Below are 144179 nucleotides of genomic sequence, written 5' to 3' on the forward strand. Positions count from 1 at the left end.
TCAAACCAGAAAGCTTTAATGAGAATCACTACCATCATTACCTGACAAGGTTAACTGTCTTAATGGTCTTGCTCCCCCATACCTTTCTGAGTTACTTCAGCCTTATATTCCTTCGCGGACCCTTAGATCAGCTGACCAGCTGCTTTTGGTTGTCCAATAATCTAGACCAAAAAGTAGAACGAGCCTTTTCAATTATGGCCCCCAAACGTTGGAATACGTTGCCTTTAAATATTAGACACACTCCTTTTTTTGAAAGGTTCAGACTGGTGTGAGTTGATATGTTTATTATGTGTGTTATTATATTTTTATGTGAGCGTCAGTGGTTTTATCTTGTGTTTAACTCCTTTGTTTCTGTACAAAACTTTGGGCAAACCTTCCGTTTTTAAATGTGTTGTATAAATAAATTGAATTTGGATCTTCCCCACTGACCTTTGACCTTCAGCTGTACATGGATCTTCTTCAAATCGTCTCCAGCCCTGCGGGTGGTGCAGATGTAGTTACCACTGTCAGAGACTGTGGGGTTTCTCAGAGTGAGGCTGAGGTCTCCAGTCTGCAGAGCGTCGACTCTCATCGACTGAAGTAACGATGGTTCTGATCTTTAAGATCCGCTCTGCAGACGTACGTGGACTGTTGGGACCTTCAACTCATCACGGCCCCACACTGCTGGTGTGGCACTCCTGGAAACATCAGCTGGTACCTGACAGGACAGCAGGACAGACCCCGCCCTCTCAAACAGCTCCACCCCTGGGGCATGCTGGGAGTCTGAGGACAGAAACATGAAGCAGGTGTGATCGAGTGCAATGAAACGAAGCTGCAGGACAGAAGAACTCCAGAGGTGAACGAGGAGATGACACTGAAGGATAGATGTGTAGCATCTAAATCACACATGGTTTTAGGTCATTATGGGCGGAGTCTCAGAACTTTAACTGCAGTTTCAGACCCTGCTGCTGGAAACACTCGACTCATCATGCAGGACAAATTTCCAGCATGTGACTAGAGAAGATCCCAACATCCATCCTTTTCTGGTAAAGATGATCAGAGTGCTAAAACAGCTTCTTTCTATATGTGCTAGTCATAAATCATCTTTACTCCTAATCAAAGATATAATTCACATATAAATCTGATCAATACGTTAAAGGAGAAATGTAGCTTGTCAGATAAAGGAGAGAAGAAAAAGCCGAGGATTGTTAGACATGATGATGGAGCAGCGACCACAGAATACCTACATCACCTCAGAGTTCCCGTTACCTTCAACTCACCTGTAGAAACGGTCAGAGCAGACAGCAGCAGCACACACACATCTGCAACAGGAGGACAGAGGTCACTAAAGGTCACCAAAGGTCAGCGGTCATGATGAGGACAGACAGGTGTAGGAACATCAGCTCACCTGCAGCAGAAACAGGCCTGAAACTGAAGAACACACTGATCAGAGATCAAATGGTCACATGACCAACGAAAAGCATTCAGACTGCATATTTATGCAATATGCAATTACCATAGTGAGATGACTTTAGTCTCATGAACAACATTAACTAATTATTATTTACTAGCTAATCTTAAATAACTGTTCAGTACAGAAATGAAGCCCAACAATCATGTTTTACAGTCCTGTGGTCTCAGCCTCAGATACTCAACTAATCAAAGTGATGTCATGACAAAACATTTTTTCTCCTTCATTTCTGTCACATAAAGCTGTATGTAACGTTTCTCGCAGTTAGTATCATGGTTGCTAGGCAACCTGAACAGCGCAACGAAGGGCTAGACCGTCCCGTTTCACAAGCCTCTCACTTCCGCACTTCTCGTACTTATAGTACGTGCCGTACGTAGTACGTGTACTTCAAGCGTGCAGACCCTAAATTGGGACACAGAACAGGCAGTTAAACAGAACAGTCTCCCCAACTACTACAATAGTAGGACAGCACCCCCTACTGGTGCTATACCACAATAACCAGGGTTGTTACGTCAGGTGGTGAGTGCCTCGGGAGGGGATTGCTGAGTAGGCTTCATCATCATCATCATCGTCAAATGTATTCATAAAACACTTTAAAACAACCACAGCTGACTAACGTGCAGTACACTGGAACTATACAATAAAATGAAGAATAAGAATAACTTTATTTATCCCGAGGGAAATTCTTTTGTCATGTACATGCTCAAAGCAGCAGGAGAGACAGAGGGACAGATAAATAAGGTATATAATATATACAGTAAGAATAGTAGTATACAGTAATATACAGTAGTAGGATAGTGCAAGACATAGTATCAAATAACTCTAACGAAGTAAGACTGTATCCTGGAGAATAAAGAACTTAACTATCAGTGCAGGCGATTCTAGAAAGTGACAAAGTGTTGTGCAATAGAATAAAGGGAGTAGCAGCGTATGATGGGGGGATGAAACAAATATTAAATATTCAATTTAATATCTGTTGGGTAATATTGCTGATTATGATACTGGTAATATTGGTCTGAGAGGGAGCAGAATAACATTGGTTATTGGTTAAAATTGCATAAGATATAAATAAAAACATAAAATTATTAATTTGTTTAATTAATTATTATTACGTTATTCCATAATTTAGGAGCCGCGATAGAGAAGGCCCCGCCCCCTCTGAGCTTCCTCCTGGATCTCGGTACTTCCAGGAGCAGCTGGTCAGCTGACCTGAGAGACCGACAGGGTGTGTGGGGATGTAGATGCTCAGAGAGGTAAAGCGGGGCAAGACTGTGAAAGCATTTTAAAAACATGAGAATTTTAAAATGAACTCTAAAAGGCACAGGCAGCCAGTGAGGCCAGCACCGGGGTTGGCGAGCTTCCTGAATGGCTGTGAGTGAGGCTGGCAGTACCTGTAACCATGCTCTAATTGTTCTAATAGGATATTATAGTTGACATGTCTGTGAGGGTTCTCAGTCATCCAGGTCATCGTAGTCCAAGGAGCTTGGAAAGAAAAGCGTCTGGACTTCTTTAAGTTTCTTGAAGATGTTTCATCTGAGAAGCTTCTTCAGTTCCGAGGTCAAATGGTGGAGAGTCCCAAAACGCTGATGGCAAAAACACCTGCGGTGTCGCTGTGCTGCGCTCCTCGCCACTATAGATGAGCCGATCAACGAGAGGCCCCGGGAGAATCGGTGGGGGTGCGGGAGATGCCGTCGGTGAGTCGGGAACTGTCGCCTGGATGCTGAAGCTTCTGGTAGCCAGGAGAATGCGATCCGTTTCTTCTGCAAGCGAGCAGTAATCCTTCGCAGCCAGCCAGTTGGCGTGGCCACCTCGCTCTGGGAACTGTTGGAGGAAGATGTGAGTGAAGAGGAATCCGCTGTCATCCGTTCCTATAAAGGACAGCGTTCTCCAAGAGTTGTGAGCAGTACCATCACCCAGGCCCGAGAGAGAGAGGGAGAATGTTTCCTGAACGCAACACTGATCCTGTCATGAACACACACCAAATCAAACTGGATATTCAGCCAGTTTAATGACAGTTTAAATCACTGACTCAGTTTGTTTTCACTGAGCTGTTCAGATTCATTGATGCTGAGTTTAAATCAATCACACTGAGCTCAGACATTCAACAGAACCACACCATAAAAATACACTACACTACCACGTGATGTGTGTCTCATTAGCTGCCCAAACTCCCACACCTGATGCTCATTAGAAGGTTACAAGGCGCCACCTGGTGGCAGGAGCATGAAAAGCAACAAGAGTTATGGTAAAGATACAAGTGTGAAAATCTCTAACCTGTCTTTCATTACCTCCAGTTTGAAGCATTATACCTGACAGCCTGGTGGGAATTAAACACTAAATATTCACTTATTCCAAGTAAGCTAACAACTATTTAGAACAATCCAGATATTTATGAGAAAAAGAAAATATTACATTTTCTGTCATGAAGAAGATTAAAAATCTATGAGATGTGGCATCCTGGGGTGGGGAACAGGAAGAATGGGTGAAAAGATCCGGAAACTACCACCTACACCTGTTGCTCAGGGTCCCAATTGGGGCTAGAGGTGAGCCTGCAGGCCGGAGGAACAGACCAGTGGAAAAGGAAAAGTGCCGGAAAATGCCAGCAAGAGTGCCGGACCTGGTTGGAGCCCTCCGATGATAGGCCACGTTTCCCACTTGATCACAGCACGGTGGCGCTGTGGTTAGCACTGTTGCCTCACAGCAAGAAGGTCCTGAGTATGATTCCACCATCAGTCCGGGGCTGTATCCCAATTCAGGGTCTGCAGCCTCAACGGTCCTCAAGGGCCACGTACTCAAAGACCGCTGAGGCCGGAAGTGCGAGGCTTGTGAAATGGGACGGTGTAGCACATGTGAGTGAACTCTGTGTCAAACACTGAGCTTCAGTAAAGATTCAAGTTGCATTTATTTATATGTCCTATCACCTTAAATCTTCACTCAAAGACACTCAAGTATCTGTGACAGTGTATATATAGATGTATTATATATAAGAGACAAATGTTGTTCCTTCAGTATGTTGGCATTACTACATTTGGCTCAATGCTTATGTAGCGACTTCCACAGTCACTAGAGGTCGGGGATGGAGCCCGCCTATTTGCCTGACGTGCTGTCAACTTTACGCAATAATGCGAGAGGTGGAATTGTTTGCTTGTTTATTAAAGTGCTTTGAGAGTTTACAGAGTAATGTGATCGGCTCCTGATTCAGACTCTTAAACATCACAGGCTCTAATGTAACAAGACGAAACATGTTGAGCAGCGGTCAACAAAAACTACGGCTACCCAGCACTCCTCTCTGTCAAAATCAAAACCAGTGAAAGACAGACTGACAACGCCCTCTTAATGTCACCGCTAGCACCCACGTGACTCCCGTTACACATCACCATAGCAACCAAACAAATGAAAACCCAGCGATCATCAAAAAATTCAATACATTTAATTATGGCTCCTACATAGTCCACATCATCAGTCCAGCCACAGTCCAATCACATGCATTCATCCAGTCACATGCAATCGTACAAATCATTGCTGTGCATGAATCTAAATATCCACTGACAGCAATATTACATCATTCAAAAAATAAAAACAATTCCTCTTGCTTTTGAAATGGATTGAATCACTACAATCCTTTTAAACAGAGGACTTATCATCTGATATGGTCAGCGTCCGAGGTAGGTGAATTTCCTCAGAAGCCCATTGTGATCTAGAGAAGCTCACCTTAAATTTGCTCTCAATTAAAGTATTTTAAGGCGCTTTTACTTCCAATCTTGCAGGCCTGCTTTTAAATCATCAACCATCAACCCCCAGAGGGATGATACCTGGCAGGCAACGGCGCCGTTACAAAAAAATCATATTAGGCCTTGTTCAGGACATGTCTAAATATATATATATAAAAAATAAACCTGTGTTTCTCTTACAAAAAGAAAACAACCCTAACCTAACTGTCAAAATCAGCCTGGTACTAAAAAACAAAACAAAAAACCCCCAAATCTGCCAGAAATCACAGGAACAGTTTTGCTTTCTGGTGACACAACATGCTGTAGGGATTAGAACCTGCCATGCAGTGCTGCTCATATGGAGTCAGAACGATGCCACCTCGAAACGAAACCGAAAAAAAATATTGTAACTGAAATAAATGTACTGAAAAATCTTGTATTGAAACCGAAAAAAAAAAATGATAGTGAAAAACAATTAATTGAAACTGTAATTTTTTTGTTTTCGCTTACATTTTTTTTCCGGTTTCAAACCATTTTTCGGTTTCACTCTGCTGGCACTGTTTTGGCGTCCGGCGGATTCCGACCCGCATGTATTTGCATTTATTATAATGCTGACCAATGACTGGAGAAAACACTGACGACGCGGCTGCAGTCACGGACAAACTTGCACGTGTCTGTTCGGGAATGGCAGCTGCTGAGAGGTCCAGCGTTTACATTACCGACTATTTCAAAGTGACAGCCTGAGTTTGGGTTTAGGGCAGTGTTGCTGTCTGTTCACCTGGTTGACTCTTGAAGTTGATGCTGTTGCTCTTGAACTGCATTTTGTCTTCAGGAAGAGATTGATTGTCGTCGAAGCTTGTTCCTCAGGTTAAGATGTACATGGAGTGAAGCTGTGTAATATTCAGCCAAAACACGGGCTGGGTGTGGTTCCAATTATGTTAAGCTATCATTTTGCTCCGGCCACTGAGCGTGTGGAGGACGTTGATCCAATTCCGTAGTGTTGTGGGATCTCTCTTTAATGTATTGTCTTGATGAAATGCTTTCATGTTACTTAGTTTAGTACGTCTGGTTCACACCTCATTCACGCCGGGAAACAGACGGTGAGAAACTGGTGAATGTCTCCCAGGAGACGGAGACTTGACCCCAGAGTGGGGGAGACTCACACAGGTGATAGAGAGTCTTTCTGTTTAGAGCTACGGTGTGAACTGCAGCTGTAGAAGCCTTTTGTTCTGTGACTGTGTTTAAAAGAGACCTGAACTGTTCATGGTCAGAGACGACTCTCAGTGCCCCCTGACTGACGTCTCTCCTCATGATGAGAAAGAAAGTGTTGGGTTTTAACTGCTCATCGTGTCTGCAGGCTTTGGTAATAAATTTTGACAACAGTAGCCACCCGTACAAACACACTAAGACATATTTAATATCATTTTCATCACTACTTATTAACACTTTCACTCTCTTGTTCTTCTGTCCACATTTTAACACATCTCTGTCCATCACTCTTGGTTATACACCACCCATACTGCATGTATTCTTTCCCATATTTCTGAAAGAGAAAAAATAGATAAATCATCCAATCAAAACCTGGATTTGCGCGGACTACTCAGAGGGATGCCTCCTACGGCCGTACTGGCCGTACTGCTGAGCTCAGCTTTGTGGACAAGCGTGTTCACCGTCCGGCCTTTTCCTTGTGGTGCAAAAGTGCTAAACACCATAGACTAAGGACAGAGTCCTTCCCATGACGGTCCTGAAATTAGGCGTTGAATTCCTGAGGTTTTCCTCCCAGCCAAAGAATTAAAATAAAACAAGATAAAAAAAATAAAAATAAAAATTGGGTTTTCACCTGTAGGGACGCCCCCATTTGCTGGGCCCAGCTTCATTGTACGAACAAGTGCATCCGCTGTCCGGCCTTTCTGCCTTTTTTCATTGGTGCAAAAGTGCTAAAAAACCATACACCAGAAGGCTCAACTTGTTGAGCTTCTAAGATCCTGCACTTACCACTGCAACAAGAATCCCCAAACTGAGTTTCTAGGAACAATAATTGCAGCAGTAAGGAAGCGAGGCTTTCCCTGTTGGTCCGATTGAAAATCCTCCCAAATCAAAACAGCTCACCGTTGCAGATCCTTTTCAGTGCCTCTCTTGGTTCTTTTAAAAATTCCTGCATGTGTGAGTCGCTGAAGCACACACCGCGGTTCCCCCTTTTTGAAAACAACGGTGGGACTGAGGCAATTTTACCTCAGGATGGCCAGTCACCGCATTCCTGTGATTCAGCGAAACTCACCGGAGGAATCCTGCCGACAGCGCCAAAGTGTTGTGGAAAATTTAACAATAACCTGCAACACACCCAGTAAGCTTGATTTGAAGTGGGTTTAATAAACACACTGCAATGTGGAGAGAGCATCCCAGTGAAACTGTCAGGATCTGGAGACTCGACTGGAAAATTCCATCAGGCACCTGAGTTCCTTGGTCTCCACCCCTGGGCGGAGCCATCATCCCTGCTGCAGTCCCGCACACCTGAGACTGATTCGGGGCAATCAGGTTGAGGATTTAAGGCCCCCTCAGACTCTCCTTCACCGCCAGTTCGTCAACGACCTCACGTTGGTATTGACTCTACGGTCTTTTACGCTCTTGCCACTTTTTCCTTGTTAACTTTGGTTTCGTGCGCTTCAGATTCCCTGGACCTTCTTTGCTATCACCCTCAGCTCTCCGTGGATCATCTTCATATTCAGGAAAAATACAAGGACCCTCACCTTCCTGCCCTCCAGCCTCACTCACCACCTTGGACTCAGCAGAACTCAGGTCTGCCAGCCTCTCCACGACTCCCCTGGACTATCGCTGCCTCTCCCTCACAGCGAGGTTCACGCCGGTCACCAGTAAGCGCTATCAGTCAGTTCCACCTCTGCTTGGATACCCTGCACCTGCCGCCTTCTTAACCCTGTTCTCTTTTCTTCCCAGACGCAACCGCTCCGTTCCCGTCGCAACCTGCTAGATCCCCGTTCACCCCCACTGTCACACGGTTACATCATTAGCGACACCCTGCCACATATTCACTTGTTGACTAAATAATAAACGCTGCAAAACGTTGAGCCGTCTCTGTTGTGGTTATCTGCAATCGAGTCCGATCGAGCTATCGGCCCGTGGCCATTGTGACAGAAACACCAGGACCATCTCTGAATTGTGGCCACCGTCCTTACATCTTATATACAGACACACAGACAAAGAACATCCACAGACTCTTACATGTTGGTATAGCCCCCCCGTGAGAGAAGGGGCTATACCTCACAGAGAGAATCATGACCTTGTTTTCTGCTTGGCCATGACCTAAAGATTTGCATCCCTGATAAGCAGAATGAGCCTCACTATCTGTTTAACGTCTCCCAACGGCCTCACTGTGTTAACTTTCCACATGCATGTAAACTAGTGACACATCGAAACCTGCACAAAGACAGAAATGTGGCACAAGGCCAGTCTCAGCGGTGCATTCACAGCACTGCCATTCTGCTATTATTAATAATGAAGCATGTTATTAAAGAAGCACTAATAATACTGGAGCTGTTAACACACACGCATACACACATGTGAGCAGAAAAAGTCTCTTTATTCAAATGCAGGTTTAAACTTCAGGACCAGCCACACCTTCTTCAAACTGTGAGACGGAGAATAAAAGTTAGTAAAAGCTCAAAGTCCTTTTCATTGATGCTGTGAACATGAATGTGTGTGAAAGGTGTCCTCGTGTGTTATTCCAGCTTCTTACCTCACGAGACAAACATGTATTGGGTCTCAGCCTGGTCACCTGACAGAAACATGGTAGAAAAACATGAAAGTGTCATTTCTCTGTGTCACTGATTGAAACATCAGCTTGTATGAACTGTTCAGTCTGATGGAGCCTCTGAAGTGTGTCAGTGTGCTGTTGGAGTAAAGCTCAGTTAGACTTGGACCTGGTTGGTAGTAGTCATAGATCTTGACCACGGCTGGCTTCAGGTTGTCCACTGGGAGCTCCTGGATGATCTCTAAGCTGTGGTTGATGGGTGTGTCCTTTGATAACTGGACGAGACAGAAACAATTGCAGACACAGTTTGTACCAAAGATCATCATCTGCTGTCCCCACGGTGACTTTCACTTACCTCCTCTAAGTACACCAGAACATGATCCTCCTTTTGCTCAACACGACTCACCAGGAGGCCACGTTTGAGCTGTGAGGAGACGACATCATTTTATTATTATCATCACAATTATCACATGAGATGCACGTGTTGGTAGGATCTGTGTAATTACTCACACTCTTCAAAGACTCGGGGTCTGGGGAAAATCCAGAGAGCATTTTGATGTCCAGGATCACCATGTTTGTAGTTTTCTCCTTTCCACTGTACCTGTGTTTGAACAGTGTGATTATACTGACCTGTGTGCACAGTTTCATCTACCAGCAGTTCCTCCACACTGGTAAAGAGCACTCCTCTGTCACATACTTACAGTGATTGTATTTGCACAGTGAATTTGGGTCGAGCAGATTCACTTGTGGTGTTGACCTCTAGTTGGGCGTTCACACTGAGAGTGGTGACATCAGCAGGTGTTGGGATGTTGTAGGTGGCAGAAATCTGGGAAACACACTCGGGTCACGTGTGGAACAGAACTAATCACACCTCAATGCACCCTGCTGTCACTCTTCTACACCATGACACATATTAGCACACATCCTTTTATAGTCATACCTATATGTCTATATTCATCTTAATATCAGTATCTCTGTTATATCTACACTCTTTTTATACGAGTGCTTGATGTTTGTTGTATATTTGCTGCTATGACAACTCAGTTTCCCTCTGGGATAAATAGTTTCCCTGATTCTGATATTAATTTAGTTTAAAATAGCATTGTCCTCTCTACAGTTATTACTGCCAGGTCTAATGTCTTTATTGTGTATGAAAATAGGATGATCTGATATCGTCGTGTTGGTGTTGTTCCCAGATCATCATGAAAATGTTGTTCAACATTGCAAGCGACCAATCACATTATTGTGACGTTATTCTTTTGCGCACCAACCCATTCGTGCATTTATGAAATTCCAATGTTGCAAGGACAATATCAGTTCTGCTTAGCCTTTATTAAAGGGTTAGGGTCAGGGTTAGGGTCCGTTGATCGGCGGACAAAGGCGGTTTCTCGCAGCTTAAGTACAGTTTTTTGTTTTACGCCGGTTTTTCCCGAAGTCACAAAAGTATGATATCACAACATTCTGATTGGTCACTTGCAATGTTGATCCTGGAACAACCTTTAGTATGATGATCTGGGAACAACACCAACACGAAGATATCAGATCGTGTATGAAAATACATGTGCAAGATGAGCGTTATTACATGTGGAAATGCTAATGCTCTCTAAAGTTGTGTGAGTAAAAAGAAAAAGAAGAAACCCTTTCTCTGACATCAACCAGGAGCTGGTCACATGATGCTGTCACTGACCTGCACTGAAGCACATGCAGTGCCCTTCACCTCCAGCCTGTATTTTCCTGACACGTCCTGCAGCGCCTCCTCCTGGTAGAGCAGTTTGTTGCTCTGATTTACATCAAACGTCAGCTGACTGCTGGGAGCCTGAACTGTCACTGTGCTCCAACCTTCAGGACTGAACGCCAGAGCGGAGTAGAGAGCCAGAGCCTGAAGAGCCACCACCGTGTCCTACAGGATGGATTCATTGTGGTTAACACACACAGCATATGTCTCCATATTTCATGGGCTTAAGTGGAATAGACATTGAGTTAAAACTGCCTTTGAGACCCTCTCACAAAAGAGATCCTTAATCTCAAGTTTTCCAAATTTCACTTCCTGGTTAAATAAACATTAAACAGGTTAAAATATCTTTAACTGAGAATTATCAAAGTATAGAAATTACAGGTATAAACTCGCAGGTGATCTGTTATTTACAGGCTGTTACGTGTAGTTGGTGTCTGAGGTAACGTTGCTATTCTGTAAAAACAATGAATTTTTAGACAAAACTTAAATGTCATATTCTAACTAAAGAATAAAAACTTGCCTCGCTAAAACAAATCTGTTTTAGTTCATGCTGTTTGGGTGGTGTCGTACCTGAGTGGAGGAGAAGCCTCCGTAATAGTTCTGCTGCCCAGTCAGCCACCTGATAATACCAGAGGCATATCCCAGATCCTCAGCAGTCGGGGAGGCGCTGAGTTTGGCCAACAGCACATAAGAACTGATCTCCACTGACAGGGAGGCTGATGTTTCTGCTGCTGTCTGAGACCAGTAGAGGAAACCTCCTACAAACACAATAACAGTCACAGTGATGCTAATAAAGCCTGAATGATGTCCTGCTAAAGGATGACCCACCTTCCCTCACTGCAACTGTGTCTAAGTGCTGCAGAAGGTGAGCTCGCGTCTCCACGTCTCCTGCCAGAGTGAACACATAGGCCAGCAGAGCTGTAGTGTAGGTGTTGCTCAGGTTACTGAGAGACTCCTTGAGACAAGCCAGGCTCTTGTTCATCACAGGATCCTTTAAACCATCACAACAAAGAACTTTAATGGACAAACAGAAATCTTCTTTCATTAAACCCAGTGTGAGAAGAATAGGAGGCAGAGTTCCTGATTCAGTCACTCAAAACATCAGCGTGATAACAGAAAACACAGCAATTAGAGGAAAGTACAGATCAAGCAAAGAGTGGAGCAATCTTCTAGTAGTATTTACAATATAAAGAACATATTGAAAAAACACTGTACAGGTTGGGTGGTGATACAAGTCCTTGCTGGTGAGAGTTCAGATATGTGGATGACACCTGGGTGAAAATCAAATCTCAGGACGTTCCACAATTCACGGATCACATTAACTCGGTGGAACGACACATCAAATTCACCAGGGAGGATATGAAAAGTGTCAGGTTAGCCTTCTTAGACTGTGAGATTTCCATCAGTAATGGGGGACATCTAAAAGCTGACATGTACCGTAAACCTAAGCTCCAGCTGATCCAGGAGAGGACAACCGCTGCCTAAGTGAAAACTTGTAGTGATCCCGTACGTGTCAGAAGTATCAGAACAGCTGAGGCACATTTTTTTCTAAACACTGTGTCTCTGTGGCTTTTAAACCCCAAAACACGCCGCGCCAAAAATATGTCCACCCCGACACAAACAGAGTAACATAGTGTACGGTGTTACGTTCCAGGAGGATTGCCAGGATCTATACATCGGGGAAATCGAACAACCTCTGGCTAAGAGGATGGCACAACACAGAAGAGCCACCTCGTCAGGCCAGGACTCTGCAGTCTATTCACACCTACAGGCCAGTGGACACTCTTTCAATGATGAGGATGTAACATCCTGGACAGGGAGGAACGCTGGTTTGAGTGTAGGGTCAAGGAGGCCATTTACGTGAAAAGGGAAAGACCATCTCTGAATCAAGGAGGGGGCCTAAGGGTACATCTTTCGCCATCTTACAATGCTGTGATTGCAGCCATTCCCCAACTCTCTGTGAGTGGTACTCATGGTCATTGATCAGTGGTCTTTGATCAGTGGGTTTTGGTCAGTGGTTGTTGATCAATGGCCATGAGAATTTGCATAATTACGATTAAGGAACTGACCTCCCAGCCCATTGTTCCTTCAGTGAGCTGGTTTCAGTCATTATGTTTCAGTCATTATGCAAATGTACTGTTTATAAGATTGAAACCTGCAGTCAGCTGAGACTGAAGAAGTCACTTGGATGAGTGACGAAACGTTTCTCCCACTGAAAATGTCCAGATGAACAGAATCAACTTTTTGGGGTATATGTAATATATATATTAGATTGTATATTATATTGTTGGTTTATACACTTTTGTGTATGTATGTATATATAAATACCAGCTCGGACGTCGCCCGGATCAACTATTGGAACAATAAGGCATTGGTGGGCAAGAGATGAAAATAGGGCGGTGTTGGAATGCTACTATACAAGTAGCCCCCGTAGCTGGTTACCAAGATGTGAAGATCTGCTAGATGATGTAAATGCGATACATACAGCCACGATTATCGAGACTAACAAGCTGATCTACAGTACAGCAGCAGTGATCAGAGAGATGCTTGGCTACAGGTTGAACAGCCACAAGACGGAGACTAGAGGCTAAGATCAAGGAGGGAGGTTAGCCAACTATCGGAGCTGCAGAAAGGTTTGACAAAGACGGTGCCGAAGAAGAAGTATAGCAAGCTGTCCATGGAAACTGCCAAGCAACGACTAACAGCCTTGGCCAGCACCTTGCCATACACTAGTATGGCTCATGTCTACTGGTGGAAGAAGCTGACTGCACTCCATGAGCGTCTGGCAGCACAAATGAACCAGCTGTTAGTTGACGAGAGACACCCAGAATGGTTAACCGTAGGCCAGACAGTCTTGAAGGGATCGGTCCCATCGGTCCCATCCAACTACTGACCAATAACCTGCCTCAATACCACATGGAAGCTCCTGTCAGGCATCATAGCGGCTAAGATGAACAGACACATGTTCCTGTGCCCCACTCATTGGCAAGAATACCAGAGGTGCAAAACACCAGCTACTTGTAACAATCAGCCGAGACTGCCTGGATTGATTACAAGAGGGTCTATGACTTAATGCCCCACAGCTGGATCCTGGAATGCCTAGACCTGTAAAAGCTCAACAGGACTCTAAGAGCCTTCATCAAGAACTCAATGGGGATGTGGCATACAACACTAGAGCCCAACTTCAAGCCCATAGCACAATCACCATTTACCAAGGAGATGCTCTGTCCCTACGGATACTGACTACAGAATGATGCAGTTGTCAGCCATCTCCTGTACATGGATGACATCAAGCTGTATGCCAAGAGCGAACGAGACATCGATTCACTGATCCACACCACCAGGATATACAGCAACGACATTGGAATATCATTTGGACTGGAGAAGTGTAGTCGGATGATAACAAAGAGTCAGAACTGAGGGAATCGAACTACCTGAAGGCAACATGGCAGACATAGAGGACAGCTACAAGTACTCCAACAGGCAAACAGGAACCCCAAAGAGGCTGCGGGGAAAGCTGCTACAACCAAGTACCTGCAGAGGGTCAGGCAAATCCTGAGGAGTCAGCTGAATGTTAGGACAGGATGCGGCCTATAGAAACTTACGCCCTGCTCATCATCAGGTACCCTGCTGGGATAATAAGCTGGCAAAAGGAGGAGATAGAAGCCACTGACATCAAGACAAGAAACTTCCTGACCATGCATGGAGGGTTTCACCCCAAGTCCAGCATGCTAAATGACAGGAAGGAGGCCAGGGACTGGTGAGTGTCAGCACCACAGTCCATGATGAAACAACGAACATCCACGAGTATGAGGAAGATGGCCCCAACTGACCGCGTGCTCAGTGAATACCTCAGGCAGCAGAAACCCAAGAAAGAGGAGGAAGGCGAGGAACCATCATGGAAGGACAGGCCCCTGCACAGTATGTACCACCGGCAGATAGAGGAAGTAGATGATACCCAAAAATCCTACCAGTGGCTGGACAAAGCTGGATTGAAAGACAGCACAGAGGCACTAATCATGGCAGCACAAGAACAAGCTCTGAGTACAAGATCCATAGAGGCTGGGGTCTATCACACCAGGCAAGACCCCAGGTGCAGGCTGTGTAAAGATGCCCCTGAGACAATCCAGCACATAACAGCAGGGTGCTAGACTGCTGGTTAAACCTAACTCCATGGATCAGCAGCACAAACTCTACTCCTTTTTTTGTTTAATACCTTGATATTCTTTGAGTCTACTCACATGTTGGGATGTATTCATTTCCAAGAAGGCAGCAGTAACGTACGCACTGAGAGTCACTTCATCAGATACACCACCCTGTCAACAGAAGACATCATAGACACTTTATCATCGATGCACCAACATTCAGGGATATGAAGTCATGAAAATGATTTTCAGCTGCATGTGGTTTTAGTATCATGAATGTCTTGATGCATGTTCAAACATCCAGCTAAAGAGATGAACAGGAAGTTGATTTAGTTCATCTGGACATTGTATTTCCAGTGAGATGGATGTTTCTTCACCTCGGGTTTCCCCAACCTTATAAACAGTTTGTGTAGTCATCTACTAATCAGAAGGTTGGTGGTTTGATTCCCAGCTGCTCCAGCCTGCATGCCAAATATTTGTGGGCAAGATACTAATCCCAAGTTGGTCTCTAGTGCATACTTTGTATTTTGTATAAATATGTGTGAATGCTAGATAGAAGGCAGTGCTGGTGTGAATGGAACAAGATGAAGGGAAATTATTTCTTAAATAAAATAATAGAATATACTGGTGTGAGCTATTACAGTATTGAGTACAGTGTTTTCCATGTATGCATGACATTATTAATAAAATTTGTTAAATCCAGACTGGAGGCTGTTTCCACAGTCTAACAGCGAAGAACTGCAGGTTACCTTCATTCCGTTGTGGAAGAGTTTCCCAGACTTTTCAAAACAGCCATTTTCTTGTTGTTTATGTTGCAGCCAGGTCTTAGACTCTTCGATCTTTCTGGGATCAATAAAGACGAAAGACTGAGCTTTGGCAAAACTTCTTACCACAAACGCAGTCAGCCTGACAGAAAGAAAACAACACTTACACGTCTTACAACGATGGAAATGTTTGGCTGTGAGGTCACATTAGGAGAAAGAAATACTGATCATTTTGAAAATAAAGTTGAAATTTCAAGATTAAATTTGAAAATGTATTTTGAGACAAAAGCAGAAATGTGGATATCACAGTTATTTCAGGACAAACTGCCACAGTTGCTTTACCCTCTGAATTAGTTAAATCGTACTTCAGACTCAGTTTTAGTAACAAGGAAGGAACTGATGTCACTTATAAAAACAGCGTGGCAGTAAGTATAAGTACACTGAAAAGCAGAAAGTGGTGCAGAAAGCTGCATGTGGTTAGATTTGTATAAAAGGAAATGGCTGCTAATGTACAGATGCAAGGATACCGATGGTTCCACGCTCGTGGAATAAAGAGGATCTATGCTGTATCACAAGACGACTGATTTATTTCACTACATCTACACAAGGCCTTTTTACAGGGTATAGCAGTCGTTTGAAACAACAACTGTAATCATTTCAACTGTTTTCTTAGATTTGAATTTGACTTTTTTTACAAAACAGTATTAAGACTTTATTATTGAAATACTATTTACACTTTTTTTAAAGTAGAATTACAACTTTAATCTTTAAAATTCGACTTTATTCTAATAATGATCAATAACATTTTTTATGCGGCTCTAATACTCCTTCCTACCTACCAAATTACACAATATTAACCAAAAGGTATTGTTAATGTTATCTTAGTCAAAGGATTAAATGGAGAATTATTTTAAGTATTAGAGGTAGACATGTTTATGTTATTAATGGGTAGTCAAACTTCAAGAAACGTCTTCTGTTTGGTGGGATATTTAAAAACCAGTGTAACCTCTCTGGTTTATAACATGTTTGATCAGTGCTGTTCTCACCAAGTGTTTCCTGGTCCTGTTCCAAATGTGGTGTAAGCACCGTCAGCACTTTTGTAGTTGAGCTGTCTTTGGTATCCTGTAACAACAGAGACATTGATCGAGACATTGTTGCTATGGTGATGATTGGACTCCATTTGTTTATGGATCTGCATGTGTACATCGAGATTTGGGAAATTCAATGACTCTTGCTGACAGATGAGGAAAATGACCCATTTGACCAAAAGCTGTGGCTAATGTTCTGCCTCCTGTCGGCTTGTTTCTTCAACCGTGTGTGTTGAAGTGATTACAATGATTTCCTTCTTAGAGGAAACAATAAAAACTTGCCACTGGTGAGGAAGTTAGTAGCTTTTTCCATGATGGCTGCGGTGAGCTGCTGTGTGCCTTTCAGGTAGTGGAGGATGTAGATGTTGGGGGCCAGGAGAGCCATGTTCTGCTCCCCACATCCATACGGCATCTGCAGCAATCCATCCAGGTTCTTCAGAGCCCGGCCGAGGATGTCACCTGATCAAAAACACTGATTCACTAAAACTAACAAAACTAGCGTAAAACAACTTTGTATTATTGGGCAAAGATAACCTGAATACTTCAATATGCAATTTTAAATGATGATTTCATTTGCTGAGTGAAAAAACATCCAAACTGAAAATGGTAGATTGACTGTGATCAACCAAATATTTCTGGGAAGACTGAGTTTCATTTCACCAACAGGACCCAGACCTGATTAAGGCCAGACCTGCTGGATCAAGAAATCACTCAAGTACAATCTGTTTGACAAAGGGAAGCAGGCTAAAAGACGTCAAAAAGAAACACGTCATTGCCATGACCAAAAGAAATTCAAAAATAGGCGAGAAGTCTTGAGATCTATCAGTTTGGACAGGGTTAAAAAAATTTCTACAGCTTTGGAACACCAGTGCACCATGTTGGAACCCATTATCCACAAACTAAGAAAACTAGAAAAGATGTGGCCGAAATTACTCCATTAGCACATTGACGACTCACCGAAAAAGTCAAACGAATCCCAACAACACCCAGAACTGAAGGCCTTGCCTTCCTCTGTAAAGGTCAGAGTTTACGATTCAACAATACAAAGGAGACAGGGCAAAAACAACATTCATGGACAAAACCTCTGCTGACCAAAAAGAACACAAAAGCTTGTCTCACATTTGTCAAAAAAACATCTCCATGCTCCACAAGATATTTGGGAGAATATTATATGGACTGAAGAGAAAAAGTTTTGAGTTTTGTTGCATTTGGCTTAAAAGTGACGCGTCATTTCATAGAAAGAACATCATACCAACATGGTGGTAGCAGTGTGATGCTCTGGGGCTGTCTGCGGCTCAGCTGCAGGGGAGGGGTGGGGCATTGGGTTCAGGCGGTTAGCGACGGAGGAGTCTGGTTAAGGCATGAAAACTCACTCTCTCTCTTTCTTTCGCTCGCCCGCTTTCCGCCACTACTAAAAATGCCGTTCTCCCTAAATAACCAAGTGTCACATGTTGCCATATCAATTTTTGATGGGATGACATGGTAAACTCTAACACCAATAGGGAAGGGGTGTTTTTTATTTTATTTTTTAACGCGCAAGCAGCGAGTGTTTGCTAGCGCTGTCTGTAGAAAACGCCGTTTTTACCGTCCTTCCTGCTGTAAACACCACTGTTTTGTAAAGAAGAAAACATTATGTGTATTTTTTATCATAACTCTGGTTTTACGTGGTCCATCGACACAATTCAAAAACTGGTATATAGTTCTAAGTCCGTTACTTTCGACCAACAAAACAACCTGAAGAGCCGGTTGGGAGCTGAAACAGCCGGTTTTCCAAAAAGAGAAAGAAATCGCATCACTATCTTGTAGCTGTGTCATCTTAAATTGGTCATGTGATTTTGACGTGTCGGCGCATCCGTCGACCCCAGAGGGTTAAGATGGAAAATGATCCAGAACGCCAGAAAGTGGTCGAGTCAAAATCTGGACTTAAATCCTACTGACTTGATTCTGCGTGACCAGAATGATTGCGCTGGAAAACCCTCTGGTGTGACTGGGCCTGAACTCAGCGTTTCAAAAAACACTTATGACAAAAGCTAGACTGCAGTTCTTCCTGCAAAGAAAGGCACAAACAGCCTTTTTGGGGTCCATTTATTTTTCACACAAGGCCGGGAAGATGTGGGTCTATTTATAAATGAAATCATCTTTTAAAAGCTGAATACGGTTTTTACTTTTACTTGAACATGATGTCTCTTATTTTCCGTTGTTTTAGTAATTTGCCTTTTTAACAAAGCTTTAACCCGCCATATTTTTATTTGGCTGAACCAAAATTGAGATGAAATCACGAGGTTTACCCAGGACTGATACAGAAGTGCGGGCAGATCCTTCAATCACATTCTCAGGCAGATGTATCTCTGCTTCCTCCGTCAGCGGGCTTCCTGTGTACAGACACAACAAACGTCCAATCAGGAAGTCACGACTACAACAGAGTTACTGTTCAAAGTCACCAGGTGGCCTGATCTTCAGCACATATCGTTACATTCTGTGAAAGTAAAAGATGAATATTTGGCACATTTTATGTACACAGTGCACTCCACTGCTAACTTTGAGCATTCAGGTCATTTCTTTATTTAAACTTTGTGACTGATGGAAATCACACCGACCTTTTGGACAAAGAAGCCAGTTGTACGTCTTTGTCATCTCAGTTCCCTCAGCCTGAGGAAAAGTATCTTTAAAATGAGTAACAATTTAAATTTTATGAGTAAAAATGTTTTTCTCGTCTTGTATTTATGACACTGACCTTCACTATGAGAGATTTGGTGACCACGTCGATGCGACCTCTGTCTGGTACGCTCACAACCTCATTATCGCATGACACATGGGACGCTACGGCCTCAGCAGACACAGTCACATTCACAGCCCCTAAAAGCAGCAGCACAGGTCACCTTCTTTATCTCTCCATTAAAATAAAGGTTCCTGAGGTTATTTTACAGATTTTGTAGAAACTAGAAGGAAATGTGTTGGGACAAAAGGAGGCAGTTAACTGTGATCACACTAGATCTAAATCTAGATCTCTAGATGTAATGTTGGTTCTAAATCGAAGGTAAGATCAATTATAATTGAAATTTTACTGCATCAGGCATGAAAAACAGGAGCTGAAAAAAACAGTCCAAAATGATGTCAGGGTTGCTGCTGAGTCCTGCTGGAGGCCAAAGTACTGCAAATCATAAGGTCTAATTAAGATTAAGAAGAAATCATTTGCATGGCAATTTAACTGCCAACAGTCTGTTCTAATGATATGTCCAAGGGAAGCATGCATAATGACTTGAAAGGAAGGTTTCAAAATCACTTTTAATTGGCTAAGACAGCTGCATTAAGTAAAGCATGAGGATGGAGGCAGCTGCTACCCTCAGAAATCGATATTTTGTTACAAAAAGGTTTTTGTGCTCTGACTTCAGAGCATGTTGATCCTTTTTCTGAGCAAGAATCCTGACATTCCTTCACTGTCCAAATGTGTTTCACTTGTTTTTGGCAGCAATAAACATGACAGTTTACTTATTTTAATTTAAGACATGTTTTATTTTAATTAAGTTTAAAACGTTTTTATTTAATGTAAAATTATATTTTGTTTTAATTTACTTTCAAATTCTTCAGTTGCTGAAGGGGCTGCATAGTTTTCATAAACTGCATAGTTCAGAATAGCTATAATTGTACCAGATGGTTGATTCAGTTAAGTTGGACTAGACTGTAATACAAACCGTTCAGTTTGTCAACAATCAAACTGAAATGAGAGAAAGACTGAGTGTGAGACTTTGATATTAGAGAAAATGATGATTGATAAAGTTTACCTTTATGTACAGAATCTGAATATCGCAAAATATTTTTAAAAGTGCGTTAAGTATTGTGATAATATCGTATCGTGAGATGTATGGTGATTCCCACCTCTAATAACTTGTATTTCTCACATAGTGTTTTTATAATTGCTCTTTAATGTGTTAATCGACAGCTGCTACCCTCAGACTGGAGGTATAGACGTTCTGCCCCACTCCCTACAACCCCCACGTTTAGCCTTCCAAACACAGGGGTTATATTCTTGCTTTACCTCGATTTGCAGCTGGATTGGACTGTCTACATGTCCTAGCTCTACACTGCACACTCACTGTGGTCTAATGCACACACAGCTTTCTAAATTCCATGAATATAGCTTATTGGGTCTCAGATTCTCTCATTTCATTATGATAACTTATATTTCAGCAGTATTTCTCACATAGTGTTTTTATAATTGCTCTTCATTGTTTTAATCTCCATTTATTCTATTTATCCATCTTATGTGGATTCTTTTTAAGTCACTCCCTGAGAGTTCACTTCCTGCTTCTGGGTCCTGCACTTGGGTCGTACTCAGCCTGCCACACAGCGGTTTCCTGGCAGTGTTGAGGACCAAAGCCTGATCCTCACCTAAGGCTGTTGGGATCATGGTCCACCTGAGGGTCTTGCGCTCGTTGGCACACAAACAGGAAGTGTACAGATCACCAGAGAGAGGCGTGAGGGTGTAATCTGAGGACGGCCCAGGAGTGACAGTAACCTGTACGAGGAACACAGACATGGCTACATTTAAACCTGAGTTCAAATGTGAACACATTTTTTAAGCATCTAAACAAATGCACAAGTTTGATGTTATGAACTCATGATCAAAGTAGACCTTCATTTTACTTGGATACTTTAATCAGGCCCTTCCTAATCGTTTCCCTCCATCTGTTTTCTTACAGCCTCCACACTAAACTCTGTTCTACAAGGTGCATGAGCGCACAAAGAAAGCTAGAGGAGGGTTGGTAGTGTAAAGACATGTGATTGGGCAATCTGGTGTCTGTGCTTGCAGGTGAGCTTGTAGGTGTTGGTGAGCAGGAGCCCTTCAAGAACGGCCTGCATCCTGCATGGTTATATTGCCAAAGAAAAAATATTTTCTATTGTATTTTAATAACTATGATATAAATTTTGCTTAGAAAGTCATGTTTTAAGTATGGTTTTCCTTGGCTATGAACAGAAATGTATCTCAACACTTTAATCATTCATTACCATGATGCAGCTGGTCAGGTAGTTAAAGACAGTCGCCCTCAGTTCAAAGTGCTCCCCCCGGATGATGGAGTAGGGCATGGTGAGTTCAAGGAAGAAAGGTTGGAAGACTTTCATTTCTTTACGAGGAGCCAAACCAAAACCCTGAGAGGACAAACAGAAAGCCTCCGTCTCCCAGGTGGTGATGGTGTCTGGGACAGTCAGGGACACGCCCCTTTTCCCATCGTCTCTGAAGCAGCAGATACACACAAACACATTCTGTAACATAATCAAACATGTTTTTGTGTCTGTAAATTACTTGTATAACAGTGTAGTTACATCCTGCAGTGTGAATTACTTGTTTATGTTGCATTGACAAAGTAAAAGAGCTCCACGCTGCTGATGACAGTGAAATAATATTGTCAATAGAAAATTGTACTTATTAGTCAGTATAATCTTTTAATAATATAAGTTTACATATGGTAGTGATAGGATGTGCGATCCTTAATAGTCTGCAAAAGCTTTGCGTGCATTCCAGAGTGCTCTGGCATTCACACCCACATCCTAGGAGCATGGGAGAGGTCGTACCTGCTCTTATTGTTTTACGGTAGGATAAACGTAGCTATGTCAGTTTTAGTCTAAGTGCCCTTTTTTACATATAGATGAACTGTTGGATTTTCGTTTAAGTTTATGGGGTCACACTCTGACACACACACACACATATACACCTCTACATTCCAATGTAAGGAACAAACACCCTCTGATGTATAAATAAAGACCAGGGCAGTCTCAGAGCTGCGAGTCTCTGAGCCCTCGCTCTCTCGTGCGAGCGCTCTGGTGACTGCCCTTGCTAGCAAGAAAACTTGTGTGTTTCTCCTCTCTGGTTCTCTGCTGAAGAAGTGTTTTAGAATACATCTCTTAACAAATATATCCCACAAAACTTTAAATATGACAAAACATCGGCCTGAAGCATCAAAACATGCTTAAGAAAAAACTCACAATTATTCTATTTTCATGTTTTTCATGTGTGCAAAGACACAGCAGAAAGTTCACATGGGTTTCTAAATGTGATCGTATAAACTTTTTTAAAAATGTAATATGCACCAGATCTCTTCACAACAGATACTTACCCAACTTCCACCAGATCCCAGATCCAAGTCTCAGGGAAGAAAGAGCGAACTGTCTCTATTAGTGGAGGAAGCTGCCCAGCAGATCCCAAACCAGGCATACCTAGCTTAATAGAACCATCACTTAACCGGGGAGCCATAGCTAAATAAAAAAAGAAAAATTAATTTCTTTTTTCTTTTTGGTAAATACAAAGCAAAATGTATAGCCAGACACAACACAAACAAGCCAATGATTCACCATAGGAGACATGATGAGAGTGTTCATGGTACACTTTTCCTTTGAACTTGACGCATGAAGGCAATCGAAAAACCAAGTTTGTCGCCATCTTCAGTCCGACTTTCTAGATATTTCAGCAGCACACAAAGATCAGCAAAAACTGGTGCAACAACAAAAACTATTGTATTTACGTTTTGTTTGACGGACTCACAGGTATACATGTATTTTACCTGGAAAACTGCATAGGCGTCATTTTGCTCTTGACTGGGGTACGGCAAAACATATCTTTTTGGTCTCACATTAAGGCATTCTGTACCATCATCAACCTCATACGGGATACCTGAGTATTTCTTGAGTGGGAGCAAGTCAAATATCTGAAAAGAAAAGTACAGTTCAGCAAAACCTCCAAACCTTTTTAGTCCTATGAAGTTTTGACTGATCTATCATGATCATGGTCACATTTGGTCCACATAATTGTAAACTCTTAAATGAAGTACTGGTGTAAATACTAGAACCAATTAGGTTCAAATGAACTGCTAGATTATCTAAGAAGGGTTCTTAAAAAATAAATAAATAAAAATTATGAAGTCAGCAGTAAGCCTCCACAGATATGAGGTGTTGTAGTTGAGGTATTGTAGTTGAGGGATCTTACAGAAGTTGTACAATTTCTCTATAAACTGTTCGTTCTTAGTGACTTATATGGTAGGTGTTCTCCATTTGAAACTGTCTCTGTAGCTCCTTTACCTCACCAGGTCTCACTTTTTCCAGGTTTTGCTGTATGTTTAACATCAACAAACACTCGTGTATTTGAGCAGTTTTGATGTAAAGTTGAAGTCTTCTCAATAAAGTAGACACTGACTGGCAGGTGATACATTTACCTGACTGTCATCACAGACACATTCATTTGTATTACTTCTATACTAGTTTGCTTTAAGACAAACTCAGCATTTGACTGTTTAAAACCGTTGAATGTATGACTGCTCAAAGAATACTTATCAGGACACAAGTACCAGAGTGAAGGCCTGAGCTTTTGGTAAGTCACGACACTACAGGCTCTGGAAATAAGGGATGTGTCCACCTCACAGGTGTTAATATCAGCAGTTACCTTATCTGCATCCAGAGTCTTCCCAGGCTCCTTGATGAGAACGCTCTTGTCGATGGCGCTCACACCACACAGAGAACGTGGCAGGGCCGTCACCTGCATGTTGGTCTCTTCACCTGGGACGGCTGAAGACGGTGAAAACTCCAAGGACACCTGACACACACAAAACACCCATAGAAGTTTAGTGACTGTGATAACTCCCCACTCACTGCTGGCTAAATGAGCTGCTTCACTGTGGTGAGTGACAAATCATGAGTCCCATGAGATGGCTGCACACTACACTGGACACTGTATGAACACTGTGTCAGTGTTAGATAGGTAGGACTTGCATCATCATTGAAAAAGGTGCTTGTATAAATGGGAGTGAGTCCTCAGGTAGAGTAGAAACAGCTGTGGAACAACCAGTCCACAACAACCAGTGTATGCTAGAAATCCTCAGGTGATTTAGCCAACTGAATTTGACTTTGAGTTGAACGACATGGCATGACTGCAGACACCAAACACACAGCACACCTCTAGAATTACACTCACCTTGTTGCTGAAGCATTTGTCAGTAGAGAAGTCAGCACTGTGGGCAATTACATCCTCACTTGGCAGGACGGCATAAGCCACAACCTGGAACTCTGGAGCCATCTCAGGAGACACTCTGACTTTAAAGGACACCTGGCCCTCATTCACTGAAACACAGGTCCAAACATACATCCACAGATCAACAAAACAGACCAACGTCAAAGCTTGGCTGTGGCATATGTGGAAATATGGAAATTTTACCTGATCTATCTTGCATTTGAACCTGTTCTTGTCCTTGCATGGTGACAGCTCCTCTGGACAACACCTGGAAGACAGAAATCATTTAAAAACAAGAATGAACTAGCACTGATATCTGTGGACATCACTACCAGTGAAAGGTTTTCACACCTTTTAATTCAATGTGTTTGAATTAAAAGGTTAACAGACATCCAGATTCAAGGAGAAGCAAATTTGGATGTCATCAGCATAACAATGAAAGGGAATGTTGTATTTCCTAAATATAGGAATAAAAATAAAAAAGGCAGCGTGAATAAGGAGAACAGAGCTGGACCCCAAACAGAGCCCTGTGGTACACCACAACACACAGGGGCAGAGGAAGAGGGGCATTGCCCAACAGCAACAGAACATGAGCTCTCTGACAGGTTTGATTTAAACCATGATAAAACTGAGCCTTTAAGACCAACAACGTATTTGAGTCTCCATACGAGAATGTTGTGATCAACTGTGTCAAAGGCAGCAGTCAGATCTAGAAGGACTAAAACAACACAACAACCTGAGTCTACAGTTATAAGAAGATCATTAAAAACTCGTAAAAGTGCAGTCTCAGGACGAGATTTAAAACCAGACTGGAAGGCTTCACAAATGCCACAAACATCTAAAAAGGTCGGACGTTGCTTGAAAACAACTTTTGCCAAAATTGTGGACATAAAAGAGAGTTTAGAAATTGGCCTGAAGTTAAAAAGAACATTAGGATCAAGATTTTTCTTCTTAACCGTTTAAGACCTACCATAGAACCAAGTCCGCCAGAGCTTATAATATATTTTTACATGTTGTAGTGCCATTTTTGGGAGCATTCCAAGTTGATATACATCAATACAACCATCATAGTCCAAATTTTAATAATATGTCTGCATTAAGTGCATAGTAATTACATAAATTGCAAAAAAGTGCAATTAACTACAAAATTTTTTGTTTTTTTAACATATATTTCTGGTTAGAGAAATTTAAGAGGTTTATCCTTCAGAACTGTAAATACAAAAAAGTTGCCCAAAATAGTTTCCCACCACAGGAAATTTATTTTGTGAGTGTGACTATGAGTGTCTTCAGAGTTTTATTTTTGAAATACACCAATTTTCATATACTGCAGGAAAAACGAAAATAAATATTATGAAAAAACTTATGAAAACCGGAAGTGATGTCATTTTGAGGAAATGTAGCTTTTTACCATCAGGGCCTTATGAGCCTATACTGGTGTTTTTAAAAGTTATGTTTGACTTTATGACTTTCTGTGTCATTTCTGGGATGCTTAGTACGGTGGCCCCTAGAGACAAAGCACGTACAAACTCCAAAACACATGCAAACTCCAAAACACATGCAAACTCCAAAACACTTGCAAACTCCAAAACACATGCAAACTCCAAAACACTTGCAAACTCCAAAACACATGCAAACTCCAAAACACTTGCAAACTCCAAAACAATTGCAAACTCCAAAACACATGCAAACTCCAAAACACATGCAAACTCCAAAACACATGCAAACTCCAAAACACTTGCAAAATCCAAAACACTTGCAAAATCCAAAACACATGCAAACTCCAAAACACATGCAAACTCCAAAACACATGCAAAATCCAAAACACTTGCAAACTCCAAAGTGAGGAGGCCTATCTCCCCACACCACACTCCCTGCCGGTGACTGATGCCCTCAGGGGTCGGTGCATTGTTGGTTCTTGGTGTCCGGGGCTGGGCGCTCAGGTATGTACCAGCTCACTCCCGGTGGCTACTTGGCGGGGCCTGGCGCCTGTTGCTCGGTCAGGCCTCTTCCGGGGCGCGGAGGGCCCTCGGGCCTCCGGCCTCTGTGCCTGCGGCTCGGTTCACTCTGGCACAGCTGGCTGCCGGCAGAGCCGGTGGGCACGCCGGTGCAGCCCCCTCTAGCTTCTGCTCGGTGGCTACTGGGTGACCCCTCGTCTGGGGATCCTCAGCCTTTCCCATGAAGGTGGCACGGATGCCCCTCCGGTGGTCCTCCTTGGGCTCTTGCACTCTGGGGGATGTCTGGGGCCTGGATCTCCTCCATGCCTGCTTCATGCCCTGGGGGACAGGGCTATGGCTCTCTACATCCTCTTGCAGACCATTACATGGGGAAACCATTTGAATACAAGCGCGCTGAACCACACAGGTGTGCACATGGGTGTTCACTGTTCGTAGACTTAAATCACACCTTTCTTGGCTGCTACTTCAAAGCACATTGTGCGCTGTCTGTCCTGCGTGCTGCACAACAACATTCAATATTTAGTATTTACTGCTGTTTACAGTTAACTAGATTAATGCGATGGTGTTGTGTTTAGTATGTTGCTTTGTTTTTTTTTTGCTTGTTTTCTACTCTTTTTCTCTCAACAGGTGATCCCGGAGATATTTTTTTTCCCCCTTTCCCACTGTCCCTCTCCCCTTCTGTTTTTCTTTTCCTTCCTCTTTCTTTCTCCCTTTCCTATCCCTCACTCATGTCTGTCCCATCTGTAACAACTGAAAAAAAATAAATAAATAATAAAAACAAAGGTCGATCAAATGGACCAATACGGCAATGCCATGATGATCCATTTGGCAAAATAAATCCATTTGGTATCCTTGTTGGTCTTCAGACAACAATTCTGACGGCTAAAGAACCAAATGGGACAGGCAAAAATAAATAAATAAATAAAAAATAGTTACGCTCCGACAAGCTTTAAAGGGTTAATAATGCCTCTGATGTCTTTTATGTTGTGAGATTTGAAGATTCGTGTGCTGAGGTGTTTTTTCTGTTCTCAAACCAATCTCCCTTTAAGGGCTCAGTCTGGGTGGGTCTTTTTTCTCCTCGTCTTTCCTCGTGTAAAATGGTAAATGGCCTGTATTTGTATAGCGCTTTTACTAGTCCACTAAGGACCCCAAAGTGCTTTTCACATTCAGTTATCCGCTCATTCACACAATAGTGGAGGCAAACTACAGTTGTAGCCAACTGTAGTTTGCCTCCACTGGGGCGCACTGACAGAAGCGAGGTTGCTATGTTGTGCCATCGGCCACTCTTGAATACTGTTGACGGACTACTGCATATAAAACTGTTCAGTTAATACTAATTTATATCATTTGATATAAGGACAAGATAATGTAAATATGGTTATTTTTTCATGTTATATTAATGGCTTTATGTTACTTAAGAGAACTTCAATCTATGCATCACTGATTGGCTAGCAAGCCTTTTGTGGGATGGATTAGTAGTGTCCTGGGCAGGTCTTTTTTCTCCTTGTCTTTCCTCGTGTATTGTGTATTTCCACTGTTCTACCTCTTCTGACTTGTCATCCCCATGTGATGTTTGTGCAATGTATGTATGGCTGGAAGGGTAAGATGGCGCTGGAGTTCTGGCAGCCTTTAACCCAATTTCCTTCTGGATCAATAAAGGTCATCAATCAGTCAAAAGTGCAGGGGGACACAGGAAAAGCACAATAACTATAATGAGGGCTAGAATACAAACAACTTTAACTGAGAGCAGAACCCAGATGACTGAAACTAAGAAGGCCTAAGAATTTAAATACTTAGCAGAGAGAGAAAACTAAGGATATCATGAACAAAGGACTAAACACTGAGGCTAATTACTAAGTTGACAGAAAATGATAAGGGACAAAGCACAGGGACCAGACCTGAAGTCTGTGGAACCAGCTTCCACTTTGGATTCAGGAGACAGACGCTCTCCCTAGTTTTACGTTTAGGCTTTTTCATTTTTGCTAAAGCATATAGTTTCGGCTGGATCAGGTATTTAGGCTGAAATAGATCGAAGCTGCTGGATTCTCATGATGGACTGAAAGTTTTTTCTTCAGTCCTGATGGGCATTACAACAGTACTTTTTTAGCAAACATACTAAAGGTCTGGCCATGGTGAACTTTGTAGTTATGCCATAAAGTGACAAGCTGAGCGATAACTCACCAGATAAATGACATCCACAGACCCCGGAGACTCTCCCACTATAGTGTAGTTGACTGATATGTCTTCTTCTGCATCACAGGACACTGGTTTATCCTTCTTCTGCACCTCTAGAGAGCTGATTGTTTTAATATCAGGAGAAGACGGCTGGGACATGGATAATGCGTGAAACCCCCTGTCATAGTATGTAGTTCTATATCCTGTGTAGTCCACTGTTGGTGTCAGGCTTGCCTAGTTGGGGATAGGAAACAAAAATTTAAAAAACTGATCTAAAAATAACATTGGTCAATGATGCTTTATAAGCAAGGCAAACGTGGAGTAAGATGAGTCATAAACTATTTCAGGATTGCAGCTTATTACTGTGGGAGGTATTTGGACATTTGCAGCCTATCAGAAACCAATTGTGGCTTCATGCTGCTTTGATGGCTGCATTAAATTACACATTGTTTCAGTGTGTCAGCTCACATGGAGTTGGATATCCTGGTCAAAGTTATCAGTGCTGAAAGAAAATGAGGCCACACCGTTGCTGTCAGTTGTCAGATTTTGTAGTGAGCGTGGTTGCCACATTTGTCCCGTGAACAGGTAGACCGGTGCGTCACAAATGGGTGTATTGTTGTGGTACACTGCTCTGACCTGTTGAAGAACACAATGCTCTATCAATGGAAAATACAAACAATTTAAATGTGCTTTGTACGACAAACTGAGCTGAAAACAACATTTTAGGCTTACTTTTCCTTCCACATTAGATCCCCGTTCCCAAACCTTGGGCATATTTATGAAAGACACTTTTCCAAGGACGTAAGAAATCGTGACTCTCTTCTTTTGAGGGTGTGAAATACCTGAATGGTAAAAACGTTCATGTTACAATCCTGTGAATGCCTTTTTGGTTAAATACACATCGATGTGTCATTATAAAGAAATAAAAAACCTTGCCTGTTCCCTCTTCTTCCACTTTGGCCTTGATATCCAGAACATCTTGAAGCACCTTTTGGTCAATTTTAGTAAAAATTGACATGTTGAAGGAAAAAGTTGCACAGCCAGTCTTGTCTGCCTGGAAAGAACAAGAAAGAAAGAAAATCACTGCTGTGTGCGATACAATCTTACTAGAATAAACCAAAATTATAATCAGATCTCATTCACAATCAAATCTATAAAATATATTAAATGTTCAAACTATGGTGAGTCATGAAAGACTTGAGCTCATTTAGAATTTGATGCAAGCAATATGGTTTAAAAATGTAGGGTGGGGGGACAAAAGTCTGGAGGGGTCAGTTGTACTAAACATAAACAGCTGAAGGAACCTTTTGCAAGTGATTATGTTACCTGGCAACAGATCATTCAAATAAATGTGTATAAAAAGATCATCATAGAGAGACAGAGTTTCTCACAAATACAGATGGGCAGAGGTTTACAAATCTGCAAAAGACTGTGTCTACAAATTGTAGAACAATGACAGAATAATTTCATTAATGTAAAATTATCAAGACGGGGAATATCTCATCATCTGCAGCGCATAATGTCATCAAAATGTGCAAAGGATGAGGCTGATATCCACTATCAGATGCAGTCTCCAGGTCCTCGGGCAGCAATGCATGAAAAACTGTTGTCATTCTGCCAGTCAGATCACTGCATGGCCTCAGGAACACTTCCACAAATCAATATCTGCGCACAAAGTTCACCAAGCAACCCACAAACGCAGGTTAAAGCTCCATTGCGCAAAGAAGTCAAATGTGAATGCAAACTGGAAACGCTGCATTCTTTTCTGGGCAAAAGCTCATTTAAAACGACAAAAACTGCTCTGTGCTCAGATGATTCAAAATCTGAAATTCTTTCTGGAAAATACAGACGCCGTATCCTCCACAACATCCCAAACATCCTGTCGAGCTGGGCCTGTATAGCAGTATGATGGTATCACCTCACAAAACCACTGTATCGTTTAAATTTCCCATCAGCATCTCATTTATATCCTCAAAATCTCAGTACTAATATATATATGTTATACAGTACTGTGAAAAAAACCTTCACCCACTAACTTTATGTGTGTTTGTTTGTTGGATTCCAACTAACCAAATTTTCTTGGGAATTTTTAAATGGTAAATGGTCTGTATTTGTATAGCGCTTTACTAGTCCCTAAGAACCCCAAAGCGCTTTACACACCCAGTCATCCACCCATTCACACACACATTCACACACTGGTGATGGCAGCTACATTGTAGCCACAGCCACCCTGGGGCGCACTGACAGAGGCGAGGCTGCTGGACACTGGCGCCACCGGGCCCTCTGACCACCACCAGTAGGCAACGGGTGAAGTGTCTTGCCCAAGGACACAACGACCAAGACTGACCAAGCCGGGGCTCGAACCGGCAACCTTCCCATTACAAGGCGAACTCCAAACTCTTCAGCCACGATCGCCCATTTTAAAATGGTCTTGAGCAGTTTGTGTTGAGACTTTGGCAGCTTTTACATTCATTTCCAGTTCAGTCCCAATTTCATTCCTTTATTTCTATCAGGCACTTAATGTTGACCTATGAACCATCCAAGCACAACAAGGACACCTGCCTCAAGGGATTATTGTTTCTACACATAACAGACAACTTCTATCCTATTGTCGATCCATCTTTTACTCCCATTTCCTTCTTTGAATCTAAAACAAACGCCAACAACAGCGGGGCTTGAACTCATGAAAGCTTGCCTGAGAGAGTTCCGGTTGCATTTCCATTTGTGTTCGCATGTTTCAGTAAACCACTGTAGCTATTTCCCCCACTTTTCAGTTATTTATTTGTAACAAATGTTTGGGATCATGTATGATTTTGGTTCCACGTGTCCACCACTTTGTGTTGGTCTTTCACGTGGAATTCCAATAAAAGTGTTTCATGTTTGTGGCTGTAATGTGACAAAATGTGGAAAAGTTCAAGGGGGGCGAATACTTTTGAAAGCCACTGTATTGAGACTCGACTGTACACCGTGTTCGTGTTTTCCTCTGAAATAATAAGTTCAGTTGGAGCAGCCTTTCAACGCCTCTCTGTCTCTGCTAGCAAAGTTGACCCAGACAACAAAGTAAAGCTAGTTTTCAGCTACGAGCCCGACACGAACCCGACGTATTAGCCAGAGGTCCCTTTACTACGGTTCGGAGCCGCGGACCTGTTTTATATACGCGTGAAACAATTTTCTATACGAGATCACTGCAAAAAGTGCAGCCTTACCTAATGTCCACCTACTGTTACTCATTTATATTAAGATTTAAACATCTAGTTGGTGTTGGTATGGCGAGTAGCCTTCAGTAATAGTAATAAATCACACAGAAATAGTAGTGGAATACACTTTAACCTTCCCAACACTGACCAGTAACTCAGTAAAACAGTCTAAATTGTTCAAACTTTTAACAAGAGCTGAATCTTTGGATAAGTGTATGTTTGTTCAGCTTGTTTAGGTGACACAGTCTGATCAGAGTATTTTTGAAGTTCTTAGATTTCTCACAGAATTTGTATTCCTTTGTGTGACAGACATGATGAGACACACCACTAGCCTTAGCCCTACCAGTAAAGCTAATCATCTAGCAGAAACACCAACACAACCTATGCAGCCTTTTAGGCACAACAAACACCACTTCACTCCTTTGGAGCTGACACGTCCGTCCAAGAAAGATGAGATATCACTAAAAATTCAAATCCGTGGATGAAAGTATGAGATGATGAAACTGTAGGGGGAAAAAGTGAAGAGGACACACAGCGCCAGTTCAGCTGGGTAGAGCAGGTAACCCGTACGCTGTAATGCTAATGCAGGGGCCTGAATGTACCCAAAGAATCAGGGAAAAAATGTTGGAGAGAAATAAATCATAACTGTACCTGCTTTGTCTCTGTGTGGCAGGGCGCACTTATCTGAAATTGGGCCAAATCATCCTCACTGCGCACCAATATACCGTGGAAAAAGTACCTAATAGGTCTGCACACATTGACTGTAACACGTCCTGGTACAGGCTGTCCGTACGTGTACCTGTATAAAGAAAAATAAGTAAACATTATGAGTCATTTGCTCTTCAAACTCCAGATTTTACAACACATAATTTGTCCTGAAAGAACTTTTCCTTACTTTGCACACACTTTAGCTTCAATGTCTTCCTGCCCAATACTCACTTCTCCAGATATATTTACTGTCACATCAAATTTGGGTAAAACTGGGGGAAAATATGAATGTCAGCATTTGCACTCGATTACAACAAAGAATTTAAAAAGAAATAAGACTGACTTACCATATTTCTCCACTTTGAAGTTGTGATATATTTTCCTCTCCCCCATTGACACAATGATCTGGTACGGTCCCTCACGGGCCTCAGTGTCCAAGGAGTAAGAAAGCTGCAGTATTCTGCTATTGGATGTTTCATTTAGCCACTGTCCAATCCTGTTACTGTGAGGATCCTGTTAATCAAATGACAGTGACAGCTACTACACAGCTGTAAATACAGTACCAACTAGATTCTTTCTTTTCTTTTTCAACAAGATTCGAGCTAAAACTGGACAATATAAATTTAGGGGGACATAAAAATGTCCTGTCTTCATCTGTAGCCAGCTTTGTCCCCTTCTAGATGTGAAGCACTTGTTTATAAATGTTTAAAAATGAAGTGATATAAAGAAACCTAAGCTGTAATGACAGGGAAGCTGTGGCTGTGTTTGTGGAGTAATTAAATCAAAATTATTAATTTGATTTAATCACTGTCATTTTAATTTTACATGTGGGGCATCAAGTGACAGAACAGGCACCTGCACGGTGTGTATTACATACATGCAACCCACTTTGTCCAGTTTTTAAACCTTGCACTGTCAGTAACTTGGAGTAATACTGCAGAAGCAGTGTGTATGCAAGCAGTGAGCAGGGAACCTTCAAGTCTGTCTGACTGCATGTGTTCAGTGTTGTGTTGATGCATTTACAAGAGAAGTAAAAGCCTTTTCTAGAGGCGCATTCTTACCTGAAGTTCAATGACATCATACTGAAAGAAAGAGCAAAGGAAGAAAGACAGGTGGAGTTAAGAAACTGTTGTGTAAATCACTGCATCCAAATTGCAAACAGCATTATTAATAATACTGTTCAAAAACTCACCAGCTGTTTGGCAGGTCGCATTTTATTATCCATCGTAACGACTCTGAAATTCACTTTGAGAAAAATTGAGAGGTTACCTCTGTTTCTCTCTTTATACTTTAAAACAAAGTCACTGCAACTTATCAAACATGGATCTGATTGGTTACCCTACACAGCAAGCCAAGACAGATCTCAGATAATGGACTGACATGTATGTGACATATGTATAGAATTTATTGAAATTGAACTGATATTGCTTTTTTTTTTTTTTCTCAAAGATTTATTTATTGCTTTTCCAACAACATTTTAACCAGCAGGAAGAGAGAGTTCAAATAAAATAAAGGAGAAAATTAATAATGAAAAAAAAATTTGAGTGTATAATAGTAATGTATGTACATTATATATGAATAGTGTTAGGGGAACACATAGATATAGTTATACATACTCTCCCATGTAGATCATTCAGATATTATTACAGGAAAAAAAAAATAATAATATATATATATATATATATATATATATATATATATATATATATATATATATATATATATATATATATATATGTGTGTATGTACAGTGGGGCAAAAAAGTATTTAGTCAGCCACCGATTGTGCAAGTTCCCCCACTTAAAATGATGACAGAGGTCAGTAATTTGCACCAGAGGTACACTTCAACTGTGAGAGACAGAATGTGAAAACAAAATCCATGAATTCACATGGTAGGATTTGTAAAGAATTTATTCGTAAATCAGGGTGGAAAATAAGTATTTGGTCACCTCAAACAAGGAAAATCCCTGGCTCTCACAGACCTGTAACGTCTTCTGTAAGAAGCTTTTCTGTCCCCCACTCGTTACCTGTATGAATGGCACCTGTTTGACCTCATCATCTGTATAAAAGACACCTGTCCACAGCCTCAACCAGTCAGACTCCAAACTCCGCCATGGCCAAGACCAAAGAGCTTTCGAAGGACACCAGGAAAAGAATTGTAGACCTGCACCAGACTGGGAAGAGTGAATCTACAATAGGCAAGCAGCTTGGTGTGAAAAAATCAACTGTGGGAGCAATCATCAGAAAATGGAAGACATACAAGACCACTGATAATCTCCCTCGATCTGGGGCTCCACGCAAGATCTCATCCCGTGGGGTCAAAATGATCATGAGAACGGTGAGCAAAGATCCCAGAACCACACGGGGGGACCTGGTGAATGACCTGCAGAGAGCTGGGACCAAAGTAACAAAGGTCACCATCAGTAACACACTACAACGGCAGGGAATCAAATCCCGCAGTGCCAGACGTGTTCCGCTGCTGAAGCCAGTGCATGTCCAGGCCCGTCTGAAGTTTGCCAGAGGGCACATGGATGATACAGCAGAGGATTGGGAGAATGTCATGTGGTCAGATGAAACCAAAGTAGAACTTTTTGGTATAAACTCAACTCGTCGTGTTTGGAGGAAGAAGAATACTGAGTTGCATCCCAAGAACACCATACCTACTGTGAAGCATGGGGGTGGAAACATCATGCTATGGGGCTGTTTTTCTGCCAAGGGGACAGGACGACTGATCCGTGTTAAGGACAGAATGAATGGGGCCAAGTATCGTGAGATTTTGAGCCAAAACCTCCTTCCATCAGTGAGAACTTTGAAGATGAAACGAGGCTGGGTCTTCCAACATGACAATGATCCAAAACACACCGCCCGGGCAACAAAGGAGTGGCTCCGTAAGAAGCATTTGAAAGTCCTGGAGTGGCCTAGCCAGTCTCCAGACCTCAACCCCATAGAAAATCTGTGGCGGGAGTTGAAAGTCCGTGTTGCTCGGCGACAGCCCCAAAACATCACTGCTCTTGAGAAGATCTGCATGGAGGAATGGGCCAAAATGCCAGCTACTGTGTGTGCAAACCTGGTAAAGACCTATAGTAAACGTTTGACCTCTGTTATTGCCAACAAAGGTTATGTTACAAAGTATTGAGTTGTATTTTTGTTATTGACCAAATGCTTATTTTCCACCCTGATTTACGAATAAATTCTTTACAAATCCTACCATGTGAATTCATGGATTTTTTTTCACATTCTGTCTCTCACAGTTGAAGTGTACCTCTGGTGCAAATTACTGACCTCTGTCATCATTTTAAGTGGGGGAACTTGCATAATCGGTGGCTGACTAAATACTTTTTTGCCCCACTGTATATAGGTAAATAAAACAAAACAAAACAAAATAAACACCCCCCCCCCAAAAAAAACAAAAAAAACAACAAAAAAAACAAAACAAAAAACAAACAACAACAAAAACAAACAAACAAACAAACAAAAAAAACACAGGGTTAACAGATAGTGCTCCAGAAAAATATAAAACAAGTATAACATAGTGAGACATAGGTTTAAGTGCATTATTCCAGGGCTTCAGGCTGAAGTTTAGTCCAAGGGTGTCAAGTTAGTTAGAGAGGCATCTGAACTAACGGTTGCAGTGATAAACTGTGTCTTCTTCAGTTCCAGTCCATTTAATTTCACATCTCTTCTCCTGTCCTATTGAGTAGTCCAGCACTCGCAGGCCCCCCAGGTTCTCTTTAACAGCTGCAACACTACTTCTCCCATACAGGTTGAATGGATATAGTCATTTCTATTCACTATCGATCGTCTCCTCACTTTCCAAAAATAACAAAAACTTTCCCCACATTTTTTTAAAGGAAGCATGTTTACCCTTTATCATAGACGTAAGTTTCTCCAAAGCAAGGGATTTTGACAGTGTCGATAACCAAGTTCTCAGGTGTGGTCTACTAATGGATCTCCATGATTTGGCTATGCTATATTTTGCCTGTAACAGCAGAAGATTGTGGTTTTTTAGTTAACCTTACTCAGCTGGATTTCAGCGGGGAAAATTCCTAGGATGCATAGTTTAGGACACAGTTTCAGCTTGACACTTGTAATATGCGCAATTACATCTAAAACTTCTTTCCAAAACTTTTGGATTTTTGAGCATTCCCATAGGCAATGCATCAGTGTGCCTTTTTCCCCACATTTAACACATATGTCTGGGGTTTTAGGGTCAAATTTGTTTAATAATGTTGGGGTGATATATGTTCTCATTAACCATTTATACTGAATTAGTTTAAATTGGGTGTTTATAGATTGTGTTTGGGCTTTCAAGCAGGCTTTTTCCCATTCCTCTGTAGTTATTCTACATTCTAAGTCTTGACACCATGCAAGTCTTTCTTTTTCTGAGGATGTTTGAGAGCCGTCTAAGAGGTTGCTGTAAAAACGGGATATTAAACCCTTCTTCAGCTGATGGTTTATTGCCATGTCCTCTAATGAGTTTAGAGTGGGCAATGTTAGGGATTTTTGAGTTTTTGAAATGAAGCTTCTGATTTGAAGAAATTTGAAAAAGTGTATAGTTGGAATGCCAAATTTCTCTGTCAAGCCATTAAAACATAGTAGGGTGTCCTTGTCAAATAGGTCTGCAACTTTGCACAGGCCTCTGACGGCCCACATTTTAAAGCCCAAATCTTTCCAGCCGGGTTTAAAGGCCCTATTGCCCCAGATAGGTGAGAATTGGGATAGTGCTGGCGTTTCATTTTTAAACTTGAGTGCGTCGAACCAGACACGGATGGTATTTTTAACAAAGAGGTTTGGTGTATCTTTCATCAGATCTTTATACTTTGCGGAGTACAGGTAAGTGCTGAGCGGTAAGGGGGTAGTGCTTGTCCTTTCTAGATTTACCCAGGGTAAAGTTGTTGTTGAAAACCAGCATGAGGCCGCAGAAAGCTGGGCAGCCCAGTAGTACCATTTGAGGTTTGGAACACACAGACCTCCCCTGTTATACGGGAGATATAGTAGCGAAAGGGGCAGTCTGGCTCGTCTGTTATTCCAAATGAATTTAATGAATATTGTTTTTGCCTTTGTGAAGAAGTCATCTGGAGGGCTGAGAGGAATGACTTGGAAGAGATATAGAAATTTTGGAAGAACATTCATCTTGAGAATATTTACACGTCCAATCAAAGAGATTGGCAGCATAGACCATCTATTGATTAAGTCAACAACAGAGTTGATAGTAGGAGTGTAATTTGCATGTACCAAATCGTTAATTTTTGGTGTGATTTTTATATCTAGATAGGTAAGACTGTCTCTGGCAACTTGAAACATTGTTTGAATAGGTGGTTTAATTCTTTCAGAATGTTTAAAGAAGAGGATGGCCGACTTAGATTCATTAATTTTATAACCGGAGATATTGCCAAAGAGATTAATTGTTTTGAGTAGCTGGGGAATTGAGCTCTTTAATTTGGATAGCATTAAGATAATGTCATCCGCGAATAATCCAATTTTGGACTCAATATTATTTGTTCTAATGCCAGAGATATTTTGATTGCTCCTTATCGCAATAGCCAATGGTTCTATTGCTAGGACGAAAAAAAGAGGCGAAAGGGGACAGCCTTGACGTGTACCTCTGCCTAGATAGAATGGTCTAGATATGATATTGTTAGTTCTAACTGAGGCTATAGGTTTATCATATAATATTTTGACCCAGGTCATGAAATAACTGCCAAAGCCAAATTGAGACAGTACCTTATAGAGATAGTTATGTTCGACCCTATCAAAAGCTTTTTCTGCGTCCAAGGAGAGCAGAGCCATGTCTGGATGTTCTGAATTTGAGTAAAGTACATTCAGTACTCTGCGAATACCATGCTGCGCTTGCCGGCCTTTTACAAAACCATTCTGGAACTGATATTGCTAATTTATATTTTAATTAATGACACCATCCATCCATCCACCTTCATCCGCTTTATCCGAGGCCGGGTTGTGGGGGCAGCAGCCTAAGCAGAGAAGCCCAGACCTCCCTCTCCCCAGCCACCTCCTCCAGCTTATCTGGGGGAACACCAAGGCGTTCCCAGGCCAGCCGAGAGATATAATCTCTCCAGCATGTCCTGGGTCTGCCCCGGGGCCTCCTCCTGGTGGGACATGCCCGGAACACCTCACCCAGGAGGCGCCCAGGAGGCATCCTTGTCAGATGCCCAAACCACCTCAGCTGGCTCCTTTCGATGTGGAGCAGCAGCGGCTCTACTCTGAGCCCCTCCTGGATGGCTGAACTTCTCACCCTATCTCTAAGGGAGAGGCCAGCCACACTTCAGAGGAAGCCCATTTCCACCACTTGTATCCGCGATCTCGTTCTTTCGGTCAATACCCACAGCACGTGGCCATAGGTGAGGGTAGGGACGTAGGTCGACCAGTAAATTGATAACTTTGCTTTTACACTCAGCTCCCTCTTCACCACGACGGACCGGTGCAGCGTCTGCATCACTGCAGCTGCAGCCCCAATCTGTCTGTCGATCTCCGGCTCCCTTCTCCCATCACTCGCGAACAAGACCCCGAGATACTTGAACTCCTCCACTTGGGGCAGGAACCCATCCCCGACCCGGAGTGGGCACTCCACCCTTTTCCGGCTGATAACCATGGCCTCAGATTTGGAGGTGCTGATCCTCATTCCCGCTGCTTCACACTCGGCTACGAACCGTTCCAGTGCGAGCTGGAGGCCCTCAGCCGATGAAGTCAACAGAACCATATCATCCGCAAAAACCAGAGATGAGATTCTGAGGCCACCAAAGTGAAAGCCCTCCACCACTTGGCTGTGCCTAGAAATCCTGTCCATAAAAATTATGGACAGAATCGGTGACAAAGGGCAGCCCTGGCGGAGCCCATCACCCACCGGGAACGAGTCTGACTTATTGCCGGCAATGCGAACCAAGCTCTCGCAACGGTTGTATAGGGATCGAACACCTCCCACAGGACACCCCGACGGACACGGTCAAATGCCTTCTCCAAGTCCACAAAACACATGTAGACTGGTTGGGAAAACTCCCATGCACCCTCAAGTATCCTTGAAAGGCTAAAGAGCTGGTCCAGTGTCCCGCGACCAGGACGAAAACCGCATTGTTCCTCCTGTATCTGAGGTTCGACTAGCGGACGAACTCTCCTTTCTAGCACCCTGGCATAGACTTTCCCAGGGAGGCTGAGGAGTGTGATCCCCCTGTAGTTGGAACACACCCTCCGGTCCCCCTTCTTAAAGATGGGGACCACCACCCCGGTCTGCAAGTCCAGGGGTACTGCCCCTGATCTCCACGCAACATTGTAATTGTCATTGCGTAATTAATGACACATTTAATTTATTATCTAATTATGTATTTAATACATTTTGGCACCCGAGGCCCTCCATATTCTTCCCTCACAATTTTTTTGTACTGTGAATTCCAAAGCCATGTTTAAACATATTTATTTTATTGTGAACTATTAAAAATTAAAACCGTTAAACTTTCACATAAAAAGAATTTGACTCTGAAATAAACTAAGAGGCATTACTCAGACATGATTCATTTTGTGCTCTCTGTCCCCGATTACAAAGTTAAGCTGAATTACTGTCTAATTCTCCATCACAGCAGCAGGTCTCAAAATGGAAAATATAATATGGCCTTTGCCCTTTGGGGGAAGTTGTGCACTCTGAGTATTCTGCATGTTTTATTTCTCATCACTGTGAAATAACTGCATACAATTCGTTGTCAGTAGCTGTCTTTTGCAATGTGAAGTTCTTCATTAGTGTGAGCTCAAATATGAAACTTGTGGGATTTTTTTTCCTTTTGTTGTTTTTTAAAATACCATATTTTTCGGACCATAAGGCGCACTGACGATGAACTTGTCTGAAACGGGTCTGTTTTCATACATAAGGCGTACTGGAATATAGGGCGCATTAAACGCCTTATAATTTATGCTATGTAACTTTGCACTGTCCACTTTCTGCTGTAACAAAACAAATTTCCGACGTGTGGGACTAATAAGGGTTAACTTATCTTATAATAATGACTAACCTGGTATTGTGGATGGATTATCTCAGTTGTTCTCCTGACTGAAGTTTGGTCCATTTAAAGCATCTTTCCATGTGATTGCATTTGTCAAAAACCATCGGGAACGTTTATCGAGTGGAAAAAAGTTAGCGTTCATCCTCCAGCTTCACTGTGTTTATGTTATGCTAACATAGCTGTGTCGCATAGCACATTATTATATACCAGCTAGCCCAACTTCAGTAATGTTGGAAGTGATAGCAGAGCTTTATGTTTTATTTTTATCCAGAAATCTCTCATTCAGAACATGCTATATCATGTTTAGGTAGCTAGCAAAACTAGCGAGCTAACTTCCTGCTAACTTCTAACTCTGTTAAATGTAATAAATTCTGTTTTCATGGATGCCTGGATGTTAAACTTAATTGTTACACCTGGTAAAGCAGCAACACTGATCATCTTATTAAAGAGGAAAGAATTTAGACAGTTTTTAACTCTCAGTGATGCTGCAGTGTTCATTTGACTTTAGGACCTGAAGCAGACGGCGTTTAGGACCCAGATTACTCCAAGTCCTCGAGGCTCCTGATTACGGCTTCGTACCTTACCAAAGTCATTCTAAAACATTTTTGACAGATTTTTGAGCACTGAGTACCACATAAAATCTGTTTGTGGTCAGTAAACACAACCAGAATTCACACATAAGGCGCATTGTCGATTTTTGAGAAAAAGAAAGGATTTTAAGTGTGCCTTATAGTCCGGAAAATACGGTAGTTATGTGCAAAGATAGAGTCGGATTTCAAAGTGCGACCAAACATCTTGGTCCATTGACCGTATTAAATATTAAACTAAATATCTTGAAAAACATTTGCTATTTGAAGCAAACATTTCACATCAATCACTGTATGTGTGTCCAAATTTTGGACCACAAAACTTGTTACACAAATTGGAGATGGTGGAGCAGCTGGCTCATGATGATGGGATTTGAATGAACTACATGTCTTATATAACATAACAGCACATTGTTACCTTTTTGTCCAGGGAGGTAGATGGGTTTATCTGTTTGGATGAATGTGAAGGGATCAGATGCTCGGATCATCACTTTTCTGACTTGTTTGGAGTAAAATGTGTCTCCTCGTACCTCCACCTGAAAATGTTGCACCTCCTTTTGTACCAAAGGAGCCTGAGACAGTGGGATATTTAGATAGTCATTAAAGCCAATAATGCTTACAATAACAACTAACAAACACACTTTGTGTGTGAAAGTGCTGGTTGCCAACCTCAAACTGAACACAGGTTTGAAAGGCCTCATTTGACGTATGCGTGAATAAGGTCGTGTTCTTCTCTCGGGACATCAAAGTGACAGTCATGACCAGAGTCCCACTGGGCTGTCGGAGAGTTACACAGAATTTGGCCTCAGCTCCAGCTTCAATAACTGCAGGAATGGCCACCAGGTACTGGCTGCATACAGCATCACACATACAGCAGTTACTGCAGTGAACAACTCACACAGACAAAAACACGCTGAAGACAAACTCACGGTTCAGCCACCGTTTGATCCACATGCATCCAGCTCAGGAGGATACACAGAGTGCAGCTCAGGATCCAGAGACGCTCCATGACTGGTTGTGACAATTCTCAGTGTCAGCTTTGGCTAAATATTGGCTGATCGTCCCCACCCACATACACTGTAGCAGCCACGTGTTTGAAACGCACTCATGTACTCTGATCTCCACAAAGTCAATCACTTACACATTTACAAAATCCCAATCCTGCTTTCAGCACTGAACACTAAACTATAGACAACAGTAAGGTTTGTCATTCAGTGTAAAACATTACAGTAACATACAGTGCTCCGAGGTGATGTTTCTAAATCAGCTCCAAGTTTAATTCGGCTGTTACAAAAAGTTATTTCTATTCTGTATGAGTCCATGTTTGTCTTAACACCAGTGCTGGGATGCACCCCTGTAGTCTGTAACTACTCATATTCTCTAAAATCACTGGGAGCTACAGTAGGTGTAACTCCCTTTACCCAGCGTGGGATGTCTGACTGCCATGTTTTTGACCTTATTTCTCGAGAAATTCTAAACAAACGTTTGTGTAGTGATAACAGGCTCAAACACAACTGGTGGATTTATCAGTGATGTCACAGACTGCTATAGACGCTTGAAAGACAAAAATCACAATGTTTCTGTAAGAATTAAAAATGAAACATGTTAAACAGCTTTTGTTGCACTTTACTAAACACCACAGATCAAACTTCAGCTCACTGAAATAACAGCAGTGACAGTCACACTGCTGAGTGTGGAGGGATATCTAGTCTGGTTTTTAAACTGTAACATTGCTGAGAGTGAGTCATTATGTCTGACCCTCTGGACCCAGCAGTATTAACCCATGCTATTCTATTTGCCTTGTTTGACTTGCCTTTACGGGAAAAGGATTTTTGTTTGTTCTGTCTCACTAAGGGGCTGTGGGGGGGGGGGGGGCATGCTTTACACACATACAGATGTGTTAATCCATAAATGTTAATACAGTTTGTTAATACTTGTTAACAAATGCAGAAAATAAAGTTTGTTCAAAAACAGTAAACAGCACTGAACCCATGAAAGACTGAAGTATTACTGTATTACCTCACTTATATGAGGAGCTGGAGCATTTTTTAGTCACAAATGCATAACCTTGTATGAGTAACTCTGGATTAAAACAATGACATACTTAGGTGGAGAGATAGGCAGTAACGTGTTACAAGTAATCCGATTACCTTTTTCAAGTAACGAGTAATGTAAGGGATCGAGCACGCTGTGTTACTGCGTTACTAAACCGTGTTTGTTTGTGAGAGTTTCTCATGACAATGACGTACAAGTGTGACGTCCATGGTAACGGAGATGTGCAGATCAACAATGGATAATATATCGAGTGTGGGAGAGAGTACGACCATGCAGCATTTAGAGATTGGAAGTACTCACATTACTTTGAGTTTGATTCCATAAAAAGTGACAAAAACATTGGAGTCCACTGTACACTCTGTGTGGGAAGAAAACTTTACAATCAACAGAAAAAGTTTACAATGCCTTTGAACATGGACACTGCAGGCCTACTTGTTGTTCCTAGAGTATTTAAAAGTAGAATGGGAGGCAGAGCCTTCAGTTTTCAGGCCCCTCTTCTGTGGAACCAGCTTCCAGTTTGGATTCAGGAGACAGACACTATCTCTACTTTCAAGATTAGGCTTCAAACTTTCCTTTTTGCTAAAGCATATAGTTAGGGCTGGACCAGGTGACCCTGAATCCTCCCTATAATTGTTAAAAGGCCGAAAACCTCTCAAGTCAAGTCAAGTCATCTTTATTTATATAGCACATTTAAAAGACATCAAGTGTCGGCCAAAGTGCTGGGGATAATATAATAAAAGAATTAAAATAGAAAGAAAACATTTTTAAAAAGAATTGTAAGACATGTAAGAGTATATAGCATATAATGTACATGCAAATATGCACATACATATAAACTGTACACATTCACACACAAGCACACATATGTGAACATAACGTATATACACATACAACATCATCCAATAGGATAAGAGACCAAATAGACAGAATAAAAAAGATATCAAAGAGATCCGAAAGCCTTGGAAAATAAGTAGGTGTTGAGATTAGAGTTAAAGACTTCCAAGGATGAAGAGAATTTTATGAAGGGGGGAGACTATTCCAGAATCTCGGGGCGGCAATGGAGAAAGCCCTGTCACCTCTAGATTTGAGCTGGAAGCGTGGAACTGATAAAACCATCTGACTGGAGGAGCGCAGAGATCGAGTGGGTAAGTGCAGGCTAAGAAGATCTGAAATGTAACCTGGAGCCAAACCATGGAGAGCTTTAAAAACAAATAATAAAACCTTAAAATCAATTCTATGTTTAACTGGTAGCCAATGTAGAGATGCGAGTACCGGGGTAATATTCTCTCTCTTTCTAGTGCCCGTCAGGAGCCTTGCGGCTGCATTTTGAACAAGTTGCAGGCGGGTCAGGCTTGAGTGACAAATGCCTAGATAGAGAGAGTTACAATAGTCAAGACATGACGATATGAAAGCATGGATAACAGTTTCCAGGTCTTTAGATGACAGGATATTTTTGAGTTTAGAAATGCTCCTGAGTTGGAAAAAACTGCCACGAACGACTGATTTTATTTGCTCGTCCAGCTTGAGAGTGGAATCAAAAATGAAACCAAGATTTTTTACGTGGGGATGTACATGAGCTGATAATGGGCCCAGATTGTTTCTTATGAGACTAATAGAGTCCTGCTTACCGAAGATTATAATGTCGGTTTTGTCATGATTTAGTTTGAGAAGGTTCAGAGACATCCAACAGTGTATGTCGCTAAGACACTCTGAGACTTTCTGCAGTGTACTATCAGCACCTGGTTTTAGAGAGAGGTAGAACTGTGTATCGTCTGCATAAGAGTGGTAAGAGATCTGGTGTTTCTGAAAAATGGAGCCTAATGGGAGCATGTATAAGGAGAATAAGACCGGACCCAGAATAGAGCCCTGAGGTATTCCACAAGTTAGTGTAGCTGGGAAGAGTATTTGTTACCCAGCATCACAGAATATGTTCTGCTCTCCAGGTAAGAGGCAAACCATTTTAGAGCAGAACCTTGAATGCCGACACGTCTTTAGATGGTTTAATAGGATTGTGTGGTCGACAGTGTCAAATGCTGCGCTCAGGTCTAAAAGGATTAAAACTGTACTTTTTCAAGAATCAGCAGCTAGAAGCACATCATTGAACACCTTCAGTAGAGACTCTGTGCTGTGGAAGGCCCTGAAACCAGACTGATATTTGTCCAGAATATTATGCGTGTCTAAGAATGAGGATAATTGGTGGAGGACAATCTTCTCAAGAACCTTAGACAAAAATGGCAGCTTAGAAATTGGTCTAAAATTGCCAAGAACTGACGGATCTAAACCAGGTTTTTTTTAGAAGCGGCTGGACAACAGCTTGTTTAAACAAGTCAGGAACAGTTCCATATGAGATACTGCCATTTACAATAGCAAGGATGTTGGGGCCGACTGTCTTCAGCACATCTCTGAGAAATGGTATAGGTAACATATCCAAGGGGCACGTAGTTGGTTTCATGTGCATTATTATATCAGTGAGATGGGATAATGAAACCGGTTTAAATTCTGAAAAAAGGAATGAACATGTAGGTGGTTCAGAGGGGTCTAGGGATGGGAGCGGGATATGTGCTCGGATATCATTAATTTTTTCAGTAAAGAATTTTTGAAAATCCTCAGATGCGTGTGGGGCAGTCTCAGATATGACTGATGTGGTGGGATGCAAGACAGAGTTGATTGTTTTGAATAGAGCTTTAGGATTACCAGACTTCTTGTTAATGATCATGGAGAAATAATTTGCTCTTTCTACCTTGATGGTGCGCTGATAGTTATTTAAGCAATCTCTAAACACTTGATAAGAAACGTGGAGCTTATCTTTCTTCCATTTTCGTTCTGCTTTCCTGCATTCCTGCCTGACGGCACGAGTGACCTTATTTAGCCAAGGCTGAGTTTCAAATTTTTGCCGTCTACATTTTAAAGGAGCAATTGATTCCATTATGTTGGTACAAGCACAATTAAAACATACAAGAAGCTCATCAGGACTATTGCTATGAGGAGAACTTTCATCAAAGGTGGCTAAAGGAGATGCAGCGAAGGCAGCTGAGAATTGGGGAGCAGTTTCAGGTGTTATAGGGCGTATAAGAGAGGGGGCCTGGGTTTGTTTGGGGGATGAGTGAGGAATTGGAATATTAAACAAAATGAAATTATGGTCAGACGGACACACATCAGTCACTTCAACGCCGATCACTGAGAGCCCAGATGACAAGATGAGGTAGAATGTGGCCCTGCTTGTGAGTAGGGCCGTTGACAGACTGGGTCAGATTAAATGACTCCAAGAGTTGTAAAAACTCCCTAACCAAAGTTTAGAGGGGCAACACATATGGATATTGAAGTCGCCAAGGATTAGAAGCCTATCAGTTGTTGGTAATGTCACAGATAGAAAATCCGAAATTTCCTTAATGAAGTCTTTGTTAAGGTGAGGAGGCCTATAAACTAGAGCACAGAGTACAGGAGAGCACAGATCCAGCATAAACAGTTGCAGTTCAAAACTGGCGTAGACACTTCTGGGTAGCATTCTACATTTAAAGTGATCTCTGAAGACTGTTGCCAGGCCGCCTCCACGACGGCAGGTCCTAGGTGTGTTGAGGAAGTTACGGTTTTCAGGAGTCAGATCCACAAAAGCAACTAGATCATCAGTAGGTGTTAGGGTCCCTGGGTCATCGACCCAGTGTTTTGTGTTTTTGGTTCTTTGATTTTGTTATTTCATTATATTCTAGCTTTGCTTGTGGGTTTTAGGATTATTCTTAGTTTAGGTTCTCTGGGTGGGGTTTGGTTAGAGTTTTAGTGTTCTGGTTTTCTGTCTGTGTTCCATAGTTGCTGTCTCCCCTGTCTGCTGTATCCCCACGTCAGTCAGTGTCTGTGTCTGCCCTGGTCCCACGTCTCTGTTCCCTTTGTTATAGTGCCTGCCTGTGAGTCTGTGTTTCCTGTTTTACTTTGAAAGTCCATGTCTGATGTTAATGTGTCTGGTTTTGCTTCCCCTTGTCTCGTTAAGCCTGATTTGCCCCAGCTGTGCTTCCCTCCTGTTACCCATTCCCTGATTGCTCCCTCTGTGTATTTAAGCCCTGTGTTTCTTTGTGTCTGTGTCGTGATCTACTCTCATTTATGCTGTGTGTTCCGTCTGCCTGTTCATGTAAGTTTATTTGGATTTTTGTTACGTTTTGCCATCCAGCAATAAAAGCTGAGTTTTGAGTTACTTTCCACCTCAGTGTCTGCACTTTGGGTCCTTCTACTTCCACTCCTGCCTGCACACAGCCCTAACCTGACAGTAGGTAGCCAAGTTTCAGTAATAAAGAGAAAGTCCAAGCCATGATAAACAAACAGGTCACGGTATATGAAAGTCTTGTTCACCACAGACCTTGCATTGATTAATTCCAATTTAAGTGATGAAGTATCCGAGACTGATTGTGTGACACCACCAGATGGTACAAATTCCAGATGCTGAAAATTGGTGGTGTTGGCACCTCTTTTTTTTTTTTTTTCCTGTCCAGTCTATTTGGGTTACGACGGAAAGCTGACCAAATAGATGGTATTTGATGAGAAAGTCCGTTTCCCACAGGATGATTATACACATGCAGATTATAACGGCAGCCCCGGTGAATATAGCGTGGACAGCGAGCTATCCCCAAAGCAACACAGCGCGCATAAGTTTGGCGACGGAAACATGACCGTGTCAGTTTCCCTAACCACTCTGCTTTTTCACTGCCTAATCCTAACCGAAGACTCTTTCCAGTCATCTTGCCTGGCTGTGCGGAACTCTTTCATGGATGGACACAGTATGCCCCTGGACCCGCCCCAACACATGGACAGTGAGATCCCAGCCAGATGGAGCACAAGATTCATAGAGGCTGGGGTCTATCACACCAAGTAAGGCCCCAATTGAAGGCTGTGTAAAGATGCACCAGCACATAACAGAAGGGTGTAAGATGGTAGCAGGCAGGGCATACATGGAACGCCATAACCAAGTGGCCGGGGTAGTGTACAGAAACATCTGTGCAGAGTATAACCTGGAAGTCCCGAGGTCAAAATGGGAGATGCCCCCAAGGGTGGTGGAGAATGACCGAGCTAAGATCCTGTGGGACTTCCAGATACAGACGGACAAAATGGTGGTGGCTAACCAACCGGACATAGTGGTGGTAGACAAACATGAGAAGACGGCCGTAGTGATCGATGTAGCGGTTCCCAATGACAGCAACATCAGGAAGAAGGAACACGAGAAGCTCGAGAAATACCAAGGGCTCAGAGAAGAGCTCGAGAGGATGTGGAGGGTGAAGGTGACAGTGGTCCCAGTGGTAATCGGAGCACTAGGTGCGGTGACTCCCAAGCTAGGCGAGTGGCTCCAGCAGATCCTGGGAACAACATCAGAGATCTCTGTCCAGAAGAGCGCAGTCCTAGGAACAGCTAAGATACTGCAGGACCCTCAAGCTCCCAGGCCTCTGGTAGAGGACCCGAGCTGGAAGGATTTACCACAGGGGCGAGTGGGGATTTTTTTTCTTTATATATATATATATGTGTGTGTGTGTGTGTGTGTGTGTGTGTGTATGACTCTTTTCCCCTTTATCAATTTGCAAAACTCACATACGTTAGAGTGAAGTAAGAAACTTTTTTGTAACCTGTGACAACAAACACAACCACACAAATCTGAAAGAGAAGAACTGTGTGAGAAAATGATTAAATACTGTATATGTGACAGAGAGACACGGAGACATCATGTTAATATGTAAAAACATTTAATGTGGTTCATACAGCACCAACATCACAACATCATAGCGTCAGGGTGATTATTTGGATATATATGATACTGATGGAGGTGGCTATCAATCAGAGGGACTGACAGGAAGTATGGGTGTGGTCGCAGTGCCTCCGTCATGGGTCCTTCCTGCTCTGATTGGAGCTCTGAGGTCAGAGGGGGTGTTTTATGATGTTTGTCTGATGCTTCCTGACAGTCAGCAGCTTTGACCTTTGAACCACATGAAACGTTTTGACCCCACATGTGACACAGAGTCAGGACACTCCGTGGAGATCCATCAGAACAGCAGAAACACGATCATCATCATTATAAACTTCTAATGTAAGGAGACTGTCGGAGGTAAGGAGACTGTTGGGTAGGAGGTAAGTGATGGAAGTGACGGACAAGATAAGCGACTCATGTTGTAACTGACGTCAGACGCCGGAGATTTTGGTGGAAAATTAAAGCGAATGGTAGCTTAGAATTGAACAAATTCCTTTATGCTTCAGTATTACCAAATACACTTATAAATTGTTTTATAATTAACAACATTTGTCTAAATCATCTCCAACACCCTGGAGAACAACGGGGAGAGTTTAGAGGCTCTCCAAGATTACATTGATCAGTGCTTCCAGGATCTCGTGATGAAGAAGGCTCAGAGTGCAGCTTCCCCAGCCAAATCTGAGACGCCGTCGTCGAAAAGATGTCGCCCGGCAGATTCCCCCGGCACAACATCGCCAGCCGGCAAAGATATTGCAGACATCCTAGAGTCAATTGACCAACGATTGTCCAGTTTCGACGCAAGGCTGTCCTTGGTGGAGATTCTTCACCGGGAATTTAAATGCTTGCGAGAATCCCTGGAGTTCAGCCAGCAGCAGGTGGAAACGCTCGCTGCTGAAAATGCCACGCTAAGGGAGTCGGTGAAATGTCTCACAGACAATGTTACTCAACTAAATAGAGAAAATAAAAAAATAAAAGAAACAGTTATAGATCTACAAGCTCGTAGCATGCGTGATAATCTGGTATTTTCTGGTATTCCAGAAGCCGCTGGAGAGGACGCGGAGACCACGGTAAAAAGCTTCATCAAAACCCACCTGAAGCTGCCGGAGGACACGGTGAAGAACATCGTCTTCGATAGGGTACATCGCCTCGGCCCCATGCAGGCTGCGACCGGGAGACCATGTCCTATTTTGGCCAAATTCAGCCACTTCAAACAAAAGGAACAGGTGAAAAGCCGCGGCAGGGAATTAAAAGGAACGGACTTCAGCGTGAACGGCCAGTTCCCCAAAGAGATCCTGGAATGACGCAGGGTCCTCTTCCCAATCCGACGCGGCTTCATCCAGAAGGGCTCCCGCGCTGTCATCGCTGTGGACGGACAGCGTTACCGCGACCCCGGCATCACTCCGTGGCTGTATTAACCTCACACCAGATAAGAATCCGCTACACCCTTTCCCTATCCACTCACACTAACTTGCATTAACATCTTTTTAACTTACCGGTATCAAATCGCATCTTAAGTGTGATTTTATAGCAGTATTAACACCGTTAATCACTCTCCGTCCGTGATTTAATTGGAATGTTTCCGGGGTTTTTTGGGGGGGTTTTTCTTCTCGTTTTTTTTTCTCTCTTTTTCCCCCTCTTGTTTTTATGCTGCTCACACTTGTCCTTGGTTTATTTCTTTATTTCTTTCACTGCTTCGATCACCTGCTTCCACACTCATCCACAAACAACATCCTTTATTTCAACATTACCGCCGCACGATCACGCTCAATCATCCGCTCAATGGCAGCACATTTACATCAGTCAGACAGCGCACACAGACCTACAGGACACACACACTTAAGCCAAGCATACTCATATTAGTAAATATGTAAACACATTTTTCTCTCTCTCCCTCTCTTTATTTATGAACAAGTGATGTATTCTCTCCACCTGTCTAATCGACACACACAGCATACACCCCTAGTTATACACAGACATCTATGGGTGCACTAAGGTTTGTTACATGGAATGTAAATGGAGCTGGCTCCAGAGAAAAGAGGTTAAAAATATTTAACCAACTCAAAAAACTACAGGCAGATGTTGTCCTTTTACAAGAGACCCACAGACCTCTTAGAGGTTCAAATAAACTTAAAACACCTGAGTTTCCTAATGTTTTTGCACCTTGTTATAATTCTAGACAAAGAGGAGTAGCAATTTTAATACATAAAAATATTAATTTCACAGTACTCGATACAGTTATAGATCCAGAGGGCAGATTCTTAATCATTAAACTATCTATACTTATCTATTTATCTATTTATCTACTTATCTAAACTAAAAGCTATGTATTGTAAGTGTATATGGTCCAAATGTTTTGAAATTGATTTCATGAAAGTATTTAACTTCATTTGGCAGAATTCTTTAGTGTAGTCAAATTTATAAGAGGAAATTGTTGAGCTGTTAAAATGGGAGACAATCCAACTGAATGTTTCAGCCAGATTTATGAAGTTTGTCACAATTTAAATGAGCATGCTGTTTAGTCCTTGGCCACATGTTTCAGCACATTAACCATGAGTGAGCTCATATCATAAATACATGTATCATAATAAATATCAAATAATATCATAACAGCAGCAGATATTCAGTATATCAGTAGACTTCAGTCTTTCATAGGTTCAGTGCTGTTAACTGTTTTTTTTCTGTTATTTTCTGGATTTGTTAATAAGGATGAACACATCTGTATGTGTGTTTAAACATGCCCCACTGCAGACATTAGTGAGACAGAACAAACAAAAACCCTTTTCCCGTAAAGGCAAATCAAACAAGACAAATAGAATAGGATGGGGTAATACTGCTGGGTCCAGAGGGTCAGAGATAATGACTCATTCTCAGCAATGTTACAGTTTAAAAACCAGACTAGATATCCCTCCACACTCAGCAGTGTGACTGTCACTGCTGTTATTTCAGTGGGCTGAAGTTTGATCTGTGTTGTTTACCAAAGTGCAACAAAAGCTGTTTAACATGTTTCATTTTTAATTCTTACAGAAACATTGTGATTTTTGTCTTTCAAGTGTGTATAGCAGTCTGTGACATCACTGATGAATCCACCAGTTCTTTTTGAGCCTGTTATCACTACACAAACGTTTGTTTAGTCTTTCCCGAGAAATAAGGTCAAAAACATGGCAGTCAGACATCCCACGCTGGGTAAAGGGAGTTACACCTACTGTAGCTCCCAGTGATTTTAGAGAATATGAGTAGTTACAGACTACAGGGGTGCATCCCAGCACTGGTGTTAAGACAAACATGGACACATACAGAATAGAAATAACTTTTTGTAACAGCCGAATTAAACTTGGAGCTGATTTAGAAACATCACCTCGGAGCACTGTATGTTACTGTAATGTTTTACACTGAATGACAAACCTTACTGTTGTCTATAGTTTAGTGTTCAGTGCTGAAAGCAGGATTGGGATTTTATAAATGTGTAAGTGATTGACTTTGTGGAGATCAGAGTACATGAGTGCGTTTCAAACACGTGGCTGCTACAGTGTATGTGGGTGGGGACGATCAGCCGATATTTAGCAGAAGCTGACACTGAGGATTGTCACAACCAGTCATGGAGCGTCTCTGGATCCTGAGCTGCACTCTGTGTGTCCTCCTGAGCTGGATTCATGTGGATCAAGCGGTGGCTGAACCGTGAGTTTGTCTTCAGCGTGTTTTTGTCTGTGTGAGTTGTTCACTGCAGTAACTGCTGTATGTGTGATGCTGTATGCAGCCAGTACCTGGTGGCCATTCCTGCAGTTATTGAAGCTGGAGCTGAGGCCAAATTCTGTGCAACTCTCCGACAGCCCAGTGGGACTCTGGTCATGACTGTCACTTTGATGTCCCGAGAGAAGAACACGACCTTATTCACGCATACGTCAAATGAGGCCTTTCAAACCTGTGTTCAGTTTGAGGTTGGCAACCAGCACTTTCACACACAAAGTGTGTTTGTTAGTTGTTATTGTAAGGATTATTGGCTTTAATGACTATCTAAATATCCCACTGTCTCAGGCTCCTTTGGTACAAAAGGAGGTGCAACATTTTCAGGTGGAGGTACGAGGAGACACATTTTACTCCAAACAAGTCAGAAAAGTGATGATCCGAGCGTCTGATCCCTTCACATTCATCCAAACAGATAAACCCATCTACCTCCCTGGACAAAAAGGTAACAATGTGCTGTTATGTTATATAAGACATGTAGTTCATTCAAATCCCATCATCATGAGCCAGCTGCTCCACCATCTCCAATTTGTGTAACAAGTTTTGTGGTCCAAAATTTGGACACACATACAGTGATTGATGTGAAATGTTTGCTTCAAATAGCAAATGTTTTTCAAGATATCAATACGGTCGATGGACCAAGATGTTTATTCGAAGTTTGAAATCCGACTGCATCTTTGAACATAACTACCGTATTTTCCGGACTATAAGGCGCACTTAAAATCCTTTCTTTTTCTCAAAAATCAACAGTGTGCCTTATGTATGAATTCTGGTTGTGTTTACTGACCACAAACAGATTTTATGTGGTACACAGTGCTCAAAAATCTGTCAAAAATGTTTTAGAATGACTTTGGTAAGGTACGAAGCCGCACCGCTTGATGGATTGTCGGAGCATTACGGCTACCGTAATCAGGAGCTTCGAGGACTTGGAGTAATCTGGGTCCTAAACGCCGTCTGCTTCAGGTCCTAAAGTCAAATGAACACTGCAGCCTCACTGAGAGTAAAAAACTGTCTAAATTCTTTCATCTTTAATAAAATGATCAGTGTTGCTGCTTTACCAGGTGTAACAATTAAGTTTAACATCCAGGCATCCATGAAAACATAATTTATTACATTTCGAAGTTTGATGTTAGCAGGAAGTTAGCTCGCTGGTTTTGCTAGCTTCTAAAACATGCTCTTCTATCACTTCCAACATAAATGAAGACAGAAAGCTAAACAGCAGTGATGTTAATAGGGCTACTGAAGTTGGGCTAGCAGGTATATGATAATGTGCTATGTGATCGCTAGCGACACAGCTATGTTAGCATAACATAAACACAGTGAAGCTGGAGGATGAACGCTAACTTTTTTCCATTTGATAAATGTTCCCGATGGTTTTTGACGAATGCAGTCACATGGAAAGATGCTTTAAATGGACCAAACTTCAGTCAGGAGAACAACTGAGATAATCCATCCACAATACCAGGTTAGTCATTATTCTAAGATAAGATAACCTTTATTAGTCCCACACGTCAGAAATTTGTTTTGTTACAGCAGAAAGTGGACAGTGCAAAGTTACATAGCATAAATTATAAGGCGTTTAATGCGCCCTATATTCCAGTACGCCTTATGTATGAAAACAGACCCGTTTCAGACAAGTTCATCGTCAGTGCGCCTTATGGTCCGAAAAATATGGTATTTTAAAAAACAACAAAAGGAAAAAAAATCCCACAAGTTTCATATTTGAGCTCATACTAATGAAGAACTTCACATTGCAAAAGACAGCTACTGACAACGAATTGTATGCAGTTATTTCACAGTGAATACTCAGAGTGCACAACTTCCCCCAAAGGGCAAAGGCCATATTATATTTTCCATTTTGAGACCTGCTGCTGTGATGGAGAATTAGACAGTAATTCAGCTTAACTTTGTAATCGGGGACAGAGAGCACAAAATGAATCATGTCTGAGTAATGCCTCTTAGTTTATTTCAGAGTCAAATTCTTTTTATGTGAAAGTTTAACGGTTTTAATTTTTAATAGTTCACAATAAAATAAATATGTTTAAACATGGCTTTGGAATTCACAGTACAAAAAAATTGTGAGGGAAGAATATGGAGGGCCTCGGGTGCCAAAATGTATTAAATACATAATTAAATAATAAATTAAATGTGTCATTAATTACGCAATGACAATTACAATGTTGCGTGGAGATCAGGGGCAGTACCCCTGGACTTGCAGACCGGGGTGGTGGTCCCCATTTTTAAGAAGGGAGACCGGAGGGTGTGTTCCAACTACAGGGGGATCACACTCCTCAGCCTCCCTGGGAAAGTCTATGCCAGGGTGCTGGAAAGGAGAGTTCGTCCGCTAGTCGAACCTCAGATACAGGAGGAACAATGCGGTTTTCGTCCTGGTCGCGGAACACTGGACCAGCTCTTTATCCTCTCAAGGATACTTGAGGGTGCATGGGAGTTTTCCCAACCAGTCTACATGTGTTTTGTGGACTTGGAGAAGGCATTCGACCGTGTCCCTCGGGGTGTCCTGTGGGAGGTGTTGCAGGAGTATGGGGTGTCTGGCCCATTGCTACGGGCCATTCGATCCTTGGTTCGCATTGCCGGCAATAAGTCGGACTCGTTCCCGGTGGGTAATGGGCTCCGCCAGGGCTGCCCTTTGTCACCAGTTCTGTTCATAATTTTTATGGCGGAGGGCTTTCGCTTTGGTGGCCTCAGAATCTCATCTCTGCTTTTTGCGAATGATGTGGTTCTTTTGGCTTCATCGGGTGAGGGCCTCCAGCTCGCACTGGAACGGTTCGCAGCCGAGTGTGAAGCAGCGGGAATGAGGATCAGCACCTCCAAATCTGAGGCCATGGTTATCAGCCGGAAAAGGGTGGAGTGCCCACTCCGGGTTGGGGATGAGTTCCTGCCCCAAGTGGAGGAGTTCAAGTACCTCGGGGTCTTGTTCGCAAGTGATGGGAGAAGGGAGCCGGAGATCGACAGACGGATTGGGGCTGCAGCTGCAGTGATGCAGACGCTGCACCGGTCCGTCGTGGTGAAGAGGGAGCTGAGTGTAAAAGCAAAGTTATCAATTTACTGGTCGACCTACCCTCACCTATGGTCACGAGCTGTGGGTAGTGAGCGAAAGAATGAGATTGCGGATACAAGCGGTGGAAATGAGCTTCCTCCGAAGGGTGGCTGGCCTCTCCCTTAGAGATAGGGTGAGAAGTTCGGCCATCCTGGAGGGGCTCAGAGTAGAGCTGCTGCTGCTCCACATCGAAAGGAGCCAGCTGAGGTGGTTCGGGCATCTGACAAGGATGCCTCCTGGGCGCCTCCTGGGTGAGGTGTTCCAGGCATGTCCCACCGGGAGGAGGCCCCGGGTCAGACCCAGGACACGCTGGAGAGATTATATCTCTTGACTGGCCTGGGAACGCCTTGGTGTTCCCCCAGATAAGCTGGAGGACGTGGCTGGGGAGAGGGAGGTCTGGGCCTCTCTGCTTAGGCTGCTGCCCCCACAACCCGGCCCCGGATAAAGCGGATGAAGATGGATGGATGGATGGTGTCATTAATTAAAATATAAATCAGCAATATCATTTCAATTTCAATAAATTCTATACATATGTCTCATACATGTCAGTCCATTATCTGAGATCTGTCTTGGCTTGCTGTGTAGGGTAACCAATCAGATCCATGTTTGATAAGTTGCAGTGACTTTGTTTTAAAGTATAAAGAGAGAAACAGAGGTAACCTCTCAATTTTTCTCAAAGTGAATTTCAGAGTCGTTACGATGGATAATAAAATGCGACCTGCCAAACAGCTGGTGAGTTTTTGAACAGTATTATTAATAATGCTGTTTGCAATTTGGATGCAGTGATTTACACAACAGTTTCTTAACTCCACCTGTCTTTCTTCCTTTGCTCTTTCTTTCAGTATGATGTCATTGAACTTCAGGTAAGAAGGCGCCTTTAGAAAAGGCTTTTACTTCTCTTGTAAATACATCAACACAACACTGAACACATGCAGTCAGACAGACTTGAAGGTTCCCTGCTCACTGCTTGCATACACACTGCTTCTGCAGTATTACTCCAAGTTACTGACAGTGCAAGGTTTAAAAACTGGACAAAGTGGGTTGCATGTATGTAATACACACCGTGCAGGTGCCTGTTCTGTCACTTGATGCCCCACATGTAAAATTAAAATGACAGTGATTAAATCAAATTAATAATTTTGATTTAATTACTCCACAAACACAGCCACAGCTTCCCTGTCATTACAGCTTAGGTTTCTTTATATCACTTCATTTTTAAACATTTATAAACAAGTGCTTCACATCTAGAAGGGGACAAAGCTGGCTACAGATGAAGACAGGACATTTTTATGTCCCCCTAAATTTATATTGTCCAGTTTTAGCTCGAATCTTGTTGAAAAAGAAAAGAAAGAATCTAGTTGGTACTGTATTTACACCTGTGTAGTAGCTGTCACTGTCATTTGATTTAACAGGATCCTCACAGTAACAGGATTGGACAGTGGCTAAATGAAACATCCAATAGCAGAATACTGCAGCTTTCTTACTCCTTGGACACTGAGGCCCGTGAGGGACCGTACCAGATCATTGTGTCAATGGGTGAGAGGAAAATATATCACAACTTCAACGTGGAGAAATATGGTAAGTCGGTCTTATTTATTTTTAAATTCTTTGTTGTAATGGAGTGCAAATGCTGACATTCATATTTTCCCCCAGTTTTACCCAAATTTGATGTGACAGTAAATATATCTGAAGAAGTGAGTATTGGGCAGGAAGACATTGAAGCTAAAGTGTGTGCAAAGTAAGGAAAAGTTCTTTCAGGACAAATTATGTGTTGTAAAATCTGGAGTTTGAAGAGCAAATGACTCATAATGTTTACTTATTTTTCTTTACAGGTACACGTATGGACAGCCTGTACCAGGACGTGTTACAATCAATGTGTGCAGACCTATAGTTTTCCAAGGTATACCGCTGCGCAGTGAGGATGATTTGACCCAATTTCAGATAAGTGCGCCCTGCCACACAGAGACAAAGCAGGTACAGTTATGATTTATTTCTCCCCAACCTTTGTTCCCTGATTCTTTGGGTACATTCAGGCCCCTGCATTAGCATTACAGCGTATGGGTTGCCTGCTCTACCCAGCTGAACTGGCGCTGTGTGTCCTCTTCACCTTTTTCCCCTACAGTTTCATCATCTCATACTTTCATCCACGGATTTGAATTTTTAGTGATATCTCATCTTTCTTGGACGGACGTGTCAGCTCCAAAGGAGTGAAGTGGTGTTTGTTGTGCCTAAAAGGCTGCATAGGTTGTGTTGGTGTTTCTGCTAGATGATTAGCTTTACTAGTAGGGCTAAGGCTAGTGGTGTGTGTCATCATGTCTGTCACACAAAAGAATACAACTTCTGTGAGAAATCTAAGAACTTCAAAAATACTCTGATCAGACTGTGTCACCTAAACAAGGTGAACAAACATACACTTATCCAAAGATTCAGCTCCTGTTAAAAGTTTGAACAATTTAGACTGTTTTACTGAGTTACTGGTCAGTGTTGGGAAGGTTAAAGTGTATTCCACTACTATTTCTGTGTGATTTATTACTATTACTGAAGGCTACTCGCCATACCAACACCAACTAGATGTTTAAATCTTAATATAAATAAGTAACAGTAGGTGGACATTAGGTAAGGCTGCACTTTTTGCAGTGATCTCGTATAGAAAACTATTCCACACGTATATAAAACAGGTCCGCGGCTCCGAACCGTAGTAAAGGGACCTCTGGCTAATACGTCGGGTTCGTGTCGGGCTCGTAGCTGAAAACTAGCTTTACTTTGTTGTCTGGGTCAACTTTGCTAGCAGAGACAGAGAGAGGCGTTGAAAGGCTGCTCCAACAGAACTTATTGTTTCGGAGGAAAATACGAACACGGTGTACAGTCGAGTCTCAATACAGTGGCTTTCAAAAGTATTCGCCCCCCTTGAACTTTTCCACATTTTGTCACATTACAGCCACAAACATGAAACAATTTTATTGGAATTCCACGTGAAAGACCTACACAAAGTGGTGGACACGTGGAACGAAAATCATACATGATCCCAAACATTTGTTACAAATAAATAACTGAAAAGTGGGGGAAATAGCTTCAGTGATTTACTGAAACAAGCAAGCTTTCATGAGTTCAAGCCCCGCTGTTGTTGGCGTTTGTTTTAGATTCAAAGAAGGAAATGGGAGTAAAAGATGGATCGACAATGGGATAGAAGTTGTCTGTTATGTGTAGAAACAATAATCCCTTGAGGCAGGTGTCCTTGTTGTGCTTGGATGGTTCATAGGTCAACATAAAGTGCCTGATCGAAATAAAGGAATGAAATGGGGACTGAACTGGAAATGAATGTAAAAGCTGCCAAAGTCTCAACACAAACTGCTCAAGACCATTTTAAAATTTGCGATCGTGGCTCAAGAGTTGGGAGTTCGCCTTGTAATGGGAAGGTTGCCGGTTCGAGCCCCGGCTTGGTCAGTCTCGGTCGTTGTGTCCTTGGGCAAGACACTTCACCCGTTGCCTACTGGTGGTGGTCAGAGGACCCGGTGGCGCCAGTGTCCGGCAGCCTCGCCTCTGTCAGTGCGCCTCAGGGTGGCTGTGGCTACAATGTAGCTTCATCACTAGTGTGTGAATGTGTGTGTGACTGGGTGTGTAAAGCGCTTTGGGGTCCTTAGGGACTAGTAAAGTGCTATACCAATACAGACCATTTACCATTTAAAAAATCCCAAGAAAGTTTGTTTAGTTGGAAGCCAACAAACAAACACACAAAAAGTTAGTGGGTGAAGGTTTTTTTCACAGTACTGTATAACATATATATAGTAGTACTGAGATTTTGAGGATATAAATGAGATGCTGCTGGGAAATTTAAACGATACAGTGGTTTTGTGAGGTGATACCATCATACTGCTATACAGGCCCAGCTCGACAGGATGTTTGGGATGTTGTGGAGGATACGGCGTCTGTGTTTTCCAAAAAGAATTTCTGATTTTGAATCATCTGAGCACAGAGCAGTTTTTGTCGTTTTAAATGAGCTTTTGCCCAGAAAAGAATGCAGCGTTTCCAGTTCGCATTCACATTTGACTTCTTTGCGCAATGGAGCTTTAACCTGCGTTTGTGGGCGGCTTGGTGAACTTTGTGCGCAGATATTGATTTGTGGAAGTGTTCCTGAGGCCATGCAGTGATCTGAGTGGCAGAATGACAACAGTTTTTCATGCATTGCTGCCCGAGGACCTGGAGACTGCATCTGATAGTGGATTTCCTCCTTATCCTTTGCACATTTTGATGACATTATGCGCTGCAGATGATGAGATATTCCCAGTCTTGATAATTTTACATTAATGAAATTATTCTGTCATTGTTCTACAATTTGTAGACACAGTCTTTTGCAGATTTGTAAACCTCTGCCCATCTGTATTTGTGAGAAACTCTGTCTCTCTATGATGATCTTTTTATACACATTTATCTGAATGATCTGTTGCCAGGTAACATAATCAGTTGCAAAAGGTTCCTTCAGCTGTTTATGTTTAGTACAACTGACCCCTCCAGACTTTTGTCCCCCCACCCTACATTTTTAAACCATATTGCTTGCATCAAATTCTAAATGAGCTCAAGTCTTTCATGACTCATCATAGTTTGAACATTTAATATATTTTATAGATTCGATTGTGAATGAGATCTGATTATAATTTTGGTTTATTCTAGTAAGATTGTATCGCACACAGCAGTGATTTTCTTTCTTTATTGTTCTTTCCAGGCAGACAAGACTGGCTGTGCAACTTTTTCCTTCAACATGTTAATTTTTACTAAAATTGACCAAAAGGTGCTTCAAGATGTTCTGGATATCAAGGCCAAAGTGGAAGAAGAGGGAACAGGCAAGGTTTTTTATTTCTTTATAATGACACATCGATGTGTATTTAACCAAAAAGGCATTCACAGTATTATAAGATGAATGTTTTTGCATTCAGGTATTTCACACCCTCAAGAGAAGAGAGTCACGATTTCTTACGTCCTTGGAAAAGTGTCTTTCATAAATATGCCTAAGGTTTGGGAACGGGGATCTAATGTGGAAGGAAAAGTAAGCCTAAAATGTTGTTTTCAGCTCAGTTTGTCGTACAAAGCACATTTAAATTGTTTGTATTTTCCATTGTTAGAGCATTGTGTTCTTCAACAGGTCAGAGCAGTGTACCACAACAATACACCCATTTGTGACGCACCGGTCTACCTGTTCACGGGACAAATGTGGCAACCACGCTCACTACAAAATCTGACAACTGACAGCAACGGTGTGGCCTCATTTTCTTTCAGCACTGATAACTTTGACCAGGATATCCAACTCCATGTGAGCTGACACACTGAAACAATGTGTAATTTAATGCAGCCATCACAGCAGCATGAAGCCACAATTGGTTTCTGATAGGCTGCAAATGTCCAAATACCTCCCACAGTAATAAGCTGCAATCCTGAAACAGTTTATGACTCATCTTACTCCACGTTTGCCTTGCTTATAAAGCCTCATTGACCAATGTTGTTTTTAGATCAGTTTTTTAAATTTTTGTTTCATATCCCCAACTAGGCAAGCCTGACACCAACAGTGGACTACACAGGATATAGAATTGCATACTATGAGAGGGGATTTCACACATTATCCATGTCCCAGCCATCTTCTCCTGATATTAAAACAATCAGCTCTCTAGAGGTACAGAAGAAGGATAAACCAGTGTCCTGTGATGCAGAAGAAGACATATCAGTCAACTACACTATAGTGGGAGAGTCTCCGGGGTCTGTGGATGTCATTTATCTGGTGAGTTATCTCTGGGTTTACTACAAAGTTGAACATGACCAGACTTTTTGTGTGTTTGCTAAAAAACTACTGGTGTAAAACCCATCATAACTGAAGAAGACACTCTCAACAACAACAACAATCTTTATTTATAGAGCACATTTAAAAACCAGCGGTATACCAAAGTGCTTTACATAAGAGACAGAGAAGTAACACAAGTATTATAAGGCCTTAGCAAAGTATCAAATATACTCACAGATCAATGCTACTAATACACAGGGGCAATATAAAATGCATATCAAAATAAAAACATAATTAAAGCACAAGCCATAAAAAAATATGTATAAGAAAAAATAGAGTAAGTCTAAAAGTCAGGTGCGAGCATTAGCAAGCAGGAAAGGCGAGATTAAACAAATAGGTTTTTAACCGTGATTTAAAAGATTGGATGGAATCAGACGGATCACAATCGGAAGGTTTTTCCACAACTCTGGTGCAGCCAGGGCCAACGCCCGGTCACCTCTAGACTTCAGCCTAGATCTAGGCTGCACCAAGAGTAACTGAGTAGATGATCTTAATGCTCTGGCAGGAACATACGATTTAAGGAGTTCCTTAAGGTAGCTCGGTGCTGTGTTGTTGGTAATTTTAAACGTAAGCAGCAGTATTTTAAATTGGATGCGGTATTTTATGGGTAGCCAATGCAGGTCAACTAGGACAGGGGTGATACAGGCAAACTTCCCAGTTCTGGTCAGAATGCGTGCTGCAGCATTTTGGACTGTCTGCAGTCTATGAAGGAGGGCAGAATGAAGACCAAAAAAGTAAGTTACAATAATCCAGCCTTGAGGTCACAAAGGCGTTGATGAGCTTTTCCAGGTCCTTATGCGGAACATACTGCCTAGCCTTAGAGATGAGACGGAGTTGGTAGAAACTAGATCTAACTACAGCAGACACTTGTTTATCGAGTTTGAACGAGCTGTCAAGCAACACGCCCAGATTGCTAACAGTGTCAGAAAGGGAGCTGGTAAGGGAACCAAAGGCATCACGAAGTTGGCCACGAGGAACGTTGCTGCCAAATACCACGATTTCAGTTTTCTTATCATTTAGGATAAGAGAGTTTGCTAGGAGCCATTCTTTGACCTCGCGCGTGCACTCTTGGAAACAGTGCAAGGACAAAGCAAGATCATCATTTAGTTCAAAGTAGATCTGTACATCGTCAGCATAGCAGTGGAAAGCGGTATTTCTCAAAGATTGCACTTAGAGCAACAGACAGGTGCAGCGGAGGAAGAGCAAGTGCCCAGGGTAACAGAGAAGAACCTATTGGAGAGGTATGATTTAAACCAATCAAGGGCAACACCTTTAATGCCTACAGTATGCTCAAGCCTCGCTAATAAGATGTTGTGATCTACCATATCGAAGGCCGAGGATAAATCCAATAAAACTAGGACCGCAGAGCGTCCATTATCAGCAATTAGAAGAAGATCATTGAGGACTCTAAGCAACGCTGTTTCGGTGCTATGATGTGGTTTGAAGGCAGACTGGAATTTATCATTAATGTTGTTCTCATCCAGGTACGCCTGGAGTTGTAGAAGAACTGTCTTCTCGAGGATTTTGGACAGGAACGGGAGCTTAGAGATCAGCCTGTAATTCACATAATTATTATAATCAAGGTTCCTTTTTTTAAGAACAGGCTGAACTATAGCATGTTTAAAAGCTGACGGGACGCAGCCAGAGAGTAAGGAAGAATTCAATAGCGATAAGATATTGGGTCCAATTACATCGAAGCAGTCCTTAACTATACGAGATGGGAGAGTATCATGTATAGGATTAGTTCAGTTGTTCAACTAAACGCTTGAGAGTAAGAAGTGACATGGGCTCAAACTGATGGAAAGTAGACGAACAGTCAAGGGTAAAAACAGGGCTTGACATTAAAGGAAGTGAAGACTTAAGAGATGAAACTTTATCTAAAAACTGATTTAAAAATTGTTCGCAAAGAGCCGGAGAGCACGCCAGCGGCATAACAGGGCAGGGAATGACCACAGAATTAAAAATTTTAAATAGTGTTCGGGGGTTGTGACCATTGGCTAGGATAATTTTTGATAGAAAAGCCGCTTTGGCCATTTTGGCAGCAGTTTGGAATTTTGAGCGGCTGGTACGTAGGATTTCATAACATACCTGGAGTTTATCTTTTCTCCACCTCCTCTCATCGCGTCAACACACGTCGTAAGGCGCGTGTAGAGTCGTTTAACCAACATTGAGAATGAGTTCTAGGGCGCTTCATTTTAATAGGTGCAACAGTGTCAAGGATAGAGGAGCATATGGTTAACAAGGTGTTGGCAAAGTCCTCAACCATATGAGAGGTAAAACAATCAAATGTAGTGGATGCAGAATTCAAAAAAGAAGCAGAACAGTTTCAGCATTAACTGTACGCATAGGGCGAAGGAGGGCCTCAAGGTGCAATTCAGTATTACCTAAGTCAACATCAAAGATGACCGGGGAGTGGTCAGAGAACCCAGCATTGTTTATATCCTCGATGCAAATGTCCAAGCCATATGAAAAGACCAGGTCAAGGGTATGGCCTTTAGCATTGGTTGGTTCATTTACCCACTGAGTGAGGTTAAAAGAGTCAGTAATGCAAGAAAGTCTTTAGCCAATGGGTCGTTCTTACAGCAGACATGTATATTAAAATCACCAGTAATAAGAACACAGCCATATTTAAAAAGAACAGATCCTAAAAAGTCAGCAAATTCAGAGATGAAAGTCTTATTGTATTTAGGCGGACGATAGACCACAACACACAGAGTAGTCAAAGAGCCAGTCATCTCCAGTAGCTCAGTCCATCATTAGAATCCAGCAGCCTTGATCTATTTCAGCATAAATACTGATCCAGCCCAAACTATATGGTTTATCAAAACGTAAAACTAGGGTCTGTCTCCTGAATCCAAAGTGGAAGCTGGTTCCACAGACTTCAGGTCTGGTCCCTGTGCTTTGTCCCTTATCATTTTCTGTCAACTTAGTAATTAGCCTCAGTGTTTAGTCCTTTGTTCATGATATCCTAAGTTTTCTCTCTCTGCTAAGTATTTAAATTCTTAGGCCTTCTTAGTTTTAGTCATCTGGGTTCTGCTCTCAGTTAAAGTTGTTTGTATTCTAGCCCTCATTATAATTATTGTGCTTTTCTTGTGTCCCCCTGCACTTTTGACTGATTGATGACCTTTATTGATCCAGAAGGAAATTGGGTTAAAGGCTGCCAGAACTCCAGCACCATCTGACCCTTCCAGCCATACATACATTGCACAAACATCACATGGGGACGACAAGTCAGAAGAGGTAGAACAGTGGAAATACACAATACACGAGGAAAGACCAGGAGAAAAAAGACCCGCCCAGACTGAGCCCTTAAAGGGAGATCGGTTTGAGAACAGAAAGAACACCTCAGCACACGAATCTTCAAATCTCACAACAAAAAAGACATCAGAGGCATTATTAAGAAGACAAATCTTGATCCTAATGTTCTTTCTAACTTCAAGCATATTTCTAAACTCTCTTTTATGTCCAAAATTTTGGCAAAAGTTGTTTTCAAGCAACGTCCGACCTTTTTAGATGTTTGTGGCATTTGTGAAGCATTCCAGTCTGGTTTTAAATCTCGTCCTGAGACTGCACTTTTACGAGTTTTTAATGATCTTCTTATAACTGTAGACTCAGGTAGTTGTGTTGTTTTAGTCCTTCTAGATCTGACTGCTGCCTTTGACACAGTTGATCACAACATTCTCGTATGGAGACTCAAACACGTTGTTGGTCTTAAAGGCTCAGTTTTATCATGGTTTAAATCAAACCTGTCAGAGAGCTCATGTTCTGTTGCTATTGGGCAATGCCCCTCTTCCTCTGCCCCTGTGTGTTGTGGTGTGCCACAGGGCTCTGTTTGGGGTCCAGCTCTGTTCTCCTCATACACGCTGCCTTTTTTATTTTTATTCCTATATTTAGGAAATACAACATTCCCTTTCATTGTTATGCTGATGACATCCAAATTTGCTTCCCCTTGAATCTGGATGTCTGTTAACCTTTTAATTCAAACACATTGAATTAAAAGGTGTGAAAACCTTTCACTGGTAGTGATGTCCACAGATATCAGTGCTAGTTCATTCTTGTTTTTAAATGATTTCTGTCTTCCAGGTGTTGTCCAGAGGAGCTGTCACCATGCAAGGACAAGAACAGGTTCAAGTGCAAGATAGATCAGGTAAAATTTCCATATTTCCACATATGCCACAGCCAAGCATTGACGTTGGTCTGTTTTGTTGATCTGTGGATGTATGTTTGGACCTGTGTTTCAGTGAATGAGGGCCAGGTGTCCTTTAAAGTCAGAGTGTCTCCTGAGATGGCTCCAGAGTTCCAGGTTGTGGCTTATGCCGTCCTGCCAAGTGAGGATGTAATTGCCCACAGTGCTGACTTCTCTACTGACAAATGCTTCAGCAACAAGGTGAGTGTAATTCTAGAGGTGTGCTGTGTGTTTGGTGTCTGCAGTCATGCCATGTCGTTCAACTCAAAGTCAAATTCAGTTGGCTAAATCACCTGAGGATTTCTAGCATATACTGGTTGTTGTGGACTGGTTGTTCCACAGCTGTTTCTACTCTACCTGAGGACTCACTCCCATTTATACAAGAACCTTTTTCAATGATGATGCAAGTCCTACCTATCTAACACTTACACAGTGTTCATACAGTGTCCAGTGTAGTGTGCAGCCATCTCATGGGACTCATGATTTGTCACTCACCACAGTGAAGCAGCTCATTTAGCCAGCAGTGAGTGGGGAGTTATCACAGTCACTAAACTTCTACGGGTGTTTTGTGTGTGTCAGGTGTCAGTGGAGTTTTCACCGTCTTCAGCCGTCCCAGGTGAAGAGACCAACATGCAGGTGACGGCCCTGCCACGTTCTCTGTGTGGTGTGAGCGCCATCGACAAGAGCGTTCTCATCAAGGAGCCTGGGAAGACTCTGGATGCAGATAAGGTAACTGCTGATATTAACACCAGTGAGGTGGACACATCCCTTATTTCCAGAGCCCGTAGTGTCGTGACTTACCAAAAGCTCAGGCCTTCGCTCTGGTACTTGTGTCCTGATAAGTATTCTTTGAGCAGTCATACATTCAACGGTTTTAAACAGTCAAATGCTGAGTTTGTCTTAAAGCAAATTAGTATAGAAATAATACAAATGCATGTGTCTGTGATGACAGTCAGGTAAATGCATCACCTGCCAGTCAGTGTCTACTTTATTGAGACTTCAACTTTACATCGAAACTGCTCAAATACACGAGTGTTTGTTGATGTTAAACATACAGCAAAACCTGGAAAAAGTGAGACTTGGTGAGGTAAAGGAGCTACAGAGACAGTTTCAAATGGAGAACACTTACCATATAAGTCACCAAGAACGAACAGTTTATAGAGAAATTGTACAACTTCTGTAAGATCCCTCAACTACAACACCTCAACTAAAACACCTCATATCTGTGGAGGCTTACTGCTGACTTCATCATTTTTATTTATTTATTTTTTAAGAACCCTTCTTAGATAATCTAGCAGTTCATTTGAACCTAATCTGTTCTAGTATTTACACCAGTACTTCATTTAAGAGTTTACAATTATGTGGACCAAATGTGACCATGATCATGATAGATCAGTCAAAACTTCATAGGACTAAAAAGGTTTGGAGGTTTTGCTGAACTGTACTTTTCTTTTCAGATATTTGACTTGCTCCCACTCAAGAAATCCTCAGGTATCCCGTATGAGGTTGATGATGCTACAGAATGCCTTAATGTGAGACCAAAAAGATATGTTTTGCCGTACCCCAGTCGAGAGCAAAATGACGCCTATGCAGTTTTCCAGGTAAAATACATGTATACCTGTGAGTCCGTCAAACATAATGTAAATGCAATAGTTTTTGTTGTTGCACCAGTTTTTGCTGATCTTTGTGTGCTGCTGAAATATCTAGAAAGTCGGACTGAAGATGGCGACAAACTTGCTTTTTCGATTGCCTTCATGCGTCAAGTTCAAAGGAAAAGTCTACCACCAAGGCCCTGGTGTCTACTATGGTGAATCATTTGCTTGTTTGCGTTGTGTTTTTGATACAAATTTTCTTTGTATTCACCAAAAAGAAAACCGGTAATTATTTTTCTTTTTTTTCTTTAGATATGGTTCCAGAGACATTATACAGGTCTTTTGGTCCTGGTGTGGGATCTGCTGGGCAGCTTCCTCCACTAATAGAGACAGTTCGCTCTTTCTTCCCTGAAACTTGGATCTGGGATCTGGTGGAAGTTGGGTAAGTATCTTTTGTGAAGAGATCTGGTGGATATTACATTTTTAAAAAAGTTTATACGATCACATTCAGAAACCCATGTGAACTTTCTGCTGTGTCTTTGCACACATGAAAAACATGAAAATAGAATAATTGTGAGTTTTTTCTTAAGCATGTTTTGATGCTTCAGGCCGATGTTTTGTCATATTTAAAGTTTTGTGGGATATATTTGTTAAGAGATGTATTCTAAAACACTTCTTCAGCAGAGAACCAGAGAGGAGAAACACACAAGTTTTCTTGCTAGCAAGGGCAGTCACCACAGCGCTCGCACGAGAGAGCGAGGGCTCAGAGACTCGCAGCTCTGAGACCCCCCTGGTCTTTATTTATACATCAGTGGGTGTTTGTTCCTTACATTGGAATGTAGAGGTGTATATGTGTGTGTGTGTGTCAGAGTGTGACCCCATAAACTTAAACGAAAATCCAACAGTTCATCTATATGTAAAAAAGGGCACTTAGACTAAAACTGACATAGCTACGTTTATCCTACCATAAAACAATAAGAGCAGGTACGACCTCTCCCATGCTCCCAGGATGTGGGTGTGAATGCCAGAGCACTCTGGAATGCACGCAAAGCTTTTGCAGACTATTAAGGATCGCACATCCTATCACTACCATATGTAAACTTATATTATTAAAAGATTATACTGACTACTAAGTACAATTTTCTATTGACAATATTATTTCACTGTCATCAGCAGCGTGGAGCTCTTTTACTTTGTCAATGCAACATAAACAAGTAATTCACACTGCAGGATGTAACTACACTGTTATACAAGTAATTTACAGACACAAAAACATGTTTGATTATGTTACAGAATGTGTTTGTGTGTATCTGCTGCTTCAGAGACGATGGGAAAAGAGGCGTGTCCCTGACTGTCCCAGACACCATCACCACCTGGGAGACGGAGGCTTTCTGTTTGTCCTCTCAGGGTTTTGGTTTGGCTCCTCGTAAAGAAATGAAAGTCTTCCAACCTTTCTTCCTTGAACTCACCATGCCCTACTCCATCATCCGGGGGGAGCACTTTGAACTGAGGGCGACTGTCTTTAACTACCTGACCAGCTGCATCATGGTAATGAATGATTAAAGTGTTTAGATACATTTCTGTTCATAGCCAAGGAAAACCATACTTAAAACATGACTTTCTAAGCAAAATTTATATCATAGTTATTAAAATACAATAGAAAATATTTTTTCTTTGGCAATATAACCATGCAGGATGCAGGCCGTTCTTGAAGGGCCCCTGCTCACCAACACCTACAAGCTCACCTGCAAGCACAGACACCCGATTGCCCAATCACATGTCTTTACACTACCAACCCTCCTCTAGCTTTCTTTGTGCGCTCATGCACCTTGTAGAACAGAGTTTAGTGTGGAGGCTGTAAGAAAACAGATGGAGGGAAACGATTAGGAAGGGCCTGATTAAAGTATCCAAGTAAAATGAAGGTCTACTTTGATCATGAGTTCATAACATCAAACTTGTGCATTTGTTTAGATGCTTAAAAAATGTGTTCACATTTGAACTCAGGTTTAAATGTAGCCATGTCTGTGTTCCTCGTACAGGTTACTGTCACTCCTGGGCCATCCTCAGATTACACCCTCACGCCTCTCTCTGGTGATCTGTACACTTCCTGTTTGTGTGCCAACGAGCGCAAGACCCTCAGGTGGACCATGATCCCAACAGCCTTAGGTGAGGATCAGGCTTTGGTCCTCCTCACTGCCAGGAAACCGCTGTGTGGCAGGCTGACTACGACCCAAGTGCAGGACCCAGAAGCAGGAAGTGAACTCTCAGGAAGTGACTTAAAAAGAATCCACATAAGATGGCTAAATAGAATAAATGGAGATTAAAACATTAAAGAGCAATTATAAAAACGCTATGTGAGAAATACTGCAGAAATATAAGTTATCATAATGAAATGAGAGAATCTGAGACCCAATAAGCTATATTCATGGAATTTAGAAAGCTGTGTGTGCATTAGACCACAGTGAGTGTGCAGTGTAGAGCTAGGACATGTAGACAGTCCAATCCAGCTGCAAATCGAGGTAAAGCAAGAATATAACCCCTGTGTTTGGAAGGCTAAATGTGGGGGTTGTAGGGAGTGGGGCAGAATGTCTATACCTCCAGTCTGAGGGTAGCAGCTGCCTCCATGCTCATGCTTTACTTAATGCAGCCGTCTTAGCCAATGATAAGTCATTTTGAAACCTTCCTTTCAATTCATTATGCATGCTTCCCTTGGACAGTATCATTAGAACAGACTGTTTGCAGTTAAATTGCCATGCAAATGATTTCTTCTTAATCTTAATTAGACCTTATGACTTGCAGTACTTTGGCCTCCAGCAGGACTCAGCAGCAACCCTGACATCATTTTGGACTGTTTTTTTCAGCTCCTGTTTTTCATGCCTGATGCAGTAAAATTTCAATTAAAATTGATCTTACCTTCGATTTAGAACCAACATTACATCTAGAGATCTAGATTTAGATCTAGTGTGATCACAGTTAACTGCCTCCTTTTGTCCCAACACATTTCCTTCTAGTTTCTACAAAATCTGTAAAATAACCTCAGGAACCTTTATTTTAATGGAGAGATAAAGAAGGTGACCTGTGCTGCTGCTTTTAGGGACTGTGAATGTGACTGTGTCTGCTGAGGCCGTAGCGTCCCATGTGTCATGCGATAATGAGGTTGTGAGCGTACCAGACAGAGGTCGCATCGACGTGGTCACCAAATCTCTCATAGTGAAGGTCAGTGTCATAAATACAAGACGAGAAAAACATTTTTACTCATGAAATTTAAATTGTTACTCATTTTAAAGATACTTTTCCTCAGGCTGAGGGAACTGAGATGACAAAGACGTACAACTGGCTTCTTTGTCCAAAAGGTCGGTGTGATTTCCATCAGTCACAAAGTTTAAATAAAGAAATGACCTGAATGCTCAAAGTTAGCAGTGGAGTGCTTTTACTTTCACAAAATGTAACGATATGTGCTGAAGATCAGGCCACCTGGTGACTTTGCACAGTAACTCTGTTGTAGTCGTGACTTGCTGATTGGACGTTTGTTGTGTCTGTACACAGGAAGCCCGCTGACGGAGGAAGCAGAGATACATCTGCCTGAGAATGTGATTGAAGGATCTGCCCGCACTTCTGTATCAGTCCTGGGTAAACCTCGTGATTTCATCTCAATTTTGGTTCAGCCAAATAAAAATATGGCAGGTTAAAGCTTTGTTAAAAAGGCAAATTACTAAAGCAACAGAAAATAAGAGACGTCATGTTCAAGTAAAAGTAAAAACCGTATTCAGCTTTTAAAAGATGATTTCATTTATAAATAGACCCACATCTTCCTGGCCTTGTGTGAAAAATAAATGGACCCCAAAAAGGCTGTTTGTGCCTTTCTTTGCAGGAAGAACTGCAGTCTAGCTTTTGTCATAAGTGTTTTTTGAAACGCTGAGTTTTGGCCCAGTCACACCAGAGGGTTTTCCAGCGCAATCGTTCTGGTCACGCAGAATCATGTCAGTAGGATTTAAGTCCAGATTTTGACTCGACCACTTTCTGGCGTGTTTCCAAAGCAGAGCTACCTAGACCACTTAAATTACACAATTGAAAGCATGTGTATTGTTTGTGTATTTATACACAAGCACTCACATATATTCAAATAATTAAAAATGTTCATTTACTACCACACACCAAATCCGGTCGTTGGTACTTCCTGGCTTGTGTAGCCACCAGGTAACAAAAGCTCAGCACTGCCCCCTAGCATCCTGGAGCACTTCTGTTGTGTTTTGCTGTTCTGAGTTTGTACGTGTTTTGTCTGTAGGGGCCACCGTGAATATACTTTTATTTATTTGCATAAAATGTAATAAATAAATCATATAATACAAAAAACAATTTACATTTCAACTTTTACTATTTAAATTTTCAGCTGTTTCCTTTTAAAAGTGAAACAACACAAAACACTGCAAAACACTGCAAAAAAAGTGCGAGAGAGAGAGAGAGAGGGTGAGAGAAAGGGGTGGGGGACACGGCTCCCAATAAGGAGCTGGCTCACGTCGTTCACTTCAAAGAGCCAGCTCTAAGAGCCGTTTCGTTCGCGACGACACATCACCACTACAAGAATTACTTCAAACTATATACCAGTTTTTGAATTGTGTCGATGGACCATGTAAAACCAGAGTTATGATAAAAAATACACATAATGTTTTCTTCTTTACAAAACAGTGGTGTTTACAGCAGGAAGAACGGTAAAAACGGCGTTTTCTACAGACAGCGCTAGCAAACACTCGCTGCTTGCGCATTAAAAAATAAAAATAAAAAACACCCCTTCCCTGTTGGTGTTAGAGTTTACCATGTCAGCCCATCAAAAAATGATATGGCAACATGTGACACTTGGTTATTTAGGGAGAACGGCATTTTTAGTGACGGAAAGCGGGCGAGCGAAAGAAAGAGAGAGAGCGAGTTTTCATGCCTTAACCAGACTCCTCCGTCGCTAACCGCCTGAACCCAATGCCCCACCCCTCCCCTGCAGCTGAGCCGCAGACAGCCCCAGAGCATCACACTGCTACCACCATGTTTGTATGATGTTCTTTCTTTTTTTTTTTTTTTTTTTTCTTTTTAACCTGTCCCGTTTGGCTCTTTTGCCATCAGAATTATTGTCTAAAGGCGAAGAAAGATGCCCAACGGATTTTCTTTCCCAAATTGACCATCCCAGCTTTGCCGTAATGGTCCATTTGATTCACCTTTTATTCTTTATTTTATTTTCACTTGCTGAATACGGGACAGACTTGACTGGGGGAAAGAAAAGGAAGAAAGAAAGAGGGAAAGAAAAACAGTTGAGAAGAGGGACGGGGGAGAAGGGCATAAAACAAAAACCAACAGAATAAGCAGAAAAAAAATAAAATAAAAAAATACATATATCGATCACCTGGATCACCTGTTGAGAAAGAAAAAAAGAAAACAAGCAGAAGAGAACGAGAGTAATAGAATAAACAACATCACAATGATATATGGGAATATGACAGTAAATACTAAATATTAAACATTATTGTGCAGCACGTAAGATCGACAGCACAGTGTGCTTTGAGGTAGGAGCCAAAAAGGGTGTAGTTTGTGTGTGTGATCACCCGTGTGTACACCTGTGAGCATGGACGCGCTTGTTTTCTTAAAAGGTTCCTTCATGTAATGATCTGCTAGAGGGTGTGGGGGGCCACTGCCCCGTCCTCCAGGGCATGAAGCAGATATGGAGGAAATCAAAACACCAGACATCCAGAGGCCCCCAGAACACAAGAGACCAAGGAAGACCAACAGAGGGGCAGCCGTGCCACTGTCCCAGAAAGAGCTGAGGAGAGTCCCAGATGAGGGGTCACCCAGCAGCCACGGAGCAGAAGCCAGGGGGGGTTGCAGTGACGTGCCCGTGAGCCCCGCCGGCAGCCAGCTGTGCCTGAGTGACCGAGCCCCAGGCCGAGAGGCCGGGGGCATCCCACCTCCGAAGTGGCCCAAGCGAGCCCCAGGCTCCAGGCCCCGATAAGCAGCCGCCAAGGAGTGAGCCGGTGTGTACCTGGACGCCCACCCCCGGACACAAAGAACCACCAACGCACCGATGTCTGAGGGAGTCCGCCCCCGGCAGGGGAAGTGGTGGGGGGAGATAGGCCTCCAAACCTTGGAGGGCCTGAGATGTCCTCAGAGAGATGGCGTCTGATACCCAACCTGACATATATACACAGACATACAGGCACACACAGATACAAACATCCATTCCCACCCTCATGCTCTCATATGCACTTACTCCACACTCAACCAACGTGGAGACAGACATAAAGAGACGCTGTACACACAATCACACTCCCTAAGCGTACTCTACGAACCGGGTCTAGGTACCCTTGCCCCTGGAGGGGGGAACTGCACCCAGACCCAGGTTGTGTTACCCTTTTCCCTGCAGTGGGGAGAAGCAGACCGCCCCGTCTCCGCAGCAGCAGGGAGGCCCCACATTCCGGACCCCAGTCGGACAGCCAACTCCTCCTCCTAGCCCCCCTGCTCCAGCAGAACGCAGAGAACGAGGGTGAGAGAAGACTCCTAACCTCCCTCCACCCGCTCATTGTAGTGTTGATGTATGTGTGTTCTAAGGTGCCTTTAAAACCCAGGAGGGCATGGAGCTACCTGCCAGAGAGCAGCAGGTAAGCGCATAGTCCCTCCTGCTAGCCCTCAATGTCTACGTGTATTTAAAATTGAGAGGTGGGCAACAACGCCAGGGGTGAGGTGTACACCCTGATGGTAATTGGGATTCCGTGTAACGTGCCCACCCCCAAGATCCTATATGTATGTGTAATGAGAGTGTGAGTAATGTGAATGTCTAAGTTGTGGGATAAAATTGAGGCAGAGGCAGCCAGAAGGGGACAGAGGGGGGGGGCTACCTCCTCTGCACCCTGGTGAAACACCCCTACTCCAAGGCCCTGCATGTGTGGGTGGTTGTGGTGGAGCGGGAAGAGGGAGGCAGCTGGAGATGGGGAGGGAAGGAAGGGAGGGGCAAGTGACCCCTCCCTGGGGCCAGCTCCCCCGCTGACCCCAGTAGGCACCCCCATACCCCGCGGTCCGCCAGGGAAGGGGGGCCCAGACCCATCCGAACCGGGGCCCAGTGCAGCGGCGCCGCCCGGCCCCACAGAGCCCGGGGCAGTCCACCCAACCCCACCACAGAGAAAACTGCGCCCACCCCATCATCCACTCATCTTCCAGACTACATAAGACAATAGACGCCCAGGCTGAGATCTTCCTCCACCTCTCCTGTATCTCCCCCTCTTGCAGAGAGAGTTCCTGAGAGAGGAAAGCTCCTGCAAGATGTGACAACCCCCCCCCCCCCCCCCCCCCCCACCAGTTGAAGAGCCCCCCAGGTGGCTCGATGCACCGGTGGCACCCCGCGCCAGGGCCGGGCCCCCATACACCCACCCGCCCACAACCCCGGCAACACACCAACCAGGACCCAGGCCCCCGAGGCCCGGCCAGGGCCCCAGGCCAGAGCCGGAGCGCCCCCAGAACCTCACGCCCGTCCCGGACCCACCCAGGGGCAGCCAGGCTACCAGGTCAGTAACCCCCGTCCGTCAGCACAGACCCTCCCCTAGCCCCGCTGCACGTAGCCACGAGGAAACCGCCACCTAAGAGCCAACAGAGCCCCTAATTGGCCATGGCCGCTACCCCGGGTTGAGCCCCCCAAGGAAGATGCTCCCGGGGAACCCCCTGACGCCCTAAGCCTGACCCTACCCCCACACCAATCACAACAGTGAAGGCGAGACCAAAATATGACCCCCCACCCCCACTAGGTGATGGAGCTGATCAGAGGAGCCCAGAGCGATTGATCTGATGTGGTGGCAGAGGCTGTATCAAGACTAATGTAATCTAATAGATAATTTCTATATTGGTTAGAATTAAGATTGTTTTTATTTTTCCAGTTCATGAGGACTGTTTTCTTGGCTATGCATAGGGCAGTGAAAACCATATGGGCTATATTCTTTTCTGAAGTGACATTATCTAAGCTGCCCAACAAACACACCAAGGGGGAAGTTGGAATGTTACATTTCAGACACTTTGATAAGTCTTCACATATCTCACGCCAAAACTTCTGAACTGGTGGACAGAACCAAAGAGCGTGGATATAATTGTCCGGTGAATTGGTTTGGCAGTGTGAGCAGTTGTTGGTAGATGCAAAGCCCATCTTGAACATCCGATGACCTGTATAGTGCACTCTATGTAGTATTTTGTATTGAATTAATTGAAGACTGGGATTTCTGATTAGATGAAAGGTTTTTAAGCAAATCTGAGACCAGAAGTTTTGGTCTAAGTTAACTGATAAATCCGCTTCCCATTTTGCAATAGGAAGTGATATTGATTCATCTGTTTTAGAAAGCATTCTGTATATTTTGGATAGTAATTTGGGGGTTTTAAGAGTAAGAAATTGAACCACACTTGGTGGTGTTTGTAGTTCAACTTGACCCGGTTTAAATTTCTTTTTTATTATGGATTTAATTTGTTGATATTCTAAAAATCTTTTCTTGTTGATCCCATATTGTGTAACTAGTCTGTCAAATGAAATAAATTCTGTTCCTTCTAGTATATGTTCTACATATTTGATTCCTTTACCATTCCAATCTGAAAAGTTTATCATATTATTGTTTTGTAATATGTCAGGGTTGTTCCAGATAGGTGTACGTTTGCATGGGATTAATGAAGACTCTGTCAATTTCAGAAACTCCCACCATGCTGTCAGAGAAGAGCTGATGTTGATGCTTTTGAAGCATTCATGTCGTTGGATGTTTGAGCTGATAAATGGTAGATCTGAAATCTCTAGATTATTGCAAAGTGCTTGTTCTGCATCTAGCCAAGGTTCATCTAAGAGGGTATGTTTTAGCCATCCTGAGATAAACTGAAGCCTGTTGGCTAAGAAGTAGTGCTGAAAGTTAGGTAGTTCTAATCCTCCTTTATCCTTGGTCTTTTGTAGTGTTTTTAAGCTTATACGTGGGGGCTTATTTTTCCAAAGGAATTTGGACATATATGAATCTAGAGATCTGAACCAATCTTGCGGCGGTTTAGTTGGGATCATTGAGAATAAATAATTTATTTTTGGTAATACCATCATTTTTATAGCAGCAACCCTTCCCATGAGTGATATGGGTAGACATTTCCATCTAGCCAGATCACCTTCTACTTTCTTTAAAAGTGGGGTATGGTTTAATTTAGTTAGATCTGCAAGCTTGGGAGAAATATTAATACCTAAATATTTTATATTTCCCGATTGCAGTGGAGTAGAAGAGGAATTATGGAAGCAGCAATTAATAGGAAGGACTGTAGATTTTGACCAGTTAATTGAGTAATCTGATATTCTTGCAAAAGAGTTTATCAATTCAATCACCCCAGAGATATTGGTTTGTGAATTTTGGAGAAAGAGTAACACATCATCAGCATAAAGGCAGATTTTATGTTCCACGTTCTTGCATTTTATGCCCTTAATTGCTGAATTCTGTCTAATTGCTGCTGCTAGTGGTTCGATAAAAATTGCAAACAGTGAAGGGGAGAGTGGGCATCCCTGCCTGGTGCCCCTCAGGAGACATAAGCTGGAGGATGTCTGGTCATTTGTTCTGATACAAGCTGTTGGGGAATTATATAATATTTTTAACCAGTTGATGAAAGAAGATCCAAAACCAAATTTGTGTAAAGTCGCAAATAGAAATTTCCAGTTAACTCTGTCAAACGCTTTTTCTGCATCTAAGGAAAATATTGTAGTTTCAAGGTTTTTACTGTATGAGTAATCTATCAAATTAAGTAATCTACGTGTATTTGTTGATGAGTGCCTACCTTTTATGAAACCAGTTTGGTCAGGATGAATTAAGAGGGGGGTTATTTTCTCTAGTCTCTTCGAGAGAGCTTTGCAGATTATTTTGAGGTCTACATTAATAAGGGATATTGGACGATAGCTTGAGGGATATACAGGGTCTTTGCCTGGTTTTAGCAGGAGATTAATGTTTGCAGAATTCATATTTGATGGAAGTCTGCCCTTTTCTTTGATTTCTAACAACGTTCTGTAAAAAACTGGTGCTAGAATCGTCCAGAATTCTTTGTAGAATTCTGCAGGAAAGCCGTGTGGACCTGGAGCCTTATTATTGGACATACTTATCAGGGCTTCCTGGAGTTCACCTGATGTCAGTGGCGAATCCAGTGCCATTGCTTGAGAGTCTAATAATTTTGGGAGAGTTATGTTGTCTAAAAATTGATCAATTTCCTTTTTAGATGGGTTTATTTGTGGTGAATACAACGTTTTATAGAAATCCCTGAAAATGTTGTTTATTTGTTTCTGTTCATATATTGTGTTCCCAGATGAATCTTGAACAGCACATATAGTTGTTTTTTCTTTATTTATTTTTAGCTGGTTTGCTAGAAATTGACCGGATTTATTACTATGTTCATAATTTTGTAAGCGTAGTCTTTGTACTAAGAATTTTGTTTTTTTATCAATTATCTCATTTAATTCTAGTTTTGTTTTGCGTATTTTGTTCAATGTTTCCTGATCTTAGTGGGACGCGTAGGCTTCTTCTAGTGATTTGATGGTTTTTTCTAATTCCTGAATATTTTTGTTTTCTTTTTTCTTTTTATGTGATGAGAAAGAAATTATTTTACCTCTCATCACAGCTTTCCCTGCTTCCCATAAAACAGAAGCTGATGTTCCGGGAGTGTCATTAAAGTCTAAATATGAAGTCCACTCTTTTTTAAAATATTTAATAAAGTCTTCATCTTTAAGCAGTGATGTATTAAATCTCCAGTTTTTACTTGGCATAGTATTATTCTTGTGCATTAGTGTTAAAGATACAGGAGCATGATCGCTGACAGCTATAGGGTGAATCTCAGTGTCTGAAACGTCACTCAGCAGTGAGCTGCTGACCAAAAAAATAATCCAGACGAGAGTAGGAGTGATAGACATGTGAAAAAAAAGTATATTCCTTACTGGTGGGGTGAAGGGAGCGCCATGCATCGCAAAGACCAAAGTCGCTCATATACTGTTTGATTATATTTGTGGACTGCCAATTACGCCGAGTTCCTGCTGTATTGAGCCTATCCATTTCTTCATTCAGTCCAAGGTTGAGGTCACCTCCAAGCACAAGTGTGCCATCTAAGTGTTCAGAGAGTGCACTGAAAAAACCGTGAAAGAATGAGGGATCATCAACATTTGGACCATATACACTTACAATACATAGCTTTTTATCAAGTATAGATAGTTTACTGATTAAGAATCTGCCCTCTGGATCTATAACTGTATCGAGTACTGTGAAATTAATTTTTTTATGGATTAAAATTGCTACTCCCCTTTGTCTAGAATTATAACAAGCTGAGAACACATTAGGAAACTCAGGTGTTTTAAGTTCATTCGAACCTCTAAGAGGTATGATGTTCTTTCTATGAAATGATGCGTCACTTTTAAGCCAAATGCAACAAAACTCAAAACTTTTTCTCTTCAGTCCATATAATATTCTCCCAAATATCTTGTGGAGCATGGAGATGTTTTTTTGACAAATGTGAGATAAGCTTTTGTGTTCTTTTTGGTCAGCAGAGGTTTTGTCCATGAATGCTGTTTTTGCCCCGTCTCCTTTGTATTGTTGAATCGTAAACTCTGACCTTTGCAGAGGAAGGCAAGGCCTTCAGTTCTGGGTGTTTTTGGGATTCGTTTGACTTTTTCGGTGAGTTGTCGATGTGCTTATGGAGTAATTTCAGCCACATTTCTAGTTTTCTCAGTTTGTGGATAATGGGTTCCAACATGGTGCACTGGCGCTCCAAAGCTGTAGAAATAGTTTTTAACCCTGTCCAAACTGATAGATCTCAAGATCTCGCCTATTTTTGAATTTCTTTTGGTCATGGCAATGACGTGTTTCTTTTTGACGTCTTTTAGCCTGCTTCCCTTTGTCAAACAGATTGTACTTGAGTGATTTCTTGATCCAGCAGGTCTGGCCTTAATCAGGTCTGGGTCCTGTTGGTGAAATGAAACTCAGTCTTCCCAGAAATATTTGGTTGATCACAGTCAATCTACCATTTTCAGTTTGGATGTTTTTTCGCTCAGCAAATGAAATCATCATTTAAAATTGCATATTGAAGTATTCAGGTTATCTTTGCCCAATAATACAAAGTTGTTTTACGCTAGTTTTGTTAGTTTTAGTGAATCAGTGTTTTTGATCAGGTGACATCCTCGGCCGGGCTCTGAAGAACCTGGATGGATTGCTGCAGATGCCGTATGGATGTGGGGAGCAGAACATGGCTCTCCTGGCCCCCAACATCTACATCCTCCACTACCTGAAAGGCACACAGCAGCTCACCGCAGCCATCATGGAAAAAGCTACTAACTTCCTCACCAGTGGCAAGTTTTTATTGTTTCCTCTAAGAAGGAAATCATTTGAATCACTTCAACACACACGGTTCAAGAAACAAGCCGACAGGAGGCAGAACATTAGCCACAGCTTTTGGTCAAATGGGTCATTTTCCTCATCTGTCAGCAAGAGTCATTGAATTTCCCAAATCTCGATGTACACATGCAGATCCATAAACAAATGGAGTCCAATCATCACCATAGCAACAATGTCTCGATCAATGTCTCTGTTGTTACAGGATACCAAAGACAGCTCAACTACAAAAGTGCTGACGGTGCTTACACCACATTTGGAACAGGACCAGGAAACACTTGGTGAGAACATCACTGATCAAACATGTTATAAACCAGAGAGGTTACACTGGTTTTTAAATATCCCACCAAACAGAAGACATTTCTTGAAGTTTGACTACCCATTAATAACATAAACATGTCTACCTCTAATACTTAAAATAATTCTCCATTTAATCCTTTGACTAAGATAACATTAACAATACCTTTTGGTTAATACTGTGTAATTTAGTAGGTAGGAAGGAGTATTAGAGCCGCATAAAAAATGTTATTGATCATTATTAGAATAAAGTCGAATTTTAAAGATTAAAGTTGTAATTCTACTTTAAAAAAAAGTCTAAATAGTATTTCAATAATAAAGTCTTAATACTGTTTTGTAAAAAAAGTCAAATTCAAATCTAAGAAAACAGTTGAAATGATTACAGTTGTTGTTTCAAACAACTGCTATACCCTGTATAAAAGGCCTTGAGTAGATGTAGTGAAATAAATCAGTCGTCTTGTGATACAGCATAGATCCTCTTTATTCCACGAGCGTGGAACCATCGGTATCTTTGCATTTGTACATTAGCAGCCATTTCCTTTTATACAAATCTAACCACATGCAGCTTTCTGCACCACTTTCTGCTTTTCAGTGTACTTACACTTACTGCCACGCTGTGTTTATAAGTGACATCAGTTCCTTCCTTGTTACTAAAACTGAGTCTGAAGTACGATTTCACTAATTCAGAGGGTAAAGCAACCGTGGCAGTTTGTCCTGAAACAACTGTGATATCCACATTTCTGCTTTTGTCTCAAAATACATTTTCAAATTTAATCTTGAAATTTCAACTTTATTTTCAAAATGATCAGTATTTCTTTCTCCTAATGTGACCTCACAGCCAAACATTTCCATCGTTGTAAGACGTGTAAGTGTTTTTTCTTTCTGTCAGGCTGACTGCGTTTGTGGTAAGAAGTTTTGCCAAAGCTCAGTCTTTCGTCTTTATTGATCCCAGAAAGATCGAAGAGTCTAAGACCTGGCTGCAACATAAACAACAAGAAAATGGCTGTTTTGAAAAGTCTGGGAAACTCTTCAACAACAGAATGAAGGTAACCTGCAGTTCTTCGCTGTTAGACTGTGGAAATAACCTCCAGTCTGGATTTAACAAATTTTATTAATAATGTCATGCATACATGGAAAACACTGTACTAAATACTGTAATAGCTCACACCAGTATATTCTATTATTTTATTTAAGAAATAATTTCCCTTCATCTTGTTCCATTCACACCAGCACTGCTTTCTATCTAGCATTCACACATATTTATACAAAATACAAAGTATGCACTAGAGACCAACTTGGGATTAGTATCTTGCCCACAAATATTTGGCATGCAGGCTGGAGCAGCTGGGAATCCAACCACCAACCTTCTGATTAGTAGATGACTACACAAACTGTTTATAAGGTTGGGGAAACCCGAGGTGAAGAAACATCCATCTCACTGGAAATACAATGTCCAGATGAACAAAATCAACTTCCTGTTCATCTCTTTAGCTGGATGTTTGAACATGCATCAAGACATTCATGATTCTAAAACCACATGCAGCTGAAAATCATTTTCATGACTTCATATCCCTGAATGTTGGTGCATCGATGATAAAGTGTCTATGATGTCTTCTGTTGACAGGGTGGTGTATCTGATGAAGTGACTCTCACTGCATACGTTACTGCTGCCTTCTTGGAAATGAATACATCCCAACATGTGAGTAACAAGAATATCAAGGTATTCAACAAAAAAAGGAGTAGAGTTTGTGCTGCTGAGCCATGGAGTTAGGTTTAACCAGCAGTCTAGCACCCTGCTGTTATGTGCTGGATTGTCTCAGGGGCGTCTTTACACAGCCTGCACCTGGGGTCTTGCCTGGTGTGATAGACCCCAGCCTCTATGGATCTTGTGCTCAGAGCTTGTTCTTGTGCTGCCATGATTAGTGCCTCTGTGCTGTCTTTCAGTCCAGCTTTGTCCAGCGACTGGTAGGATTTCTGGATATCAGCCACCTCCTCTATCTGCCGGTGGTACATACTGTGCAGGGGCCTGTCCTTCCATGATGGTTCCTCCTCTTCCTCCTCTTTCTTGGGTTTCTGCTGCCTGAGGTATTCACTGAGCACGCGGTCAGTTGGGGCCATCTTCCTCGTACTCGTGGATATTCATTGTTTCATTTTGGAATGTGGTGCTGACACTCACCAGTCCCTGGCCTCCTTCCTTCCATTTAGCATTCTGGACTTGGGGTGAAACCCTCCATGCATGGTCAGGAACTTTCTTGTCTTGATGTCAGTGGCTTCTATCTCCTCCTTTTGCCAGCTTATTATCCCAGCAGGGTACCTGATGATGGGCAGGGCGTAAGTTTTGATAGGCCGGATCCTGTCCTAACATTCAGCTGACTCCTCAGGATTTGCCTGACCCTCTGCAGGTGCTTGGTTGTAGCAGCTTTCCCAGCAGCCTCTTTGTGGTTCCCATTTGCCTGTTGGATCTCCAGGTACTTGTAGCTGTCCTCTATGTCTGCCATGTTGCCTTCTAGTAGTTCAATCCCCTCAGTTCTGACTACCTTCCCTCTCTTTGTTGTCATCCGGCTACATTTCTCCAGTCCGAACGATATTCCAATGTCGTTGCTGTATATCCTGGTGGTGTGGATCAGTGAATCGATGTCTCGTTCACTCTTGGCATACAGCTTGATGTCATCCATGTACAGGAGGTGGCTGACAACTGCTCTATTCCGTAGTCAGTATCCGTAGGGACAGAGCATCTCCTTGATAGATGGTGATTGTGCTATGGGCTTGAAGTTGGCCTCTAGTGTTGTATGCCACATCCCCATTGAGTTCTTGATGAAGGCTCTTAAAGTCCTGTTGATCTTGTACAGGTCTAGGCATTCCAGGATCCAGCTGTGGGGCATTAAGTCATAGACCCTCTTGTAATCAATCCAGGCAGTCTCGGCTGATTGTTACCAGTAGCTGGTGTTTTGCACCTCTGGTATTCTTGCCAATGAGTGGGGCACAGGAACATGTGCCTGTTCATCTTAGCCGCTATGATGCCTGACAGGAGCTTCCATGTGGTACTGAGGCAGGTTATTGGTCAGTAGTTGGATGGGACCAATGGGACCGATTCCTTCAGGACTGTCTGGCCTACGGTTAGCCATTCTGGGTGTCTCTCGTCACCTAACAGCTGGCTCATTTGTGCTGCCAGTCAGCTTCTTCCACCAGTAGACGTGAGCCATACCAGTGTATGGCAAGGTGCTGGCCAAGGCTGTTAGTCGTTGCTTGGCAGTTTCCATGGACAGCTTGCTATACTTCTTCTTGGGCACCGTCTTTGTCACACCTTTCTGCAGCTCCGATAGTTAGCTAACCCCCCTCCTTGATCTTAGCCTCTAGTCTCCTTCTTGTGGCTGTTCAACCTGTAGCCAAGCATCTCTCTGATCACTGCTGCTGTACTGTAGATCAGCTTGTTAGTCTCGATAATCGTTGCTGTATGTATCGCATTTACATCATCTAGCAGATCTTCACATCTTGGTAACCAGCTACGGGGGATCCAGGTTTCAAGTTTTGCCATGATCCTATCTTTCAGGTCAGTTCCTCTTGCACTATAGCACTTGGGGCTTGGTACAAATCTCGAGTGGAGGTGATGACATCTCCCCCCTGACCTGTCGTCCTGGCTCCCCCTTGCCGTAGCATTTGTATTGCACCTCGACAATCTCTTGCTGTGAGAGCAATACCCTTCTTTCGAATGTTGGAACACTGAGCTTTTAGTTGTTTCGCCGTCAATGCTGGGTATCGAAGATTCCATAGGTCCCTCATCCTATTCATGTAGCCCCTTCCGCCAGGGTTACGTGTATAGTAGCATTCCAACAACGCCCTGTTTTTATCTCTTGCCCACCAATGCCTTCTTATTCCAATAGTTGATCCGGGCGACGTCCGAGCTGGTATGCACATATACATACATACACAAAAGTGTATAAACCAACAATATAATATACAATCTAATATATATATTACATATACCCCAAAAAGTTGATTCTGTTCATCTGGACGTTTTCAGTGGGAGAAACGTTTCGTTACTCATCCAAGTGACTTCTTCAGTCTCAGCTGACTGCAGGTTTCAATCTTATAAACAGTACATTTGCATAATGACTGAAACATAATGACTGAAACCAGCCCACTGAAGGAACAATGGGCTGGGAGGTCAGTTCCTCAATCGTAATTATGCAAATTCTCATGACCACTGACCAAAACCCACTGATCAAAGACCACTGATCAATGACCATGAGTACCACTCACAGAGAGTTGGGGAATGGCTGCAATCACAGCATTGTAAGATGGTGACAGATGGACCCTTAGGCCCCCTCCTTGATTCAGAGATGGTCTTTCCCTTTTCACGTAAATGGCCTCCTTGACTCTCAAACCAGCGTTCCTCCCTGTCCAGGATGTTACATCATCATTGAAAGAGTGTCCACTGGCCTGTAGGTGTGAATAGACTGCAGAGTCCTGGCCTGACGAGGTGGCTCTTCTGTGTTGTGCCATCCTCTTAGCCAGAGGTTGTTCGATTTCCCCGATGTATAAATCCTCCTGCACTTAACACCGTACACTATGTTACTCTGTTTGTGTCGGGGTGGACCAATTTTTGGCGCAGCGTGTTTTGGGGTTTAAAAGCCACAGAGACACAGTGTTTAGAAAAAAATGTGCCTCAGCTGTTCTGATACTTCTGACACGTATGGGATCACTTCAGGTTTTCACTTAGGCAGCGGTAGTCCTTCTCTCCTGGATCGGCTGGAGCTTAGGTTCACGGTACACGTCAACTTTTAAATGTCCCCCATTACTGATGGAAATCTCACAGTCTAAGAAGGCTAAGCTGACACTTTTCATATCCTCCCTGGTGAATTTAATGTGTCGGTCCAACGAGTTAATGTGATCCGTGAATTGTGGTATGTCCTGAGATTTGATTTTCACCCAGGTGTCATCCACATACCTGAACTCTCACCAGCAAGAACTTGTATCACCACCCAACCTGTACAGTGTTTTTTCAATATGTTCTTTATATTGTAAATACTACTAGAAGATTGCTCCACTCTTTGCTTGATCTGTACTTTCCTCTAATTGCTGTGTTTTCTATTTTCACGCTGATGTTTTGAGTGACTGAATCAGGAACTCTGCCTCCTATTCTTCTCACACTGGGTTTAATGAAAGAAGATTTCTGTTTGTCCATTAAAGTTCTTTGTTGTGATCGTTTAAAGGATCCTGTGATGAACAAGAGCCTGGCTTGTCTCAAGGAGTCTCTCAGTGACCTGAGCAACACCTACACTACAGCTCTGCTGGCCTATGTGTTCACTCTGGCAGGAGACGTGGAGACCCGAGCTCACCTTCTGCAGCACTTAGACACAGTTGCAGTGAGGGAAGGTGGGTCATCCTTTAGCAGGACATCATTCAGGCTTTATTAGCATCACTGTGACTGTTATTGTGTTTGTAGGAGGTTTCCTCTACTGGTCTCAGACAGCAGCAGAAACATCAGCCTCCCTGTCAGTGGAGATCAGTTCTTATGTGCTGTTGGCCAAACTCAGCGCCTCCCCGACTGCTGAGGATCTGGGATATGCCTCTGGTATTATCAGGTGGCTGACTGGGCAGCAGAACTATTACGGAGGCTTCTCCTCCACTCAGGTACGACACCACCCGAACAGCATGAACTAAAACAGATTTGTTTTAGCCAGACAAGTTTTTATTCTTTAGTTAGAATATGACATTTAAGTTTTGTCTAAAAATTCATTGTTTTTACAGAATAGCAACGTTACCTCAGACACCAACTACACGTAACAGCCTGTAAATAACAGATCACCTGCGAGTTTATACCTGTAATTTCTATACTTTGATAATTCTCAGTTAAAGATATTTTAACCTGTTTATTTAACCAGGAAGTGAAATTTGGAAAACTTGAGATTAAGGATCTCTTTTGTGAGAGGGTCTCAAAGGCAGTTTTAACTCAATGTCTATTCCACTTAAGCCCATGAAATATGGAGACATATGCTGTGTGTGTTAACCACAATGAATCCATCCTGTAGGACACGGTGGTGGCTCTTCAGGCTCTGGCTCTCTACTCCGCTCTGGCGTTCAGTCCTGAAGGTTGGAGCACAGTGACAGTTCAGGCTCCCAGCAGTCAGCTGACGTTTGATGTAAATCAGAGCAACAAACTGCTCTACCAGGAGGAGGCGCTGCAGGACGTGTCAGGAAAATACAGCCTGGAGGTGAAGGGCACTGCATGTGCTTCAGTGCAGGTCAGTGACAGCATCATGTGACCAGCTCCTGGTTGATGTCAGAGAAAGGGTTTCTTCTTTTTCTTTTTACTCACACAACTTTAGAGAGCATTAGCATTTTCACATGTAATAAAGCTCATCTTGCACATGTATTTTCATGCACAATAACGACATTAGACCTGGCAGTAATAACTGTAGAGAGGACAATGCTATTTTAAACTAAATTAATATCAGAATCAGGGAAACTATTTATCCCAGAGGGAAACTGAGTTGTCATAGCAGCAAATATACAACAAACATCAAACACTCGTATAAAATGAGTGTAGATATAACAGAGATACTGATATTAAGATGAATATAGACATATAGGTATGACTATAAAAGGATGTGTGCTAATATGTGTCATGGTGTAGAAGAGTGACAGCAGGGTGCATTGAGGTGTGATTAGTTCTGTTCCACACGTGACCCGAGTGTGTTTCCCAGATTTCTGCCACCTACAACATCCCAACACCTGCTGATGTCACCACTCTCAGTGTGAACGCCCAACTAGAGGTCAACACCACAAGTGAATCTGCTCGACCCAAATTCACTGTGCAAATACAATCACTGTAAGTATGTGACAGAGGAGTGCTCTTTACCAGTGTGGAGGAACTGCTGGTAGATGAAACTGTGCACACAGGTCAGTATAATCACACTGTTCAAACACAGGTACAGTGGAAAGGAGAAAACTACAAACATGGTGATCCTGGACATCAAAATGCTCTCTGGATTTTCCCCAGACCCCGAGTCTTTGAAGAGTGTGAGTAATTACACAGATCCTACCAACACGTGCATCTCATGTGATAATTGTGATGATAATAATAAAATGATGTCGTCTCCTCACAGCTCAAACGTGGCCTCCTGGTGAGTCGTGTTGAGCAAAAGGAGGATCATGTTCTGGTGTACTTAGAGGAGGTAAGTGAAAGTCGCCGTGGGGACAGCAGATGATGATCTTTGGTACAAACTGTGTCTGCGATTGTTTCTGTCTTGTCCAGTTATCAAAGGACACACCCATCGACCACAGCTTAGAGATCATCCAGGAGCTCCCAGTGGACAACCTGAAGCCAGCCGTGGTCAAGATCTATGACTACTACCAACCAGGTCCAAGTCTAACTAAGCTTTACTCCAACAGCACACTGACACACTTCAGAGGCTCCATCAGACTGAACAGTTCATACAAGCTGATGTTTCAATCAGTGACTCAGAGAAATGACACTTTCATGTTTTTCTACCATGTTTCTGTCAGGTGACCAGGCTGAGACCCAATACATGTTTGTCTCGTGAGGTAAGAAGCTGGAATAACACACGAGGACACCTTTCACACACATTCATGTTCACAGCATCAATGAAAAGGACTTTGAGCTTTTACTAACTTTTATTCTTCGTCTCACAGTTTGAAGAAGGTGTGGCTGGTCCTGAGGTTTAAACCTGCATTTGAATAAAGAGACTTTTTCTGCTCACATGTGTGTATGCGTGTGTGTCAACAGCTCCAGTATTATTAGTGCTTCTTTAATAACATGCTTCATTATTAATAATAGCAGAATGGAAAATACAGTGCTGTTTGTAAAACATTTTTATCATTTTACAGTTTTATTAAACTGCGTGCATGTTTTATACTCCACTGTGTTACATGGAAAAATACAAAGATCAGTTTCAGAGAGCTTGTTGGAACAAATGTGTCATTATTAATAGTCTTGTAACGTTGTCACAGTCACTAAATGAATCTGTGACTGTTTAGTTCAATTTGAATGTTTGCCATTAAATAATGTGGTGGCAGATTTCTTCTCTCATGTATTAATCACATATTTAATCACATTAGTTACAGTAATATCACTTTCTCACTTTACCTTAGTAAGAGCACTCCTGTCACCAGTTTACATGCATGTGGAAAGTTAACACAGTGAGGCCGTTGTAATGGGAGACGTTAAACAGATAGTGGTACTCCTTCTGCTTATCAGGGATGTAAATCTTTAGGTAATGGCCAAGCAGAAAACAAGGTCATAATTCTCTCTGTGAGGTATAGCCCCTTCTCTCACGGGGGGGCTATACCAACATGTAAGAGTCTGTGGATGCTCTTTGTCTGTGTGTCTGTATATAAGATGTAAGGACGGTGGCCACAATTCAGAGATGGTCCTGGTGTTTCTGTCACAATGGCCACGGGCTGATAGCTCGATCGGACTCGATTGCAGATAACCACAACAGAGACAGCTCAACGTTTTCCAGCGTTTATTATTTAGTCAACAAGTGAATATGTGGCAGGGTGTCGCTAACAGTGTTGGGTAAGTTACTTTAACTTAGTAACTTAGTTACATTACTAGTTACTCCTATCAAAAGTAACTCAGTTACTTCAAGTTACTCGTTACTTTCAAAGTAACTAGTTACTAGGGAAAGTAACTTTGGTCTTACCCAGAATTCTCTTATTAATGTGTTTCTTCCTTAACTGGATACCCAGCAAGGATGCCAGTCTTCTAGCTTGCTTACATGTTAGCACTATCCTGCCACAATTGCACTGTGCCACCTAATGGCCTGAACCTAAAATGGTTAAAATGGCAGTGTAGTAGTGCGAGTGCAAGTTAATGATGAAATGAATGAAACTAAATTAGAAATTAACAAAGTTTGTTTTATGTGTCACTTTTTTATCTGTGTGTTTTAATCTATTTCTATTGTTTCAACCCTCTACAAATGCAAACACATCATTCTGGGGTTGTTACAGCAGTGTTATAAATCTAATCATTGTACATAGTATCACTAGGAAGAAGCAGTGGATCACAAAACACAACATACAGTGTGTTGAAACTTTTGAAAGATATTTATTTTTGCCATTTAAATGGACAGAAAGTATGCTTTTAGCAGTGCCAACATTAAACTGTACCTCAGACAATTTAGGACCTGTAGGTATCAAAGTGCAAAAACATGTAGTGCAAAAAATCATTTAACATAAACACGGTGAGGTTTGTCCATTCTTTGTAAAGTTAACTGAACTGAACTTTGTAAACTTAACTGCTTAATTGCACCAACTGGAGACCTCATGTTCAGTAATAAAAGTATTTTTCAGAGAAAGAGAAGAGAAATAAAATTAATTATAAGTATTTTCATCCCCACAAACAGAAATAAAATAAATAATAAGTATTTTCAGCTACATAAACAGTCAAACCAAAATAATATTGCCTCCATACAGGCCATGTAGATAAATAAAATATAATGGTATTTTAAGTGCTTCAGAAGCCCAAGTTTCACTTGGAAATAACCCTACTATACCTTGTAGAGCACTACTGAAGGCAACACATCATCATCATATGAGCACTACTCAACTTTGGTTCCACCAAACCAACAATTGTACCTCAAGAGGAGAAGCTTCTCAAACTTATGATCAGACAACTTGTTCCTCTTTGGAGTGAGAATCAGGTTTCCCAGGCTGAAAAGCCTTTCAACTGGGGCACTTGAAGGAGTAGCTGCATTAAGTTTAAGAGAGAGTTTCTTTATCATCGGGAAATGATTCAGAGAGTCTAACCCTGTTGCTCCTGATTTGAGGTACTCGGCTACCTCACCTTCAGCAGTGGCATATATGTCCTCATTCTCTTCAAAGGAGAAGAACTCATCCTCTTTGCTAGAACCCGGGTGCTGTGTTGTGTTGGTGGCGCTGGTACCTGGTTGTAGCTGATCTTGCTCAGGGAGAAGTTTTCGACACTCTACCAGCAGATGTGCCTTTGCGAGGTCCTTTCGCGACTGGTCATGTAGCCAACGAAGCTTAAATTTTGGTAGTGTCACAGCAGCCAGCAAAGCATCTTCACTTCCAAGGACATGTGCAAACCTTGTTTTGACTGCCTGTAATAACGACACAGTAGAAGTGCAAAAAACATTTTTGCATGAGAAAGTATGCATTGTTTCAACATTAAATTAATTAAACATTAACAGCATGCTGCAGTTTTATATAGAATGTATTTTAATTTGTAAATAGTGTGTATTTTACTACATTGTATTTATTTTATTTATTTATTGGGGTTAAGTATCTGTAACTGTAACAGTATTCACTTGCATGTGACACAACAGCACAGCACAATATAAAAAGCAATTGAGTAATACATTTCATTAAAGATAAACACAAATAAAAATATCATCTCTTACCTGGAGAACTGTATCTGGTAGCCCAACAAGAATTTGCAGACCATTTTTTATAGCCAGAGTCTTGGTCATCAGCGATTCCAGTGTGGGTAGGAGTGTGCCATAAAAACAATGGTCTTCTCCTTGAAGAATGTCCAGTGCCACAGTAAGTGGTTTCATGACTGCACAGTACTCTCTGATACACTGATGCTCCCTCTCATTGAAACATTTCAACTGTAATGTGGATGAGATTGTGTTCAGCTCCACCAAAGGTATCTTTGAAATTCTCTCCAGAGCATAATAGAACGAGTTCCACCTTGTTGTGCAAGGTACTAGTAGTTTCTTTGCAGTAATGTCTTCCACAATCTCAGCAACCACTGTGGAACGACTGGCCTTGTTCCACAGCCCTGCACATTTTGTGGTGGCACTTCTGTAGATGGTTTTTGTTGCAGCTTCAGACAGTAGCCACTTCTCCACATCAGTGCAAGAGATAAGATTCATTGTGTGCGATGCACATCTCTGATGTGGTGGTAAAGAAATTGCATCATCAGCACCATTCTGCAGCACATCCCCAATAGAAACAAAAGTCACCTCATCCTCCTCATATTCAGAGTCATCTGACTCAGGTGGTGGCTGGTACACTTTAAAAGCCTTGACAAAATTGGAGCCATTATCCGTTACAGTTGATGTGATTTTAAACGATAGGCCATGAGATGAGTTAATGTTGTCCAGCTCAGATGCAATACTGTCATACGTATGTCGACCCATAAATCGCCTGCATGCCAGCGCTGCTTTCTCACGTTTCATGTTTTGTGCATTTATCCAATGCGCGGTCACACCAAGAAAACTTTTATTATGCACAGTCCAAATGTCTGCTGTTGTGGAGATGTATTCTACCATGTCAAGTGTATTTTTGAGCTCTGACTCCATGTTGGCATATTCTTGGTCTAGGAAACTGGAAAATGTCTTTCTGCATGGTGCCTTCCCAGCTCTCCCTCGCACAGGTATATGACTAATCAGTTGTCTGAAAGCATGGGACTCAACCGTTGAGATGGGTTTCATGTCTTCCACAACATACCTGGCAATCAGCCTGTGTAGCTGGGGCTGGGTGATGGACTGTGCAGCAGGTTGTCCGAAATCAAGCTTTCGTTGTTTTGCTGGAATAGCGCCAACGGAGCTAGAGTCACCGACGTTGCCTTCGGGTTCTTTTTCAACTAAGTTGGTAGATGCATGCTGTTTCTGAAGATGTTTCATCAGATTAGAATTGCTAGTCTTTGATGTCGAAAGAGTTTTAGAACCTCCACAGAGAGTACAGTTGACGACAATATTCCTGTCTTTTACCATCAGAAAGGAGAAATAATGTGAATATTTCCAGGAGAGAAAACCCATGCCTGGACCATCTTCGACTGCCGCCATGATTGTAGCTTACGTCTCAGTGTCACGTGCGCTTTTTACGTCCAACACGAAAACTGCAGTCGTGGTGCTTTCCTATGTACTCGGTACTCGGGACTCGGAAATACTGCAGATGAGTTGCATATGTGTTTAGTAGTAATTTGTTTTTGTAGAGGGCTAGCAAAACAAGCGTTTTCGAGGGCGTCGCCATTATTGGAATCCAGACTTCTCTGACGAGGCTAACCAGAACGCCGTTTACTCGAGTGTGACATTATTCCCAGGTTCGTGTTCCGATTTCCGAGGTAAGTCAAACGCAACACACGAAGTAACGAATAACGGCCCTATCTAAATCCCAGTAACGAGTAACGCGTTCCTGATTTTGGCATAATAACTAGTTACCGTGCTCGTTACCGCAATAATAACGTAGTTACTGTAACGCGTTACTTAATAACGCGTTAGTCCCAACACTGGTCGCTAACGATGCAACCGTGTGACAGCGGGGGTGAACGGGGGTCTAGCAGGTTGCGACGGGAACGGAGCGGTTGCGTCTGGGAAGAAAAGAGAACAGGGTTAAGAAGGCGGCAGGTGCAGGGTATCCAAGCAGAGGTGGAACTGACTGATAGCGCTTACTGGTGACCGGCGTGAACCTCGCTGTGAGGGAGAGGCAGCGATAGTCCAGGGGAGGAGTGGAGAGGCTGGCAGACCTGAGTTCTGCTGAGTCCAAGGTGGTGAGTGAGGCTGGAGGGCAGGCAGGTGAGGGTCCTTGTATTTTTCCTGAATATGAAGATGATCCACGGAGAGCTGAGGGTGATAGCAAAGAAGGTCCAGGGAATCTGAAGCGCACGAAACCAAAGTTAACAAGGAAAAAGTGGCAAGAGCGTAAAAAGCCGTCGCGTCAATACCAACGTGAGGTCGTTGACGAACTGGCGGTGAAGGAGAGTCTGAGGGGGCCTTAAATCCTCAACCTGATTGCCCTGAATCAGTCTCAGGTGTGTAGGACTGCAGCAGGGATGATGGCTCCGCCCAGGGGTGGAGACCAAGGAACTCAGGTGCCTGATGGAATTTTCCAGTCGAGTCTCCAGATCCTGACAGTTTCACTGGGATGCTCTCTCCACATTGCAGTGTGTTTATTAAACCCACTTCAAATCAAGCTCACTGAGTGTGTTGCAGGTTATTGTTAAATTTTCCACAACAATTTGGCGTTGTCGGCAGGATTCCTCCGGTGAGTTTCGCTGAATCACGGGCACGCAGTGACTGCCATCCTGAGGTAAAATTGCCTCAGTCCCACCGTTGTTTTCAAAAAGGGGGAACCACAGTGTGTGCTTCAGCGACTCACTCATGCAGGAATTTTTAAAAGAACCAAGAGAGGCACTGAAAAGGATCTGCAACGGTGAGCTGTTTTGATTTGGGAGGATTTTCAATCGGACCAACAGGGAAAGCCTCGCTTCCTTACTGCTGCAATTATTGGGTGCAGGTTCCTAGAAACTCAGTTTGGGGATTCTTGTTGCAGTGGTAAGTGCAGGATCTTAGAAGCTCAACAAGTTGAGAATTCTAGTGTATGGTTTTTTAGCACTTTTGCACCAGTGAAAAAAGGCAGAAAGGCCGGACAGCGGATGCACTTGTTCGTACAATGAAGCTGGGCCCAGCAAATGGGGGCGTCCCTACAGGTGAAAACCCAATTTTTATTTTTATTTTTTTTTATCTTGTTTTATTTTAATTCTTTGGCTGGGAGGGAAACCTCAGGAATTCAACGCCTAATTTCAGGACCGTCATGGGAAGGACTCTGTCCTTAGTCTATGGTGTTTAGCACTTTTGCACCACAAGGAAAAGGCCGGACGGTGAACACGCTTGTCCACAAAGCTGAGCTCAGCAGTACGGCCAGTACGGCCGTAGGAGGCATCCCTCTGGGTAGTCCGCGCAAATCCAGGTTTTGATTGGATGATTTATCTATTTTTTCTCTTTCAGAAATATGGGAAAGAATACATGCAGTATGGGTGGTGTATAACCAAGAGTGATGGACAGAGATGTGTTAAAATGTGGACAGAAGAACAAAAGAGTGAAAGTGTTAATAAGTAGTGATGAAAATGATATTAAATATGTCTTAGTGTGTTTGTACGGGTGGCTACTGTTGTGGAAATGTATTACCAAAGCCTGCAGACACGATGAGCAGTTAAAACCCAACACTTTCTTTCTCATCATGAGGAGAGACGTCAGTCAGGGGGCACTGAGAGTCGTCTCTGACCATGAACAGTTCAGGTCTCTTTTAAACACAGTCGCAGAACAAAAGGCTTCTACAGCTGCAGTTCACACCGTAGCTCTAAACAGAAAGACTCTCTATCACCTGTGTGAGTCTCCCCCACTCTGGGGTCAAGTCTCCGTCTCCTGGGAGACATTCACCAGTTTCTCACCGTCTGTTTCCCGGCGTGAATGAGGTGTGAACCAGACGTACTAAACTAAGTAACATGAAAGCATTTCATCAAGACAATACATTAAAGAGAGATCCCACAACACTATGGAACTGGATCAACGTCCTCCACAAGAGAGTGGCCGGAGCCAAATGATAGCTTAACATAATTGGAACTACACCAGCCCGTGTTTTGGCTGAATATTACACAGCTTCACTCCATGTACATCTTAACCTGAGGAACAAGCTTCGAGGACAATCAATCTCTTCCTGAAGACAAAATGCAGTTCAAGAGCAACAGCATCAACTTCAAGAGTCAACAAGGTGAACAGACAGCAACACTGCCCTAAACCCAAACTGTCACTTTGAAATATTCAATTCAATTCAATTCAATTCAATTTTATTTATATAGCGCCAAATCACAACAAAAGTCGCCTCAAGGCGCTTCATAGACACAGAGAAAAACCCAACAATCATATGACCCCCTATGAGCAGCACTTTGGCGACAGTGGGAAGGAAAAACTCCCTTTTAACAGGAAGAAACCTCCAGCAGATCCAGGCTCAGGGAGGGGCGGGGCCATCTGCTGTGATTGGTTGGGGTGAGAGAAGGAAGACAGGATAAAGACATGCTGTGGAAGAGAGACAGAGGTTAATAACAGATATGATTCAATGCAGAGAGGTCTGTTAATACATAGTGAGTGAGAAAGGTGACTGGAAAGGAAAAACTCAATGCATCATGGGAATCCCCCGGCAGCCTACATCTATTGCAGCATAACTAAGGGAGGATTCAGGGTCACCTGGTCCAGCCCTAACTATATGCTTTAGCAAAAAGGAAAGTTTGAAGCCTAATCTTGAAAGTAGAGATAGTGTCTGTCTCCTGAATCCAAACTGGAAGCTGGTTCCACAGAAGAGGGGCCTGAAAACTGAAGGCTCTGCCTCCCATTCTACTTTTAAATACTCTAGGAACAACAAGTAGGCCTGCAGAGCGAGAGCGAAGTGCTCTAATAGGGTGATATGGTACTACAAGGTCATTAAGATAAGATGGGGCCTGATTATTTAAGACCTTGTATGTGAGGAGCAGGATTTTGAATCCTGGATTTAACAGGAAGCCAAAACAGGAGAAATCTGCTCTCTCTTTCTAGTCCCTGTCAGCACTCTTGCTGCAGCATTTTGGATCAGCTGAAGGCTTTTCAGGGAGTTTTTTGGACTTCCTGATAATAATGAATTGCAGTCGTCCAGCCTGGAAGTAATAAATGCATGAACTAGTTTGCATGAAATAGTCGGTAATGTAAACGCTGGACCTCTCAGCAGCTGCCATTCCCGAACAGACACGTGCAAGTTTGTCCGTGACCACAGCCGCGTTGTCAGTGTTTTCTCCAGTCATTGGTCAGCATTATAATATATGCAAATACATGCGGGTCGGAATCCCCCGGACGCCAAAACAGTGCCAGCAGAGTGAAACCGAAAAAAATGGATTGAAACTGAAAAAAAAAATTGTAAGCAAAAACAAAAAAATTACAGTTTCAATTAATTGTTTTTCACTATCAATTTTTTTTTTTCGGTTTCAATACAAGATTTTTCAGTACATTTATTTCAGTTACAATATTTTTTTTCGGTTTCGTTTCGAGGTGGCATCGTTCTGACTCCATATGAGCAGCACTGCATGGCAGGTTCTAATCCCTACAGCATGTTGTGTCACCAGAAAGCAAAACTTTTCCTGTGATTTCTGGCAGATTTGGGGTTTTTTTTGTTTTTATTTTTTAGTACCAGCCTGATTTTGACATTTAGGTTAGGGTTATTTTCTTTTTGTAAGAGAAACACAGGTTTATTTTTTATATATATATATTTAGACATGTCCTGAACAAGGCCTAATATGATTTTTTTGTAACGGCGCCGTTACCTGCCAGGTATCATCCCTCTGGGGGTTGATGGTTGATGATTTAAAAGCAGGCCTGCAAGACTGGAAGTAAAAGCGCCTTAAAATACTTTAATTGAGAGCAAATATAAGGTGAGCTTCTCTAGATCACAATGGGCTTCTGAGGAAATTCACCTACCTAGGACGCTGACCATATCAGATGATAAGTCCTCTGTTTAAAAGGATTGTAGCGATTCAATCCATTTCAAAAGAAGAATTGTTTTTATTTTTTGAATGATGTAATATTGCTGTCAGTGGATATTTAGATTCATGCACAGCAATGATTTGTATGATTGCATGTGACTGGATGAATGCATGTGATTGGACTGTGGCTGGACTGATGATGTGGACTATGTAGGAGCCATAATTAAATGTATTGAATTTTTTGATGATCACTGGGTTTTCATTTGTTTGGTTGCTATGGTGATGTGTAACGGGAGTCACGTGGGTGCTAGCGGTGACATTAAGAGGGCGTTGTCAGTCTGTCATTCGCTGGTTTTGATTTGGACAGAGAGGAGGGCTGGGTAGCCGTAGTTTTTGTTGACCGCTGCTCAACATGTTTTGTCTTGTTACGTTAGAGCCCGTGACGTTGTAAGAGTCCAAATCGCAAGATGATCACATTACTCTGTAAACACTTTAATAAACAAGCAAACAATTCCACCTCTCGCATTATTGCGTGAAGTTGACAGCGCGTCAGGCAAATAGGCGGGCTCCATCTCCGACCTCTAGCGACTGTGGAAGTCGCTACATAAGCATTGAGCCAAATGTAGTAATGCCAACATACTGAAGGAACAACATTTGTCTCTTATATATAATACATCTATATATACACTGTCACAGATACATGAGTGTCTTTGAGTGAAGATTTAAGGTGATAGGACATAAATAGCTGCAACTTGAATCTTTACTGAAGCTCAGTGTTTGACACAGAGTTCACTCACATGTACCAGTGTACCTGCACATGTGATGTGACAATAGAAGTGATTTGATTTGAGAGTTCAAGTTCACTGCTGTAATAACTTATAATGATTATTATAATAACTATAATATTGGCCATCTCATATTTACACTGACTTTAGTCTCATGAACAACATTAGCTAATTGGTATTTACTAGCTAATCTTAAATGACTGTTCAGTACAGAAATGAAGCCCAACAATCATGTTTTACAGTCCTGTGGTCTCAACCTCAGATACTTATTAAATCACACAAAGCTCATGTAGAAACAAATGAACAAAACATGTTCTCCTTCATTTCTGTCAACCACACGTTTCCAGCTGTTAGTATCATGGTTGGTAGGCAACCTGGGCAGCGCGACGGAGGCTAGACCGTTCATTTCACAAGCCTCACACTTCCGGCCTTAGCGGTCTTTGAGGACCATTGAGGCTGCGTACTTTAAGGCTGCAGACCCTGAATTGGGATACAGCCCCGGACTGAGGGTGGACTCAAACTCAGGACCTTCTTGCTGTGAGGCAACAGTGCTAACCACAGCGCCACCGTGCTGTGATCAAGTGGGAAACGTGGCCTATCATCGGAGGGCTCCAACCAGCTCCGGCATTCTTGCTGGCATTTTCCGGCACTTTTCCTTTTCCACTGGTCTGTTCCTCCGGCCTGCAGGCTCACCTCTAGCCCCAATTGGGACCCTGAGCAACAGGTGTAGGTGGTAGTTTCCGGATCTTTTCACCCATTCTTCCTGTTCCCCACCCCAGGATGCCACATCTCATTGATTTTTAATCCTCTTCTTCATGACAGAAAATGTAATATTTTCTTTTTCTCATAAATATCTGGATTGTTCTAAATAGTTGTTAGCTTACTTGGAATAAGTGAATATTTAGTGTTTAATTCCCACCAGGCTGTCAGGTATAATGCTTCAAACTGGAGGTAATGAAAGGCAGGTTAGAGATTTTCACACTCGTATCTTTACCATAACTCTTGTTGCTTTTCATGCTCCTGCCACCAGGTGGCGCCTTGTAACCTTCTAATGAGCATCAGGTGTGGGAGTTTGGGCAGCTAATGAGACACACATCACGTGGTAGTGTAGTGTGTTTTTATGGTGTGGTTCTTTTGAATGTCTGAGCTCAGTGTGATTGATTTAAACTCAGCATCAATGAATCTGAACAGCTCAGTGAAAACAAACTGAGTCAGTGATTTAAACTGTCATTAAACTGGCTGAATATCCAGTTTGATTTGGTGTGTGTTCATGACAGGATCAGTGTTGCGTTCAGGAAACATTCTCCCTCTCTCTCTCGGGCCTGGGTGATGGTACTGCTCACAACTCTTGGAGAACGCTGTCCTTTATAGGAACGGATGACAGCGGATTCCTCTTCACTCACATCTTCCTCCAACAGTTCCCAGAGCGAGGTGGCCACGCCAACTCCCCGCTGCTGGCTGCGAAGGATTACTGCTCGCTTGCAGAAGAAACGGATCACATTCTCCTGGCTACCAGAAGCTTCAGCATCCAGGCGACAGTTCCCGACTCACCGACGGCATCTCCCGCACCCCCACCGATTCTCCCGGGGCCTCTCATTGATAGACTCATCTATAGTGGCGGGGAGCGCAGCACAGCGGCACCGCAGATGTTTTTGCCATCAGCGTTTTGGGACTCTCCACCATTTGACCTCGGAACTGAAGAAGCTTCTCAGATGAAACATCTTCAAGAAACTTAAAGAAGTCCAGACGCTTTTCTTTCCAAGCTCTTTAGACTACGATGACCTGGATGACTGAGAACCCTCACAGACATGTCAACTATAATATCCTATTAGAACAATTAGAGCATGGTTACAGGTACTGCCAGCCTCACTCACAGCCATTCAGGAAGCTCGCCAACCCCTGTGCTGGCCTCACTGGCTGCCTGTGCCTTTTAGAGTTCATTTTAAAATTCTCATGTTTTTAAAATGCTTTCACAGTCTTGCCCCGCTTTACCTCTCTGAGCATCTACATCCCCACACACCCTGTCGGTCTCTCAGGTCAGCTGACCAGCTGCTCCTGGAAGTACCGAGATCCAGGAGGAAGCTCAGAGGGGGCGGGGCCTTTTCTATCACGGCTCCTAAATTATGGAATAACGTAATAATAATTAATTAAACAAATTAATAATTTTATGTTTTTATTTATATCTTATGCAATTTTAACCAATAACCAATGTTATTCTGCTCCCTCTCAGACCAATATTACCAGTATCATAATCAGCAATATTACCCAACAGATATTAAATTGAATATTTAATATTTGTTTCATCCCCCCATCATACGCTGCTACTCCCTTTATTCTATTGCACAACACTTTGTCACTTTCTAGAATCGCCTGCACTGATAGTTAAGTTCTTTATTCTCCAGGATACAGTCTTACTTCGTTAGAGTTATTTGATACTATGTCTTGCACTATCCTACTGCTGTATATTACTGTATACTACTATTCTTACTGTATATATTATATACCTTATTTATCTGTCCCTCTGTCTCTCCTGCTGCTTTGAGCATGTACATGACAAAAGAATTTCCCTCGGGATAAATAAAGTTATTCTTATTCTTCATTTTATTGTATAGTTCCAGTGTACTGCACGTTAGTCAGCTGTGGTTGTTTTAAAGTGTTTTCTGAATACATTTGACGATGATGATGATGATGATGAAGCCTACTCAGCAATCCCCTCCTAACCCACCTGACGTAACAACCCTGGTTATTGTGGTATAGCACCAGTAGGGGGTGCTGTCCTACTATTGTAGTAGTTGGGGAGACTGTTCTGTTTAACTGCCTGGTCTGTGTCCCAATTTAGGGTCTGCACGCTTGAAGTACACGTACTACGTACGGCACGTACTATAAGTACGAGAAGTGCGGAAGTGAGAGGCTTGTGAAATGGGACGGTCTAGCCCTTCGTTGCGCTGTTCAGGTTGCCTAGCAACCATGATACTAACCGCGAGAAACGTTACAGCTTTGTGTGACAGAAATGAAGGAGAAAAATGTTTTGTCATGACATCACTTTGATTAGTTGAGTATCTGAGGCTGAAACCACAGGACTGTAAAACATGATTGTTGGGCTTCATTTCTTTACCGAACAGTTATTTAAGATTAGCTAGTAAATAATAATTAGTTAATGTTGTTCATGAGACTAAAGTCATCTCACTATGGTAATTGCATATTGCATAAATATGCAGTCTGAATGCTTCTCTTTGGTCATGTGACCATTTGATCTCTGATCAGTGTGTTCTTCAGTTTCAGGCCTGTTTCTGCTGCAGGTGAGCTGATGTTCCTACACCTGTCTGTCCTCATCATGACCTCTGACCTTCACTGGTCCCACCACACGAGAAAGGCAACTGAAACACACTCATGTCCTTCACAGCTTAAAACAATATGAGGACATGACGACCAGAGATGGGCAGTAACGCGTTACTTGTAACGCGTTACTGTAATCCGATTACTTTTTTCAAGTAACGAGTAAAGTAAGGGATTACTATTGCAAAAACGGTAATTAGATTACCGTTACTTTCCCGTAGGAACGCTGCGTTACTGCGTTACTGAAACCGTGATTTTCTTGCGAGAATGTCTCATGACAGTGACGTAAGCGAGTGCGACGTGTGTGACAACAGCTGTGTGCAGATCAACAATGGATCATATATCGAGTACGGGAGAGAGTATGAGCGTGCAGCGTTTAAAGCGTGGACGTACTGACCTTATTTTGAGTTTGATTCCGTAAAAAGTGACAAAAACATTAGTGTCCGTTGTGCGTGGGAAGAAAACTTCTTTTTACAGCGAAAAAAAACCCCTAAACTTCCAAGCAAGCACCGAGTAGCTACGACGTAATGGGAAACTCACAAAGAAACTGCCATATCCTTCCACTGACCGCTGCGGCACACCTGCACCAGGATAACCCTCCGCCTACCCCACTCCTGCTTTACAGGTGAAAATAGAGCAAAAGGACCGCTAGTCTTTGACTTTATTTATTTTCTGCTGTGTTTTACTTGCATCTGAAAGAGTGAGTGTAAACACAATATATATATAATGTGCTGGAATGTGCAGAAAGTAGGTTTAAATGTTAAACTAATTTCTTCCAGTCAGAGAATGGTGCATATAATTAAAATTTTGCTTCATGCATAAAGTTAAAAGATTAAAACTAACAAAACAAGTTTTAAAAAGGGACTTTTCCATTTGATTACATTTTGCATGATAATTATGTAGAAAAAGTAGAATTGGGCTGAAAGATCTATCGCTTTATCACCTATTCAGGTTGTAAATCATGTTTTTAAAAAGTAACTAAGTAACTAAGTAACTAAGTAATTAATTACTTTTGAAAATAAGTAATCAGTAAAGTAACGGGATTACTTTTTTGGGGAAGTAATCAGTAATTAATTACTGATTACTTTTTTCAAGTAACTTGACCAACACTGATGACGACTGAACACATGTAGAGTTCATGTTCCTGACTTCTAACTTCTCCTGCTGTTGTCAATAAAAGCTCTAAACCCAACACTGATGTAAAGCCATCTATTTCCCCAGAAATCCAATCATGTAAACTGATCAGTGGGAGGTTAAATGGACAAAAACATGTGTAAAGGGACAAAAATATCAAATGTAGTCAGAATAAAGATCAAGCTGATGCTTTAAGGGAAAGTTTGGACTAACATATGGTATAGACAATTACTTTCTCCTAATGCTAATGTTGATTTTGGTTAAATTTGACTCAAACTGATTGTTTTAATACAATCAAAGTGCATTTCATTTATGCACTAGGCCCAACTGACACATATACTTGATACCAAATACAAAAAAATAATGTGTAACCTGTTGGAAGAATGAAGTGGGTATGTCACTCACCAATTGGTCTGAAGGAGGTTGAGACAGAACCTCAGCACTTGGTGTCTGCAACAAAAGACAACAATATAACGTCAGAAACATTCTGTACTGTAAATCCTGACAAGATAATTAACTACAGATCATATTTGTATCAGTGAACATTATTACAGAAGGATCTGACTTCCTTATACCAGATTCTATAGAAACATAACACTGTACAGTTCTGCTACCCAACAATATGAGGACAGTGTAACACACACACATTACAATCACTGGTTCTACCATATGAGGACTTCTACTTAAACACACTCATGTCCTTCACAGCTTAAAACAATATGAGGACATGACGACTGAACACATGTAGAGTTCATGTTCCTGACTTCTTACTTCTCCTGCTGTTGTCAATAAAAGCTCTAAACCCAACACTGATGTAAAGCCATCTATTTCCCCAGAAATTAAATCATGTAAACTGATCAGTGGGAGGTTAAATGGACAAAAACATGTGTAAAAGGACAAAAATATCAAATGTAGTCAGAATAAAGATCAAGCTGATGCTTTAAGGGAAAGTTTGGACTAACAAATGGTATAGACAATTACTTTCTCCTAATGCTAATGTTGATTTTGGTTAACTTTGACTCAAACTGATTGTTTTAATACAATCAAAGTGCATTTCATTTATGCATTAGGCCCAACTGACACATATACTTGATACCAAATACAAAAAAATAATGTGTAACCTGTTGGAAGAATGAAGTGGGTATGTCACTCACCAATTGGTCTGAAGGAGGTTGAGACAGAACCTCAGCACTTGGTGTCTGCAACAAAAGACAACAATATAATGTCAGAAACATTCTGTACTTTAAATCCCGACTAGATAATTAACTACAGATCATATTTGTATCAGTGAACATTATTACAGAAGGATCTGACTTCCTTATACCAGATTCTATAGAAACTTAACACTGTACAGTTCTGCCACCCAACAATATGAGGACAGTGTAACACACACACATTACAATCACTGGTCCTACCATATGAGGACTTCTACTTAAACACACTCATGTCCTTCACAGCTTAAAACAATATGAGAACAATGTAACACACACTACAATCACTGGTCATACCATATGAGGACTTCTACTTAAACACACTCATGTCCTTCACAGCTTAAAACAATATGAGAACAATGTAACACACACTACAATCACTGGTCATACCATATGAGGACTTCTACTTAAACACACTCATGTCCTTCACAGCTTAAAACAATATGAGAACAATGTAACACACACTACAATCACTGGTCATACCATATGAGGACTTCTACTTTCCTGTTGGAGGTTTAGACAGGATGGAGGGACAACAGGGTAGTAGCTCGCACAAATGATTCAATTGACACAACAGGGAAGTGAGATTAATGTACTGAACACAACAGACTCTTTCAAAATAAAACAGGAAACATGGCATGAAAATACAAACGTGGTAATATACAGCCCTAACATAAATTCCTTAAAACGATGTTAATAACGTTATGCCAAAGTCAACTAACCCGCCACCAAACATAAGAAACTCAAAAACCTTAGAATAACGTCAGAAACGCTGGGCCAGAAACCCAGACCGTGAGCGAATAACTATAATACTATTGATTTGTGCTAAATACAAAAACATTAATATTATCATTTAAATCCCCCCAAACATATCTTGTGTTGAAAAAAATGTGTGTTGCAGTTAGCTACACTTAAAAAGAGCTTAGGCTGACTGTCTCTGCAGTTGAAGATGCAGAGCACATGCTAGGCCGCAGGTCCCTTTAACTCCAGTGGGAATTTAAGAACAGTTAAATTTAACTTCTAATATCTATTGTTGAAGATAAATCTTAAGTAATTTTTTAACATTTATCATCATTCACCACTTTCAGTTTGTTCAAATCGATTGTGCATTGTTTTAATTCCGTTTAACTAACGTTAATTAGCTTGTTAAACATACAACTTTACCTTGCGAAGTGTGCGTCGAATCATGGATATCAAAGGTAAATACATATGTCAAGATAAATCTCTCCTTAGTGCTGAAGGTCCCGGATGTGCCGTTCACGCAGAGCTCAAGCGAGTTTGTATCTTGCCGTGACCAGCAGCTCTTTGGTTGAGGCTTTCGAACAATCAGATGCATCTTTACTCACTTGTTGACCAATCACAGACGTTGTTCTATGCTCCACTGATGAAATGCTGCATCCTCTCACCAGCCACAGACTCTCCTCGTCCATTTAACAACAAAAACACAGCAACACGCGCTGTATTTGAGGTAGGAACACTTGAGAACTGTCACAATGTTTTGCAAACTGCTGTTACAGTTAATTTCGTTCCGTTAATTTGTTTGGTACCTATTGTTAAGTAACACTTGGTAGACATGTGGTTAGCTTGCTGGTCTAGTTTAAGTTAGCATGGGCATGCTGTTCACTGATGGAGTAAGGCCAAATTTGTCTTGATATTGTCAGTGTGTTATCATAAACATGTCCTAATTTGTTATGAAAAGAAGAGCAGCACCCCTAGACCCCCAGGTGAAAATACAGATAATAGAATAATAGAATATATAAAGTATAATGTGTATAATAAATGATTTTACTGTCACTTTCCTGGGTCTGTTGACCCAGCGTTTTAAGTTTTAGTTTGTTTGGATGTTGATGTTTATTTATAAGTTCTTTAGGTTAGCTAAGTTCATTTGTTTATTAGATTACCCTTGTTATGTCTGTTTTATTGTGAAAGTCCTTGTCCTATATCCAGTGTGTCTAGTTTTGTTTCCCCTTGTCTTGTTAGGTCTGATTTGTCCCAGCTGTTCCTCATCCCCTCATTATCTCTCTGTGTACTTACAGTGGCTTGCAAATGTATTCGTCCCCCTTTTCCACATTTTGTCACATTACTGCCACAAACATGAATCAATTTTAACGGAATCCAATTGCAGCAAAAGGTGGTTCTACAAAGTATTGACTCGGGGGGCTGAATAATTACGCACACCCCAGGCTGTAATGTGACAAAATGTGGGAAAGTTCAAGTGGGCCGAATACTTTTGTAAGCCATGCTGTGGATTAATAAGACATACTGTGGATTAATAACAAGTATGATTCAGTGCAGAGAGGTCTATTAACACATAGTGAGTGAGAAAGGTGACTGGAAAGGAAAAAACTCAGTGCATCATGGGAATCCCCCAGCAGCCTGGATTCAGGAGACAGACACTATCTCTACTTTCAAGATTAGGCTTAAAACTTTCCTTTTTGCTAAAGCATATAGTTAGGGCTGGACCAGGTGACCCTGAATCCTCCCTTAGTTATGCTGCAATAGACGTAGGCTGCCGGGAATTCCCATGATGCATTGAGTTTTTCCTTTCCAGTCACCTTTATAACTCAGTATGTGTTAATAGACCTCTCTGCATTGAATCATATCTGTTATTAACCTCTGTCTCTCTTCCACAGCATGTCTTTCATCCTGTTTTCCTTCTCTCACCCCAACCGGTCGCAACAGATGGCCGCCCCTCCCTGAGCCTGGTTCTGCCAGAGGTTTCTTCCTGTTAAAAGGGAGTTTTTCCTTCCCACTGTCGCCAAAGTACTTGCTCATAGGTGGTCATATGATTGTTGGGTTTTTCTCTGTACCTATGAAGGGCCTTGAGGCGACTTTTTTTTGTGATTTGGCGCTATATAAATAAAATTGAATTGAAATTGAATTGTACTGCTGCATACTGTGACATTTACAGTTGCCTAGTTAATTAAGTGACTTAATTACTCACTTTTATTTACTAATTGAATTACTAAATGAAGCTGGAATTGTGCATTCTGCAGTTTTTAATAGTGTGTTATTAGTTTTTAAAGAAACAATATGCATTTTATACTATATTGTAAAAAGTATAAGGTAAGTTGAATTTAAAATATAATGAATTGTTGACTTTTTTCATCAATTCTTGTAGATACACAGAGTCAAGACTGAGGCTGATGATCATACTGAATCAGATGACAGTGGCAGGAATCTCCAAGTTCAACTGCAGATTGCAGATGCAATTATATTAATGCAGATTAATATAAACTCTTGAAGGGTCAAAATCTGCACACACATCATTCTGCATAGTGAAGGTCAGACAATTTGTGCATTGATCTTGAGAAGTAAGACTCATTAATTAATAGTAATATAATTAGACAAATGTTGAAACTTTATATTTTGAGACATTTTTTCAACAACAAAAAAAACCAAGATGTGCAGGCACTGATAACTGAATCTAAAGACCTTCATTTTTGTCAAGATTTGCCTGATTTAACTGTTGTTACCCTTGCTTATAGCTCACCCTAATATGTATAAAAATGGGAAAAGTTTTTGATGTGTGTTAGAATGATTGTTTAATTGGCAAGGTTTGAACGAACAATTTTCAGAAGCCTCAAATCTTATCTGTTATTATTCCACGAATGATTCAAATAAAGTTCACCTCCATTTCAACATTGAATACGACTGTGGACATAAGAGCTAAAAGGTGCTGTCCACGCATGTGTCCGCTAAGCCCCAGAAGGGTATAACCTGGGTCAAATGTGTTATTGTGTCTGACACACCTACAATATGAGGACTCGCAGAGTGACGTCACTGAAAGTGTGTTTAAAGTGTGTTAAGTTCCAAAACTGGCCAGTAGGTGCCAAAACTGAAAGTGAGCAAAAACGCTAAACACACTTAAACACACTTTTTCATAAAATTGTGATGTTTCAGGACTTTCGAGATTTTTGGTTTGGGAGCATGTTGGGAGCCTCTAGAACACTTTAGAAGGCTCAGAAAAATGAGGACCTCAAAAATGTCCTCATTTTTCTGAGCGTCCTCATTTTGTGAGTGTGTTATCATAAAATTGTCCTAAGATGTCATGAAAACAAGTACACGTGCACACACACACACGCACACTTACACACACACGTACACACACAAACACGCACACACGCACACACACAAACACGCACACTTAGACACTCCTCGTGCCTATGGTACAACAACTTTTCTCCGTGCCCCTGGTACACTGCGCAGAGACACCTTGCCCCCCCCCCCCCCCCCCACACACACACACACACACACACGTACACACACAAACACGTACAGGTACACACACACACACACGTACACACACACACACCTACACACATGTACACATGAGCATCATGTTTCTGTCTTCTATCTCCGTGGACGTTGCTCTCACTGAATGTCTCGTTTAGCTTTTCTAATGTTTTGTCCACTTGCACATTTTGTTTTTTCTAAACCTGCACAAAGACAGAAATGTGGCACAAGGCCAGTCTCAGCGGTGCATTCACAGCACTGCCATTCTGCTATTATTAATAATGAAGCATGTTATTAAAAAAGCATTAATAATACTGGAGCTGTTGACACACACGCATACACACATGTGAGCAGAAAAAGTCTCTTTATTCAAATGCAGGTTTAAACCTCAGGACCAGCCACACCTTCTTCAAACTGTGAGACGGAGAATAAAAGTTAGTAAAAGCTCAAAGTCCTTTTCATTGATGCTGTGAACATGAATGTGTGTGAAAGGTGTCCTCGTGTGTTATTCCAGCTTCTTACCTCACGAGACAAACATGTATTGGGTCTCAGCCTGGTCACCTGACAGAAACATGGTAGAAAAACATGAAAGTGTCATTTCTCTGTGTCACTGATGGAAACATCAGCTTGTATGAACTGTTCAGTCTGATGGAGCCTCTGACGTGTGTCAGTGTGCTGTTGGAGTAAAGCTTAGTTAGACTTGGACCTGGTTGGTAGTAGTCATAGATCTTGACCACGGCTGGCTTCAGGTTGTCCACTGGGAGCTCCTGGATGATCTCTAAGCTGTGGTTGATGGGTGTGTCCTTTGATAACTGGACGAGACAGAAACAATTGCAGACACAGTTTGTACCAAAGATCATCATCTGCTGTCCCCACGGTGACTTTCACTTACCTCCTCTAAGTACACCAGAACATGATCCTCCTTTTGCTCAACACGACTCACCAGGAGGCCACGTTTGAGCTGTGAGGAGACGACATCATTTTATTATTATCATCACAATTATCACATGAGATGCACGTGTTGGTAGGATCTGTCTAATTACTCACACTCTTCAAAGACTCGGGGTCTGGGGAAAATCCAGAGAGCATTTTGATGTCCAGGATCACCATGTTTGTAGTTTTCTCCTTTCCACTGTACCTGTGTTTGAACAGTGTGATTATACTGACCTGTGTGCACAGTTTCATCTACCAGCAGTTCCTCCACACTGGTAAAGAGCACTCCTCTGTCACATACTTACAGTGATTGTATTTGCACAGTGAATTTGGGTCGAGCAGATTCACTTGTGGTGGTGACCTCTAGTTGGGCGTTCACACTGAGAGTGGTGACATCAGCAGGTGTTGGGATGTTGTAGGTGGCAGAAATCTGGGAAACACACTCGGGTCACGTGTGGAACAGAACTAATCACACCTCAATGCACCCTGCTGTCACTCTTCTACACCATGACACATATTAGCACACATCCTTTTATAGTCATACCTATATGTCTATATTCATCTTAATATCAGTATCTCTGTTATATCTACACTCTTTTTATACGAGTGCTTGATGTTTGTTGTATATTTGCTGCTATGACAACTCAGTTTCCCTCTGGGATAAATAGTTTCCCTGATTCTGATATTAATTTAGTTTAAAATAGCATTGTCCTCTCTACAGTTATTACTGTCAGGTCTAATGTCTTTATTGTGCATGAAAATACATGTGCAAGATGCGCGTTATTACATGTGAAAATGCTAATGCTCTCTAAAGTTGTGTGAGTAAAAAGAAAAAGAAGAAACCCTTTCTCTGACATCAACCAGGAGCTTGTCACATGATGCTGTCACTGACCTGCACTGAAGCACATGCAGTGCCCTTCACCTCCAGGCTGTATTTTCCTGACACGTCCTGCAGCGCCTCCTCCTGGTAGAGCAGTTTGTTGCTCTGATTTACATCAAACGTCAGCTGACTGCTGGGAGCCTGAACTGTCACTGTGCTCCAACCTTCAGGACTGAACGCCAGAGTGGAGTAGAGAGCCAGAGCCTGAAGAGCCACCACCGTGTCCTACAGGATGGATTCATTGTGGTTAACACACACAGCATATGTCTCCATATTTCATGGGCTTAAGTGGAATAGACATTGAGTTAAAACTGCCTTTGAGACCCTCTCACAAAAGAGATCCTTAATCTCAAGTTTTCCAAATTTCACTTCCTGGTTAAATAAACAGGTTAAAATATCTTTAACTGAGAATTATCAAAGTATAGAAATTACAGGTATAAACTCGCAGGTGATCTGTTATTTACAGGCTGTTACGTGTAGTTGGTGTCTGAGGTAACGTTGCTATTCTGTAAAAACAATGAATTTTTAGACAAAACTTAAATGTCTTATTCTAACTAAAGAATAAAAACTTGTCTGGCTAAAACAAATCTGTTTTACATATCTGAGAGAAAACTGAAAGCTTCAGGATTATTTTTTCTGTCCCTGATTTTGTCTAAGACTGTATATTAACTCAAAGACGAGCTTCATGCTGTTCGGGTGGTGTCGTACCTGAGTGGAGGAGAAGCCTCCGTAATAGTTCTGCTGCCCAGTCAGCCACCTGATAATACCAGAGGCATATCCCAGATCCTCAGCAGTCGGGGAGGCACTGAGTTTGGCCAACAGCACATAAGAACTGATCTCCACTGACAGGGAGGCTGATGTTTCTGCTGCTGTCTGAGTCCAGTAGAGGAAACCTCCTACAAACACAATAACAGTCACAGTGATGCTAATAAAGCCTGAATGATGTCCTGCTAAAGGATGACCCACCTTCCCTCACTGCAACTGTGTCTAAGTGCTGCAGAAGGTGAGCTCGGGTCTCCACGTCTCCTGCCAGAGTGAACACATAGGCCAGCAGAGCTGTAGTGTAGGTGTTGCTCAGGTCACTGAGAGACTCCTTGAGACAAGCCAGGCTCTTGTTCATCACAGGATCCTTTAAACGATCACAACAAAGAACTTTAATGGACAAACAGAAATCTTCTTTCATTAAACCCAGTGTGAGAAGAATAGGAGGCAGAGTTCCTGATTCAGTCACTCAAAACATCAGTGTGATAATAGAAAACACAGCAATTAGAGGAAAGTACAGATCAAGCAAAGAGTGGAGCAATCTTCTAGTAGTATTTACAATATAAAGAACATATTGAAAAAACACTGTACAGGTTGGGTGGTGATACAAGTCCTTGCTGGTGAGAGTTCAGGTATGTGGATGACACCTGGGTGAAAATCAATTCTCAGGACGTTCCACGACCAGATCAACTATTGGAACAAGAAGGCATTGGTGGGCAAGAGATGAAAACAGGGCGTTGTTGGAATGCTACTATACACGTAACCCTGGCGGAAGGGGCTACATGAATAGGATGAGGGACCTATGGAATCTTCGATACCCAGCATCCACATTGACGGCGAAACAACTAAAAGCTCAGTGTTCCAACATTCGACAGAAGGGTATTGCTCTCACAGCAAGAGATTGACGAGGTGCAACACAAATGCTACGGCAAGGGGGAGCCAGGACGACAGGTCAGGGGGGAGATGTCATCACCTCCACCCGAGATTTGTACCAAGCCCCAAATGCTATAGTGCGAGAGGAAGTGACCTGAAAGATAGGATCATGGCAAAACTTGAAACCTGGATCCCCCGTAGCTGGTTACCAAGATGTGAAGATCTGCTAGATGATGTAAATGCGATACATACAGCCTTGATTATCGAGACTAACAAGCTGATCTACAGTACAGCAGCAGTGATGAGAGAGATGCTTGGCTACAGGTTGAACAGCCACAAGAAGGAGACTAATTCAATTCAATTCAATTTTATTTATATAGCGCCAAATCACAACAAATGTCGCCTCAAGGCGCTTCATAGATACAGAGAAAAGCCCAACAATCATATGACCCCCTATGAGCAAGCACTTTGGCGACAGTGGGAAGGAAAAACTCCCTTTTAACAGGAAGAAACCTCCGGCAGAACCAGGCTCAGGGAGGGGCGGCCATCTGCTGCAACCGGTTGGGGTGAGAGAAGGAAGACAGGATAAAAGACATGCTGTGGAAGAGAGACAGAGATTAATAACAGATACGATTCAATACAGAGAGGTCTGTTAACACATAGTGAGTGAGAAAGGTGACTGGAAAGGAAAAACTCAATGCATCATGGGAATCCCCCGGCAGCCTACATCTATTGCAGCATAACTAAGGGAGGATTCAGGGTCACTTGGTCCAGCCCTAACTATATGCTTTAGCAAAAAGGAAAGTTTTAAGCCTAATCTTAAAAGTAGAGATAGTGTCTGTCTCCCGAATCCAAACTGGAAGCTGGTTCCACAGAAGAGGGGCCTGAAAACTGAAGGCTCTCCCTCCCATTCTACTTTTAAATACTCTAGGAACAACAAGTAGGCCTGCAGAGCGAGAGCGAAGTGCTCTAATAGGGTGATATGGTACTACAAGGTCATTAAGATAAGATGGGGCCTGATTATTTAAGACCTTCTATGTGAGGAGCAGGATTTTTAATTCAATTCTGGATTTAACAGGAAGCCAATGAAGGGAAGCCAAAACAGGAGAAATATGCTCTCTCTTTCTAGTCCCTGTCAGTACTCTTGCTGCAGCATTTTGGATTAACTGAAGGCTTTTCAGTGAGTTTTTTGGACATCCTGATAATAATGAATTGCAGTAGTCCAGCCTGGAAGTAATAAATGCATGAACTAGTTTTTCAGCGTCACTCTGAGACAGGATATTTCTAATTTTAGAGATGTTGCGCAAATGGAAGAACGCAGTCTTACATATTTGTTTAATATGTGCGTTGAAGGACATATCCTGGTCAAAAATGACTCCAAGGTTCCTCACAGTGTTACTGGAGGCCAAGGTAATGCCATCCAGAGTAAGAATCTGGTTAGATACCATATTTCTAAGCTTTTCAGCGCCGAGTACAATGACCTCAGTTTTATCTGAGTTAAGAAGCAGAAAGTTAGTGGCCATCCAAGTCTTTATGTCTTTAAGACATTCCTGCAGTTTAACTAATTGGTGTGTGTTATCTGGCTTCATGGACAGATAGAGCTGGGTGTCATCTGCATAGCAGTGAAAATGTATGCTATGTCTTCTAATGATGCTGCCTAGGGGAAGCATGTATAATGTAAACAGAATTGGTCCTAGCACTGAACCCTGTGGAACTCCATAATTAACCTCAGTGTGTGAAGAGGACTCTCCATTTACATGCACAAATTGGAGTCTATTAGATAGATATGATACAAACCACTGCAGTGCAATACCTGTAATACCTACAGCATGTTCTAATCGCTCTAATAGGATATTATGGTCAACAGTATCGAATGCTGCACTAAGGTCAAGAAGGACAAGCACAGAGATGAGTCCACTGTCAGAGATGAGTCCACTGTCAGAGGCTAAGATCAAGGAGGGAGGTTAGCCAACTATCGGAGCTGCAGAAAGGTTTGACAAAGACGGTCCCCAAAGTATAGCAAGCTGTCCATGGAAACTGCCAAGCAACGACTAACAGCCTTGGCCTGCACCTTGCCAGTATGGGTCACGTCTACTGGTGGAAGAAGCTGACTGCACTCCATGAGCGTCTGGCAGCACAAATGAACCAGCTGTTAGGTGACGAGAGACACCCAGAATGGTTAACCGTAGGCTGGACAGTCCTGAAGGAATCTGTCCCATCCAACTAGGCCAGACAGTCTTGAAGGGATCGGTCCCATCCAACTAGGCCGGACAGTCTTGAAGGGATCGGTCCCATCGGTCCCATCCAACTACTGACCAATAACCTGCCTCAATACCACATAGAAGCTCCTGTCAGGCATCATAGTGGCTAAGATGAACAGACACATATTCCTGTGCCCCACTCATTGGCAAGAATACCAGAGGTGCAAAACACCAGCTACTGGTAACAATCAGCCGAGACTGCCTGGATTGATTACAAGAGGGTCTATAACTCGATGCCCCACAACTGGATCCTGGAATGCCTAGACCTGTACAAGATCAACAGGACTTTAAGAGCCTTCATCAAGAACTCAATGGGGATGTGGCATACAACACTAGAGGCCAACTTCAAGCCCATAGCACAATCACCATTTACCAAGGAGATGCTCTGTCCCTACGGATACTACGGATACTGACTACGGAATAGCAGTTGTCAGCCACCTCCTGTACATGGATGACATCAAGCTGTATGCCAAGAGTGAACGAGACATCGATTCACTGATCCACACCACCAGGATATACAGCAACGACATTGGAATATCATTTGGACTGCAGAAGTGTAGTCGGATGATAACAAAGAGTCAGAACTGAGGGAATCGAACTACCAGAAGGCAAAATTGCAGACATAGAGGACAGCTACAAGTACTTGGGGATCCAACAAGCAAATAGGAACCCCAAAGAGGCTGCTGGGAAAGCTGCTACAACCAAGTACCTGCAGAGGGTCAGGCAAATCCTGAGGAGTCAGCTGAATGTTAGGACAGGATCCGGCCTATCAAAACCTACGCCCTGCCTGTCTTTAGGTACCCTGCTGGAATAATAAGCTGGCAAAAGGAGGAGATAGAAGCCACTGACATTAAGACAAGAAGGTTCCTGACCATGCATGGAGGGTTTCACCCCAAGTCCAGCATGCTAAATGGAAGGAAGGGGGCCAGGGACTGGTGAGTGTCAGCACCACAGTCCAGAATGAGACAACGAACATCCAAGAATACATCACGAAAATGGCCCCAACTGACCGCATGCTCAGTGAATACCTCAGGCAGCAGAAACCCAAGAAAGAGGAGGAAGGCGAGGAACCATCATGGAGGGACAGGCCCCTGCACGGTATGTACCACCGGCAGATAGAGGAAGTAGATGATATCCAGAAATCCTACCAGTGGCTGGACAAAGCTGGACTGAAAGACAGCACAGAGGCACTAATCATGGCAGCACAAGAACAAGCTCTGAGTACAAGATCCATAGAGGCTGGGGTCTATCACACCAGGCAAGACCCCAGGTGCAGGCTGTGTAAAGATGCCCCTGAGACAATCCAGCACATAACAGCAGGGTGCTAGACTGCTTGTTAAACCTAACTCCATGGCTCAGCAGCACAAACTCTACTCCTTTTTTTGTTGAATACCTTGATATTCTTTGAGTCTACTCACATGTTGGGATGTATTCATTTCCAAGAAGGCAGCAGTAACGTACGCACTGAGAGTCACTTCATCAGATACACCACCCTGTCAACAGAAGACATCATAGACACTTTATCATCGATGCACCAACATTCAGGGATATGAAGTCATGAAAATGATTTTCAGCTGCATGTGGTTTTAGAATCATGAATGTCTTGATGCATGTTCAAACATCCAGCTAAAGAGATGAACAGGAAGTTGATTTTGTTCATCTGGACATTGTATTTCCAGTGAGATGGATGTTTCTTCACCTCGGGTTTCCCCAACCTTATAAACAGTTTGTGTAGTCATCTACTAATCAGAAGGTTGGTGGTTTGATTCCCAGCTGCTCCAGCCTGCATGCTAAATATTTGTGGGCAAGATACTAATCCCAAGTTGGTCTCTAGTGCATACTTTGTATTTTGTATAAATATGTGTGAATGCTAGATAGAAGGCAGTGCTGGTGTGAATGGAACAAGATGAAGGGAAATTATTTCTTAAATGAAATAATAGAATATACTGGTGTGAGCTGTTACAGTATTTAGTACAGTTTTTTCCATGTATGCATGACATTATTAATAAAATTTGTTAAATCCAGACTGGAGGCTGTTTCCACAGTCTAACAGCAAAGAACTGCAGGTTACCTTCATTCCGTTGTGGAAGAGTTTCCCAGACTTTTCAAAACAGCCATTTTCTTGTTGTTTATGTTGCAGCCAGGTCTTAGACTCTTCGATCTTTCTGGGATCAATAAAGACGAAAGACTGAGCTTTGGCAAAACTTCTTACCACAAACGCAGTCAGCCTGACGGAAAGAAAACAACACTTACACGTCTTACAATGATGGAAATGTTTGGCTGTGAGGTCACATTAGGAGAAAGAAATACTGATCATTTTGAAAATAAAGTTGAAATTTCAAGATTAAATTTGAAAATGTATTTTGAGACAAAAGCAGAAATGTGGATATCACAGTTATTTCAGGACAAACTGCCACGGTTGCTTTACCCTCTGAATTAGTGAAATCGTACTTCAGACTCAGTTTTAGTAACAAGGAAGGAACTGATGTCACTTGTAGCAATAAAAACAGCGTGGCAGTAAGTATAAGTACACTGAAAAGCAGAAAGTGGTGCAGAAAGCTGCATGTGGTTAGATTTGTATAAAAGGAAATGGCTGCTAATGTACAGATGCAAGGATACCGATGGTTCCACGCTCGTGGAATAAAGAGGATCTATGCTGTATCACAAGACGACGGATTTATTTCACTACATCTACACAAGGCCTTTTATACAGGGTATAGCAGTCGTTTGAAACAACAACTGTAATCATTTCAACTGTTTTCTTAGATTTGAATTTGACTTTTTTCACAAAACAGTATTAAGATTTTATTATTGAAATACTATTTAGACTTTTTTTAAAGTAGAATTACAACTTTAATCTTTAAAATTCGACTTTATTCTAATAATGATCAATAACATTTTTTATGTGGCTCTAATACTCCTTCCTACCTACTAAATTACACACTGTTAACCAAAAGGTATTGTTAATGTTAGCTTAGTCAAAGGATTAAATAGAGAATTATTTTAAGTATTAGAGGTAGACATGTTTATGTTATTAATGGGTAGTCAAACTTCAAGAAACGTCTTCTGTTTGGTGGGATATTTAAAAACCAGTGTAACCTCTCTGGTTTATGACATGTTTGATCAGTGATGTTCTCACCAAGTGTTTCCTGGTCCTGTTCCAAATGTGGTGTAAGCACCGTCAGCACTTTTGTAGTTGAGCTGTCTTTGGTATCCTGTAACAACAGAGACATTGATTAAGACATTGTTGCTATGGTGATGATTGGACTCCATTTGTTTATGGATCTGCATGTGTACATCGAGATTTGGGAAATTCAATGACTCTTGCTGACAGATGAGGAAAATGACCCATTTGACCAAAAGCTGTGGCTAATGTTCTGCCTCCTGTCGGCTTGTTTCTTGAACCGTGTGTGTTGAAGTGATTCAAATGATTTCCTTCTTAGAGGAAACAATAAAAACTTGCCACTGGTGAGGAAGTTAGTAGCTTTTTCCATGATGGCTGCGGTGAGCTGCTGTGTGCCTTTCAGGTAGTGGAGGATGTAGATGTTGGGGGCCAGGAGAGCCATGTTCTGCTCCCCACATCCATACGGCATCTGCAGCAATCCATCCAGGTTCTTCAGAGCCCGGCCGAGGATGTCACCTGATCAAAAACACTGATTCACTAAAACTAACAAAGCTAGCGTAAAACAACTTTGTATTATTGGGCAAAGATAACCTGAATACTTCAATATGCAATTTTAAATGATGATTTCATTTGCTGAGTGAAAAAACATCCAAACTGAAAATGGTAGATTGACTGTGATCAACCAAATATTTCTGGGAAGACTGAGTTTCATTTCACCAACAGGACCCAGACCTGATTAAGGCCAGACCTGCTGGATCAAGAAATCACTCAAGTACAATCTGTTTGACAAAGGGAAGCAGGCTAAAAGACGTCAAAAAGAAACACGTCATTGCCATGACCAAAAGAAATTCAAAAATAGGCGAGATCTTGAGATCTATCAGTTTGGACAGGGTTAAAAAAATTTCTACAGCTTTGGAGCGCCAGTGCACCATGTTGGAACCCATTATCCACAAACTGAGAAAACTAGAAAAGATGTGGCAGAAATTACCCCATCGCACATCGACGACTCACCGAAAAAGTCAAACGAATCCCAAAAACACCCAGAACTGAAGGCCTTGCCTTCCTCTGTAAAGGTCAGAGTTTACGATTCAACAATACAAAGGAGACGGGGCAAAAACAGCATTCATGGACAAAACCACTGCTGACCAAAAAGAACACAAAAGCTTATCTCACATTTGTCAAAAAAACATCTCCATGCTCCACAAGATATTTGGGAGAATATTATATGGACTGAAGAGAAAAAGTTTTGAGTTTTGTTGCATTTGGCTTAAAAGTGACGCATAATTTCATAGAAAGAACATCATACCAACATGGTGGTAGCAGTGTGATGCTCTGGGGCTGTCTGCGGCTCAGCTGCAGGGGAGGGGTGGGGCATTGGGTTCAGGCGGTTAGCGACGGAGGAGTCTGGTTAAGGCATGAAAACTCACTCTCTCTCTTTCTTTCGCTCGCCCGCTTTCCGCCACTACTAAAAATGCCGTTCTCCCTAAATAACCAAGTGTCACATGTTGCCATATCAATTTTTGATGGGATGACATGGTAAACTCTAACACCAATAGGGAAGGGGTGTTTTTTATTTTATTTTTTAACGCGCAAGCAGCGAGTGTTTGCTAGCGCTGTCTGTAGAAAACGCCGTTTTTACCGTCCTTCCTGCTGTAAACACCACTGTTTTGTAAAGAAGAAAACATTGTGTGTATTTTTTATCATAACTCTGGTTTTACGTGGTCCATCGACACAATTCAAAAACTGGTATATAGTTTGAAGTCCGTTACTTTCGACCAACAAAACAACCTGAAGAGCCGGTTGGGAGCTGAAAGAGCCGGTTCTCCAAAAAGAGGCAGAAATCCCATCACTATCTTGTAGCTGTGTCATCTTAAATTGGTCATGTGATTTTGACGTGTCGGCGCATCCGTCGACCCCAGAGGGTTAAGATGGAAAATGATCCAGAACGCCAGAAAGTGGTCGAGTCAAAATCTGGACTTAAATCCTACTGACATGATTCTGCGTGACCAGAACGATTGCGCTGGAAAACCGTCTGGTGTGACTGGGCCAAAACTCAGCGTTTCAAAAAACACTTATGACAAAAGCTAGACTGCAGTTCTTCCTGCAAAGAAAGGCACAAACAGCCTTTTTGGGGTCCATTTATTTTTCACACAAGGCCAGGAAGATGTGGGTCTATTTATAAATGAAATCATCTTTTAAAAGCTGAATACGGTTTTTACTTTTACTTGAACATGACGTCTCTTATTTTCTGTTGTTTTAGTAATTTGCCTTTTTAACAAAGCTTCAACCCGCCATATTTTTATTTAGCTGAACCAAAATTGAGATGAAATCACGAGGTTTACCCAGGACTGATACAGAAGTGCGGGCAGATCCTTCAATCACATTCTCAGGCAGATGTATCTCTGCTTCCTCCGTCAGCGGGCTTCCTGTGTACAGACACAACAAACGTCCAATCAGCAAGTCACGACTACAACAGAGTTACTGTGCAAAGTCACCAGGTGGCCTGATCTTCAGCACATATCGTTACATTCTGTGAAAGTAAAAGATGAATATTTGGCACATTTTATGTACACAGTGCACTCCACTGCTAACTTTGAGCATTCAGGTCATTTCTTTATTTTAACTTTGTGACTGATGGAAATCACACCGACCTTTTGGACAAAGAAGCCAGTTGTACGTCTTTGTCATCTCAGTTCCCTCAGCCTGAGGAAAAGTATCTTTAAAATGAGTAACAATTTAAATTTTATGAGTAAAAATGTTTTTCTCGTCTTGTATTTATGACACTGACCTTCACTATGAGAGATTTGGTGACCACGTCGATGCGACCTCTGTCTGGTACGCTCACAACCTCATTATCGCATGACACATGGGACGCTACGGCCTCAGCAGACACAGTCACATTCACAGCCCCTAAAAGCAGCAGCACAGGTCACCTTCTTTATCTCTCCATTAAAATAAAGGTTCCTGAGGTTATTTTACAGATTTTGTAGAAACTAGAAGGAAATGTGTTGGGACAAAAGGAGGCAGTTAACTGTGATCACACTAGATCTAAATCTAGATCTCTAGATGTAATGTTGGTTCTAAATCGAAGGTAAGATCAATTATAATTGAAATTTTACTGCATCAGGCATGAAAAACAGGAGCTGAAAAAAACAGTCCAAAATGATGTCAGGGTTGCTGCTGAGTCCTGCTGGAGGCCAAAGTACTGCAAATCATAAGGTCTAATTAAGATTAAGAAGAAATCATTTGCATGGCAATTTAACTGCCAACAGTCTGTTCTAATGATATGTCCAAGGGAAGCATGCATAATGACTTGAAAGGAAGGTTTCAAAATCACTTTCAATTGGCTAAGACAGCTGCATTAAGTAAAGCATGAGGATGGAGGCAGCTGCTACCCTCAGAAATCGATATTTTGTTACAAAAAGGTTTTTGTGCTCTGACTTCAGAGCATGTTGATCCTTTTTCTGAGCAAGAATCCTGACATTCCTTCACTGTCCAAATGTGTTTCACTTGTTTTTGGCAGCAATAAACATGACAGTTTACTTATTTTAATTTAAGACATGTTTTATTTTAATTAAGTTTAAAACGTTTTTATTTAATGTAAAATTATATTTTGTTTTAATTTACTTTCAAATTCTTCAGTTGCTGAAGGGGCTGCATAGTTTTCATAAACTGCATAGTTCAGAATAGCTATAATTGTACCAGATGGTTGTTCAGTTAAGTTGGACTAGACTGTAATACAAACCGTTCAGTTTGTCAACAATCAAACTGAAATGAGAGAAAGACTGAGTGTGAGACTTTGATATTAGAGAAAATGAATATTGATAAAGTTTACCTTTATGTACAGAATCTGAATATCGCAAAATATTTTTAAAAGTTGCAATAATATCGTATCGTGCGTTAAGTATTGTGATAATATCGTATCGTGAGATGTATGGTGATTCCCACCTCTAATAACTTGTATTTCAGCAGTATTTCTCACATAGTATTTTTATAATTGCTCTTTAATGTGTTAATCCACAGCTGCTACCCTCAGACTGGAGGTATAGACGTTCTGCCCCACTCCCTACAACCCCCACGTTTAGCCTTCCAAACACAGGGGTTATATTCTTGCTTTACCTCGATTTGCAGCTGGATTGGACTGTCTACATGTCCTAGCTCTACACTGCACACTCACTGTGGTCTAATGCACACACAGCTTTCTAAATTCCATGAATATAGCTTATTGGGTCTCAGATTCTCTCATTTCATTATGATAACTTATATTTCAGCAGTATTTCTCACATAGTGTTTTTATAATTGCTCTTTATTGTTTTAATCTCCATTTATTCTATTTAGCCATCTTATGTGGATTCTTTTTAAGTCACTCCCTGAGAGTTCACTTCCTGCTTCTGGGTCCTGCACTTGGGTCGTAGTCAGCCTGCCACACAGCGGTTTCCTGGCAGTGTGGAGGACCAAAGCCTGATCCTCACCTAAGGCTGTTGGGATCATGGTCCACCTGAGGGTCTTGCGCTCGTTGGCACACAAACAGGAAGTGTACAGATCACCAGAGAGAGGCGTGAGGGTGTAATCTGAGGACGGCCCAGGAGTGACAGTAACCTGTACGAGGAACACAGACATGGCTACATTTAAACCTGAGTTCAAATGTGAACACATTTTTTAAGCATCTAAACAAATGCACAAGTTTGATGTTATGATCAAAGTAGACCTTCATTTTACTTGGATACTTTAATCAGGCCCTTCCTAATCGTTTCCCTCCATCTGTTTTCTTACAGCTTCCACACTAAACTCTGTTCTACAAGGTGCATGAGCGCACAAAGAAAGGTAGAGGAGGGTTGGTAGTGTAAAGACATGTGATTGGGCAATCTGGTGTCTGTGCTTGCAGGTGAGCTTGTAGGTGTTGGTGAGCAGGAGCGGCCTGCATCCTGCATGGTTATATTGCCAAAGAAAAAATATTTTCTATTGTATTTTAATAACTATGATATAAATTTTGCTTAGAAAGTCATGTTTTAAGTATGGTTTTCCTTGGCTATGAACAGAAATGTATCTCAACACTTTAATCATTCATTACCATGATGCAGCTGGTCAGGTAGTTAAAGACAGTCGCCCTCAGTTCAAAGTGCTCCCCCCGGATGATGGAGTAGGGCATGGTGAGTTCAAGGAAGAAAGGTTGGAAGACTTTCATTTCTTTACGAGGAGCCAAACCAAAACCCTGAGAGGACAAACAGAAAGCCTCCGTCTCCCAGGTGGTGATGGTGTCTGGGACAGTCAGGGACACGCCCCTTTTCCCATCGTCTCTGAAGCAGCAGATACACACAAACACATTCTGTAACATAATCAAACATGTTTTTATGTCTGTAAATTACTTGTATAACAGTGTAGTTACATCCTGCAGTGTGAATTACTTGTTTATGTTGCATTGACAAAGTAAAAGAGCTCCACGCTGCTGATGACAGTGAAATAATATTGTCAATAGAAAATTGTACTTATTAGTCAGTATAATCTTTTAATAATATAAGTTTACATATGGTAGTGATAGGATGTGCGATCCTTAATAGTCTGCAAAAGCTTTGTGTGCATTCCAGAGTGCTCTGGCATTCACACCCACATCCTGGGAGCATGGGAGAGGTCGTACCTGCTCTTATTGTTTTACGGTAGGATAAACGTAGCTATGTCAGTTTTAGTCTAAGTGCCCTTTTTTACATATAGATGAACTGTTGGATTTTCGTTTAAGTTTATGGGGTCACACTCTGACACACACACACACATATACACCTCTACATTCCAATGTAAGGAACAAACACCCTCTGATGTATAAATAAAGACCAGGGCAGTCTCAGAGCTGCGAGTCTCTGAGCCCTCGCTCTCTCGTGCGAGAACTCTGGTGACTGCCCTTGCTAGCAAGAAAACTTGTGTGTTTCTCCTCTCTGGTTCTCTGCTGAAGAAGTGTTTTAGAATACATCTCTTAACAAATATATCCCACAAAACTTTAAATATGACAAAACATCGGCCTGAAGCATCAAAACATACTTAAGAGAAAACTCACAATTATTCTATTTTCATGTTTTTCATGTGTGCAAAGACACAGCAGAAAGTTCACATGGGTTTCTAAATGTGATCGTATAAACTTTTTTAAAAATGTAATATCCACCAGATCTCTTCACAACAGATACTTACCCAACTTCCACCAGATCCCAGATCCAAGTCTCAGGGAAGAAAGAGCGAACTGTCTCTATTAGTGGAGGAAGCTGCCCAGCAGATACCGGACCAGGCATACCTTGCTTACGATGCTTAAAAGGAATACCTCGCTGAATAAAACCCTTTGCTACCAGGGAAGGCATATCTAAATAAAAAAAGAAAAATTAATTTCCTGTTTTCTTTTTGGTAAATACAAAGCAAAATGTATAGCCAGACACAACGCAAACAAGCCAATGATTCACCATAGTAGACACCAGGGCCTTGGTGGTAGACTTTTCCTTTTAACTTGACGCATGAAGGCAATCGAAAAAGCAAGTTTGTCGCCATCTTCAGTCCGACTTTCTAGATATTTCAGCAGCACACAAAGATCAGCAAAAACTGGTGCAACAACAAAAACTATTGTATTTACGTTTTGTTTGACGGACTCACAGGTATACATGTATTTTACCTGGAAAACTGCATAGGCGTCATTTTGCTCTTGTCTGCGGTACGGTGAAACATATCTTTTTGGTCTCACATTAAGGCATTCTGTAGCATCATCAACCTCATACGGGATACCTGAGGATTTCTTGAGTGGGAGCAAGTCAAATATCTGAAAAGAAAAGTACAGTTCAGCAAAACCTCCAAACCTTTTTAGTCCTATGAAGTTTTGACTGATCTATCATGATCATGGTCACATTTGGTCCACATAATTGTAAACTCTTAAATGAAGTACTGGTGTAGATACTAGAACCGATTAGGTTCAAATGAACTGCTAGATTATCTAAGAAGGGTTCTTAAAAAATAAATAAATAAAAATGATGAAGTCAGCAGTAAGCCTCCACAGATATGAGGTGTTGTAGTTGAGGTATTGTAGTTGAGGGATCTTACAGAAGTTGTACAATTTCTCTATAAACTGTTCATTCTTAGTGACTTATATGGTAAGTGTTCTCCATTTGAAACTGTCTCTGTAGCTCCTTTACCTCACCAAGTCTCACTTTTTCCAGGTTTTGCTGTATGTTTAACATCAACAAACACTCGTGTATTTGAGCAGTTTCGATGTAAAGTTGAAGTCTCAATAAAGTAGACACTGACTGGCAGGTGATACATTTACCTGACTGTCATCACAGACACATGCATTTGTATTATTTCTATATTCGTTTGCTTTAAGACAAACTCAGCATTTTACTGTTTAAAACCGTTGAATGTATGACTGCCCAAAGAATACTTATCAGGACACAAGTACCAGAGCGAAGGCCTGAGCTTTTGGTAAGTCACGACACTACGGGCTCTGGAAATAAGGGATGTGTCCACCTCACAGGTGTTAATATCAGCAGTTACCTTATCTGCATCCAGAGTCTTCCCAGGCTCCTTGATGAGAACGCTCTTGTCGATGGCACTCACACCACACAGAGAACGTGGCAGGGCCGTCACCTGCATGTTGGTCTCTTCACCTGGGACCGCTGAAGACGGTGAAAACTCCACTGACACCTGACACACACAAAACACCCGTAGAAGTTTAGTGACTGTGATAACTCCCCACTCACTGCTGGCTAAATGAGCTGCTTCACTGCGGTGAGTGACAAATCATGAGTCACATGAGATGGCTGCACACTCCACTGGACACTGTATGAACACTGTGTCAGTGTTAGATAGGTAGGACTCGCATCATCCTTGAAAAAGGTGCTTGTATAAATGGGAGTGAGTCCTCAGGTAGAGTAGAAACAGCTCTGGAACAACCAGTCCACAACAACCAGTGTATGCTAGAAATCCTCAGGTGATTTAGCCAACTGAATTTGACTTTGAGTTGAACGACATGGCATGACTGCAGACACCAAACACACAGCACACCTCTAGAATTACACTCACCTTGTTGCTGAAGCATTTGTCAGTAGAGAAGTCAGCACTGTGGGCAATTACATCCTCACTTGGCAGGACGGCATAAGCCACAACCTGGAACTCTGGAGCCATCTCAGGAGACACTCTGACTTTAAAGGACACCTGGCCCTCATTCACTGAAACACCAAACATACATCCACAGATCAACACAACAGACCAACGTCAATGCTTGGCTGTGGCATATGTGGAAATATGGAAATTTTACCTGATCTATCTTGCACTTGAACCTGTTCTTGTCCTTGCATGGTGACAGCTCCTCTGGACAACACCTGGAAGACAGAAATCATTTAAAAACAAGAATGAACTAGCACTGATATCTGTGGACATCACTACCAGTGAAAGGTTTTCACACCTTTTAATTCAATGTGTTTGAATTAAAAGGTTAACAGACATCCAGATTCAAGGAGAAGCAAATTTAGATGTCATCAGCATAACAATGAAAGGGAATATTGTATTTAGTATTGTAGTATTTCCTAAATATAGGAATAAAAATAAAAAAGGCAGCGTGTATGAGGAGAACAGAGCTGGACCCCAAACAGAGCCCTGTGGCACACCACAACACACAGGGGCAGAGGAAGAGGGGCATTGCCCAATAGCAACAGAACATGAGCTCTCTGACAGGTTTGATTTAAACCATGATAAAACTGAGCCTTTAAGACCAACAACGTGTTTGAGTCTCCATACGAGAATGTTGTGATCAACTGTGTCAAAGGCAGCAGTCAGATCTAGAAGGACTAAAACAACACAACAACCTGAGTCTACAGTTATAAGAAGATCATTAAAAACTCGTAAAAGTGCAGTCTCAGGACGAGATTTAAAACCAGACTGGAAGGCTTCACAAATGCCACAAACATCTAAAAAGGTCTGACATTGCTTGAAAACAACTTTTGCCAAAATTGTGGACATAAAAGAGAGTTTAGAAATTGGCCTGAAGTTAGAAAGAACATTAGGATCAAGATTTTTCTTCTTAACCGTTTAAGACCTACCATAGAACCAAGTCCGCCAGAGCTTATAATATATTTTTACATGTTGTAGTGCCATTTTTGGGAGCATTCCAAGTTGATATACATCAATACAACCATTATAGTCCAAATTTTAATAATATGTCTGCATTAAGTGCATAGTAATTAACTAAGTAACTACAAAAAAAATTAAAAATGGTTTTTGTTTTTTTAACATATATTTCTGGTTAGAGAAATTTATGAGGTTTATCCTTCAAAACTGTAAATACAAAAAAGTTGCCCAAAATAGTTTCTCACCACAGGAAATTTATTTTGTGAGTGTGACTATGAGTGTCTTCAGAGTTTTATTTTTGAAATACACCAATTTTCATATACTGCAGGAAAAACGAAAATAAATATTATGAAAAAACTTTTTTTTTGAGTTTGCAAGTGTTTTGGAGTTTGCAAGTGTTTTGGATTTTGCAAGTGTTTTGGATTTTGCATGTGTATTGGATTTTGCAAGTGGTTTGGAGTTTGCAAGTGGTTTGGAGTTTGCAAGTGGTTTGGAGTTTGCATGTGTTTTGGAGTTTGCAACTGTTTTGGAGTTTGTACGTGCTTTGTCTCTAGGGGCCACCGTACTAAGCATCCCAGAAACGACACAGAAAGTCATAAAGTCAGACATAACTTTTAAAAACACCAGTATAGGCTCATAAGGCCCTGATGGTAAAAAAACTACATTTCCGCAAAATGACATCACTTCCGGTTTTGGGCAGGTAATGGCGGACATGCAATAGTTCGTGCTGATGGACGTAGGAAGTGTTACAAACAGCTAATCTGATCGGCAAAATGTGTTTCTGGAATATTATGTTTTTGTTGCTGCAAGCGCTTTTTATGCAGTTTTCTCAAAGCCATATGTGGAAGGAAACTGTGACCTAGGACAAGCTGATGGCATAAGATGTGAGTACAACTCCTCCGGTTTCATATGCAAAAAAAATTATTGCGCTAGCTTACGTGGTTGCAGAGCTACCGGGATTTAAAAATAGTTACGCAAAATGGAGCGTGCCCACTCCCACCGGATTTAAAGGGTTAATAATGCCTCTGATGTCTTTTATGTTGTGAGATTTGAAGATTCGTGTGCTGAGGTGTTTTTTCTGTTCTCAAACCAATCTCCCTTTAAGGGCTCAGTCTGGGTGGGTCTTTTTTCTCCTCGTCTTTCCTCATGTAAAATGGTAAATGGCCTGTATTTGTATAGCGCTTTTACTAGTCCACTAAGGACTCCAAAGTGCTTTTCACATTCAGTTATCCGCTCATTCACACAATAGTGGAGGCAAACTACAGTTGTAGCCAAAGCTGCCCTGGGGCGCACTGACAGAAGCGAGGCTGCTATGTTGTGCCATCGGCCACTGTTGAATACTGTTGACGGACTACTGCATATAAAACTGTTCAGTTAATATTAATTTATATCAGTTGATATAAGGACAAAGATAATGTAAATATGGTTATTTTTTCATGTTATATTAATGGCTTTATGTTACTTAAGAGAACTTCAATCTATGCATCACTGATTGGCTAGCAGGCCTTTTGTGGGATGGATTAGTAGTGTCCTGGGCGGGTCTTTTTTCTCCTGGTCTTTCCTCGTGTATTGTGTATTTCCACTGTTCTACCTCTTCTGACTTGTCATCCCCATGTGATGTTTGTGCAATGTATGTATGGCTGGAAGGGTAAGATGGTGCTGGAGTTCTGGCAGCCTTTAACCCAATTTCCTTCTGGATCAATAAAGGTCATCAATCAGTCAAAAGTGCAGGGGGACACAGGAAAAGCACAATAACTATAATGAGGGCTAGAATACAAACAACTTTAACTGAGAGCAGAACCCAGATGACTAAAACTAAGAAGGCCTAAGAATTTAAATACTTAGCAGAGAGAGAAAACTAAGGATATCATGAACAAAGGACTAAACACTGAGGCTAATTACTAAGTTGACAGAAAATGATAAGGGACAAAGCACAGGGACCAGACCTGAAGTCTGTGGAACCAGCTTCCACTTTGGATTCAGGAGACAGACGCCCTCCCTAGTTTTACGTTTAGGCTTTTTCCTTTTTGCTAAAGCATATAGTTTGGGCTGGATCAGGTATTTAGGCTGAAATAGATCGAAGCTGCTGGATTCTCATGATGGACTGAAAGTTTCTTCTTCAGTCCTGATGGGCATTACAACAGTACTTTTTTAGCAAACATACTAAAGGTCTGGCCATGGTGAACTTTGTAGTTATGCCATAAAGTGACAAGCTGAGCGATAACTCACCAGATAAATGACATCCACAGACCCCGGAGACTCTCCCACTATAGTGTAGTTGACTGATATGTCTTCTTCTGCATCACAGGACACTGGTTTATCCTTCTTCTGTACCTCTAGAGAGCTGATTGTTTTAATATCAGGAGAAGATGGCTGGGACATGGATAATGTGTGAAATCCCCTGTCATAGTATGTAGTTCTATATCCTGGGTAGCCCACTGTTGGTGTCAGGCTTGCCTAGTTGGGGATAGGAAACAAAAATTTAAAAAACTGATCTAAAAATAACATTGGTCAATGAGGCTTTATAAGCAAGGCAAACGTGGAGTAAGATGAGTCATAAACTGTTTCAGGATTGCAGCTTATTACTGTGGGAGGTATTTGGACATTTGCAGCCTATCAGAAACCAATTGTGGCATCATGCTGCTGTGATGTCTGCATTAAATTACACATTGTTTCAGTGTGTCAGCTCACATGGAGTTGGATATCCTGGTCAAAGTTATCAGTGCTGAAAGAAAATGAGGCCACACCATTGCTGTCAGTTATCACATTTTGTAGTGAGCGTGTTTGCCATATTTGTCCCGTGAACAGGTAGACCGGTGCGTCACAAATGGGTGTATTGTTGTGGTGCACTGCTCTGACCTGTTGAAGAACACAATGCTCTAACAATGGAAAATACAAACAATTTAAATGTGCTTTGTACGACAAACTGAGCTGAAAACAACATTTGAGGCTTACTTTTCCTTCCACATTAGATCCCCGTTCCCAAACCTTGGGCACGTTAATAAAAGACACTTTTCCAAGGACGTAAGAAATCGTGACTCTCTTCTCTTGAGGGTGTGAAATACCTGAATGTAAAAATGTTCATCTTATAATACTGTGAATGCCTTTTTGGTTAAATACACATTGATGTGTCATTATAAAGAAATAAAAAACCTTGCCTGTTCCCTCTTCTTCCACTTTGGCCTTGATATCCAGAACATCTTGAAGCACCTTTTGGTCAATTTTAGTAAAAATTGACATGTTGAAGGAAAAAGTTGCACAGCCAGTCTTGTCTGCCTGGAAAGAACAATAAAGAAAGAAAATCACTGCTGTGTGCGATACAATCTTACTAGAATAAACCAAAATTATAATCAGATCTCATTCACAATCGAATCTATAAAATATATTAAATGTTCAAACTATGATGAGTCATGAAAGACTTGAGCTCATTTAGAATTTGATGAAATGGTTTAAAAATGTAGGGTGGGGGGACAAAAGTCTGGAGGGGTCAGTTGTACTAAACATAAACAGCTGAAGGAACCTTTTGCAACTGATTATGTTACCTGGCAACAGATCATTCAGATAAATGTGTATAAAAAGATCATCATAGAGAGACAGAGTTTCTCACAAATACAGATGGGCAGAGGTTTACAAATCTGCAAAAGACTGTGTCTACAAATTGTAGAACAATGACAGAATAATTTCATTAATGTAAAATTATCAAGACGGGGAATATCTCATCATCTGCAGCGCATAATGTCATCAAAACGTGAAAAGGATAAGGAGGAAATCCACTATCAGATGCAGTCTCCAGGTCCTCGGGCAGCAATGCATGAAAAACTGTTGTTATTCTGCCAGTCAGATCACTGCATGGCCTCAGGAACACTTCCACAAATCAATATCTGCACACAAAGTTCACCGAGCCGCCCACAAACGCAGGTTAAAGCTCCATTGTGCAAAGAAGTCAAATGTGAATGCGAACTGGAAACGCTGCATTCTTTTCTGGGCAAAAGCTCATTTAAAACGACAAAAACTGCTCTGTGCTCAGATGATTCAAAATCTGAAATTCTTTTTGGAAAACACAGACGCCGTATCCTCCACAACATCCCAAACATCCTGTCGAGCTGGGCCTGTATAGCAGTATGATGGTATCACCTCACAAAACCACTGTATCGTTTAAATTTCCCAGCAGCATCTCATTTATATCCTCAAAATCTCGGTACAACTATATATATGTTATACAGTACTGTGAAAAAAACCTTCACCCACTACCTTTTTGTGTGTTTGTTGGATTCCAACTAAACAAACTTTCTTGGGATTTTTTAAATGGTAAATGGTCTGTATTTGTATAGCACTTTTCTAGTCCCTAAGGACCCCAAAGCGCTTTACACACCCAATCATCCACCCATTCACACACACATTCACACACTGGTGATGGCAGCTACATTGTAGTCACAGCCACCCTGGGGCGCACTGACAGAGGCGAGGCTGCCGGACACTGGCGCCACCGGGTCCTCTGACCACCACCAGTAGGCAACGGGTGAAGTGTCTTGCCCAAGGACACAACGACTAAGACTGTCCAAGCCGGGGCTCGAACCGGCAACCTTCCCATTACAAGGCGAACTCCCAACTCTTGAGCCACGATCGCCCATTTTAAAATGGTCTTGAGCAGTTTGTGTTGAGACTTTGGCAGCTTTTACATTCATTTCCAGTTCAGTCCCCATTTCATTCCTTTATTTCGATCAGGCACTTTATGTTGACCTATGAACCATCCAAGCACAACAAGGACACCTGCCTCAAGGGATTATTGTTTCTACACATAACAGACAACTTCTATCCCATTGTCGATCCATCTTTTACTCCCATTTCCTTCTTTGAATCTAAAACAAACGCCAACAACAGCGGGGCTTGAACTCTTGAAAGCTTGCCTGAGAGAGTTCAGGTTGCATTTCCATTTGTGTTCGCATGTTTCAGTAAACCACTGTAGCTATTTCCCCGACTTTTCAGTTATTTATTTGTAACAAATGTTTGGGATCATGTATGATTTTTGTTCCACGTGTCCACCACTTTGTGTTGGTCTTTCACGTGGAATTCCAATAAAATTGTTTCATGTTTGTGGCTGTAATGTGACAAAATGTGGAAAAGTTCAAGGGGGGCGAATACTTTTGAAAGCTACTGTATTGAGACTCGACTGTACACCGTGTTCGTGTTTTCCTCTGAAACAGTAAGTCCCGTTGGAGCAGCCTTTCAACGCCTCTCTCTGTCTCTCGCTAGCAAAGTTGACCCAGACAACAAAGTAAAGCTAGTTTTCAGCTACGAGCCCGACACAGAACCCGACGTATCAGCCAGAGGTCCCTTTACTACAGTTCGGAGCCGCTGACCTGTTTTATATACGCGTGAAACAGTTTTCTATACGAGATCACTGCAAAAAGTGCAGCCTTACCTAATGTCCACCTACTGTTGATTGATTTACTCTGCCTTACAGAAACCTGGTTGCAGCAGGATGATTATGTTAGTTTAAATGAATCAACACCCCCCGAGTCATTCTAACTACCAGAAATCTCGAAGCACAGGTCGAGGGGGCGGTGTGGCAGCAATTTTTCACACCAGTCTATTAATTAATGAAAGACCAAGACAGACTGTTAATTCATTTGAAAGCCCGATGCTTAACATTGTCCACCCCAGCTGTGAAACTCAGAAACCAGTCTTACTTGTTATCATCTATCGTCCACCTGGGCCTTACACAGAGTTTCTGTCTGATTTCTCAGACTTTATATCTAATTTAGTTCTGAGCTGATCCATGTTGATGCTAAAAATGACAGCCTCAACATGGCATTTAATCTGTTGTTAGACTCAATTGGTTTCTCTCAAAATGTAAAAGAACCCACCCACCACTTTAATCACACTCTAGATCTTCTTTTAACATATGGCATAGAAACTGAACATTTAACAGTGTTTCCTGAAAACCCTCTCCTGTCTGATCATTTCTTGATAACATGTACATTTACAATAATTGATTACGCAGCAGTGGAGAGTGGACTTTATCAAAGTAGATGTCTTTCTGAAAGCGCTGTAACTAAGTTTAAGAATATAATCCAGCCACTATTATCATCGTCAATGCCCTGTACCAACACAGAGCAGAGCAGCTATCTGAACGCTACCCCAACAGAGGTCGATTATCTTGTTAATAATTTCACCTCCTCACTACGTACGACTCTGGATACTGTAGCTCCAGTGAAAACTAAGGTCTCTAATCAGAAGTACCTGACTCCATGGTATAATTCTCAAACACGTACCCTAAAGCAAATGACTCGTAATCTGGAGAGGAAATGGCGTGTCACAAATTTAGAGGATCATCATTTAGCCTGGAGAAATAGTTTGTTGCTTTATAAGAAAGCCCTCCGCAAAGCCAGAACAGCTTACTACTCATCACTGATTGAAGAAAATAAGAACAACCCCAGGTTTCTCTTCAGCACTGTAGCCAGGCTGACAAAAAGTCAGAGCTCTTTTGAGCCAACCATCCCTTTAACGTTAACTAGTGATGACTTCATGAACTTCTTCACAAATAAAATTTTTATCATTAGAGAAAAAATTACCAATAATCATCCCACAGATGTAATATTATCAACAGCTACTCTTAGTACCATTGATGTTAAGTTAGACTCTTTTTTCCAATCGATCTTTCTGAGTTAACTTCAATAATTACTTCCTCCAAACCATCAACGTGTCTTTTAGACCCCATTCCTACAAAACTGCTCAAAGAAGTCCTGCCATTGATTAATTCTTCGATCTTATATATGATCAACCTATCTCTAATAATCGGCTATGTACCACAGGCCTTCAAGGTGGCTGCAGTTAAACCTTTACTCAAAAAGCCATCTCTAGACCCAGCAGTCTTAGCTAATTATAGGCCAATCTCCAACCTTCCTTTCATATCAAAAATCCTTGAAAGAGTAGTTGTCAAACAGCTAACAGATCATCTGCAGAGGAATGGTTTATTTGAAGAGTTTCAGTCAGGTTTCAGAGTTCATCACAGCACAGAAACAGCTTTAGTGAAGGTTACAAATGATCTTCTTATGGCCTCTGACAGTGGACTCATCTCTGTGCTTGTCCTTCTTGACCTTAGTGCAGCGTTCGATACTGTTGACCATAATATCCTATTAGAGCGATTAGAACATGCTGTAGGCATTACAGGTACTGTACTGCAGTGGTTTGTATCATATCTATCTAATAGACTCCAATTTGTGCATGTAAATGGAGAGTCCTCTTCACACACTGAGGTTAATTATGGAGTTCCACAGGGTTCAGTGCTAGGACCAATTCTGTTTACATTATACATGCTTCCCCTAGGCAGCATCATTAGAAGACATAGCATACATTTTCACTGCTATGCAGATGACACCCAGCTCTATCTGTCCATGAAGCCAGATAACACACACCAATTAGTTAAACTGCAGGAATGTCTTAAAGACATAAAGACTTGGATGGCCACTAACTTTCTGCTTCTTAACTCAGATAAAACTGAGGTCATTGTACTCGGCGCTGAAAAGCTTAGAAATATGGTATCTAACCAGATTCTTACTCTGGATGGCATTACCTTGGCCTCCAGTAACACTGTGAGGAACCTTGGAGTCATTTTTGACCAGGATATGTCCTTCAACGCACATATTAAACAAATATGTAAGACTGCGTTCTTCCATTTGCGCAACATCTCTAAAATTAGAAATATCCTGTCTCAGAGTGACGCTGAAAAACTAGTTCATGCATTTATTACTTCCAGGCTGGACGACTGCAATTCATTATTATCAGGATGTCCAAAAAACTCACTGAAAAGCCTTCAGCTAATCCAAAATGCTGCAGCAAGAGTACTGACAGGGACTAGAAAGAGAGAGCATATTTCTCCTGTTTTGGCTTCCCTTCATTGGCTTCCTGTTAAATCCAGAATTGAATTCAAAATCCTGCTCCTCACATACAAGGTCTTAAATAATCAGGCCCCATCTTATCTTAATGACCTTGTAGTACCATATCACCCTATTAGAGCACTTCGCTCCCGCTCTGCAGGCCTACTTGTTGTTCCTAGAGTATTTAAAAGTAGAATGGGAGTCAGAGCCTTCAGTTTTCAGGCCCCTCTTCTGTGGAACCAGCTTCCAGTTTGGATTCAGGAGACAGACACTATCTCAACTTTTAAGATTAGGCTTAAAACTTTCCTTTTTGCTAAGGCATATAGTTAGGGCTGGACCAGGTGACCCTGAATCCTCCCTTAGTTATGCTGCAATAGATGTAGGCTGCCGGGGGATTCCCATGATGCATTGAGTTTTTCCTTTCCAGTCACCTTTCTCACTCACTATGTGTTAACAGACCTCTCTGTATTGAATCATATCTTTTATTAATCTCTGTCTCTCTTCCACAGCATGTCTTTTATCCTGTCTTCCTTCTCTCACCCCAACCGGTCACAGCAGATGGCCGCCCCTCCCTGAGCCTGGTTCTGCCGGAGGTTTCTTCCTGTTAAAACGGAGTTTTTCCTTCCCACTGTCGCCAAAGTGCTTGCTCATAGGGGGTCATATGATTGTTGGGTTTTTCTCTGTATCTATGAAGCGCCTTGAGGCGACTTTTGATGTGATTTGGCGCTATATAAATAAAATTGAATTGAATTGAATTGAATTGTTACTCATTTATATTAAGATTTAAACATCTAGTTGGTGTTGGTATGGAGAGTAGCCTTCAGTAATAGTAATAAAACACACAGAAATAGTAGTGGAATACACTTTAACCTTTCCAACACTGACCAGTAACTCAGTAAAACAGTCTAAATTGTTCAAACTTTTAACAAGAGCTGAATCTTTGGATAAGTGTATGTTTGTTCAGCTTGTTTAAGTGACACAGTCTGATCAGAGTATTTTTGAAGTTCTTAGATTTCTCACAGAAGTTGTATTCTTTTGTGTGACAGACATGATGACACACACCACTTGCCTTAGCCCTACCAGTAAAGCTAATCATCTAGCAGAAACACCAACACAACCTATGCAGCCTTTTAGGCACAACAAACACCACTTCACTCCTTTGGAGCTGACACGTCCATCCAAGAAAGATGATATATCACTAAAAATTCAAATCCGTGGATGAAAGTATGAGATGATGAAACTGTAGGGGAAAAAAGTGAAGAGGACACACAGCGCCAGTTCAGCTTGGTAGAGCAGGTAACCCGTACGCTGTAATGCTAATGCAGGGGCCTGAATGTACCCAAAGAATCAGGGAAAAAAGGTTGGAGAGAAATAAATCATAACTGTACCTGCTTTGTCTCTGTGTGGCAGGGCGCACTTATCTGAAATTGGGCCAAATCATCCTCACTGCTCACCGATATACCGTGGAAAACTATAGGTCTGCACACATTGACTGTAACACGTCCTGGTACAGGCTGTCCATACGTGTACCTGTATAAAGAAAAATAAGTAAACATTATGAGTCATTTGCTCTTCAAACTCCAGATTTTACAACACATAATTTGTCCTGAAAGAACTTTTCCTTACTTTGCACACACTTTAGCTTCAATGTCTTCCTGCCCAATACTCACTTCTCCAGATATATTTACTGTCACATCAAATTTGGGTAAAACTGGGGGAAAATATGAATGTCAGCATTTGCACTCCATTACAACAAAGAATTTAAAAAGAAATAAGACTGACTTACCATATTTCTCCACTTTGAAGTTGTGATATATTTTCCTCTCACCCATTGACACAATGATCTGGTACGGTCCCTCACGGGCCTCAGTGTCCAAGGAGTAAGAAAGCTGCAGTATTCTGCTATTGGATGTTTCATTTAGCCACTGTCCAATCCTGTTACTGTGAGGATCCTGTTAAATCAAATGACAGTGACAGCTACTACACAGGTGTAAATACAGTACCAACTAGATTCTTTATTTTCTTTTTCAACAAGATTCGAGCTAAAACTGGACAATATAAATTTAGGGGGACATAAAAATGTCCTGTCTTCATCTGTAGCCAGCTTTGTCCCCTTCTAGATGTGAAGCACTTGTTTATAAATGTTTAAAAATTAAGTGATATAAAGAAACCTAAGCTGTAATGACAGGGAAGTTGTGGCTGTGTTTGTGGAGTAATTAAATCAAAATTATTAATTTGATTTAATCACTGTCATTTTATTTTTACATGTGGGGCATCAAGTGACAGAACAGGCACCTGCACGGTGTGTATTACATACATGCAACCCACTTTGTCCAGTTTTTAAACCTTGCACTGTCAGTAACTTGGAGTAATACTGCAGAAGCAGTGTGTATGCAAGCAGTGAGCCGGGAACCTTCAAGTCTGTCTGACTGCATGTGTTCAGTGTTGTGTTGATGCATTTACAAGAGAAGTAAAAGCCTTTTCTAGAGGCGCCCTCTTACCTGAAGTTCAATGACATCATACTGAAAGAAAGAGCAAAAGAAGAAAGACAGGTGGAGTTAAGAAACTGTTGTGTAAATCACTGCATCCAAATTCCAAACAGCATTATTAATAATACTGTTCAAAAACTCACCAGCTGTTTGGCAGGTCGCATTTTATTATCCATCGTAACGACTCTGAAATTCACTTTGAGAAAAATTGAGAGGTTACCTCTGTTTCTCTCTTTATACTTTAAAACAAAGTCACTGCAACTTATCAAACATGGATCTGATTGGTTACCCTACACAGCAAGCCAAGACAGATCTCAGATAATGGACTGACATGTATGAGACATATGTATAGAATTTATTGAAATTGAACTGATATTGCTAATTTATATTTTAATTAATGACACCATCCATCCATCCACCTTCATCCGCTTTATCCGAGGCCGGGTTGTGGGGGCAGCAGCCTAAGCAGAGAGGCCCAGACCTCCCTCTCCCCAGCCACCTCCTCCATCTCATCCGGGGGAACACCAAGGCGTTCCCAGGCCAGCCAAGAGATATAATCTCTAAAGCGTGTCCTGGGTCTGCCCCGGGGCCTCCTCCCGGTGGGACATGCCCGGAACACCTCACCCAGGAGGCGCCCAGGAGGCATCCTTATCAGATGCCCGAACCACCTCAGCTGGCTCCTTTCGATGTGGAGCAGCAGCGGCTCTACTCTGAGCCCCTCCCAGATGGCCGAACTTCTCACCCTATCTCTAAGGGAGAGGCCAGCCACCCTTCGGAGGAAGCTCATTTCCGCCGCTTGTATCCGCGATCTCGTTCTTTCGGTCACTACCCACAGCTCGTGGCCATAGGTGAGGGTAGGTCGACCAGTAAATTGAGAGCTTCACTTTTACACTCAGCTCCCTCTTCACCACGATGGACCGATGCAGCGTCCGCATCACTGCAGCCGCAGCCCCAATCCGTCTGTCGATCTCCGGCTCCCTTCTCCCATCACTCGCGAACAAGACCCCGAGGTACTTGAACTCCTCCACTTGGGGCAGGAACTCATCCCCGACCCAGAGTGCGCACTCCACCCTTTTCCGGCTGGGAACCATGGCCTCAGATTTGGAGGTGCTGATCCTCATTCCCGCTGCTTCACACTCGGCTACGAACCACTCCAGTGCGAGCTGGAGGCCCCCACCCGATGAAACCAACAGAACCACATCATCCGCAAAAAGCAGAGATGAGATTCTGAGGCCACCAAAGCGAAAGCCCTCCGCCACTTGGCTGCACCTAGAAATCCTGTCCATAAAAATTATGAACAGAATCGGTGACAAAGGGCAGCCCTGGCGGAGCCCATTACCCACCGGGAACGAGTCTGACTTATTGCCGGCAATGCGAACCAAGGATCGAATGGCCCGTAGCAATGGGCCCGACACCCCATACTCCCGCAGCACCTCCCACAGGACACCCCGAGGGACACGGTCGAATGCCTTCTCCAAGTCCACAAAACACATGTAGACTGGTTGGGCAAACTCCCATGCACCCTCAAGTATCCTCGAGAGGATAAAGAGCAGGTCCAGAGTTCCACGACCAGGACGAAAACCGCATTGTTCCTCCTGTATCCGAGGTTCGACTAGCGGACGAACTCTCCTTTCCAGCACCCTGGCATAGACTTTCCAAGGGAGGCTGAGGAGTGTGATCCCCCTGTAGTTGGAACACACCCTCCGGTCCCCCTTCTTAAAGATGGGGACCACCACCCCGGTCTGCAAGTCCAGGGGTACTGCCCCTGATCGCCACGCAACATTGTAATTGTCATTGCGTAATTAATGACACATTTAATTTATTATTTAATTATGTATTTAATACATTTTGGCACCCAAGGCCCTCCATATTCTTCCCTCACGATTTTTTTGTACTTTGAATTCCAAAGCCATGTTTAAACATATTTATTTTATTGTGAACTATTAAAAATTAAACCATTAAATGGACCAAACTTCAGTCAGGAGAACAACTGAGATAATCCATCCACAATACCAGGTTAGTCATTATTATAAGATAAGTTAACCTTTATTAGTCCCACACGTCGGAAATTTGTTTTGTTACAGCAGAAAGTGGACAGTGCAAAGTTACATAGCATAAATTATAAGGCGTTTAATGCGCCCTATATTCCAGTACGCCTTATGTATGAAAACAGACCCGTTTCAGACAAGTTCATCGTCAGTGCGCCTTATGGTCCGAAAAATATGGTATTTTAAAAAACAACAAAAGGAAAAAAAAATCCCACAAGTTTCATATTTGAGCTCACACTAATGAAGAACTTCACATTGCAAAAGATAGCTACTGACAACGAATGGTATGCAGTTATTTCACAGTGATGAGAAATAAAACATACAGAATACTCAGAGTGCACAACTTCCCCCAAAGGGCAAAGGCCATATTATATTTTCCATTTTGAGACCTGCTGCTGTGATGGAGAATTAGACAGTAATTCAGCTTAACTTTGTAATCGGGGACAGAGAGCACAAAATGAATCATGTCTGAGTAATGCCTCTTAGTTTATTTCAGAGTCAAATTCTTTTTATGTGAAAGTTTAAAGCATCTTTCCATGTGATTGCATTCGTCAAAAACCATCGGGAACGTTTATCGAGTGGAAAAAAGTTAGCGTTCATCCTCCAGCTTCACTGTGTTTATGCTATGCTAACATAGCTGTGTCGCTAGCAATCACAAAGCACATTATTATATACCAGCTAGCGCAACTTCAGTAACCCTATTAACATCACTGCTGTTTAGCTTTCTGTCTTCATTTATGTTGGAAGTGATAGCAGAGCATGTTTAGGTAGCTAGCAAAACCAGCGAGCTAACGTCCTGCTAACTTCTAACTTCTAAATTTAATAAATTATGTTTTCATGGATGCCTGGATGTTAAACTTAATTGTTACACCTGGTAAAGCAGCAACACTGATCATTTTATTAAAGAGGAAAGAGTTTAGACAGTTTTTAACTCTCAGTGATGCTGCAGTGTTCGTTTGACTTTAGGACCTGAAGCAGACGGCGTTTAGGACCCAGATTACTCCAAGTCCTCGAGGCTTCTGACTCTTCTAGCCGTAATGCTCCGACAATCCATCAAGCGGTGCGGCTTCGTACCTTACCAAAGTCATTCTAAAACATTTTTGACAGATTTTTGAGCACTGTGTACCACATAAAATCTGTTTGTGGTCAGTAAACACAACCAGAATTCATACATAAGGCACACTGTTGATTTTTGAGAAAAAGGAAGGATTTTAAGTGCGCCTTATAGTCCGGAAAATACGGTAGTTATGTTCAAAGATGCAGTCGGATTTCAAACTTCGAATAAACATCTTGGTCGATCGACCGTATTGATATCTTGAAAAACATTTGCTATTTGAAGCAAATATTTCACATCAATCACTGTATGTGTGTCCAAATTTTGGACCACAAAACTTGTTACACAAATTGGAGATGGTGGAGCAGCTGGCTCATGATGATGGGATTTGAATGAACTACATGTCTTATATAACATAACAGCACATTGTTACCTTTTTGTCCAGGGAGGTAGATGGGTTTATCTGTTTGGATGAATGTGAAGGGATCAGACGCTCGGATCATCACTTTTCTGACTTGTTTGGAGTAAAATGTGTCTCCTTGTACCTCCACCTGAAAATGTTGCACCTCCTTTTGTACCAAAGGAGCCTGAGACAGTGGGATATTTAGATAGTCATTAAAGCCAATAATGCTTACAATAACAACTAACAAACACACTTTGTGTGTGAAAGTGCTGGTTGCCAACCTCAAACTGAACACAGGTTTGAAAGGCCTCATTTGACATATGCGTGAATAAGGTCGTGTTCTTCTCTCGGGACATCAAAGTGACAGTCATGACCAGAGTCCCACTGGGCTGTCGGAGAGTTGCACAGAATTTGGCCTCAGCTCCAGCTTCAATAACTGCAGGAATGGCCACCAGGTACTGGCTGCATACAGCATCACACATACAGCAGTTACTGCAGTGAACAACTCACACAGACAAAAACACGCTGAAGACAAACTCACGGTTCAGCCACCGCTTGATCCACATGCATCCAGCTCAGGAGGATACACAGAGTGCAGCTCAGGATCCAGAGACGCTCCATGACTGGTTGTGACAATTCTCAGTGTCAGCTTCTGCTAAATATCGGCTGATCGTCCCCACCCACATACACTGTAGCAGCCACGTGTTTGAAACGCACTCATGTACTCTGATCTCCACAAAGTCAATCACTTACACATTTACAAAATCCCAATCCTGCTTTCAGCACTGAACACTAAACTATAGACAACAGTAAGGTTTGTCATTCAGTGTAAAACATCATAGTAACATACAGTGCTCCGAGGTGATGTTTCTAAATCAGCTCCAAGTTTTATGTGGCTGTTACAAAAAGTTATTTCTGTTTCGAATGTGCCTGTTTTACTTAATAATGTGCATTTTCTTACCGTCAGTGGTGGGATATCCCACTGTAGTGTGTAACTACTTATATTCTCTAAAATCACTGGGAGCTACAGTAGGTGTAACTCCCTTTACCCAGCGTGGGATGTCTGACTGCCATGTTTTTGACCTTATTTCTCGGGAAAGACTAAACAAACGTTTGTGTAGTGATAACAGGCTCAAAAAGAACTGGTGGATTCATCAGTGATGTCACAGACTGCTATACACGCTTGAAAGACAAAAATCACAATGTTTCTGTAAGAATTCAAAATGAAACATGTTAAACAGCTTTTGTTGCACTTTGGTAAACAACACAGATCAAACTTCAGCCCACTGAAATAACAGCAGTGACAGTCACACTGCTGAGTGTGGAGGGATATCTAGTCTGGTTTTTAAACTGTAACATTGCTGAGAATGAGTCATTATCTCTGACCCTCTGGACCCAGCAGTATTACCCCATGCTATTCTATTTGTCTTGTTTGATTTGCCTTTACGGGAAAAGGGTTTTTGTTTGTTCTGTCTCACTAATGTCTGCAGTGGGGCATGTTTAAACACACATACAGATGTGTTCATCCTTATTAACAAATCCAGAAAATAACAGAAAAAAACAGTTAAGTTAAGTTCAGATATTTGACTTGCTCCCACTCAAGAAATACTCAGGTATCCCGTATGAGGTTGTTGATGCTACAGAATGCCTTAATGTGAGACCAAAAAGATATGTTTCACCGTACCCCAGTCAAGAGCAAAATACGCCTATGCAGTTTTCCAGGTAAAATACATGTATACCTGTGAGTCCGTCAAACATAATGTAAATGCAATAGTTTTGGTTGTTGCACCAGTTTTTGCTGATCTTTGTGTGCTGCTGAATTATCTAGAAAGTCGGACTGAAGATGGCGACAAACTTGCTTTTTCGATTACCTTCATGCGTCAAGTTCAAAGGAAAAGTCTACCATGAACACTCTCATCGTCTCTACTATGGTGAATCATTGGCTTGTTTGTGTTGTGTCTGGCTATACATTTTGCTTTGTATTTACCAAAAAGAAAACAGGAAATTAATTTTTCTTTTTTTATTTAGATATGCCTCCCCGGTTAGGAGAGGGTTCTATTCAACGAAGTATTCCTGGTCTGGTATCTGCTGGGCAGCTTCCTCCACTAATAGAGACAGTTCGCTCTTTCTTCCCTGAGACTTGGATCTGGGATCTGGTGGAAGTTGGGTAAGTATCTGTTGTGAAGAGATCTGGTGGATATTACATTTTTAAAAAAGTTTATACGATCACATTTAGAAACCCATGTGAACTTTCTGCTGTGTCTTTGCACACATGAAAAACATGAAAATAGAATAATTGTGAGTTTTCTCTTAAGCATGTTTTGATGCTTCAGGCCGATGTTTTGTCATATTTAAAGTTTTGTGGGATATATTTGTTAAGAGATGTATTCTAAAACACTTCTTCAGCAGAGAACCAGAGAGGAGAAACACACAGGTTTTCTTGCTAGCAAGGGCAGTCACCAGAGCGCTCGCACGAGAGAGCGAGGGCTCAGAGACTCGCAGCTCTGAGACCCCCCTGGTCTCTATTTATACATCAGTGGGTGTTTGTTCCTTACATTGGAATGTAGAGGTGTATATGTATGTGTGTGTCAGAGTGTGACCCCATAAACTTAAACGAAAATCCAACAGTTCATCTATATGTAAAAAAGGGCACTTAGACTAAAACTGACACAGCTACGTTTATCCTACCGTAAAACAATAAGAGCAGGTACGACCTCTCCCATGCTCCCAGGATGTGGGTGTGAATGCCAGAGCACTCTGGAATGCACGCAAAGCTTTTGCAGACTATTAAGGATCGCACATCCTATCACTACCATATGTAAACTTATATTATTAAAAGATTATACTGACTACTAAGTACAATTTTCTATTGACAATATTATTTCACTGTCATCAGCAACGTGGAGCTCTTTAAAGCCAAATGCAACAAAACTCAAAACTTTTTTTCTTCAGTCCATATAATATTCTCCCAAACATCTTGTGGAGCATGGAGATGTTTTTTTGACAAATGTGAGATAAGCTTTTGTGTTCTCTTTGGTCAGCAGTGGTTTTGTCCAGGAATGCTGTTTTTGCCCCGTCTCCTTTGTATTGTTGAATCGTAAACTCTGACCTTTGCAGAGGAAGGCAAGGCCTTCAGTTCTGAGTGTTTTTGGGATTCGTTTGACTTTTTCGGTGAGTCGTCGATGTGCTAATGGAGTAATTTCGGCCACATCTTTTCTAGTTTTAGTTTGTGGATAATGGGTTCCAACATGGTGCACTGGCGCTCCAAAGCTGTAGAAATTGTTTTTTAACCCTGTCCAAACTGATAGATCTCAAGACTTCTCGCCTATTTTTGAATTTCTTTTGGTCATGGCAATGACGTATTTCTTTTTGACGTCTTTTAGCCTGCTTCCCTTTGTCAAACAGATTGTACTTGAGTGATTTCTTGATCCAGCAGGTCTGGCCTTAATCAGGTCTGGGTCCTGTTGGTGAAATGAAACTCAGTCTTCCCAGAAATATGTGGTTGATCACAGTCAATCTACCATTTTCAGTTTGGATGTTTTTTCACTCAGCAAATGAAATCATCATTTAAAATTGCATATTGAAGTATTCAGGTTATCTTTGCCCAATAATACAAAGTTGTTTTAGGCTAGTTCTGTTAGTTTTAGTGAATCAGTGTTTTTGATCAGGTGACATCCTCGGCCGGGCTCTGAAGAACCTGGATGGATTGCTGCAGATGCCGTATGGATGTGGGGAGCAGAACATGGCTCTCCTGGCCCCCAACATCTACATCCTCCACTACCTGAAAGGCACACAGCAGCTCACCGCAGCCATCATGGAAAAAGCTACTAACTTCCTCACCAGTGGCAAGTTTTTACTGTTTCCTCTAAGGAGGAAATCATTTGAATCACTTCAACACACACGGTTCAAGAAACAAGCCGACAGGAGGCAGAACATTAGCCACAGCTTTTGGTCAAATGTGTCATTTTCCTCATCTGTCAGCAAGAGTCATTGAATTTCCCAAATCTCAATGTACACATGCAGATCCATAAACAAATGGAGTCCAATCATCACCATAGCAACAATGTCTCGATCAATGTCTCTGTTGTTACAGGATACCAAAGACAGCTCAACTACAAAAGTGCTGACGGTGCTTACACCACATTTGGAACAGGACCAGGAAACACTTGGTGAGAACATCACTGATCAAACATGTCATAAACCAGAGAGGTTACACTGGTTTTTAAATATCCCACCAAACAGAAGACGTTTCTTGAAGTTTGACTACCCATTAATAACATAAACATGTCTACCTCTAATACTTAAAATAATTCTCCATTTAATCCTTTGACTAAGATAACATTAACATTACCTTTTGGTTAATACTGTGTAATTTAGTAGGTAGGAAGGAGTATTAGAGCCGCATAAAGAAATGTTATTGATCATTATTAGAATAAAGTCGAATTTTAAAGATTAAAGTTGTAATTCTACTTTAAAAAAAGTCTAAATAGTATTTCAATAATAAAGTCTTAATACTGTTTTGTGAAAAAAGTCAAATTCAAATCTAAGAAAACAGCTGAAATGATTACAGTTGTTGTTTCAAACGACTGCTATACCCTGTATAAAAGGCCTTGTGTAGATGTAGTGAAATAAATCAGTCGTCTTGTGATACAGCATAGATCCTCTTTATTCCACGAGCGTGGAACCATCGGTATCTTTGCATCTGTACATTAGCAGCCATTTCCTTTTATACAAATCTAACCACATGCAGCTTTCTGCACCACTTTCTGCTTTTCAGTGTACTTATACTTACTGCCACGCTGTGTTTATTGCTACAAGTGACATCAGTTCCTTCCTTGTTACTAAAACTGAGTCTGAAGTACGATTTCACTAATTCAGAGGGTAAAGCAACCGTGGCAGTTTGTCCTGAAATAACTGTGATATCCACATTTCTGCTTTTGTCTCAAAATACATTTTCAAATTTAATCTTGAAATTTCAACTTTATTTTCAAAATGATCAGTATTTCATTCTCCTAATGTGACCTCACAGCCAAACATTTCCATCATTGTATGACGTGTAAGTGTTGTTTTCTTTCCGTCAGGCTGACTGCGTTTGTGGTAAGAAGTTTTGCCAAAGCTCAGTCTTTCGTCTTTATTGATCCCAGAAAGATCGAAGAGTCTAAGACCTGGCTGCAACATAAACAACAAGAAAATGGCTGTTTTGAAAAGTCTGGGAAACTCTTCCACAAAGGAATGAAGGTAACCTGCAGTTCTTCGCTGTTAGACTGTGGAAACAGCCTCCAGTCTGGATTTAACAAATTTTATTAATAATG

At 41.9% G+C, this 144179-nt stretch overlaps 5 protein-coding genes and 2 long non-coding RNA genes across 7 annotated transcripts in view; 3 read left to right on the forward strand and 4 right to left on the reverse strand.

The window, feature by feature from the left end:
* Positions 1 to 93: 93 nt before the first annotated feature.
* On the reverse strand, positions 94 to 1300 carry LOC148103085 (uncharacterized). The gene is made up of 3 exons (XR_015718622.1): positions 1260 to 1300; positions 430 to 762; positions 94 to 161 (listed from the first exon to the last, which is right to left on the reverse strand). It is a non-coding gene; the product is annotated as an uncharacterized LOC148103085 (long non-coding RNA).
* Positions 1301 to 8759: 7459 nt separating this feature from the next.
* LOC148103086 (alpha-2-macroglobulin-like) lies at positions 8760 to 42315 on the reverse strand. The gene is made up of 36 exons (XM_087831238.1): positions 42212 to 42315; positions 41952 to 42132; positions 41701 to 41854; positions 33882 to 33934; positions 33751 to 33771; positions 33037 to 33202; positions 32877 to 32961; positions 32633 to 32780; positions 29721 to 29838; positions 29517 to 29626; positions 29253 to 29420; positions 28791 to 29018; positions 24859 to 24922; positions 24619 to 24764; positions 24091 to 24240; positions 23216 to 23359; positions 23007 to 23109; positions 22772 to 22910; positions 21666 to 21891; positions 21048 to 21174; positions 19393 to 19514; positions 19256 to 19307; positions 18947 to 19030; positions 16941 to 17117; positions 16617 to 16692; positions 15556 to 15712; positions 14903 to 14977; positions 11490 to 11652; positions 11232 to 11419; positions 10614 to 10826; positions 9628 to 9752; positions 9437 to 9527; positions 9282 to 9350; positions 9096 to 9201; positions 8912 to 8950; positions 8760 to 8803 (listed from the first exon to the last, which is right to left on the reverse strand). Exons 1-35 carry the CDS (start codon positions 42289 to 42291, stop codon positions 8913 to 8915), a joined length of 4347 nt encoding a protein of 1448 aa, XP_087687364.1. The 5' UTR covers positions 42292 to 42315; the 3' UTR covers positions 8760 to 8803; position 8912.
* A 10218-nt stretch (positions 42316 to 52533) lies between these two features.
* Positions 52534 to 87872, forward strand: LOC148103087 (alpha-2-macroglobulin-like). Its single transcript, XM_087831259.1, has 36 exons — positions 52534 to 52731; positions 52811 to 52991; positions 53089 to 53242; positions 56535 to 56587; positions 56698 to 56718; positions 57268 to 57433; positions 57509 to 57593; positions 57688 to 57829; positions 60576 to 60693; positions 60787 to 60896; positions 60993 to 61160; positions 61395 to 61622; positions 65766 to 65829; positions 65924 to 66069; positions 66448 to 66597; positions 67326 to 67469; positions 67576 to 67675; positions 67773 to 67902; positions 68783 to 69008; positions 69500 to 69626; positions 70555 to 70676; positions 70762 to 70813; positions 71007 to 71090; positions 79633 to 79809; positions 80058 to 80133; positions 81039 to 81195; positions 81774 to 81848; positions 85363 to 85525; positions 85596 to 85783; positions 86182 to 86394; positions 86857 to 86981; positions 87082 to 87172; positions 87259 to 87327; positions 87408 to 87513; positions 87659 to 87697; positions 87806 to 87872. The coding sequence occupies exons 1-35, from the start codon at positions 52652 to 52654 to the stop codon at positions 87694 to 87696; spliced, it is 4329 nt and encodes a 1442-aa protein (XP_087687385.1). The 5' UTR covers positions 52534 to 52651; the 3' UTR covers position 87697; positions 87806 to 87872.
* A 1801-nt stretch (positions 87873 to 89673) lies between these two features.
* On the reverse strand, positions 89674 to 92047 carry LOC148103088 (uncharacterized). Its single transcript, XM_087839060.1, has 2 exons — positions 90538 to 92047; positions 89674 to 90237 (listed from the first exon to the last, which is right to left on the reverse strand). Exons 1-2 carry the CDS (start codon positions 91927 to 91929, stop codon positions 89716 to 89718), a joined length of 1914 nt encoding a protein of 637 aa, XP_087695186.1. The 5' UTR covers positions 91930 to 92047; the 3' UTR covers positions 89674 to 89715.
* A 15370-nt stretch (positions 92048 to 107417) lies between these two features.
* LOC148103089 (alpha-2-macroglobulin-like) lies at positions 107418 to 139921 on the reverse strand. Its single transcript, XM_087831262.1, has 37 exons — positions 139829 to 139921; positions 139409 to 139490; positions 139149 to 139329; positions 138898 to 139051; positions 135506 to 135558; positions 135375 to 135395; positions 134660 to 134825; positions 134500 to 134584; positions 134262 to 134403; positions 128152 to 128269; positions 127949 to 128058; positions 127685 to 127852; positions 127223 to 127450; positions 124185 to 124248; positions 123950 to 124095; positions 123422 to 123571; positions 122550 to 122693; positions 122344 to 122443; positions 122081 to 122246; positions 120975 to 121200; positions 120376 to 120502; positions 118692 to 118813; positions 118555 to 118606; positions 118246 to 118329; positions 116243 to 116419; positions 115919 to 115994; positions 114851 to 115007; positions 114198 to 114272; positions 109850 to 110012; positions 109592 to 109779; positions 108896 to 109108; positions 108309 to 108433; positions 108118 to 108208; positions 107963 to 108031; positions 107777 to 107882; positions 107593 to 107631; positions 107418 to 107484 (listed from the first exon to the last, which is right to left on the reverse strand). The coding sequence occupies exons 2-36, from the start codon at positions 139486 to 139488 to the stop codon at positions 107594 to 107596; spliced, it is 4365 nt and encodes a 1454-aa protein (XP_087687388.1). The 5' UTR covers positions 139489 to 139490; positions 139829 to 139921; the 3' UTR covers positions 107418 to 107484; position 107593.
* A 536-nt stretch (positions 139922 to 140457) lies between these two features.
* Positions 140458 to 141355, forward strand: LOC148103090 (uncharacterized). Its single transcript, XR_015716748.1, has 3 exons — positions 140458 to 140589; positions 140696 to 140798; positions 140896 to 141355. It is a non-coding gene; the product is annotated as an uncharacterized LOC148103090 (long non-coding RNA).
* Positions 141356 to 142414: 1059 nt separating this feature from the next.
* The window catches only part of LOC102781450 (alpha-1-inhibitor 3-like), a 6215-nt gene continuing 4450 nt past the window's right edge, over positions 142415 to 144179 (forward strand). Inside the window, exons 1-3 of the mRNA XM_087831268.1 lie at positions 142415 to 142712; positions 142961 to 143036; positions 143949 to 144105. Coding sequence (XP_087687394.1) covers positions 142583 to 142712; positions 142961 to 143036; positions 143949 to 144105 — 363 coding nt within the window. The 5' untranslated portion in view covers positions 142415 to 142582. The remainder of the gene's footprint in view (positions 142713 to 142960; positions 143037 to 143948; positions 144106 to 144179) is intronic.

Source organism: Neolamprologus brichardi, chromosome 3, assembly GCF_056152115.1.
Source record: "Neolamprologus brichardi isolate AB-2024 chromosome 3, ASM5615211v1, whole genome shotgun sequence".
Lineage (NCBI taxonomy): Eukaryota > Metazoa > Chordata > Actinopteri > Cichliformes > Cichlidae > Neolamprologus > Neolamprologus brichardi.

Coding starts and splice junctions, on each gene's coding strand:
- LOC148103086 (XM_087831238.1), bottom strand. CDS start 42,291: ATGGAGCGTCTCTGGATCCTGAGCTGCACTCTGTGTATCCTCCTGAGC. Junction 24,765..24,858: donor TCAAATGCAAGATAGATCAG/GTAAAATTTCCA, acceptor CCTGTGTTTCAG/TGAATGAGGGCCAGGTGTCC. Junction 11,653..14,902: donor AAATGAATACATCCCAACAT/GTGAGTAGACTC, acceptor GATGGTTTAAAG/GATCCTGTGATGAACAAGAG.
- LOC148103087 (XM_087831259.1), top strand. CDS start 52,652: ATGGAGCGTCTCTGGATCCTGAGCTGCACTCTGTGTGTCCTCCTGAGC. Junction 60,694..60,786: donor AGTGGAAGAAGAGGGAACAG/GCAAGGTTTTTT, acceptor TTTTGCATTCAG/GTATTTCACACCCTCAAGAG. Junction 85,526..85,595: donor CACAGTTGCAGTGAGGGAAG/GTGGGTCATCCT, acceptor TTGTGTTTGTAG/GAGGTTTCCTCTACTGGTCT.
- LOC148103088 (XM_087839060.1), bottom strand. CDS start 91,929: ATGGCGGCAGTCGAAGATGGTCCAGGCATGGGTTTTCTCTCCTGGAAA. Junction 90,238..90,537: donor TACCAGATACAGTTCTCCAG/GTAAGAGATGAT, acceptor TCGTTATTACAG/GCAGTCAAAACAAGGTTTGC.
- LOC148103089 (XM_087831262.1), bottom strand. CDS start 139,488: ATGGAGCGTCTCTGGATCCTGAGCTGCACTCTGTGTATCCTCCTGAGC. Junction 127,853..127,948: donor GATCTAATGTGGAAGGAAAA/GTAAGCCTCAAA, acceptor GTTCTTCAACAG/GTCAGAGCAGTGCACCACAA. Junction 120,503..120,974: donor ACCTGACCAGCTGCATCATG/GTAATGAATGAT, acceptor TTCCTCGTACAG/GTTACTGTCACTCCTGGGCC.